Source organism: Zootermopsis nevadensis, unplaced genomic scaffold (genome assembly GCF_977971745.1).
Source record: "Zootermopsis nevadensis isolate Lab colony 2312 unplaced genomic scaffold, Znev_1.0 Znev_ptg000019l, whole genome shotgun sequence".
Lineage (NCBI taxonomy): Eukaryota > Metazoa > Arthropoda > Insecta > Blattodea > Termopsidae > Zootermopsis > Zootermopsis nevadensis.
In genome coordinates this window covers 5515096-5652297 of record NW_028259151.1, presented here as the reverse complement: position 1 = coordinate 5652297, position 137202 = coordinate 5515096, and the positions used below count along the sequence as shown (strand labels likewise).

Here is a 137202-nt window from a genome sequence, read left to right as displayed (position 1 = left end):
CTAGCCTCGTGCGGTTTGCGGCAGATTTCAGTGAAACTATGGAAGGTGTGTTTTTCACCAACAGATGGCATAAGCGGCCATCTTTACATTTCTCAGTCAGTTGTTTGTGAAATGGCGACTGTGTAGGACCACGTGCGTTGTGTGGGATGGCTTTTTGAGACGAAGTCAGTCACCCAGACTCAAAGAATTACCGCACACAGTTCAATAAGCAACATCCGAGTGACAGTGCAAGAAGAGACTGGCAACGGCGTTTACTAGAATCTGGTAGCATCCATGATCGTAAGCGATGAATGTGTGGAAAGAATCCGTGAATCGTTTGTACGAAGCCCTACAAAATCCACACGGCGAGCTTCGTGTGAATTGTTACTCCCACGTTCAACGGTACACTAAGTGCTACATAAGAGGTTGAGGTTATGTGCATACAAGGTTCAGTTAGTGCAACAGTTGAAACCTGGTTATGGCATAGCACGTCAACCTTTCGCAGACGAAATGCTCGACCGTATTGATCTTGATGTGGACTTTCTGGAAAAAATCATGTTCACAGACGAGGCAACATTTCATGTCTCGGGTAAAGTTCACAGGCATAATGTGCGCATATGGGGCACTGAAAACCCAAATGTTGTTAGGGAGCACATACGCGACAGTCTGAAAGTGAACGTGTGGTGTGGTGTAATGCATGACCAGGTTATTGGACCCTTCTTTTTTCAAGAGCAGACGACCAACATGAACACCTTCCTGGACATGATGGAACTGTACGCAGTACCACAAATTGAGCACTTACAGCCACACGTCATTCTGCAACAAGATGGTGCTCCACCTCATTGGGGTCTGCGGGTACGTGCGTACCTAGACAGGACATTTCCAGGAAGACGGATCCGCAGAGACGGTCCAATGCCTTGGCCTCCACGTTCACCAGACATAACACCACTGGATATTTTCCTGTGGGGTTATGTCAAGAGCATTGTGTTCCGAACACCAGTTAACGGACCTGATGACCTGAAGACCCGTATCAGGAATGCGATCTCGGCTATTCCAGCGGACATGCTCCACAGAACATGGCAAGAGCTAGAATATCGTCTGGACGTTCTCCGTGCTACCAAGGGAGCCCACATCGAGGTCTACTGAGGTCAGTAAAAAACTTCCAGAGTTTCACTGTAATCTGCCGCAAACCGCATGTGGCTAGCTCAATTTGTTCGCGCGCCACATTTTTTCAAAACCCCGAATGGACTTTGTGGACACACTGTAAATTATAATCATCACACAGAACAAAAACGGATTTTCTTAAAATATACAGTTTATGTCTGAGACACTTCAGAATTTTGTGTACAAAGGAGACTCACCTTCATGTATTATGCTTTCACATTGTGGTGTTTATGATTTACATCTGAGTAGTATTGTAATTATTGATACATTGTCTTCAGGGCTATTTGAATAATTTCTACTTCTGAAATTTTTTCAAAATTTTCGAAAATTTTGGTTTTTGTGGGCGTCTTAGACAATTTTCTGCATTTGATTTTTCGAAAAATTTTAAAAATTTGATTTTTTTTCTTCAAAAGTCTCCCTACTCGATACCTACCGGAATCGGTCTCTAACATAATCCGACTCTGCCTCACTCCGTCTCTACAAGACGCAGTCTATGCTTTACACGGCCTCTGCTTCAGCCGGTATTGGCATCGCCCGGTCTCTGCCGGACCCTTCTCTGCATTACCCTGGCTGCTTCTACTGGTCACCAACCAACCTAAAAGCTAACTAAGGGCGGAGTCCTCCACAAGCGCAAGGCATCGTCCCTTGCTAGATAACACCATTCCTGCGTACTAAACGCATTGCTGGAAATTGTAGATAGCCTTATAACTAAAACGGGAAATTTCCTAACGCTAACAGGGAGCCTCGACCATTCAAACTAGGGTATGTTGCTGCTGATGGGACGCTACTCCTTCAGGCAACTTGTCCATAGAATTTGGTTGGTTTGTTCTTTGAGGTTTGAACCCAGAGAGGGAGGGGCCGTTTCGGCTGAAGGCCTCTGCGGCTTGGGGGGGGGGGGATTTCAGCTGAGGGCCTCCGTGATCGGGGGTAACGGGCCGTGCCCCTATTAAGTTATACCCTGGCATTCGCCATACAACTGAGGAAAAGCACGGAAAACCTCAGTCAGAGTAGAAAAGTGGACTAACCACTCGTTGCGCCGACTTGGCCGTCTTTTGGGGACAGCCTCGGCTGGCCTACTGAACATCAGTCCCCCTCGGTTGCCCTTGGGTGACCTCTGACAGCCCCCGTTCGGCACGAGTGCCTCCCGAGTTGCCGGACTAAGGGATTCCCCACAAAAGCTAACTTCGAGTCAAATCTCTCAGTCAGTGCTCTGATGAGGTCGGCAAAGAGCGGGATCCCCAAATCCTCGTGTATTTGCCTGTTACTAACGTACCAAGGCGCGTTAGTAACAATGCGAAGACACTTGGATTGCAACACTTGCAGCTTCCTGACGTGGCAACTGACCTCCAGATCGGGCAAGTGTAATCCATCATGGGACGGATGAGCTGCTTATAGAGCAGCACACCGTTCCTGATGGAGAGGCCACTTCTCCTATTTATGAGCGGACCTAGCACACCCAATCGTTGCGCCGCCTTCTTTCCCACCTGGTTGACTTGCGCCGACCAGGTAAGCCCGGCGTCAAGGGTGACCCCTAGATACCGCGCTGTTTAGAGCCATTGTATCGGCTGTCCGAGAAACTGCACTGCTGTGGGCTTTTGGATGCGTCTCCTCGCCGTAACGAAGAGAACCGCGGTTCTCTTCGAGACGTTGATAGCAATACTAAAGGCCCTGAGCCAGAGCTCAAGCCTACTGACGTAGGTCTCCAGATACCCGACGAGAAGCGTTGGACTACGGGATGTGGCTACGAGAGCCGTGTCATCCGCGTACTGCGCTAACTCGACGTGGCGGGACGGTGTGGGCATGTCGTTGACATGCGGACCGAAGGGCACGGGAGACGAGTCCGCCGTGCGAGTAGTCCGCATGGCACGATGTGTGGACGTAGCCGACTGGAATGACGTTTGGAATGTCCGGCCAGCGAGGTAGGAAGATGTGGTTTTCACCAGATACGACGGGAAGTTGAAGACAGTCAGTTTGTATAGGAGGCCTTGGACCCAGACTGTGTCAAAGGCTTTGGCCACGTTCAGGAAGACCGCGCCGGTTAGCCGCCTCTCGTCAGAGTTTCTGTTGACCCTTTCGACGAGGCGAGCCAGCTGCATTGTCGTGCTGTGTCTGGGTTGAAACCCAAACTGCTCGTAGCGCAGCAGCCCGCGTTCGTTCACCTCGTGTAGGGCCCTTGTAAATAGGATCTTCTCACAGAGCTTGCCGACCGTATCAAGAAGACCGATGGGTCTGTAGAAAGAAGGTAGCGTGGGGTCCCCCGGTTTCAGTGTGGACACCACGGGAGCGTGTTTCCATGCCGAGGGGAAGTGCTGCCTGCGGAGGACCGCGTTGAAAACTTTCGTGAGAAAGATCGCGCGCCATGGAAGATGTCTCAGGGGCTCGGAGCCTTGCCAACCTTGATTCCCTTGATGGCCTGAAGGACCTCCGAGGGACTGGTTAATTTCGGTTAATTTGCGGGGGCATAATCGTATGCTCGCATCGCCTCGTTAACCATGTCAATAACAGCGGGTCCGATGGGTCTTCCACCGGCTGAAAATGGACCTCAAATTTGTTGGCCAGGGCTTCCGCCTTCTCGGAGTCTGAGAGAGCCAGTCCTCCCGACACTAGCAAGGGGGGCGACGGAGTGGGGACTCGCATCAACCGCTTAGTCATCTTCCACAGCGATTGGTCCTCGAAGTCCAAGGATTCCACTGTTCGTTCCTCCACTAATTGAGCCGATAGGTCACCGACCTCTGGAGTCGGTTGACCTGAGCTTTAAGAGCGGGGTCCCTCGTGACCTACCACCACCTCCTCAGCCGGTTCTTCAGGCGTATTTCATCCTGAATACTAGCGGGCAGGGGTGGTCGCCTGACAACGCGGGGACGAAGCTTGGGACCGGACGCCGCTGTGGCCTCGAGGATGGCACTGGTCAGCTTCTCGACGCACTTGTCGATTGCCTCCTCGTTGTTTACCACGGGGTTCCCCGGGAGTCTGCTTTCGAGGCAAGCCTGGAATGCAGCCCACTCCATTCTCGCGAAGTCCGGGCGATCAGGCAGGTTTTGAAAGGACGATCGGCACGTGGTGTCGATGAGGACGGGCAGGTGATCTGAGCTGAGTGCGGAGCAGACAGTCAGGTGCACCGGTAGGACGAAGTCCTTGATGAGGACAATGTCAAGGACGTCGGGTGTTGCGTTGTGTGTGTAAGGAGCCGTGGTTGGGGAATCCGGCCCGTAGATCAAGCAGGAATTTCTGTTGGCGTAATCACGCAGGAGCGAGCCCCTAGCAGAGATCAGCCTAGAATTCCAGTCCGTGTGCTTCGCGTTGAGGTCACCAGCCAAGAGGACCGGGAAACCCCCGCTCAAGCACTCGGTCAGGTCCGACTCAATCCAGGGCCGGGTGGGTGCGAGGTATGCCGCCACAAGCTTGACTTTCCTGGTTGCCAGTACCAGGTGAATGGCGGTTGCTTCCAATTGCTGCATACCCCAGAACGGCACAGGGTAATGATCTACGCTCCTGCGGACAAGGATCGCCGTGCCTCCCCCCCTGCGTCGGGCGGTCCGTCCTGTGGTAAACATAGTTCGCGAACATCAAGACCCGACGTGAGATGAGTCTCGTTCAGGAGGCAAACGTCGACTCCGTGGTCACCGAGGAACTGTTCCAGCTCCAGCCTCCTACTGCGAACACCGTCGGCGTTCCAGGTAGCCATCCGCAAGGCTTTACCTTCGTCTCTCCTAGGCCGCGCAGTCATACTCGGCTACGAAGAGGAAATTTCGAAACATTAAAAATGCTGCAAATTGTCTGAAAATGACACAAAACCAAATTTTTTTAAAAATTCGAAAAAATTTGGATGTCAAATTTTTCAAAAATCCTGTTTTGTACGCTTTTTGGATAATTTCCAGGATTTCTTGATTTTTCGAAAATTTTCCAATTTTTGAAAATTGTCCCCACCAGTTGCCTTGCAGAACCGATCTCTGTCGGCCTGTCTCTTATGTACTCTGCCTCTGACAAACGCGGTCGTTACCTCACACGGCATCTGACGTGCAGTCTCTGAAAAGCGCAGGTGCTTCAGCCACGACGTAAGGCAGAGACCGGTACGGGCAGACACGATCGGCCACACACCGAGTCCTGCAGAGGCCGGTTTTTGCAGACAGCGAGGCAGTCAGCAACCGAGTGAGATAGAGGCCGTGTCCGGTAGAGACAGGTGAGGCATTCACCGAGGCTGCCATGCATCTCTTCGGGAGAGTTTGGAAAAGAGTTAAAATTTTCAAAATTTTCGAAAAACCAAAAAATCCTGGCAATTGTCTGAAAAGCGCACAAAACCAAAAATTTTTGAAAAATTCGAAAAAATTTTAAATGTAAAATTTTTCAAAAATTCAATATTTTGTGCGCTTTTTGGATAATTTCCAGCATTTGTTGATTTCTCGAAAATTTTCGAATTTTTCAAAATTGTCCCAACCTGATGCCTTACAGTTTCGGTCTCTGTCGGCCTGTCTCTTATGTACTCTGCCTCTGACAAACGCGGTCGTTGCCTCACACGGCCCCTGACGTGCAGTCTCTGAAAAGCCCAGGTGCTGCAGCCACCACGTAAGGCAGAGACCGAAACGGGCAGACACACGGTCGGCCCCAAACCGAGTCCTGCAGAGGCCGGTTGGTGCAGACAGCGAAGCAGTCAGCAACCGAGTGAGATACAGGCCGTGTTCGGTAGAGACAGGGTGAGGCATTCGCCGAGGCTACCATGCATCTTTTCGGGAGAGTTTGGAAAATGGATAAAATTTTCAAAAATCAAAAAATGCTATAAATTTTCTGAAAAACGCAAAAAACAAATTTTTTTGAAATATTCTAAAGAAAATTTAAATGTGAAATTTTTCAAAAATTCATTGTTTTGTGCGCTTTTTGGATAATTTCCAACATTTGTTTATTTTTCAAAAATTTTCGAATTTTTGAAAATTGTCCCCACCTCATGCCTTGCAGAACCGATCTCTGTCGGCCTGTCTCTTATGTACTCTGCCTCTGACAAACGCGGTCGTTGCCTCACACGGCCCCTGACGTGCAGTCTCTGAAAAGCCCAGGTGCTGCAGCCACCTCGTAAGGCAGAGACCGAGACGGGCAGACACACGGTCGGCCACACACCGAGTCCTGCAGAGGCCGGTTAGTGTAGACAGCGATGCAGTCAGCAACCGGGTGAGATGGAGGCGGTGTCCGGTAGAGACAGGGTGAGACATTCACCGAGGCTGCCATGAATCTCTTCGGGAGAGTTTGGAAAATAGTTAAATAATTTCAAAAATTTCGAAAAATCAAAAAATGCTGGAAATTGTCTGAAAAGCGCACAAAACCAAATTTTTTTGAAAAATTCGAAAAAAATTTAGAATGTGAAATTTTTCAAAAATGTTATGTTTTGTGCGCTTTTTGGATAATTTCCAGCATTTTTTGATTTTTCGAAAATTTTCGAATTTTCGAATTTTTCACCTGATCCTTTGAGAATCCGTCTACCAACCAACCAAAAAACTAACTGAGGGCGGAGTCCTGCGCAAGCGCAAGCATCGTCCCTACCTAGGTGACACCATACCTGCGCACAAGGCGTATTGCTGGAAATGGTACACGGTCTTAACTAGAACACGGAAATTATGCTAACGCTAACGGGGTTTCGTCGTGGCGAGAGCCTCGACCTTAGAACTGGGATCCGTTGCTGCTGATGGGAGGTTATCCCGTCAGGCAAGTTGTCCAAAGGAATTTGGTTGGTTGGATCTCTGGGGTTTTAACCCAGAGAGGGAGGGGCCGTTTCGGCTGAAGGCCTCTGCGGCATGGGGGGAAGATCACTTCAGCTGATGGCCTCCATGATCGGGGGGTGGCGGGCCGTCCCCTATTAAGTTATACCCTGGCATTCGCCTTACAACTGAGGAAAAGCACGGAAAACCTCAGTCAGGGTAGCCGAGTAGTCTAACCACTCGTTGTGCCGACTTGGCCGTCTTTTGGGGACGGCCTCGGCTGGCCTGCTGAACATCGGTTGCCCTTGGGCGACCTCTGGCAGCCCTCGTTCGGCACGAGTGCCTCCCGAGTAGCCGGACTAAGGGGTTCCACACACCAGCTAACCTCGAGTCAAATCTCTCGGTCAGTGCTCTGGTGTGGTCGGCAAAGAACGGGACCCGCAGATCCTCATGTATTTGCCTGTTACTAACGTACCAGGGCGCGTTAGTAACAATGCGAAGACACTTGGATTGCAGAACTTGCAGCTTCCGGACGTGGGTGCGGGCAGCTGACCTCCAGATCGGGCATGCGTAATCCATCATGGGACGGATGAGCTGCTTATAGAGCAGCACACCGTTCCTGATGGACAGGCCACTTCTCCTATTGATGAGCGGGCCTAGCACACCTAATCGTTGCGCCGCCTTCTTTCCCACCTGGTTGACGTGCGCCGACCAGGTAAGCCCGGCGTCAAGGGTGACCCCCAGATACCGAGCTGTTTTGACCCATTCGATCGGCTGTCCGAGAAACTGCACTGCTCTGGGCTGTTGGATGCGTCTTCTCGCCGAAACGAAGAGAACCGCGGTGCTCTTCGAGACGTTGATAGCAATCCTCCAGGCCCTGAACCAGAGCTCAAGCCTACTGAGGTAGGTCTCCAGATACCTGACGAGAAGCGTTGGGCTACTGGACGTAGCTACTAGAGCCGTGTCGTCCGCGTACTGTGCTAACTCGACGTGGCGGGACGGAGTGGGTATGTCGTTGACATACAGACTGAAGAGCACAGAGGAGAGAAGTCCGCCCTGCACAACTCCAGCCCGCATGGCTCGACGTGTGGACGTGGCCGACTGGAAGGACGTCTGGAATGTCCGGTCAGCGAGGTAGGAAGAGATGGTTTTCACCAAGTACGACGGGAAGTTGAGGACGGTCAGTTTGTATAGGAGGCCTTGGACCCAGACTGTGTCAAAGGCTTTGGCCACGTCCAGGAAAACCGCGCCGGTTAGCCGCCTCTCATCAAGGTTTCTGTTGACCCTTTCGACGAGGCGAGCCAGCTGCAACGACGTGCTGTGTCTGGGTCGAAACCCAAACTGCTCCCGTCGGCCTGTCTCTTATGTACTCTGCCTCTGACAAACGCGTTCGTTGCCTCACACGGCCTCTGACGTGCAGTCTCTGAAAAGCCCAGGTTCTGCAGCCATCTCGTAAGGCAGAGAACGAGACGGGCAGACACACGATCGGCCACACACCGAGTCCTGCAGAGGCCGGTTGGTGCAGACAGCGAGGCTGTCAGCAACCGGGTGAGATAGAGGCCGTGTCCGGTAGAGACAGGGTGAGGCATTCACCGAGGCTGCCATGCATCTCTTCGGGAGAGTTTGGAAAATAGTTTAAAAATTTCGAAAAAGCAAAAAATGCTGGAAATTGTCTGAAAAGCGCACAAAACCAAGATTTTTTGAAAAATTCGAAAAAATTTAGAATGTGAAATTTTTCAAAAATTTTATGTTTTGTGCGCTTTTTGGATAATTTCCAGCATTTTTTCATTTTTTGAAAATTTTCGAATTTTTTAAAAATGTCCCCAACTCTTGCCTTGCAGAACCGGTCTCTGTCGGCCTGTCTCTTATGTACTCTGCCTCAGACAAACGCGGTCATTGCCTCACACGGCCTCTGACGTGCAGTCTCTTAAAAGCCCAGGTGCTTCAGCCACCACGTAAGGCAGAGACCGAGACGGGCAGGCACACGGACGGCCACACCGAGTCCTGCAGAGGCCGGTTGGTGCAGACAGCGAGGCAGTCAGCAACCGGGTGAGATGGAGGCCGTGTCCGGTAGAGACAGGGTGAGGCATTCACCGAGGCTGCCATGCATCTCTTCGGGAGAGTTTGGAAAATAGATAAAAATTTTCAAAAATTTCGAAAAATCAAAAAATGCTGGAAATTGTCTGAAATGAGCACAAAACCAAATTTTTTTTGCAAAATTCGAAAAAAATTTAGGATGTGAAATTTTTCAAAAATTTTATGTTTTGTGCGCTTTTTGGATAATTTCCAGCATTTTTTCATTTTTCGAATTTTTGAAAAATGTCCCCAACTCTTGCCTTGCAGAACCGGTCTCTGTCGGGTAATCTCTTATGTACTCTGCCTCTGACAAACGCGGTCGTTGCCTCACACTGCCTCTGACGTGCAGACTCTGAAAAGCCCAGGTGCTTCAGCCACCACGTAAGGCAGAGACCGAGACGGGCAAACACACGGTCGGCCACACACCGAGTCCTGCAGAGGTCGGTTGGTACAGACAGCGAGGCAGTCAGCAACCGGGTGAGATGGAGGCCGTGTCCGGTGGAGACAGGGTGAGGCATTCACCGAGGCTGCCATGCATCTCTTCGGGAGAGTTTGGAAAATAGTTAAAAATTTTGAAGAATCGGTCTCTATCGGCCTGTCTCTTATGTACCCTGCCTCTGACAAACGCGGTCGTTGTCCTCACACGGCCTCTGACGTGCAGACTCTGAAAAGCCCAGGTGCTTCAGCCACCACGTAAGGCACAGACCGAGAAGGGCAGACACGCGGTCGGCCACACATCGAGTCCTGCAAGAAGCCGAATGGTGCAGACAGCGAGGCATTCAGCAACCCAGTGAGATAGAGGCCGTGTCCGGTAGAGACAGGGTGAGGCATTCACCGAGGCTGCCATACATCTCTTCGGGAGAGTTTGGAAAATAGTTAAAAATTTTGAAAAATTTCGAAAAATCAAAAAATGCTGGAAATTGTCTGAAAAGCGCACAAAACCAAGATTTTTTGAAAAATTCGAAAAAAATTTGGAATGTGAAATTTTTCAAAAATTTTGTTTTGTGCGCTTTTTGGATGATTTCCAGCATTTTTTCATTTTTCGAAAATTTTCGAATTTTTGAAAAATGTCCCCAACTCTTGCCTTGCAGAACCGGTCTCTGTCGGCCTGTCTCTTACGTACTCTGCCTCTGACAAACGCGGTCGTTGCCTCACACGGCCTCTGACGTGCAGACTCTGAAAAGCCCAGGTGCTTCAGCCACCACGTAAGGCAGAGACCGAGACGGGCAGACACGGTCGGCCACACATCTAGTCCTGCAAGAGGCCGAATGGTGCAGACAGCGAGGCATTCAGCAACCGAGTGAGATAGAGGCCGTGTCCGGTAGAGACAGGGTGAGGCATTCACCGAGGCTGCCATGCATCTCTTCGGGAGAGTTTGGAAAATAGTTAAAAATTTTGAAAAATTTCGAAAAATCAAAAAATGCTGGAAATTGTCTGAAAAGCGCACAAAACCAAGATTTTTTGAAAAATTCGAAAAAATTTGGAATGTGAAATTTTTCAAATATTTTATGTTTTGTGCGCTTTTTGGATAATTTCCAGCATTTTTTCATTTTTCGAAAATTTTCGAATTTTTGAAAAATATCCCCAACTCTTGCCTTGCAGAACCGGTCTCTGTCGGGCAATCTCTTATGTACTCTGCCTCTGACAAACGCGGTCGTTGCCTCACACGGCCTCTGACGTGCAGACTCTGAAAAGCCCAGGTGCTTCAGCCACCACGTAAGGCAGAGACCGAGACGGGCAAACACACGGTCGGCCACACACCGAGTCCTGCAGAGGTCGGTTGGTACAGACAGCGAGGCAGTCAGCAACCGGGTGAGATGGAGGCCGTGTCCGGTGGAGACAGGGTGAGGCATTCACCGAGGCTGCCATGCATCTCTTCGGGAGAGTTTGGAAAATAGTTAAAAATTGTGAAGAATCGGTCTCTATCGGCCTGTCTCTTATGTACCCTGCCTCTGACAAACGCGGTCGTTGTCCTCACACGGCCTCTGACGTACAGACTCTGAAAAGCCCAGGTGCTTCAGCCACCACGTAAGGCACAGACCGAGAAGGGCAGACACGGTCGGCCACACATCTAGTCCTGCAAGAGGCCGAATGGTGCAGACAGCGAGGCATTCAGCAACCGAGTGAGATAGAGGCCGTGTCCGGTAGAGACAGGGTGAGGCATTCACCGAGGCTGCCATGCATCTCTTCGGGAGAGTTTGGAAAATAGTTAAAAATTTTGAAAAATTTCGAAAAATCAAAAAATGCTGGAAATTGTCTGAAAAGCGCACAAAACCAAGATTTTTTGAAAAATTCGAAAAAATTTGGAATGTGAAATTTTTCAAATATTTTATGTTTTGTGCGCTTTTTGGATAATTTCCAGCATTTTTTCATTTTTCGAAAATTTTCGAATTTTTGAAAAATATCCCCAACTCTTGCCTTGCAGAACCGGTCTCTGTCGGGCAATCTCTTATGTACTCTGCCTCTGACAAACGCGGTCGTTGCCTCACACGGCCTCTGACGTGCAGACTCTGAAAAGCCCAGGTGCTTCAGCCACCACGTAAGGCAGAGACCGAGACGGGCAAACACACGGTCGGCCACACACCGAGTCCTGCAGAGGTCGGTTGGTACAGACAGCGAGGCAGTCAGCAACCGGGTGAGATGGAGGCCGTGTCCGGTGGAGACAGGGTGAGGCATTCACCGAGGCTGCCATGCATCTCTTCGGGAGAGTTTGGAAAATAGTTAAAAATTGTGAAGAATCGGTCTCTATCGGCCTGTCTCTTATGTACCCTGCCTCTGACAAACGCGGTCGTTGTCCTCACACGGCCTCTGACGTACAGACTCTGAAAAGCCCAGGTGCTTCAGCCACCACGTAAGGCACAGACCGAGAAGGGCAGACACGCGGTCGGCCACACATCGAGTCCTGCAAGAAGCCGAATGGTGCAGACAGCGAGGCATTCAGCAACCGAGTGAGATAGAGGCCGTGTCCGGTAGAGACAGGGTGAGGCATTCACCGAGGCTGCCATACATCTCTTCGGGAGAGTTTGGAAAATAGTTAAAAATTTTGAAAAATTTCGAAAAATCAAAAAATGCTGGAAATTGTCTGAAAAGCGCACAAAACCAAGATTTTTTGAAAAATTCGAAAAAAATTGGAATGTGAAATTTTTCAAAAATTTTGTTTTGTGCGCTTTTTGGATGATTTCCAGCATTTTTTCATTTTTCGAAAATTTTCGAATTTTTGAAAAATGTCCCCAACTCTTGCCTTGCAGAACCGGTCTCTGTCGGCCTGTCTCTTACGTACTCTGCCTCTGACAAACGCGGTCGTTGCCTCACACGGCCTCTGACGTGCAGACTCTGAAAAGCCCAGGTGCTTCAGCCACCACGTAAGGCAGAGACCGAGACGGGCAAACACACGGTCGGCCACACACCGAGTCCTGCAGAGGTCGGTTGGTACAGACAGCGAGGCAGTCAGCAACCGGGTGAGCTGGAGGCCGTGTCCGGTGGAGACAGGGTGAGGCATTCACCGAGGCTGCCATGCATCTCTTCGGGAGAGTTTGGAAAATAGTTAAAAATTTTGAAGAATCGGTCTCTATCGGCCTGTCTCTTATGTACCCTGCCTCTGACAAACGCGGTCGTTGCCTCACACGGCCTCTGACGTGCAGACTCTGAAAAGCCCAGGTGCTTCAGCCACCACGTAAGCCACAGACCGAGAAGGGCAGACACGCGGTCGGCCACACATCGAGTCCTGCAAGAAGCCGAATGGGGCAGACAGCGAGGCATTCAGCAACCGAGTGAGATAGAGGCCGTGTCCGGTAGAAACAGGGTGAGGCATTCACCGAGGCTGCCATACATCTCTTCGGGAGAGTTTGGAAAATAGTTAAAAATTTTGAAAAATTTCGAAAAATCAAAAAATGCTGGAAATTGTCTGAAAAGCGCACAAAACCAAGATTTTTTGAAAAATTCGAAAAAAATTTGGAATGTGAAATTTTTCAAAAATTTTGTTTTGTGCGCTTTTTGGATGATTTCCAGCATTTTTTCATTTTTCGAAAATTTTCGAATTTTTGAAAAATGTCCCCAACTGTTGCCTTGCAGAACCGGTCTCTGTCGGGCAATCTCTTATGTACTCTGCCTCTGACAAACGCGGTCGTTGCCTCACACGGCCTCTGACGTGCAGACTCTGAAAAGCCCAGGTGCTTCAGCCACCACGTAAGGCAGAGACCGAGACGGGCAAACACACGGTCGGCCACACACCGAGTCCTGCAGAGGTCGGTTGGTACAGACAGCGAGGCAGTCAGCAACCGGGTGAGATGGAGGCCGTGTCCGGTGGAGACAGGGTGAGGCATTCACCGAGGCTGCCATGCATCTCTTCGGGAGAGTTTGGAAAATAGTTAAAAATTGTGAAGAATCGGTTTCTATCGGCCTGTCTCTTATGTACCCTGCCTCTGACAAACGCGGTCGTTGTCCTCACACGGCCTCTGACGTGCAGACTCTGAAAAGCCCAGGTGCTTCAGCCACCACGTAAGGCACAGACCGAGAAGGGCAGACACGCGGTCGGCCACACATCGAGTCCTGCAAGAAGCCGAATGGTGCAGACTGCGAGGCATTCAGCAACCGAGTGAGATAGAATCCGTGTCCGGTAGAGACAGGGTGAGGCATTCACCGAGGCTGCCATACATCTCTTCGGGAGAGTTTGGAAAATAGTTAAAAATTTTGAAAAATTTCGAAAAATCAAAAAATGCTGGAAATTGTCTGAAAAGCGCACAAAACCAAGATTTTTTGAAAAATTCGAAAACAATTTGGAATGTGAAATTTTTCAAAAATTTTGTTTTGTGCGCTTTTTGGATGATTTCCAGCATTTTTTCATTTTTCGAAAATTTTCGAATTTTTGAAAAATGTCCCCAACTCTTGCCTTGCAGAACCGGTCTCTGTCGGCCTGTCTCTTACGTACTCTGCCTCTGACAAACGCGGTCGTTGCCTCACACGGCCTCTGACGTGCAGACTCTGAAAATCCCAGGTGCTTCAGCCACCACGTAAGGCAGAGACCGAGACGGGCAGACACACGGTCGGCCACACATCGAGTCCTGCAAGAGGCCGAATGGTGCAGACAGCGAGGCATTCAGCAACCGAGTGAGATAGAGGCCGTGTCCGGTAGAGACAGGGTGAGGCATTCACCGAGGCTGCCATGCATCTCTTCGGGAGAGTTTGGAAAATAGTTAAAAATTTCGAAGAATTTCGAAAAATCAAAAAATGCTGGAAATTGTCTCAAAAGCGCACAAAACCAAGATTTTTTAAAAAATTCGAAAAAAAAATTGGAATGTGAAATTTTTCAAAAATTTTATGTTTTGTGCGCTTTTTGGATGATTTCCAGCATTTTTTCATTTTTCGAAAATTTTCGAATTTTTGAAAAATGTCCCCAACTCTTGCCTTGCAGAACCGGTCTCTGTCGGCCTGTCTCTTACGTACTCTGCCTCTGACAAACGCGGTCGTTGCCTCACACGGCCTCTGACGTGCAGACTCTGAAAAGCCCAGGTGCTTCAGCCACCACGTAAGGCAGAGACCGAGACGGGCAGACACGCGGTCGGCCACACATCGAGTCCTGCAAGAGGCCGAATGGTCCAGACAGCGAGGCATTCAGCAACCGAGTGAGATAGAGGCCGTGTCCGGTAGAGACAGGGTGAGGCATTCACCGAGGCTGCCATGCATCTCTTCGGGAGAGTTTGGAAAATAGTTAAAAATTTTGAAAAATTTCGAAAAATCAAAAAATGCTGGAAATTGTCTGAAAAGCGCACAAAACCAAGATTTTTTGAAAAATTCGAAAAAAAATTGAAATGTGAAATTTCTCAAAAATTTTATGTTTTTTGCGCTTTTTGGATGATTTCCAGCATTTTTTCATTTTTCGAAAATTTTCGAATTTTTGAAAAATGTCCCCAACTCTTGCCTTGCAGAACCGGTCTCTGTCGGGCAATCTCTTATGTACTCTGCCTCTGACAAACGCGGTCGTTGCCTCACACGGCCTCTGACGTGCAGACTCTGAAAAGCCCAGGTGCTTCAGCCACCACGTAAGGCAGAGACCGAGACGGGCAAACACACGGTCGGCCACACACCGAGTCCTGCAGAGGTCGGTTGGTACAGACAGCGAGGCAGTCAGCAACCGGGTGAGCTGGAGGCCGTGTCCGGTGGAGACAGGGTGAGGCATTCACCGAGGCTGCCATGCATCTCTTCGGGAGAGTTTGGAAAATAGTTAAAAATTTTGAAGAATCGGTCTCTATCGGCCTGTCTCTTATGTACCCTGCCTCTGACAAACGCGGTCGTTGCCTCACACGGCCTCTGACGTGCAGACTCTGAAAAGCCCAGGTGCTTCAGCCACCACGTAAGGCACAGACCGAGAAGGGCAGACACGCGGTCGGCCACACATCGAGTCCTGCAAGAAGCCGAATGGTGCAGACAGCGAGGCATTCAGCAACCGAGTGAGATAGAGGCCGTGTCCGGTAGAGACAGGGTGAGGCATTCACCGAGGCTGCCATACATCTCTTCGGGAGAGTTTGGAAAATAGTTAAAAATTTTGAAAAATTTCGAAAAATCAAAAAATGCTGGAAATTGTCTGAAAAGCGCACAAAACCAAGATTTTTTGAAAAATTCGAAAAAAATTTGGAATGTGAAATTTTTCAAAAATTTTGTTTTGTGCGCTTTTTGGATGATTTCCAGCATTTTTTCATTTTTCGAAAATTTTCGAATTTTTGAAAAATGTCCCCAACTGTTTCCTTGCAGAACCGGTCTCTGTCGGGCAATCTCTTATGTACTCTGCCTCTGACAAACGCGGTCGTTGCCTCACACGGCCTCTGACGTGCAGACTCTGAAAAGCCCAGGTGCTTCAGCCACCACGTAAGGCAGAGACCGAGACGGGCAAACACACGGTCGGCCACACACCGAGTCCTGCAGAGGTCGGTTGGTACAGACAGCGAGGCAGTCAGCAACCGGGTGAGATGGAGGCCGTGTCCGGTGGAGACAGGGTGAGGCATTCACCGAGGCTGCCATGCATCTCTTCGGGAGAGTTTGGAAAATAGTTAAAAATTGTGAAGAATCGGTCTCTATCGGCCTGTCTCTTATGTACCCTGCCTCTGACAAACGCGGTCGTTGTCCTCACACGGCCTCTGACGTGCAGACTCTGAAAAGCCCAGGTGCTTCAGCCACCACGTAAGGCACAGACCGAGAAGGGCAGACACGCGGTCGGCCACACATCGAGTCCTGCAAGAAGCCGAATGGTGCAGACAGCGAGGCATTCAGCAACCGAGTGAGATAGAATCCGTGTCCGGTAGAGACAGGGTGAGGCATTCTCCGAGGCTGCCATACATCTCTTCGGGAGAGTTTGGAAAATAGTTAAAAATTTTGAAAAATTTCGAAAAATCAAAAAATGCTGGAAATTGTCTGAAAAGCGCACAAAACCAAGATTTTTTGAAAAATTCGAAAACAATTTGGAATGTGAAATTTTTCAAAAATTTTGTTTTGTGCGCTTTTTGGATGATTTCCAGCATTTTTTCATTTTTCGAAAATTTTCGAATTTTTCAAACTTGTCCCCAACTGATGCCTTGAAGAATCGGTCTCTGTCGGCCTGTCTCTTATGTGCTCTGCCTCTGACAAACGCCGTCGTTGCCTCAAACGGCCTCTGACGTGCAGACTCTGAAAAGCCCAGGTGCTTCAGCCACCACGTAAGGCACAGACCGAGAAGGTCAGACACGCGGTCGGCCACACATCGAGTCCTGCAAGAGGCCGAATGGTGCAGACAGCGAGGCATTCAGCAACCGAGTGAGATAGAGGCCGTGTCCGGTAGAGACAGGGTGAGGCATTCACCGAGGCTGCCATACATCTCTTCGGGAGAGTTTGGAAAATAGTTAAAAATTTTGAAAAATTTCGAAAAATAAAAAATGCTGGAAATTGTCTGAAAAGCGCACAAAACCAAGATTTTTTGAAAAATTCGAAAAAAATTTGGAATGTGAAATTTTTCAAAAATTCTATGTTTTGTGCGCTTTTTGGATGATTTCCAGCATTTTTTCATTTTTCGAAAATTTTCGAATTTTTGAAAAATGTCCCCAACTCTTGCCTTGCAGAACCGGTCTCTGTCGGCCTGTCTCTTACGTACTCTGCCTCTGACAAACGCGGTCGTTGCCTCACACGGCCTCTGACGTGCAGACTCTGAAAAGCCCAGGTGCTTCAGCCACCACTTAAGGCAGAGACCGAGACGGGCAGACACACGGTCGGCCACACATCGAGTCCTGCAAGAGGCCGAATGGTGCAGACAGCGAGGCATTCAGCAACCGAGTGAGATAGAGGCCGTGTCCGGTAGAGACAGGGTGAGGCATTCACCGAGGCTGCCATACATCTCTTCGGGAGAGTTTGGAAAATAGTTAAAAATTTAGAAAATTTCGAAAAATCAAAAAATGCTGGAAATTGTCTGAAAAGCGCACAAAACCAAGATTTTTTGAAAAATTCGAAAAAAATTTGGAATGTGAAATTTTTCAAAAATTTTGTTTTGTGCGCTTTTTGGATGATTTCCAGCATTTTTTCATTTTTCGAAAATTTTCGAATATTTGAAAAATGTCCCCAACTCTTGCCTTGCAGAACCGGTCTCTGTCGGCCTGTCTCTTACGTACTCTGCCTCTGACAAACGCGGTCGTTGCCTCACACGGCCTCTGACGTGCAGACTCTGAAAAGCCCAGGTGCTTCAGCCACCACGTAAGGCAGAGACCGAGACGGGCAGACACACGGTCGGCCACACATCGAGTCCTGCAAGAGGCCGAATGGTGCAGACAGCGAGGCATTCAGCAACCGAGTGAGATAGAGGCCGTGTCCGGTAGAGACAGGGTGAGGCATTCACCGAGGCTGCCATACATCTCTTCGGGAGAGTTTGGAAAATAGTTAAAAATTTTGAAAAATTTCGAAAAATCAAAAAATGCTAGAAATTGTCTGAAAAGCGCACAAAACCAAGATTTTTTGAAAAATTCGAAAAAAATTTGAAATGTGAAATTTTTCAAAAATTTTATGTTTTGTGCGCTTTTTGGATGATTTCCAGCATTTTTTCATTTTTCGAAAATTTTCGAATTTTTGAAAAATGCCCCCAACTCTTGCCTTGCAGAACCTGTCTCTGTCGGCCTGTCTCTTACGTACTCTGCCTCTGACAAACGCGGTCGTTGCCTCACACGGCCTCTGACGTGCAGACTCTGAAAAGCCCAGGTGCTTCAGCCACCACGTAAGGCACAGACCGAGAAGGGCAGACACGCGGTCGGCCACACATCGAGTCCTGCAAGAGGCCGAATGGTGCAGACAGCGAGGCATTCAGCAACCGAGTGAGATAGAGGCCGTGTCCGGTAGAGACAGGGTGAGGCATTCACCGAGGCTGCCATGCATCTCTTCGGGAGAGTTTGGAAAATAGTTAAAAATTTCTAAAAATTTCGAAAAATCAAAAAATGCTGGAAATTGTCTGAAAAGCTCACAAAACCAAGATTATTTTAAAAATTCGAAAAAAAAATTGGAATGTGAAATTTTTCAAAAATTTTATGTTTTGTGCGCTTTTTGGATGATTTCCAGCATTTTTTCATTTTTCGAAAATTTTCGAATTTTTCAAACTTGTCCCCAACTGATGCCTTGAAGAATCGGTCTCTGTCGGCCTGTCTCTTATGTGCTCTGCCTCTGACAAACGCCGTCGTTGCCTCACACGGCCTCTGACGTGCAGACTCTGAAAAGCCCAGGTGCTTCAGCCACCACGTAAGGCACAGACCGAGAAGGGCAGACACGCGGTCGGCCACACATCGAGTCCTGCAAGAGGCCGAATGGTGCAGACAGCGAGGCATTCAGCAACCGAGTGAGATAGAGGCCGTGTCCGGTAGAGACAGGGTGAGGCATTCACCGAGGCTGTCATACATCTCTTCGGGAGAGTTTGGAAAATAGTTAAAAATTTTGAAAAATTTCGAAAAATCAAAAAATGCTAGAAATTGTCTGAAAAGCGCACAAAACCAAGATTTTTTGAAAAATTCGAAAAAAATTTGGAATGTGAAATTTTTCAAAAATTTTATGTTTTGTGCGCTTTTTGGATGATTTCCAGCATTTTTTCATTTTTCGAAAATTTTCGAATTTTTGAAAGATGTCCCCAACTCTTGCCTTGCAGAACCGGTCTCTGTCGGCCTGTCTCTTACGTACTCTGCCTCTGACAAACGCGGTCGTTGCCTCACACGGCCTCTGACGTGCAGACTCTGAAAAGCCCAGGTGCTTCAGCCACCACGTAAGGCAGAGACCGAGACGGGCAGACACACGGTCGGCCACACATCGAGTCCTGCAAGAGGCCGAATGGTGCAGACAGCGATGCATTCAGCAACCGAGTGAGATAGAGGCCGTGTCCGGTAGAGACAGGGTGAGGCATTCACCGAGGCTGCCATACATCTCTTCGGGAGAGTTTGGAAAATAGTTAAAAATTTTGAAAAATTTCGAAAAATCAAAAAATGCTAGAAATTGTCTGAAAAGCGCACAAAACCAAGATTTTTTGAAAAATTCGAAAAAAATTTGAAATGTGAAATTTTTCAAAAATTTTATGTTTTGTGCGCTTTTTGGATGATTTCCAGCATTTTTTCATTTTTCGAAAATTTTCGAATTTTTGAAAAATGCCCCCAACTCTTGCCTTGCAGAACCTGTCTCTGTCGGCCTGTCTCTTACGTACTCTGCCTCTGACAAACGCGGTCGTTGCCTCACACGGCCTCTGACGTGCAGACTCTGAAAAGCCCAGGTGCTTCAGCCACCACGTAAGGCAGAGACCGAGACGGGCAGACACACGGTCGGCCACACATCGAGTCCTGCAAGAGGCCGAATGGTGCAGACAGCGAGGCATTCAGTAACCGAGTGAGATAGAGGCCGTGTCCGGTAGAGACAGGGTGAGGCATTCACCGAGGCTGTCATGCATCTCTTCGGGAGAGTTTGGAAAATAGTTAAAAATTTTGAAAAATTTTCTTAAAATCAAAAAATGCTGGAAATTGTCTGAAAAGCTCACAAAACCAAGATTTTTTAAAAATTCGAAAAAATTTGGAATGTGAAATTTTTCAAAAATTTTATGTTTTGTGCGCTTTTTGGATAATTTCCAGCATTTTTTCATTTTACGAAAATTTTCGAATTTTTCAAACTTGTCCCCAACTGATGCCTTGAAGAATCGGTCTCTGTCGGCCTGTCTCTTATGTGCTCTGCCTCTGACAAACGCCGTCGTTGCCTCACACGGCCTCTGACGTGCAGACTCTGAAAAGCCCAGGTGCTTCAGTCACCACGTAAGGCACAGACCGAGACGGGCAGACACACGGTCGGCCACACATCGAGTCCTGCAAGAGGCCGAATGGTGCAGACAGCGAGGCATTCAGCAACCGAGTGAGATAGAGGCCGTGTCCGGTAGAGACAGGGTGAGGCATTCACCGAGGCTGCCATGAATCTCTTCGGGAGAGTTTGGAAAATAGTTAAAAATTTCGAAAAATCAAAAAATGCTGGAAATTGTCTGAAAAGCGCACAAAACCAAGATTTTTTTAAAAATTCGAAAAAAAATTGGAATGTGAAATTTTTCAAAAATTTTATGTTTTGTGCGCTTTTTGGATGATTTCCAGCATTTTTTCATTTTTCGAAAATTTTCGAATTTTTGAAAAATGTCCCCAACTCTTGCCTTGCAGAACCGGTCTCTGTCGGCCTGTCTCTTACGTACTCTGCCTCTGACAAACGCGGTCGTTGCCTCACACGGCCTCTGACGTGCAGACTCTGAAAAGCCCAGGTGCTTCAGCCACCACGTAAGGCAGAGACCGAGACGGGCAGACACACGGTCGGCCACACATCGAGTCCTGCAAGAGGCCGAATGGTGCAGACAGCGAGGCATTCAGCAACCGAGTGAGATAGAGGCCGTGTCCGGTAGAGACAGGGTGAGGCATTCACCGAGGCTGCCTTGCATCTCTTCGGGAGAGTTTGGAAAATAGTTAAAAATTTCGAAAAATCAAAAAATGCTGGAAATTGTCTGAAAAGCGCACAAAACCAAGATTTTTTAAAAATTCGAAAAAAAATTAGAATGTGAAATTTTTCAAAAATTTTATGTTTTGTGCGCTTTTTGGATGATTTCCAGCATTTTTTCATTTTTCGAAAATTTTCGAATTTTTGAAAAATGTCCCCAACTCTTGCCTTGCAGAACCGGTCTCTGTCGGCCTGTCTCTTACGTACTCTGCCTCTGACAAACGCGGTCGTTGCCTCACACGGCCTCTGACGTGCAGACTCTGAAAAGCCCAGGTGCTTCAGCCACCACGTAAGGCAGAGACCGAGACGGGCAGACACACGGTCGGCCACACATCGAGTCCTGCAAGAGGCCGAATGGTGCAGACAGCGAGGCATTCAGCAACCGAGTGAGATAGAGGCCGTGTCCGGTAGAGACAGGGTGAGGCATTCACCGAGGCTGCCATGCATCTCTTCGGGAGAGTTTGGAAAATAGTTAAAAATTTCGAAAAATCAAAAAATGCTGGAAATTGTCTGAAAAGCGCACAAAACCAAGATTTTTTGAAAAATTCGAAAAAATTTGGAATGTGAAATTTTTCAAAAATTTTATGTTTTGTGCGCTTTTTGGATAATTTCCAGCATTTTTTCATTTTTCGAAAATTTTCGAATTTTTCAAACTTGTCCCCAACTGATGCCTTGAAGAATCGGTCTCTGTCGGCCTGTCTCTTATGTGCTCTGCCTCTGACAAACGCCGTCGTTGCCTCACACGGCCTCTGACGTGCAGACTCTGAAAAGCCCAGGTGCTTCAGCCACCACGTAGGGGGAGATAGAGGCTTGTCGAGGAGACTTGTCCACGGATAGTTGTCCACGATTAGTTGTCCACATAGTTACCCACGGAGAGTTTCTCAGCGCTCGGCGAGATATGGAAGGAGGTGAGCTGGCCTTTCTGAAGGCCCACCTCCCTGACCTGCTCAAACAGGTGCGGAAGCAGGTTCTGGACGTCATCGAAGCGGAAAAGCAGAGGCAGCGGGCGGCAGCAACAACAGCAGCAGCAGCAACAGTAACCACAGCAGCAACAGCCGTGGTCGGAGGGCCTACTCGAGCCAACGCTGGCAAGAGGAAAGCCAACGAGTTGGACTTGTCCAACTCGGGCGGTTCGTCGGAACCCGCATCCAGGCGCCCGGCGCCCGGGCCACTGTCCGGAGCCGGGTCCCCTCCTCTGCTAGCACCGGCAAAAGTTCATCGGCTCGATGGCCAGGCGGTTGCAGCAACCAACTCCACGAGCGAACAAGCCACCTCGTGTGGCCGGCAACTCGGCAGCTATGCCGAGGTCAGCGCGGCGTGCACCGGGGTAATGGCCGGGCGACCGGTTAAAGGGGCGACTGCTGGGTTGGATTCCTCGGCACCGCTCCCCACTAAAGCCGGGGCCTCAAAGGAGGTTAAAGGAGTGAGGGACGTGGAGTCGTCCCGCGGACCTCCCCCCGCTCACCCTGCCGCGCTGAAACCGCCAAGCGGGACAGTGAAGCCCGTAGCCAAGGGACCCGGCCCCCGGCCGGGACCCGCTTCCTCGATGGAAGAGGCACCTGGGCGCAGGTCTCCCCGGGCTTCCGGGGACCTGTCCGGGCCGCTCACTGGCATGTCATTTGACGCCGCTTCTTCCTTCCACGCTCAAGTGGACAAAACGGCTCCGGGGGAGCGCCGTAACAAAACCCCGGTGTACGTCTCTGGGGTGAAGGATGTACGCGGTTTCCTGCAGAGGATTCGCGCGGAGTCGGCCTGCGGGATCGTGGCACAGATGAAGGGAAAAAACCTGACTCTTGTGCCTGAGACCGCCGACGGGTTCCGGGCCACCGTCAGGGTCCTGCGGTCCCTCGGCGAGGGCGAGGGTGTGAGTTTTCACACATTCTCCCTCCCCGAGGATCGGTGCGTGCGCCTGGTGATTAAAAATCTGGGCGTGCGCATGCCCGAGGCCGAGATACGCGAGGAGCTGGCCGCCATGCACATTGCTGTGCAGGGTGTCCTGCAACTCCGATCAACGCGCCGGGCCATGGACCAGGACAGTGACCGTCCCCTTACACCACACTTCATTGTGTCGGTAGCACGGGGCCCCGATGTGGCGAAAGTGCGTTCCCTATCCGAGATCTGCGGTCTGCGGGTCAAGGTGGAGACGTACGTCGCACCGAAGGGGCCCATGCAGTGCAAGCGGTGCCAACGCTTCGGGCACACGCAGCGGAACTTCGGTTATGCACCTAGGTGCGTGGCCTGCGGGGACGCTCACCCATCCGGGTCGTGTGCCACCCCCAAGCAGCAGCTTAAGTGCTGCAGCTGCGGGGGCAACCACACTGCGAACTATAGAGGTTGCAGTAAGTGGAAGGAAGCCAAGGCTGCCGCTGCACAGCGTGCGAAAGGGGATCGCGGCAGAAAGGACGGCGTCTCCACGCGCCTGCCAGCGCCCAAATCGGCGCCAGCTAAGCCTTCTCTCGAACAGGTGAACTTGGGCCCTGGATGGAACCACGTGGTCCGTGGTGGCCGCGTTGTCAAGGCTGCGGCTATGAAGAGCCCCGCCCCAACGCCATCTGGCGCCATTGCACGGACTGAGCGGCAGGCTGTCTCTAAGGGCGGCCGTGCCAAGCCCGCCCGTCCTGTGGTGCCGGCGGCAAATCCCACTGCACCTGTTCCCAACAAGCCCGCACCTGCTCCCAAGAAGACTGACCCCACCCCACCCAAGGGTCAGTCACCGCTCCAGGACATCTCCGATATCCTGGAGACCCTCCCACCACGGGTCTGCGTCGAGTTGACACGCCGTCTTCTCGCCGCGATCCATTCCCTCCCATCCGGGGGGTCTCGTCCGCGAGCCCTCCTCAAAACCGTTCTCCTCTGCACGGCCTAGAGGACACGGTGGTAAAGCCTTGCGGCTGGCTTACTGGAACGCCGACGGTGTTCGCGGCAGGAAGCTGGAGCTGGAGCAGTTCCTCGGTGATTACGGAGTCGATGTTTGCCTCCTGAACGAGACGCACCTCTCGTCGGGTCGGGCCTTGAGGTTCGCGAACTACGTTTGCCACCGTACGGACCGCTCGACGCTGGGGGGTGGCACAGCGATCCTTGTCCGCAGGGGCATTGATCATTACCCTGTGCCTGTCTCGGGTCTGCAGCAACTAGAAGCAACCGCCATTCACCTGGTGCTGGCAACCAGGAAAGTCAAGCTCGTGGCAGCATACCTCGCACCCACCCGGCCCTGGATTGAGTCGGACTTGACCGAGTGCTTGAGCGGGGGTTTCCCGGTCCTCGTGGCTGGTGACCTCAACGCGAAGCACACGGACTGGAATTCTAGGCTGATCTCTGCTAGGGGCTCGCTCCTGCGTGATTACGCCAACAGAAATTCCTGCTTGATCTACGGGCCGGATTCCCCAACCACGGCTCCCTACACACACAACGCCACACCCGACGTCCTTGATATTGTCCTCATCAAGGACTTCGTCCTCCCGGTGCACCTGACTGTATGCCCCGCACTCAGCTCAGATCACCTGCCCGTCCTCATCGACACCACGTGCCGATCGTCCTTTCAAAACCTGCCTGATCGCCCGGACTTCGCGAGAATGGACTGGGCTGCATTCCAGGCTTGCCTCGAAAGCAGACTCCCGGGGAACCCCGTGGTAAACAACGAGGAGGCAATCGACAAGTGCGTCGAGGAGCTCACCAGTGCTATCCTGGAAGCCACAGCAGCGTCCGCTCCCAAGCTTCGACCCCGCGTTGACAGGCGACCGCTTCTGCCCGCTAGTATTCGGGATGAAATACGCCTGAAGAACCGGCTAAGGAGGCGGTGGCAGGTCACGAGGGACCCCGCTCTTAAGACCCAGGTCAATCGACTCCAGAGGTCGGTGACCTATCGTCTCAACGAGTGGCGGAACGAACAGTGGAGCGACACTCTCGAATCCTTGGACTGCGAGGACCAGTCGCTTTGGAAGATGACCAAGCGGGTGATGCGAGTCCCCACTCAGTCGCCCCCCTTGATAGTGCCGGGAGGACTGGCTCTCTCGAACCCCGAGAAGGCAGAAGCCCTGGCCGACAGCCTTGAGTTCCAGTTCCAGCCGGTAGACAACCCGTCGGACCCGGCTGCAATTGACATGGTTAACGAGGCGATGCGAGCATACGAGTATGCCCCCGCAAGTGAACCGAAATTATCCAGTCCCTCGGAGGTCGCCCAGGCCATCAAGGGACTCAAGGTTGGCAAGGCTCCGGGCCCCAACGGTATACCGAACAGGGTCCTGAGACATCTCCCACGATGCGCGGTAACCTTTCTCACGAAAGTGTTCAACGCGGTCCTCCGCAGGCAGCACTTCCCCTCGGCATGGAAACACGCTCGCGTGGTGTCCATACTGAAACCGGGGAAGGACCCCACGCTACCTTCTTCCTATAGACCCATCAGTCTTCTCGACACGGTCGGCAAGCTCTGCGAGAAGATCCTCCTAACGAGGGTCCTACACGAGGTCAGCGAACGCGGGCTGCTGCGCGACGAGCAGTTTGGGTTTCGACCCAGACACAGCACGTCGTTGCAGCTGGCTCGCCTCGTCGAAAGGGTCAACAGAAACCTTGATGAGAAGCGGCTAACCGGCGCGGTTTTCCTGGACGTGGCCAAAGCCTTCGACACAGTCTGGGTCCAAGGCCTCCTATACAAACTGACCGTCCTCAACTTCCCGTCGTACTTGGTGAAAACCATCTCTTCCTACCTCGCTGACCGGACATTCCAGACGTCCTTCCAGTCGGCCACGTCCACACGTCGAGCCATGCGGGCTGGAGTTGTGCAGGGCGGACTTCTCTCCCCTGTGCTCTTCAGTCTGTATGTCAACGACATACCCACTCCGTCCCGCCACGTCGAGTTGGCACAGTACGCGGACGACACGGCTCTAGTAGCCACGTCCCGTAGCCCAACGCTTCTCGTCAGGTATCTGGAGACCTACCTCAGTAGACTTGAGCTCTGGCTCAGGGCCTGGAGGATTGCTATCAACGTCTCGAAGAGCACCGCGGTTCTCTTCGTTTCGGCGAGAAGACGCATCCAACAGCCCAGAGCAGTGCAGTTTCTCGGACAGCCGATCGAATGGGTCAAAACAGCTCGGTATCTGGGGGTCACCCTTGACGCCGGGCTTACCTGGTCGGCGCACGTCAACCAGGTGGGAAAGAAGGCGGCTCAACGATTAGGTGTGCTAGGCCCGCTCATCAATAGGAGAAGTGGCCTGTCCATCAGGAACGGTGTGCTGCTCTATAAGCAGCTCATCCGTCCCATGATGGATTACGCATGCCCGATCTGGAGGTCAGCTGCCCGCACCCACGTCCGGAAGCTGCAAGTTCTGCAATCCAAGTGTCTTCGCATTGTTACTAACGCGCCCTGGTACGTTAGTAACAGGCAAATACATGAGGATCTGGGGGTCCCTTTCTTTGCCGACCATACCAGAGCACTGACCGACAGATTTGACTCGAGGTTAGCTGGTGTGGGGAACCCCTTAGTCCGGCAACTCGGGAGGCATTCGTGCCGAACGAGGGCTGCCAGAGGTCGCCCAAGGGCAACCGAGGGCGACCGATGTTCAGCAGGCCAGCCGAGGCCGTCCCCAAACGACGGCCAAGTCGGCACAACGAGTGGTTAGACTACTCGGCTACCCTGACTGAGGTTTTCCGTGATTTTTCTCAGTTGTAAGGCGAATGCCAGGGTATAACTTAATAGGGGCACGGCCCGCCACCCTCCCCACCGATCATGGAGGCCATCAGCTGAAGTGATCTTCCCCCCATGCCGCAGAGGCCTTCAGCCGAAACGGCCCCTCCCTCTCTGGGTTCAAACCCCAGAGATCCAACCAACCAAATTCTTTTGGACAACTTGCCTGACGGGATAACCTCCCATCAGCATCAACAGATCCCGGTTTGAATGGTCGAGGCTCCAGCCACGGCGTAACCCTGTTAGCGTCAGCAAAATTTCCGTTTTTCTATTAAGACCGTTTACCATTTCCAGCAATGCGCCTTGAGTGCAGGAATGGTGTTACCTAGGTAGGGACGATGCTTGCGCTTGCGCAGGCCTCCGCCCTCAGTTAGCTTTTTGGTTGGTTGGTTGGCCACCACGTAAGGCACAGACCGAGAAGGGCAGACACGCGGTCGGCCACACATCGAGTCCTGCAAGAGGCCGAATGGTGCAGACAGCGAGGCATTCAGCAACCGAGTGAGATAGAGGCCGTGTCCGGTAGAGACAGGGTGAGGCATTCACCGAGACTGCCATACATCTCTTCGGGAGAGTTTGGAAAATAGTTAAAAATTTTGAAAAATTTCGAAAAATCAAAAAATGCTAGAAATTGTCTGAAAAGCGCACAAAACCAAGATTTTTTGAAAAATTCGAAAAAAAATTGGAATGTGAAATTTTTCAAAAATTTTGTTTTGTGCGCTTTTTGGATGATTTCCAGCATTTTTTCATTTTTCGAAAATTTTCGAATTTTTGAAAAATGTCCCCAACTCTTGCCTTGCAGAACCGGTCTCTGTCGGCCTGTCTCTTGCGTACTCTGCCTCTGACAAACGCGGTCGTTGCCTCACACGGCCTCTGACGTGCAGACTCTGAAAAGCCCAGGTGCTTCAGCCACCACGTAAGGCAGAGACCGAGACGGGCAGACACACGGTCGGCCACACATCGAGTCCTGCAAGAGGCCGAATGGTGCAGACAGCGAGGCATTCAGCAACCGAGTGAGATAGAGACCGTGTCCGGTAGAGACAGGGTGAGGCATTCACCGAGGCTGCCATGCATCTCTTCGGGAGAGTTTGGAAAATAGTTAAAAATTTCGAAAAATCAAAAAATGCTGGAAATTGTCTGAAAAGCGCACAAAACCAAGATTTTTTGAAAAATTCGAAAAAAATTTGGAATGTGAAATTTCTCAAAAATTTTGTTTTGTGCGCTTTTTGGATGATTTCCAGCATTTTTTCATTTTTCGAATTTTTGAAAAATGTCCCCAACTCTTGCCATGCAGAACCGGTCTCTGTCGGCCTGTCTCTTATGTACTCTGCCTGTGACAAACGCGGTCGTTGCCTCACACGGCCTCTGACGTGCAGACTCTGAAAAGCCCAGGTGCTTCAGCCACCACGTAAGGCAGAGACCGAGACGGGCAAACACACGGTCGGCCACACATCGAGTCCTGCAGTGGTCGGTCGGTGCAGACAGCGAGGCAGTCAGCAACCGGGTGAGATGGAGGCCGTGTACGGTAGAGACAGGGTGAGGCATTCACCGAGGCTGTCATACATCTCTTCGGGAGAGTTTGCAAAATAGTTAAAAATTTGAAAAATTTCGAAAAATCAAAAAATGCTGGAAATTGTCTGAAAAGCGCACAAAACCAAGATTTTTTGAAAAATTCGAAAAAAATTTGGAATGTGACATTTTTCAAAACTTTTGTTTTGTGCGCTTTTTGGATGATTTCCAGCATTTCTTCATTTTTGAAAATTTTCGAATTTTTGAAAAATGTCCCCAGCTCTTGCCTTGCAGAACCGGTCTCTGTCGGCCTGTCTCTTATGTACTCTGCCTCTGACAAACGCGGTCGTTGCCTCACACGGCCTCTGACGTGCAGACTCTGAAAAGCCCAGGTGCTTCAGCCACCACGTAAGGCAGAGACCGAGACGGGCAGACACACGGTCGGCCACACATCGAGTCCTGCAAGAGGCCGAATGGTGCAGACAGCGAGGCATTCAGCAACCGAGTGAGATAGAGGCCGTGTCCGGTAGAGACAGGGTGAGGCATTCACCGAGGCTGCCATGCATCTCTTCGGGAGAGTTTGGAAAATAGTTAAAAATTTTGAAAAATTTCGAAAAATCAAAAGATGCTGGAAATTGTCTGAAAAGCGCACAAAACCAAGATTTTTTGAAAAATTCGAAAAAATTTGGAATGTGAAATTTTTCAAAAAATTTATGTTTTGTGCGCTTTTTGGATAATTTCCAGCATTTTTCCATTTTTCGAAAATTTTCGAATTTTTCAAACTTGTCCCCAACTGATGCCTTGAAGAATCGGTCTCTGTCGGCCTGTCTCTTATGTGCTCTGCCTCTGACAAACGCGGTCGTTGCCTCACACGGCCTCTGACGTGCAGACTCTGAAAAGCCCAGGTGCTTCAGCCACCACGTAAGGCACAGACCGAGAAGGGCAGACACGCGGTCGGCCACACATCGAGTCCTGCAAGAGGCCGAATGGTGCAGACAGCGAGGCATTCAGCAACCGAGTGAGATAGAGGCCGTGTCCGGTAGAGACAGGGTGAGGCATTCACCGAGACTGCCATACATCTCTTCGGGAGAGTTTGGAAAATAGTTAAAAATTTTGAAAAATTTCGAAAAATCAAAAAATGCTAGAAATTGTCTGAAAAGCGCACATAACCAAGATTTTTTGAAAAATTCGAAAAAAATTTGGAATGTGAAATTTTTCAAAAATTTTATGTTTTGTGCGCTTTTTGGATGATTTCCAGCATTTTTTTATTTTTCGAAAATTTTCGAATTTTTGAAAAATGTCCCCAACTCTTGCCTTGCAGAACCGGTCTCTGTCGGCCTGTCTCTTACGTACTCTGCCTCTGACAAACGCGGTCGTTGCCTCACACGGCCTCTCACGTGCAGAATCTGAAAAGCCCAGGTGCTTCAGCCACCACGTAAGGCAGAGACCGAGACGGGCAGACACACGGTCGGCCACACATCGAGTCCTGCAAGAGGCCGAATGGTGCAGACAGCGAGGCATTCAGCAACCGAGTGAGATAGAGGCCGTGTCCGGTAGAGACAGGGTGAGGCATTCACCTTGGCTGCCATGCATCTCTTCGGGAGAGTTTGGAAAATAGTTAAAAATTTCGAAAAATCAAAAAATGCTGGAAATTGTCTGAAAAGCGCACAAAACCAAGATTTTTTTAAAAATTCGAAAAAATTTGGAATGTGACATTTTTCAAAAATTTTATGTTTTGTGCGCTTTTTGGATAATTTCCAGCATTTTTTCATTTTTCGAAAATTTTCGAATTTTTCAAACTTGTCCCCAACTGATGCCTTGAAGAATCGGTCTCTGTCGGCCTGTCTCTTATGTGCTCTGCCTCTGACAAACGCCGTCGTTGCCTCACACGGCCTCTGACGTGCAGACTCTGAAAAGCCCAGGTGCTTCAGCCACCACGTAAGGCACAGACCGAGAAGGGCAGACACGCGGTCGGCCACACATCGAGTCCTGCAAGAGGCCGAATGGTGCAGACAGCGAGGCATTCAGCAACCGAGTGAGATAGAGGCCGTGTCCGGTAGAGACAGGGTGAGGCATTCACCGAGACTGCCATACATCTCTTCGGGAGAGTTTGGAAAATAGTTAAAAATTTTGAAAAATTTCGAAAAATCAAAAAATGCTAGAAATTGTCTGAAAAGCGCACAAAACCAAGACTTTTTGAAAAATTCGAAAAAAAATTGGAATGTGAAATTTTTCAAAAATTTTGTTTTGTGCGCTTTTTGGATGATTTCCAGCATTTTTTCATTTTTCGAAAATTTTCGAATTTTTGAAAAATGTCCCCAACTCTTGCCTTGCAGAACCGGTCTCTGTCGGCCTGTCTCTTACGTACTCTGCCTCTGACAAACGCGGTCGTTGCCTCACACGGCCTCTGACGTGCAGACTCTGAAAAGCCCAGGTGCTTCAGCCACCACGTAAGGCAGAGACCGAGACGGGCAGACACACGGTCGGCCACACATCGAGTCCTGCAAGAGGCCGAATGGTGCAGACAGCGAGGCATTCAGCAACCGAGTGAGATAGAGACCGTGTCCGGTAGAGACAGGGTGAGGCATTCACCGAGGCTGCCATGCATCTCTTCGGGAGAGTTTGGAAAATAGTTAAAAATTTCGAAAAATCAAAAAATGCTGGAAATTGTCTGAAAAGCGCACAAAACCAAGATTTTTTTAAAAATTCGAAAAAATTTGGAATGTGACATTTTTCAAAAATTTTATGTTTTGTGCGCTTTTTGGATAATTTCCAGCATTTTTTCATTTTTCGAAAATTTTCGAATTTTTCAAACTTGTCCCCAACTGATGCCTTGAAGAATCGGTCTCTGTCGGCCTGTCTCTTATGTGCTCTGCCTCTGACAAACGCCGTCGTTGCCTCACACGGCCTCTGACGTGCAGACTCTGAAAAGCCCAGGTGCTTCAGCCACCACGTAAGGCACAGACCGAGAAGGGCAGACACGCGGTCGGCCACACATCGAGTCCTGCAAGAGGCCGAATGGTGCAGACAGCGAGGCATTCAGCAACCGAGTGAGATAGAGGCCGTGTCCGGTAGAGACAGGGTGAGGCATTCACCGAGACTGCCATACATCTCTTCGGGAGAGTTTGGAAAATAGTTAAAAATTTTGAAAAATTTCGAAAAACCAAAAAATGCTAGAAATTGTCTGAAAAGCGCACAAAACCAAGACTTTTTGAAAAATTCGAAAAAAAATTGGAATGTGAAATTTTTAAAAATTTTGTTTTGTGCGCTTTTTGGATGATTTCCAGCATTTTTTCATTTTTCGAAAATTTTCGAATTTTTGAAAAATGTCCCCAACTCTTGCCTTGCAGAACCGGTCTCTGTCGGCCTGTCTCTTACGTACTCTGCCTCTGACAAACGCGGTCGTTGCCTCACACGGTCTTGACGTGCAGACTCTGAAAAGCCCAGGTGCTTCAGCCACCACGTAAGGCAGAGACCGAGACGGGCAGACACACGGTCGGCCACACATCGAGTCCTGCAAGAGGCCGAATGGTGCAGACAGCGAGGCATTCAGCAACCGAGTGAGATAGAGACCGTGTCCGGTAGAGACAGGGTGAGGCATTCACCGAGGCTGCCATGCATCTCTTCGGGAGAGTTTGGAAAATAGTTAAAAATTTCGAAAAATCAAAAAATGCTGGAAATTGTCTGAAAAGCGCACAAAACCAAGATTTTTTGAAAAATTCGAAAAAAATTTGGAATGTGAAATTTCTCAAAAATTTTGTTTTGTGCGCTTTTTGGAAGATTTCCAGCATTTTTTCATTTTTCGAAAATTTTCGAATTTTTGAAAAAAGTCCCCAACTCTTGCCATGCAGAACCGGTCTCTGTCGGCCTGTCTCTTATGTACTCTGCCTGTGACAAACGCGGTCGTTGCCTCACACGGCCTCTGACGTGCAGACTCTGAAAAGCCCAGGTGCTTCAGCCACCACGTAAGGCAGAGACCGAGACAGGCAAACACACGGTCGGCCACACACCGAGTCCTGCAGTGGTCGGTCGGTGCAGACAGCGAGGCAGTCAGCAACCGGGTGAGATGGAGGCCGTGTACGGTAGAGACAGGGTGAGGCATTCACCGAGGCTGTCATACATCTCTTCGGGAGAGTTTGCAAAATAGTTAAAAATTTGAAAAATTTCGAAAAATCAAAAAATGCTGGAAATTGTCTGAAAAGCGCACAAAACCAAGATTTTTTGAAAAATTCGAAAAAAATTTGGAATGTGACATTTTTCAAAACTTTTGTTTTGTGCGCTTTTTGGATGATTTCCAGCATTTCTTCATTTTTGAAAATTTTCGAATTTTTTAAAAAAGTCCCCAGCTCTTGCCTTGCAGAACCGGTCTCTGTCGGCCTGTCTCTTATGTACTCTGCCTCTGACAAACTCGGTCGTTGCCTCACACGGCCTCTGACGTGCAGACTCTGAAAAGCCCAGGTGCTTCAGCCACCACGTAAGGCAGAGACCGAGACGGGCAGACACACGGTCGGCCACACATCGAGTCCTGCAAGAGGCCGAATGGTGCAGACAGCGAGGCATTCAGCAACCGAGTGAGATAGAGGCCGTGTCCGGTAGAGACAGGGTGAGGCATTCACCGAGGCTGCCATACATCTCTTCGGGAGAGTTTGGAAAATAGTTAAAAATTTTGAAAAATTTCGAAAAATCAAAAAATGCTAGAAATCGTCTGAAAAGCGCACAAAACCAAGACTTTTTGAAAAATTCGAAAAAAAAATTGGAATGTGAAATTTTTCAAAAATTTTGTTTTGTGCGCTTTTTGGATGATTTCCAGCATTTTTTCATTTTTCGAAAATTTTCGAATTTTTGAAAAATGTCCCCAACTCTTGCCTTGCAGAACCGGTCTCTGTCGGCCTGTCTCTTACGTACTCTGCCTCTGACAAACGCGGTCGTTGCCTCACACGGCCTCTGACGTGCAGACTCTGAAAAGCCCAGGTGCTTCAGCCACCACGTAAGGCAGAGACCGAGACGGGCAGACACACGGTCGGCCACACATCGAGTCCTGCAAGAGGCCGAATGGTGCAGACAGCGAGGCATTCAGCAACCGAGTGAGATAGAGACCGTGTCCGGTAGAGACAGGGTGAGGCATTCACCGAGGCTGCCATGCATCTCTTCGGGAGAGTTTGGAAAATAGTTAAAAATTTCGAAAAATCAAAAAATGCTGGAAATTGTCTGAAAAGCGCACAAAACCAAGATTTTTTGAAAAATTCGAAAAAAATTTGGAATGTGAAATTTCTCAAAAATTTTGTTTTGTGCGCTTTTTGGAAGATTTCCAGCATTTTTTCATTTTTCGAAAATTTTCGAATTTTTGAAAAATGTCCCCAACTCTTGCCATGCAGAACCGGTCTCTGTCGGCCTGTCTCTTATGTACTCTGCCTGTGACAAACGCGGTCGTTGCCTCACACGGCCTCTGACGTGCAGACTCTGAAAAGCCCAGGTGCTTCAGCCACCACGTAAGGCAGAGACCGAGACGGGCAAACACACGGTCGGCCACACACCGAGTCCTGCAGTGGTCGGTCGGTGCAGACAGCGAGGCAGTCAGCAACCGGGTGAGATGGAGGCCGTGTACGGTAGAGACAGGGTGAGGCATTCACCGAGGCTGTCATACATCTCTTCGGGAGAGTTTGCAAAATAGTTAAAAATTTGAAAAATTTCGAAAAATCAAAAAATGCTGGAAATTGTCTGAAAAGCGCACAAAACCAAGATTTTTTGAAAAATTCGAAAAATATTTGGAATGTGACATTTTTCAAAACTTTTGTTTTGTGCGCTTTTTGGATGATTTCCAGCATTTCTTCATTTTTGAAAATTTTCGAATTTTTTAAAAAAGTCCCCAGCTCTTGCCTTGCAGAACCGGTCTCTGTCGGCCTGTCTCTTATGTACTCTGCCTCTGACAAACGCGGTCGTTGCCTCACACGGCCTCTGACGTGCAGACTCTGAAAAGCCCAGGTGCTTCAGCCACCACGTAAGGCAGAGACCGAGACGGGCAGACACACGGTCGGCCACACATCGAGTCCTGCAAGAGGCCGAATGGTGCAGACAGCGAGGCATTCAGCAACCGAGTGAGATAGAGGCCGTGTCCGGTACAGACAGGGTGAGGCATTCACCGAGGCTGCCATGCATCTCTTCGGGAGAGTTTGGAAAATAGTTAAAAATTTTGAAAAATTTCGAAAAATCAAAAAATGCTGGAAATTGTCTGAAAAGCGCACAAAACCAAGATTTTTTGAAAAATTCGAAAAAAAAATGGAATGTGAAATTTTTCAAAAATTTTATGTTTTGTGCGCTTTTTGGATGATTTCCAGCATTTTTTCATTTTTCGAAAATTTTCGAATTTTTGAAAAATGTCCCCAACTCTTGCCTTGCAGAACCGGTCTCTGTCGGCCTGTCTCTTACGTACTCTGCCTCTGACAAACGCGGTCGTTGCCTCACACGGCCTCTGACGTGCAGACTCTGAAAAGCCCAGGTGCTTCAGCCACCACGTAAGGCAGAGACCGAGACGGGCAGACACACGGTCGGCCACACATCGAGTCCTGCAAGAGGCCGAATGGTGCAGACAGCGAGGCATTCAGCAACCGAGTGAGATAGAGGCCGTGTCCGGTAGAGACAGGGTGAGGCATTCACCGAGGCTGCCATGCATCTCTTCGGGAGAGTTTGGAAAATAGTTAAAAATTTTGAAAAATTTCGAAAAATCAAAAAATGCTGGAAATTGTCTGAAAAGCGCACAAAACCAAGATTTTTTGAAAAATTCGAAAAAATTTGGAATGTGACATTTTTCAAAAATTTTATGTTTTGTGCGCTTTTTGGATAATTTCCAGCATTTTTTCATTTTTCGAAAATTTTCGAATTTTTCAAACTTGTCCCCAACTGATGCCTTGAAGAATCGGTCTCTGTCGGCCTGTCTCTTATGTGCTCTGCCTCTGACAAACGCGGTCGTTGCCTCACACGGCCTCTGACGTGCAGACTCTGAAAAGCCCAGGTGCTTCAGCCACCACGTAAGGCAGAGACCGAGACGGGCAGACACACGGTCGGCCACATATCGAGTCCTGCAAGAGGCCGAATGGTGCAGACAGCGAGGCATTCAGCAACCGAGTGAGATAGAGGCCGTGTCCGGTAGAGACAGGATGAGGCATTCACCGAGGCTGCCATGCATCTCTTCGGGAGAGTTTGGAAAATAGTTAAAAATTTTGAAAATTTTCGAAAAATCAAAAAATGCTGGTAATTGTCTGAAAAGCGCACAAAACCAAGATTTTTTGAAAAATTCGAAAAAATTTGGAATGTGACATTTTTCAAAAATTTTATGTTTTGTGCGCTTTTTGGATAATTTCCAGCATTTTTTCATTTTTCGAAAATTTTCGAATTTTTCAAACTTGTCCCCAACTAATGCCTTGAAGAATCGGTCTCTGTCGGCCTGTCTCTTATGTGCTCTGCCTCTGACAAACGCCGTCGTTGCCTCACACGGCCTCTGACGTGCAGACTCTGAAAAGCCCAGGTGCTTCAGCCACCACGTAAGGCACAGACCGAGAAGGGCAGACACGCGGTCGGCCACACATCGAGTCCTGCAAGAGGCCGAATGGTGCAGACAGCGAGGCATTCAGCAACCGAGTGAGATAGAGGCCGTGTCCGGTAGAGACAGGGTGAGGCATTCACCGAGACTGCCATACATCTCTTCGGGAGAGTTTGGAAAATAGTTAAAAATTTTGAAAAATTTCGAAAAATCAAAAAATGCTAGAAATTGTCTGAAAAGCGCACAAAACCAAGATTTTTTGAAAAATTCGAAAAAAATTGGAATGTGAAATTTTTCAAAAATTTTATGTTTTGTGCGCTTTTTGGATGATTTCCAGCATTTTTTCATTTTTCGAAAATTTTCGAATTTTTGAAAAATGTCCCCAACTCTTGCCTTGCAGAACCGGTCTCTGTCGGCCTGTCTCTTATGTAATCTGCCTCTGACAAACGCCGTCGTTGCCTCACACAGCCTCTGACGTGCAGACTCTGAAAAGCCCAGGTGCTTCAGCCACCACGTAAGGCACAGACCGAGAAGGGCAGACACGCGGTCGGCCACACATCGAGTCCTGCAAGAGGCCGAATGGTGCAGACAGCGAGGCATTCAGCAACCGAGTGAGATAGAGGCCGTGTCCGGTAGAGACAGGGTGAGGCATTCACCGAGACTGCCATACATCTCTTCGGGAGAGTTTGGAATATAGTTAAAAATTTTGAAAAATTTCGAAAAATCAAAAAATGCTAGAAATTGTCTGAAAAGCGCACAAAACCAAGATTTTTTGAAAAATTCGAAAAAAATTTGGAATGTGAAATTTTTCAAAAATTTTATGTTTTGTGCGCTTTTTGGATGATTTCCAGCATTTTTTCATTTTTCGAAAATTTTCGAATTTTTGAAAAATGTCCCAACTCTTGCCTTGCAGAACCGGTCTCTGTCGGCCTGTCTCTTACGTACTCTGCCTCTGACAAACGCGGTCGTTGCCTCACACGGCCTCTGACGTGCAGACTCTGAAAAGCCCAGGTGCTTCAGCCACCACGTAAGGCAGAGACCGAGACGGGCAGACACACGGTCGGCCACACATCGAGTCCTGCAAGAGGCCGAATGGTGCAGACAGCGAGGCATTCAGCAACCGAGTGAGATAGAGGCCGTGTCCGGTAGAGACCGGGTGAGGCATTCACCGAGGCTGCCATGCATCTCTTCGGGAGAGTTTGGAAAATAGTTAAAAATTTTGAAAAATTTCGAAAAATCAAAAAATGCTGGAAATTGTCTGAAAAGCGCACAAAACCAACATTTTTTGAAAAATTCGAAAAAAATTTGGAATGTGAAATTTTTCAAAAATTTTGTTTTGTGCGCTTTTTGGATAATTTCCAGCATTTTTTCATTTTTCGAAAATTTTCGAATTTTTGAAAAATGTCCCCAACTCTTGCCATGCAGAACCGGTCTCTGTCGGCCTGTCTCTTATGTAATCTGCCTCTGACAAACGCGGTCGTTGCTTCACACGGCCTCTGACGTGCAGACTCTGAAAAGCCCAGGTGCTTCAGCCACCACGTAAGGCAGAGACCGAGACGGGCAAACACACGGTCGGCCACACACCGAGTCCTGCAGTGGTCGGTCGGTGCAGACAGCGAGGCAGTCAGCAACCAGGTGAGATAGAGGCCGTGTCCGGTAGAGACAGGGTGAGGCATTCACCGAGGCTGCCATGCATCTCTTCGGGAGAGTTTGGAAAATAGTTAAAAATTTTGAAAAATTTCGAAAAATCAAAAAATGCTGGAAATTGTCTGAAAAGCGCACAAAACCAAGATTTTTTGAAAAATTCGAAAAAATTTGGAATGTGAAATTTTTCAAAAATTTTATGTTTTGTGCGCTGTTTGGATAATTTCCAGCATTTTTTCATTTTTCGAAAATTTTCGAATTTTTTAAAAAACTTCCCCACCTGATGCCTTGAAGAATCGGTCTCTGGCGGCCTGTCTCTTATGTACTCTGCCTCTGACAAACGCGGTCGTTGCCTCACACGGCCTCTGACGTACACACTCTGAAAAGCCCAGGTGCTTCAGCCACCACGTAAGGCACAGACCGAGAAGGGCAGACACGCGGTCGGCCACACATCGAGTCCTGCAAGAGGCCGAATGGTGCAGACAGCGAGGCATTCAGCAACCGGGTGAGATAGAGGCCGTGTCCGGTAGAGACAGGGTGAGGCATTCACCGAGGCTGCCATGCATCTCTTCGGGAGAGTTTGGAAAATAGTTAAAAATTTTGAAAAATTTCGAAAAATCAAAAAATGCTGGAAATTGTCTGAAAAGCGCACAAAACCAAGATTTTTTGAAAAATTCGAAAAAAAATTGGAATGTGAAATTTTTCAAAAATTTTATGTTTTGTGCGCTTTTTGGATGATTTCCAGCATTTTTTCATTTTTCGAAAATTTTCGAATTTTTGAAAAATGTCCCCAACTCTTGCCTTGCAGAACCGGTCTCTGTCGGCCTGTCTCTTACGTACTCTGCCTCTGACAAACGCGGTCGTTGCCTCACACGGCCTCTGACATGCAGACTCTGAAAAGCCCAGGTGCTTCAGCCACCACGTAAGGCAGAGACCGAGACGGGCAGACACACGGTCGGCCACACATCGAGTCCTGCAAGAGGCCGAATGGTGCAGACAGCGAGGCATTCAGCAACCGAGTGAGATAGAGACCGTGTCCGGTAGAGACAGGGTGAGGCATTCACCGAGGCTGCCATGCATCTCTTCGGGAGAGTTTGGAAAATAGTTAAAAATTTCGAAAAATAAAAAAATGCTGGAAATTGTCTGAAAAGCGCACAAAACCAAGATTTTTTGAAAAATTCGAAAAAAATTTGGAATGTGAAATTTCCCAAAAATTTTATGTTTTGTGCGCTTTTTGGATGATTTCTAGCATTTTTTCATTTATCGAAAATTTTCGAATTTTTGAAAAATGTCCCCAACTCTTGCCATGCAGAACCGGTCTCTGTCGGCCTGTCTCTTATGTACTCTGCCTGTGACAAACGCGGTCGTTGCCTCACACGGCCTCTGACATGCAGACTCTGAAAAGCCCAGGTGCTTCAGACACCACGTAAGGCAGAGACCGAGACGGGCAGACACACGGTCGGCCACACATCGAGTCCTGCAAGAGGCCGAATGGTGCAGACAGCGAGGCATTCAGCAACCGAGTGAGATAGAGGCCGTATCCGGTAGAGACAGGGTGAGGCATTCACCGAGGCTGCCATGCATCTCTTCGGGAGAGTTTGGAAAATAGTTAAAAATTTTGAAAAATTTCGAAAAATCAAAAAATGCTGGAAATTGTCTGAAAAGCGCACAAAACCAAGATTTTTTGAAAAATTCGAAAAAAATTTGGAATGTGAAATTTTTCAAAAATTTTATGTTTTGTGCGCTTTTTGGATAATTTCCAGCATTTTTTCATTTTTCGAAAATTTACGAATTTTTCAAACTTGTCCCCACCTGATGCCTTGAAGAATCGGTCTCTGGCGGCCTGTCTCTTATGTACTCTGCCTCTGACAAACGCGGTCGTTGCCTCACACGGCCTCTGACGTACACACTCTGAAAAGCCCAGGTGCTTCAGCCACCACGTAAGGCACAGACCGAGAAGGGCAGACACGCGGTCGGCCACACATCGAGTCCTGCAAGAGGCCGAATGGTGCAGACAGCGAGGCATTCAGCAACCGAGTGAGATAGAGGCCGTATCCGGTAGAGACAGGGTGAGGCATTCACCGAGGCTGCCATGCATCTCTTCGGGAGAGTTTGGAAAATAGTTAAAAATTTTGAAAAATTTCGAAAAATCAAAAAATGCTGGAAATTGTCTGAAAAGCGCACAAAACCAAGATTTTTTGAAAAATTCGAAAAAAATTTGGAATGTGAAATTTTTCAAAAATTTTATGTTTTGTGCGCTTTTTGGATAATTTCCAGCATTTTTTCATTTTTCGAAAATTTACGAATTTTTCAAACTTGTCCCCACCTGATGCCTTGAAGAATCGGTCTCTGGCGGCCTGTCTCTTATGTACTCTGCCTCTGACAAACGCGGTCGTTGCCTCACACGGCCTCTGACGTACACACTCTGAAAAGCCCAGGTGCTTCAGCCACCACGTAAGGCACAGACCGAGAAGGGCAGACACGCGGTCGGCCACACATCGAGTCCTGCAAGAGGCCGAATGGTGCAGACAGCGAGGCATTCAGCAACCGGGTGAGATAGAGGCCGTGTCCGGTAGAGACAGGGTGAGGCATTCACCGAGGCTGCCATGCATCTCTTCGGGAGAGTTTGGAAAATAGTTAAAAATTTTGAAAAATTTCGAAAAATCAAAAAATGCTGGAAATTGTCTGAAAAGCGCACAAAACCAAGATTTTTTTAAAAATTCGAAAAAAATTTGGAATGTGAAATTTTTCAAAAATTTTATGTTTTGTGCGCTTTTTGGATAATTTCCAGCATTTTTTCATTTTTCGAATTTTTGAAAAATGTCCCCAACTCTTGCCTTGCAGAACCGGTCTCTGTCGGCCTGTCTCTTATGTACTCTGCCTCTGACAAACGCGGTCGTTGCCTCACTAGGCCCCTTACGTGCAGTCTCTGAAAAGCCCAGGTGCTGCAGCCACCACGTAAGGCAGAGACCGAGACGGGCAGACACACGATCGGCCACACACCGAGTCCTGCAGAGGCCGGTTGGTGCAGACAGCGAGGCTGTCAGCAACCGAGTGAGATAGAGGCCGTGTCCGGTAGAGACAGGGTGAGGCATTCACCGAGGCTGCCATGCATCTCTTCGGGAGAGTTTGGAAAATAGTTAAAAATTTTCAAAAATCAAAAAATGGTGTAAAGTGTCTGAAAAGCGCACAAAACCAATATTTTTTTAAAAATTCGAAAAAAAAATTGAATGTGAAATTTTTCAAAAAGTCTATGTTTGTGCGCTTTTTGGATAATTTCTAGCATTTTTTGATTTTTCGAAAATTTTTGAATTTTTGAAAATTGTCCCTACCTGATGCCTTGGAGAATCGGTCTCTGTCGGACTCTCTTTTATGTACTCCGCCTGTGACAAACGCGGTCGTTGCCTCACGGCCTCTGACGTGCTGTCTCTGAAAAGCCCAGGTGCTGCAGCCACCACGTAAGGCAGAGATTGAGACGGGCAGACACACGGTCGCCCACACACAGAGACAGGGTGAGGCATTCACGGAGGCTGCCATGCATCTCTTGGTGAGAATTTTGGAAAAAAAATTCAAACATTTCGAAAAATTAAAAGGTCCTGGAAATTGTGGAAATAGCGTACAAAAGTAAAAAAATTATAACTTACTACTATCCAAATTCTTCGAAATTTTAAAAAAAAATCTTTTTGTGATTTTTTGGGAATTTTTTGCATATTTCGATTTTTCCAAATATTTGAAAATTATAATTTTTTTTTTAAATTCTCCGTACCCGATTCCTACCTGAACCGGTCTCTACCATACTCGGAATCTGTCTCACTCGGTCTTTACAAGACGCAGTCTGTCTCACCCGGTCTATATAGATCTGCTCTTATTAACACGGCCTCCGCTTTGGTCGGTTTTGTCCAGGTCCCTAGAGCACACGATATCTGCCGGAACCAGTGTCAATCGATTAGTTAGTCTGGAGCAATGGCTTTCAAAATTCGGAAATTTTCGCCGGGGTTTCAGCTTAACGGCCCTGCCTTCTGGGAGAGAATTTTTGAAAATTTTTTGAAACTTTCAAATAGTGTCTAAATGTCCCTAAAAACCGAAAAAATTAAAAATTTTCAACATTTTTAAACATGTTTTCGAAGTTCAAATTCTTAAATAAATTTAATTTTCTGCTCTTTTTGAACAACTTCCAACAATTTTCATTGATTGAAAATGTTTACAAAATTATCAACACCCTGCCTTTGCCGCCCCCTTTCTGGCCTATGTCCCGTTACTGGACTGAGCCGCTGTACCGGCCTCCGTCCCTTTAACGGCCTCTAACACACTCGGTCTCTACAGGACCCGGTCCTTCCGGACCCGATCTCGCCGGAGTTCCTTTTTCCAAATGCTCGCTTCCTGGCCCACCGATTCTGCCGATTCGTATGACCCAAATTTTGAAATGAATTTTAGAAATTTTCATAATTTTGGAAAAATGAAAAATTTTCGGGCATTATTGAATAAGAACAAAAAATAAAAAAAATTCAAAATTCGAAAACAATTTTCATGCTCACTTAAAGTATCGTAAAAATCCTATGAACTTTCTCTATCATCAAAATGCAGCTCACTTGAAGCCGAGATTAACCAATGTTTTTTGAATGTTTAACTGCACATAAGCCGATCACTTGTTATAAAATGTTTAGTTTTTGTTTTTTTATTTGTAATAAAATATGTTATACTTAGATGTTGTTAAAATTTATTTTTCTTATTTTATTTTGTGAGAACAGAAACACGTTCTCACCTATTACATTAATTATCTTTGGAAACGATCAAGTTTGTAAATAGTACCTGGTTGGTACTATGTTCATTTCCACTGAATTCTTTGGTTCAAGCAAAGTGCCATTACATCAACAGTCAAAACATGAAGTGTAAGGTCAACAACTATTATCGCAAGTGGGATGTATGTATCCATCACTAACTAAATTACAATATGTTGAGAATACTGGGTGTCAATAAAATGTTTTGCTGACTCCTTGCCAGACAACCAGTATCTAAAACAGCATATTATTTTCTGGCAAGACCTTGAATGAACATTTCTCTCAAACTGATTACAAAATTAATGTTTAATAGCAGTGATTGTAGATCAAAATCACATACAATCTCTGAATGAACTCTAAGTTAAGTTTATGTTTAAATTACATTCACAGCATGATATTATCGACTACGTTTTTCTATGTTGTGTTGCCCTGCGAATGTAAATGTCTTGCAACGAGCCAATACTGTATCAGGATATCCTGCCATTTATCTACATTACTACTACTAAATAGGTGTTATAGCCTGTTATAAAAAATCGACATTCTGGAGAACCTTTCTGATATTATTTTAACCTTTTCCAACATTTGGAAGAACTCCCTGAATTCAGAGTTTGCATGTGGCAAGGCCTCTACCTACTCAGGACAGCACAAAAACAAAACACACACACAAAAGGCACATCATTGTCTCAAGAAGGATTCAAATCCACAACCAATTTGAGCAACCGATCGCCATGCCTTAGACTGGCCAATGTGATCGTCTTTACACTCTTAATAATTTCAGAAGAAATTCTGAATTGGAAAAGAACATGAACTTAATTCATAACATCTGATGATAAAATGTATGCAAGTGTTATGATATGACTACATGGTAATTTAATTTGTAAAGAAATGTGCACAAACTAAAGACTGAAGTATGATTTTTTCTCCTGCAATTAGTTGAAATTAGCATATGTTTGGAATGAGTCCAGGTATGAAACAGCTGCTCTGTAAAGGGATTCAAACTGTTCCTGGAAAAATAAGAAAAAGAAGAACTTTAAATCCAACAGTTACTCTCACTAAAGGAATTACAATTGTTTAATATTAAAGTTTTGGAATCATTCACACAAGTTTAATGTACAGTGGGCGTGAAATTATGTGTGTCTACAAATATCATTTCTACGTTCATAGGCTGAAATATTCTTCGTACAAAATTTTAAACTTTCAGTAACTGAATTTGATAGAAGACAGTGGGAAACTGAAGTTCAATGCCAGAGAAATGTGGCATTAATCATAAAAATTATGGTATATCCCATTGTGTACAACAACCCGTGTTAACCACAATATTTCTAAAATTTCTGGTTTAAAAGGGTGCAGTCACTCCTATAAGAAATACTTGAATAAATGCCTTCCCTACTGCTTTTGCCTTTTGAATTTGTAGTGCTGCAATCAAAAGGAGTGAGCCGGTGTAGCTCAGTCAGTACATAGTGACTAGCTACAGACTGGGGGACCGGGGTTTGATCCCCAACGGGGACAGAGGATTTTCCTCTAGCCCCTGCATCCAGACAGGCTCTGGGGCTGACCCAGCCTCCTATCCAATGGGTACCGGGGTCCTTTCCCAGGGGTAAAGCATGGATGGGGCATGACACTGACCACTTACCCCCATCTAGTGCCCAGGTCAGGAATGAGTAGGAGCTATACCTCCACTCCACCCAAGCGCCTACATGGCGTATAGTGGGACAGCTTTACTTTTTCACTTTTTACAATCAAAAGGAATTTGTAACAATTTGGAAATCTACAAGCAGCATCAATAAAAATATAACTTTATATTAACAAGCACCTGAGAAGCTGATAATCATGAGTAGTCAGACAGGAAATTCTCAAGTTTTTATGGGACACAAAGGATCATTACTATGCACGTAAGAGTATCTCTCACATTTGTGCTACATGTCTCATCCATCTCACACATTTTGATTTCAAGTGGTTAATAATATTTTGTGAAGTGTACAAATTATGAATTCAAATTGGTGCAATCTGTATATTATAGCATAATCAATAATGAATAATGATTTAAATCTGAAAATTTGTGAGGATAGGTGTATTATTACAACAAAAAACTTCTTGTACATATCCATTGTCCTTATGTTAATGGATAATGTCCAAGAAATTTGTTTTTGTAACAGTTTACGTGTTTTAACACTTGACATTTGGCAGCGGAATGCAAGTAGTTTTGTACAAAAAAATAGAGTGTTTTGAAATTACTTTACAAGTAGATCCTTTCCTTGCATGGTGTTCTTTCATTCTTAATTACTCAGGTTGTACTTCCTGAATCACTGATTCTTATACTTTATAGTAAAAATGTAAAACTTACAGTTAAAATTAAGTGAAATGTAAATGTTATTTCACTGAATAGTTTATTTGACCAAAGTTATTTGGGGATGATGTAAAAATGAAAGACTGAACCCATAAACTAAGCACAGAAAAACTTTTCTCTTAGAAACATTTCTACAACAAAGAAAATCACTAGCCCTGGAAAGACAAAATACTTTTAGGTAGATGATAATTAATGTATTAAGACTCCCATACAATATATTAAGATAAATTTAGGGTACTGGAATGCATTCTATAGTGTCTTTGATAATACTCACAAGGGTTGGCACAAACTGTTCTCGATTCTGACGCACCATCCGAACGGCATGGCAGACATCACATTCTTGCTCCAGTTTAATTTTCTCCACTAGGAATGCTAGTGCCAAAAAATATCCACATGCTTTGGCACCATCACTGTAAAAATTGAGTCATTCAACTGTAAATGGATCATTCCAGAATTTTGGAAAAATTCAGCTGCACTCAATACAACCAAATTCTGTACAACTTAGTATAAAAAAGTGTTATTCCTTCAGCGTTAGCATGTGAATTTTGAGAGTGCTCTGTGAATTACTTTTGAAAGAACACATTGCCACCTAATGGATGAGTCTTAACAGTATTAATATTGTCCTGATGATGGAGGCAGCAAGAAACTCAAAATATTTGTAAACTTCTACCAGACTATATGGCTCTATAACCCAGAAGACGGCTATCTTCAGACTCACTACTTGGTATTAAAAATGAAGTTGCAGCTTCAGGCAGTCTAAGATGAAACAGAATACAGATCTATTAACTGAAAAGAAATTCAGTTTCCATACCTCATTTGCTCAGGCCTGACAACTTAACAAAAGACATATTGTCCTATGGCAAACAGTACACTCAAAATTCAGCATTGCACTCTAAAATGAAGCAAGCCCATCTCTAAATATAATGTATGAGCATATCAGCATCATTTTGCATGATGCCAAAAAATCCCAACCTAGGCATAAGTTCACAGGAGGGAATGAAAATTGGTAGGATTATAGGTTGTCCTTCACTGAATAGTAAAAACAATGCTGTCTACTCGGAATTCCATGACTGCTACACTGGTAGTTACTGAAGGTAGGGAGTTTAATTAAAATCAGAAATTATTTTGAAATGTGAACATGCAGTGTAATTTTAAGACAATTTGTTTTGAAAGAATAAAAACAAAATTCAAGAATACAAGTCTTTGGTAAAAGATTATTCTGAAATGAACCCTTTGCAGTCAGTTTTAAATACCACTACGGCTTTCTGCTGGTCTATTTAAATATCACTAGGCTGTATCCATTCAACTACTATAATGAATTGGTTTGATTTTCTTTTATAACTTGCATAAAATGGAAGAAACTTTGCTAAATATGGTGAAATATGTTCTAAGAGGTTCACAGTTCCTCTTGTTTGAATACTAACCGTGTGAAATATTTTTCACGGTTTGTACCACTGTTGCTAATGAGATGTGTAATAAGTGGTGCCTTTCTGCCTCCTGTCACTCGGTAGAGAATAAAGCAAGACCAAGTCGGTAGATATGACTGGCAACGTCTAAACATCTCTTATTGCATGCAGATATACAATGTATAAGCATTGGATTACTTAGTATCAGAGCTAAGCTTTGTAAGATTTGAGGTTTTCACAGCGGTGAGTATGAAGATTTCTATCTTCTGGGTTGTTGCGCAACAACCCAGAAGACAGAAATCTTCAGAGCTATGCTTCCTTTAGTGCTGATTGTGTTTGAAAGTTCAAGACCAAGTTCAACACCATAAAAGTGAAACAGAATGCAAATTGTAAACGATGAAGTCACTACACATAAAGAATGCTTGTTAAGAAGATGAATGAATATGCATATGTCAGTGGTGGATATGGATAAAAAGTAATTAAAAAAATATAATTTCCTACTAGGAAGATGGGATATTTGTTTTATAAATTTATCAGATAGAAAATACTTCTACTCTAACTAAATATGACAGCTACACACCAGATGGTTTTCCTTCACTAAATGATGTATGGCAAAACACTTTGTGTGGAATCCTGGCTTCCTTGGACACATGTCAGAATAAAACGACTTTTCTCTCCTGTATCCTTTCACTGCTATAAGGTACAAAAAGTCTTACCAGTAAAACTAGGACAGAACTAGTGCAAAGAAAAAGGTTTCAATGATATGCTGACACTGTTTGCCATCCTCAGTTTGACTCCAGTTCACGTATAAAATTTGTAAAATACATGGCGGACTCAGTCCAACATCGGACCGGAACTCAGATTTTTAAATGTCGGACTCAGTCCGACATAGGACAGCAAAAGATTAATAACCTAAGTATTTGAAAGGACCAGAACACAACTTCTAACTCACAGACAGGTCACAACTATCGGTCCTTTGCCGCTGTGGCGCCGCTCAGTTTCCTCCCAAAGCTCCAGTATCATAGTAGTGGAAGGTGGAAGCATTTCACCACTCTTCCATCCATTCAGCTGTAAGATGTGTATAATCTTATCCTGTGTATTACTCTGAAATGAAGATGTTGTACCTTCAGCATAATTCTGATCAAGTTTACTTAATTCCTAAAATTCATTAATGTTCCACAAATACCTTTATCAAGTGCACATGTGCTAAATCTAAATGATTCTGATGATGGAGTGTTATTATAAACATTATTTTTTTAACATTGTCAGTGTTTGTAAGTTTTTCTAAATCCAACATTTTAGGAAATAGATCTGTTTCCATCCTCAAGAAACTTCCTTCCCTGCTACTTCATGACAAAAACAGATCAATTTTCTGAAATTAATTTCGAAAATGTTACAATGGACAATGTCCAGAAACATAATAATAATCATGCAATGATGTTCAATTCTAGACTTATTTTATAAATTAACACTGCAATAAATGCTTCACTTGCAGGCCTGGGCCAAAGTTTCATTAACAACATAACCAGTCTTTCATGCAAAATGGTACTTCAGCAGTAATAAAAGAGAGGGACAATGGGATTATGATAGTTATCATTTAAGGATGTTGTAAAATCAAAAGATTTTAAACAAACCCATGTTATACCAAATGTACCTCTTACTCTCAGCCATGTTGATCAGTAAATTTAAAACAAAATGGTCACTTTTCCTGAGGTTTCATCAATAAAGATGTCATGACAAATTCAAAACATTACCAGGAGTCTGTTAGACTTACACTTAGACAAGAAACAGCAATTTCCTTCATAACTCAGTCAGTATAGTGACTAGCTACAGGCTGGATGACTGGGGTTCAATCCCCAAAGCGGCAGAGGATTTTTCCTCCAGCCTCTGCATCCAGACCTGCTCTGGGGCCCACCCAGCCTCCCATCCAATGGGTACTGGGGTCCTTCCCCGGGGGTAAAGCGCGGCTGGGGCGTGATGCTGACCACTCACCCCCATCTAGTGCCGAGGTCAAGAAAGAGTAGGAGCTATACCCCTCCCCCCCAAATAACCTACATGGTGTGTAGCAGAACTGCTTTACTTTTATTTGATAAAATACCCACTTGCATTGCAATGCTAAAAATAGTTATAAGTAAAACTGTCTACCTAACAACAGAGACACCAAATGGAATAAGGGTCTACCATAACCAATGGTTAATTTTTACTCCTGCAAAAAATGAGAATGACAGAGCCTTCTCTTATTAATATACAGAATCTCATTCATTATCTTTAATATCTAGACACTACTTAGAGCTGTAGTTTTGGACTGAGTTTTATATTTTTTATGATGGTAGTGGAAAAGAGGCTTGTCCCAAAAAGACAGTCAAATGGCGGGCTGAAACACTGTACTGCATGCAACTGATGTTAGCAGTCTGGTGGCAATCAGTGAAGGTTGTGTCATTATGAACAACAATGTAATTGGAGTTAAAATGAGAAAGAGGAATGTGCAAGGGTGGAAGATAACAAACAGAAAATCTTATATAACAAAGGAAAAAATGCATTTCAAGAAAGGGAAGGCAGTTCTTCCTAACATGTTTGAAAATATGAAACAGTGTTGTTTAACTACCTATTACCAAGATCAAAAAGAAACCATATTTGTTATTTTTATAAGCTATCAGGGTGCAACATTATGAATTACAATAAAATACATAAATTACAATCATTATGGAGTACTGTCAAAATTATTTTAAAGGGCATATCAAGAATGGAAATATTAGATTTTATAAAACAATGGTAATTCCAAGTAAAAGGGACATTCCATAACGCACACAAGGATACAATAACATAACATTCTCTGCACAGAGAAACAACTGCTTTCACACATGCAGACATAATTGCATTATTTTTTTATATAATTACCTCCTTGTTGGGGCATTTGTCCCAATTGGGAACCAGGGCACTAAAGCCTTTTGCAAAGAAATCCCAGTCAAGCACCTGTCATCACAGATGCAGTTAGCGCATCAGTGACAAAATGCTGCCCTAATAAATGCTGTTTGAGAGGCACAAAGATGAATGTCTATGAGTGTCAAGTAAGGGCTGTGTGCAGAATATTACCCCACCCCTACCCATACCACCTGAACTTGTTGAGATGGCTCTCACACTGTCATTCAGCATGACCACACCATCTTGAATCTTTTCTGGTCTCTTTTGACAAACAGCTTCCTTTAGCTTCTGCATTCAGTGTCACAGTAACTTGCTGCTTTAACTTTCTCACCCTTTAATAGAAATTCCAGCAATGAATGACTATGTGCATCACAGAAAAGATAACATCATTTTCTTCACTGAAAGGACTGTTCTGAAATTTATGTTGGCGGGAAGTAGGCGTGGTTCCATGTCATGGTGTCCACTTTGACTCTCATGTGGCAATGAACTCAGCTCTCATAAGGGAATCCTGTTTAAATATTCAGCTCTGGTGAAAGTTTTCAAACATTCGGGTATCAGTCCTGTTGGATGATGGCATCAGTGCAAGAAATGTCATCTCCTCAAGCATGGCTCATCATGCTGTTCATCACATCTGGATTTAAATGCAGTTCACCATAAAGAAACTTGTTTCTCATATATAATAAAAAGCTCCACAAAGAACTCAGATTAGTGTGTTGCCCTATTCATGTAGAAAGTAATCATATTTTTTCCTTCTGTAGTTGTTCAGCTCTCTAGTTTCACTACAATTTTAGCTCTGATGTTAAATGTACATGCACAAACCTTATCACTGTACAAATAAATGTCTGTACAACAACTGCAGGTAAAATGCTTCCACTAATGAAAATTTACCATATGCTTAATTGTTTGTACCTTACTTTTGGAATAATCCTCATAGTTTTGGCAATCACCAGTAATGACCAAACTCAGAAATGGGAGCAACATGTTAACTGAATTCATTTCCATGCTTTTTGATATAATTTATGTCATCACAATAATATTCATCTCCACTTATCAATATTATGTATTTTCTTTTTACATAGATGCAGTTTGGTTACCTAGGCCAGCGTGCAACCATACAAACGCTCACTCATCAGTCTCACAATTTACATCCATCCATCCATCCTTTGATGATACATAAAAACTCATTACTCCTCCAAACATTGAAATTTATTAACATTTAAATCCCAAAACTTAACAGTGAAAATTGTCAACATTTGCAAGGTTTAGGCTTTTATCCTGTTCTGATCTCCGAGTTAGTGAAATTGATCCTTCCGTTTCTTCAGTGGTTGACCATTCTCATTTATTCCTTTACGGTGGTAGTCAAAGAACTTCTGAGGAACTGCATAGGTTATCAATCTTAAAATATGCTCTAAGCAGTTCTGTTGGTGTATTTTACTTGCTCCTCCAAAGTGAGTATATTTAGTTCTTGTCTAATATCTGTGTTTCTCTTTTCAACCATTCTTCTGTAATCTGCCACTAATCTCAGGAATATCACTTCAGAAGATTCAATTTGTTTTAAATTACAATATCTATGATTTAACATGGTATGGACTTAACTTTTCAACTGTTGGACATCTTGCTAGTCAAGATGGTTTGCATTCCAAAGAATTTATTCTTTCACTTCAGACCAGAGGAACTAAACCCCCAAGCTCTAAATTTAACAATTATAAATTACTAGCTTCATTGGAATGAGTTTTATTATCTTTTCACTTTTCTTTGAATAAAGTATTACAGTACATGGAAGGAACTGTAATTTCATTCTTTCACCTCTTCACTTTCATGAGAACTAGATAACAAAGGACAATGACATCACTCTGTTATCAAAGGAAGGAACTAACTGAATTGTCCCTATTTCATTCTTTCGATGTGTCAGCTATCAACGACGTGATAATCGTACATGAAGAATTTCTCTGCATACAGAAACGAATAACTTACTCTTACTGAGCTGTGGTATTTATCAGAACTTTATATAGGTGTAGGCCTACAAAATATTGGTTTGGACTCAGGGCAGTGATGACTCACATACCAGTTACCCTAACAGACACATTTGTCAGTCCCTACAAGAAAATGTTAGGACAGAACCTTAAAATAATAACTGCTTTTACATATTCCAATTTAGTATTCATAATCGCCCTGATATTAAATGCAACATAATGTGTGAAGTCAATAAATATGCATTAAATAATCCAATAAAGAAGTATGAACAAAAGCAAGTAAAAAATATTACGTAACACATTTTGACATGTTGAGAGTTTCATTGGGATAGAAGGTAAATCCCACTAGAGTAATTCAGAGGTGACTGACTATTTATCACACAGACTTTTAGCCTTCTATTTTAGTCAGGAATACTTACTGAAGCATCACTATTTGAAAGGCTGACACTGTGAGTTGTCCAGCATGGGGCTTCGACTTTTACTTTCCATGTGACTTTAAGGTAAGGCACTGGGTTCATGTGGACCTGCTGTTCAGTGGGCCAGAACTTGCACACATTCTGAAAGAGTCACCATTATCATGAAAGAAAAATAAAGTGAAAGTTTATATCAAGGAAAATTGTGCAAGTTGTATTTGTAAGGATGACTTGAACAAGTAGTTCACCAGTCATAAAAGTCTTGTTACAAATTAATGTCAATTTACAAATTATATAACACATTTGTGTGTGTGTGTGTGTTCATGCGCATGTCCGTGCATACACGTGTAAGTTAAATTCCCACGTATACAGACGACCTCCCTATAAGAAATCTTTACAGAAAGGTAGCAGTTCAGACATGCATTACACTTACTTGGCTTTAATCTCTAAATAAAACTGTTACAAAAAAATCTATGTACCTCAATGTTCTTATTATTGTAACATAGGGATGTTGTTGTATACTCACATTGGCTATCGGTACTAATAACGAAAAAACTAAGTATCAATGAATGTGTAACAATTTGATTTCCAAGAACTTGTACAAGGAATCTCTGACTCAGAGCATGAAGTTTAAAGAAAAAAGGAAATCACAAAACTGGACCAGTAAACTTATAAAAAAAATTTGGTTACAATGATGGTTCCACATACATTTTTCATTGTTATTGTGAAAACATTATTCGTTCACAACAGACTATTGGGGAGATCCAGTTCTGACTGAGGATTACAACAGCTCTTTTATTCCTTTCTTTCTATTACAATTGAAAAAAATTATTTATTTCACAAGTCCATGTTATTACTCCCTAAAGAAAAATAGTTGCTCATAATTACTTTTATAAAAAATTCACGTGGATAACTGGACAAATGCTGTGTACTATTTCAGTGCATATAAGATGGGCAAATTTATATTAAAAATTAACAATGTTGTATCATTGGCCAACAGAATTGCTTGTCCATCATTGTCACATAAACTGCTTACACATTAACAAACCTTAATTTTCTCATCTATGTCATTTAGCACAACAATGAGTGATATATTCTTCTCTGCTACAAGCCTCCAGAAGTCACCAACAGTTGATGTCAGTGGAAACTGTGTAGCCACAAACTGGTCCTTGATCCGGAACCCATCCACATAAACAGCATTTATATACTCAGAGTTTGCATCCTCGTAAGGATATCGGGAGATGAATATTCTGCCACCATCACCTAATAAAACAAATAAGAGTTTCAGACTCAAGTAGCTGGTGTTTACAGTTCTGTAACTTGATTGTACATTCTTATTATTAATTTCTGAAGGTTAAAGACCATTATTTTTTATGCAGAATGTGTATTATGGTAAGTTGTGTACTTCTCAACTAGTATTCGCCAACTGTAACTACAAATCAGGTTTGTCACAGTACAAAACCTAATCCAGTACAGAATAATTAAACATCTGTGCACACTCATTTGTGTAAATGCATACAAAAAATGTGCACACATTATGATACTATGTGCACATGCTTTGACTTAAAACTAACAATGAGAATGTTTTTAGGGAACTAGTGGATCACTACCTGATATATGAAATTAACTACGTAAAACAGATAGTCATGGATGACAAAATAGTTTTACGTAAATCTTAGATATTTGGAGTACAATCTTGTACAGAATTACTACTGATTAGTTTGCCGGTTACTTAATAATGTAAAAGGAATGACAGACACATTTAATTAACCCTTAATTTTAATGAGATTTCATAAGAGAAAGAAAAATGTTCAAATATCAGCTCAATTCAGTTCCATTGTTTCTCATAGCTGAACATATAATAAAAAATAAATACACTTCCCTCTTTCACTTTGAGCTGAATATTTAAAACTCCATGCACTGAGCAAAATTAGAAATATATTTGGGTCTGCATACCTGGATATAGCCTTCAAATGGAAATTGAATTTTAGACCAAGCGATTATGGCCTGTTTTAAGAAAGTGTTGGGGCATATACATAAAGTTGTGGAAACTGTGTGAAGTTGATTGAGATTTTATCAAAACTTCGTCTAATTACAAATGAAATTCTTATCCACTGAGCTATTTCATATATTATGCTATTTTTTAACCAAGGTTACAATCATACAGTCACTGTGGAAGTCCAAAATATATTATATATATAATAAATATCTGTAATATTTATGCCAATGACATATTAAGATTCACCAAATTCACAGAAAAAGTCTGAATGTGTGAAAAATAGTAACCATTTAAAATACTAGTCTTTGATTTGACTTGAATTTCAGGTTATGTGTGAAATATAACAAGTCAACTAAAATCCAGTCTTTAATGCTAACATTTTCATTATTATACTCCCTTCCGAAAAATACTAGGAGGCAAGACAAATATGCAGGTGCATGGATACTAATGCCATCTATAAGGTTACACTGAAAACTGTTGGAACTGAAGTATTAATGTGTCATTTGATACAAGATTTTAACTTGAAAATTTTGAGTTTCGAAAGAGAAAATTCATTTGCATGTCACGTAAATGTTAAATTTCTTACCAGGCACAATCTTCTCAGATCTGTTCTTAGAATCATTTTTCTGTGCTGTTGAATGGCTTGTCTGTGCAGAAGTGGATCTCAGTGCTTGATCTTGCCATCTGAGATCACGCATACGGTTGAACTGCCGTAGCAGGACACCAGACTTACACAGTTTATCTACATGTTTTCCTAAGTTTCCATCACACATTATACTAGATGGTTCAGCTACCAGGCACTCCAGCAGAACCAGATGAACCAATTTATATTGGTCCTGTATGGATTTCACATTACACACCACATTAGAACAATTTATGAAAGTGTTGTACTGCTTTTGTCTGTGCAAAAATGTACTCTAATGACACTTGTTTGTGCATTTGTGGTTTGTTTGATGATCCAGTCAGTGGCTCAAACATATAGTGTCATTGTTTAACCCTTTTGCTTTGCATTATTTTCTCACCATTCTCGACAATTTAAGACAATAATATGAAAAATTTTCAAAATATTTTTTTAAATGTAATGTAACAATATTTTGTACAACTTCAAAAGCTTTAACTATATGGCAGCACTATGCAGACCAAAAAAATGTGTTTTCACAGCTCAGGGAATGAAGGCAAATTATGCAGTGAAAGGAGATTTACTGATGTGAACTAAAGTTTAATTTTGCACTATACAGTAATGGATGTTTCTTAAACTTCAGTCAAATATCACAACATTACATTTAAATCATACGCTAACAGAATCACAGAGATAACACAAAGCTTCAAAATATAATTTAAATAATGTATGCTCTGAACATTAGAATTTTAGGACTTGCTATTAGTTTCACTGGATTTTTGGATTTTGCTGATCATCCAGTATTCTGAAATGAACACAATGTTTTGGAAACTGGATTTGTTTATCCTCAGGTATCAAGGTATAGAGTGCATACTCAGTTCCATACATTAGAAACAGATTATGCTCAGTCACTAAATAATCACTAGTTAGTACACTAAACCTATATGTGATCTGTTCTGGAATTTTATGGGTATTTTCAATGCAAATTTCTTTATTATCTCCCACTGATAAGAACTGCTCTTAGTGGCTTGTATAACTTTGGTTAACATTAGGTGTCCAGTGATTCAGTTTAGCTTTTACTGACGCATTCATCTGAAAAAGGAAAAGATCCAATCTCTAATGTGGTATGTACTTTTCAGAATACTAGATGACTGCCAAGGTCCAGAAATCCAATACCACCTGTAATATATTGTAATATAATGTAAATTTACTGAAATAAGTGCTTATGACAACACAATTGTTTTCTTATGAGATTTCTCCTTCTCACCATGTGGGGAAAATGTGAACTGTAGTCTTCAGGACTCGGATGCCAAGTTGTCTTACACGTGGTTTCCAGTGTTTCAGAGGAATCTACCGCTTGTGTCTTCTGGGTTAAATCACTTCTGCCCTGAACACTGTAGAGATCTGTTCCTCCAAAACATTGGTAACCACATACAAGTCCATAAATCAACACAAACCCAAAGCGCACAGTGTTCGCTTGACTTCATGATATGGAGTGATCATAAATGATCCTGGTTTTGCTACCTACAATGGTCCAGCAATCTTATCCCACAAAAATATTTTATGTCATTCAAGTATTCTACTGTAGGAAGTACAAACCTCTCTTAACATACTTTCCATAGTTTGAAACATTTTGTGCACATCTTATCTCATTGTACAAATCTTCGTTTTATTATTAAATTTATGACAAATCTATCAGGAAAATGGTCATGATTATGAAAGACGCCCACTGAAATGAATGCATGAGACACTAAGTGAGAAAATATGACTTGAAGGAAAGCAATTTTAATACTTATTGTGTGAAGATAATTTCAGTATTCTAATTTCAAAAATTTTAGTCACATAGTGCATTACTTCATTACATTCTCCATCAGACTGGAATTAATCACTGAAAAACAATAGTTAGGATAATACATACCAAATTGTCCACCATGTTGGCTCGTTGTTCCCTAAGTTGCTGCAGGAAACCGAGTGCATCTACATACCCTTCTGCTGCAGCCATTCGAAGACAAGTATCTGCTAGAATGATGGTCCCTGTTCTCCCAACTCCAGCGCTAGAATAAAGAACGTTATTAAAGGCGATGAAATTCGAGTTTAAATTGTATGTGTTAAAAACTATGTCATGTCATGTGACCAGGCTCTCTTATCTTTGAAAGATCTGATATGATACATGGAATATAATTTATTTAATCCATTAAATTTAAAGAGAAAGGGTTTTTGCTTAATGAGGAGAAAATATTATCCATTCTGTAGCTAACAAACAAGTTTTGTAGTCAACAAGAGTGGAAATATGAATGCCAATTCATAGCAGGCTTATACATATGTACTTAGTTTTGTCATTTTTCATTCCAGTTTCATTTATTACAGACACAAATCTGCTCTTGACAGAGCTAACAGTAAAATGCATAGATATATACTGTATGTGGACTGTGGTACTGTATTGGTTGTGATGCCATGTAGTATTGTATGGGGTTACAACTGTTTTGGATGAATGTACTGCCTCAATTTTCAGGCTGTAAGTGCAACTTGGAAGTCTCCAAGCCACATTTCTACCACAACGAAAACCCCAGATCCTACACAGGATGAGCACTTCACTCTTCTTTTCAGGGCACCACTTGACCCCTGCAAGTTCTTATTTCTGCTCTCCTTGTTCTTCATCATCATGCTGACCCACCACCCATATGTCTGGTAATCCACCTGCTGGACCCTGAAGGGCCCTTATAAGGGCCACTTCCTCTGACCTCTCTCTCTTTCTTGTCCTTCCCCCTCCTGCTGCCCTGGCTGTAGCACTTTTTCTTCTTATATAGCCTCCCAGGCCTTTGTCCGACCCTGACTCTACTCCCCACTGGTCTAGCCAAGGCTCTGGCTTGGCTGTCTGTTTAAATCTCAAACTGATTCCATGCACGTGGCTTACTTATTGACCTGATGATGGAGGTAGTAAGGACCTCTGAAACGTTGGTAAACTTCTACCAGACTACATGGTTCTACATCCCATAATATATACACCAAAAAGTGTTTCAAATAAAAATGATAGATGTAAGATGCAGAAAATATGATCAAATTTTGAGAAATATAATAAAGGGTCAATTTTGGTTCCACATGAATTAACAGTCCAGCCAAGCGTTGGGTGAAAAGACAAAGCATTAACTGAAGACGAGTTTATGAAATTTGCCAGCTGATCAAGCTTCACACACTTCAGGGGCTGTGATGGATGAATCTGGAATAAGTAGTGTAATAATGATTAAAAAGAAAATCTTAAGTATTAGGAGAAAAGCCTCCCCAGTGGAGTTCTGTCCACACAGATTCCACACAGACTGCCCTGGCTTTTGGTCCAGGTCGTTGCAATGAGAAGCCCGTATCTAATCACATGAAACGTAGCATATCTAAAAGTATAAGTTATGATGGACCAATATATACCAAGATAGAATTTACATGCCAACTTTCCGTGCAGGATCCCAGTACAAAATTTCATCAACATCTGTTGAGTAGTTTTGGAAATGGAACATGTGGACAAAGACTTGGGCATTAACTCTCCATTACTTATTCCTTTCTAGAAATTTATACAAAAAATCCATAAAATATATCTAGAGAACTTATTTTAACCTCCAACCCTCTCTACTGTCCTTGAAGAAAGTCAGATATTTGGTCTCATTATAATCTTAGTAAAACTGATGGCACTGTTTAATATCAGTAGAGGAACTCATATGTTGCAGTTTAAACATATAACCTTATTAGTCTACTTCTCTTATCCATAAGCAACATACCTGCAGTGTACCACAATTGGGCCAAGACCTGGTGGTGTGGCAAGAAGCTTCTTGAGGTATGATGCAACAGATTGAGGGTACAGTGGCACGCCATGATCTGGCCACGAGGTAAAATGAAGATGATGGATCTAAAAATGTTCCACAAAGAGTGTTAATCTTCTTAGAAATAAGATTAAATTTCAACTTAGTATGGTATACCTGTTGGGTTCCATATCATAAGACCATATTAAGACAAAATTATTTTAAAAGTACTAAGTTGCGAGCCAAATACTGGTATCAAAGACAGCTGCTCATCTTACACTTAGCTGCATGCTGAAATGGGACTACAGCTCATTTACACACAAACTCTCTCTCACATATGCACGTACGTACACAGGTGAGTGCATGTGCACATACAAATACACACACACACTCACACTCATTGCCATGACAACCTCAGATCCTACATATTCTTTTCCTGTTAGATGTTCTTCTTAGGTGATCAGCCATTTCAGCCAGCCAATATTTTGAAGACTGTCTCTGGTTCGATCACCAGCAGAAATTAATATCATCCCTCATGATAGATGCATCTGGACAATCTCCAGAAAACTGTAAATTCATTCCATGACTGGCTGTCATGGCTGATCACCTGAGAAGACTTCACTGAACTTACATTATTCATTCAGTTAAGGAATAGAAATAAGAATAAAAATACAAGCAGGATTTGAGGTTTTCACGGCGGTAAGTTTGAAGATGGCTGTCTTCTGGGTTGTTGTGCCTTGTAGTCTGGTAGAAGTTTACTGACATTTCAGAGGTCCTTGCTGACTCCATCATCAGGGCAATGAGTATACCATGCATGTGGAAACGACTAGAGTTATAGGAGACTGACAGTCAAGGAAGAGCCTTGGCCTAACCAGTGGGGACCGGTGTCAGAATCAGGCGAGGACGTGGGAATCAATTGGATTGTGGGGGCGTGCCACAGCCTGGTCAGCAGGAGGGGTAATGACATGAGAGAAAGACAGAGTGAAGGAGAGATAGGTCCACATGGTGCAACAGCCCAGAAGACAGCAGCCTTTAATAAAAACATCTTGTCGACACGTACCTTCCTCGTCTTACCCTTACAGGTAACATTCAACAGTCTGAATGTGAAATCTGCAAATATTTGAGTTGAAGCATTTAGAACAGATATGTCACCATGTGTAACCTCTTGTCCCAGATCTGGCCAGTACTGCTCACATTTCAACTGAAATATAATGATAATACATGTTACACCAACTATTACAGTACTTTATCTGGAGTCTGCTGTACACTGGAAAAGTTTAATAACTTAAATGTTATTATCCACTGAATATCATATACACCACTGTCTTTAATGCTCTGGAGGAGCTAATTATCACAGAATATTTCAATGTTTTTCTCAGTACTTCCTCAGTGTATGCTGGAACAGTACCTTGAACAATTCATAACCTCTTAATCCTATAGTCTTCCTGGCTTGTAAAAATTGCCCTACAATCTCTCATTATATCCCACATAATAAAGGAACATGGACTGGAAATAAAATCAGAGTGGACAGCAATGTTAAACCTCTTGAGCAATGGAGAATAAAATACAGAAGTGAAAATAAAAGAGATAAAAAAAACTTCAAAAAATTGTATTTGCTTTGAAAGCATGGTTGAAAAAACAGGCAAGAGCTAAAGGAAAGAACTGAAAAGGATTCAAAATTGTATCACATAGCTATGAGTTTATTATGGAATAAAGATACAGACAGAAAATGTAAAATTACAATATTTAATATATATTTAAAAAAATACATGGACATCAGCATTCCATTTTGAGAGGAATGCAAACCACAAACAGCTGAAATGAAATTCCTGAAGACATTAGTGGGAAAAACCAGGCGAGACAGAATCAGAAACACATTTGTTAGGGGGAGCTCAAGCTGGAGGAGATACAGAACCAAATCAAGATAAGTAGATTGAAAAAAAGTTAAAAAGTGGATGAGCATGGAATAGCAAAAACATTTTGAAATGAAGATGAGTGGAAGAAGACTCAAGGACAGGTAGACCACACATATGCTGGATGGCCCAAGTTCAGAGATATGTGAAGAGAGGAGATTGGAGGAGATTAAATGAAATGCAGGACAGAGACTTCTACGCAAAAGTCAGCCCACAAGTTTTGAAACAACTGAGGTAAGAAAGGAAGCATTAGGAAGGTCCAAAAAACAAAAGATCAGAATTGTTTTGTATGGGTGTGAAACATGGTGACTCATGTTAAAGAAAGAATACAGATTAAGGCTGTTTGAGAACAGAGTGTTGAAAAGAATATTTTAACCTAAGAGAGATGAAGTGAGGGGAGGCTGTTGAACATTCAGTAATGAGGAGTTTCATAATTTGTACTTTTTGCAAAATATTATTTGGATGACCAAACTAAAGAGTATGAAATAAGTGGGACATATAAAATGCAAGATGTGACAGATGCATACATTTTGGTTAGAAATCACTCAAAGACACAGGCAGAGATATGAGGATAATATTACAGAGAATCTTAAGGAAATAGGGTGTGGAGTTTATTCATCTGGCTCAGGTTATGAACTGGTGGCAAACTCTTATGAACATAACTATGAACATTCAGTTTCTATAAATATCAGGGAAGTTCTTAACTAGCTCAGTGATCATTAGCATCTCAAGTTAATTAATTAGCAGAACTTTTCCTGAACATAAAACTTAGAAATAAACATTGTTTGGGTTTAGTATATTCTTAATTTTATACTGAAGAATCCAAATAAACACTTTGCCTCAAACTAAAATATGGATCAAAGTAAGATGGAATATTGCAATTTTATAGCATTGATCAGTCTCAAAAGTTCATGCTAACACTGAAAAACAATTCATAACAACATTTAATATTAGAATTTTATGATGAAATCACACCCTACATAGAAACATAATAGCATTCACTTTTTAATCATATTTTATTTTCTCCCTACAAAATTTGTAAAACTCAATGAACTAAATATTTCTTTTAATTTTTTTCTTTAAAAAAATGACAATTGGTATCTGAAATGGGTTTCCTAATGGAATTTCCTTCAGCTCTCGTGTGACATAATTTTTAATATACCTGTATGCACTGTCTATGAGACTAAGTAAATAGTCTGAAACTAAGAGCTACATGGCACTTTATAAATTCATATGATTTCAGATTTTAGAATATTTGCATATCTCTACTCAAGGTCAACAGTATTTAAACCACTGACTAGAGTGGGATTTGGATATGTGCTCACAAATTTGATTTACCACATTCTTACTTCACTCACATACAAAAATTATTCGGATAATGGAAGTTTTAACCCAGCAGATCTCATTGTATAAATATGACAGGCACATGATACAGGATAACCAAAATATTTTCCATTTCTTTCAACAGACATCAAATAATTACTGTCTTTAATGTAATTAATGTTTCACAACCATGTCTCTGTGTAATAATATACTACCATTAACCTGTTGAACCCTGCAGTTAAAGTTTGACTGGCAGGCCTGTAGTATGGGGGATTAAAATCCCATATTTCTGTACAATTAAAATTAAAATACCTGATTTATGTTAATGTGTCCTCTGAACTGGTATTGACATGTAGAGGATCAAAGTAATAACCAAATACCTTGCTTACCTTGCCATTTTCCACAACATTTGTTAGTATGGCAATAACTTGCACATGTTCTTGCCAAATCATTCTCCAGAAGTCCACAACTGTGTTGCGTTTAGGGCCTTGCGTTGCAATGTAAAAGTTTGGCGTACTGTAACCCTGTAATTAAAATCCAAAAAATGAGTACAACAAAAACAAAATTATGCATGTCTTTGACATCATAATGTTTTACAGAAACCATTCTATTCGTGAATATTTTCCACTATGTTTGTCACATAAACAGAAACATCTATTTATAAGGACTGTACCAAAGTTTCCAAGGGAATACACATGTACTAGAGAAGGAGAAATAAACAGCATTTTACACATTCCTTAAGACAGCATTTTTCTACTTTTTTATAATCTCACTTCATACACGTAGCAATGCTTCGCACATCTTTCTCTTTAAAATATAAAAATCAAAAATATTAGTTAGTTAGCTTAAGAAAAATGACTACATTGATGAGTGAACAGTAATCATCAGATTTTTGTCAAAGAGAAACTTCAATTTTATGTATCAAATCTGCAGTATTTCCAATATGTCTGCATACTGTTCGAGGCAAAATGCAAATAATTAAGTGCTTTTATTTCTGAATTTGATGCATTTCATGTTTTCTGAAACTACACAGTTCTATCCAATGAAAGTTTATACAGGAAGACCAAAAAGTCACACGACCCATATTAAAATATTAATTAATGGTTGCAATCCAATAAAATCTGACACACAATATCACTGTGACTACAATAGCACATGCAGATCACATTGTGCTGTGCCAGTTTGTCAGTTGTCTTTGAAACAGTCAAAGTGCAAGGATGTCTTTTTCACAAGTGTAAAAAGTGTTTATTGTCAAATACATAATGGCATCCTGTTCTTACTTAAGTTGCCAGAATGACTTTTGGGATACATTTCCCAGTTCTCCTAAGCCAAACAAATTGACAATATCTTATCTGATGAACCATTTCCATCACCGCAGAAACTCTTCACTGGGTTACACCAAACATGAGTGAATGCATGCATTGTTTAACAGTGGACATTTCCAACAATTAATGTGACATCATTTTTGTATTCTGATTTCAATATATTTATTTTTTTGACAAATAGAACATGTGTCAATAATCAGTTGTGTGACTTTTTGATCATCTTTGTGACCCACTGCTTATAGTCTGAATACTTTAACAAACTGACTAGAAATATGGGATAAAAAACATTGAAAGTGATATAAACACTAAACAATTTGTTGGAATCAGGCTGAAGTGACAGGAATGAATGGAACATAAGATTGAATACCTCACAAGTTTAAAAAAATCACCAACTCACATGTATGTAATTTGCATTGATGTAATCAGAAAATTGATCCTCTGATAGTTTCTTCAGTTTCACCCTAGTTTCATCATCTGTAATTAAAACCAGATAAATAAAACCTTGCCCTGGTACTTCTTAAGCAATGTGTCATGAAGATGTATGGGGTAACAGAGATATAACTCTACTCTTCCTTGACCTCAACACCAGTTGGAAGTGAATGATCAGCATTGTGTCCTAGCTGCTGACATCACCCATTGGAGAGGAGGACAGAGGTGACCTTGACAGGAGAGCGAAGAGAAAAACTCTTTGTCTCTTCTAGAAATCAAACCCCAGTTGTCGAGCTCATAGCAGTCACTATACTGACTGAACTACCCTGGTTTCACATAATTAAAATAGGCACACTAATTATTACAACATAAAACTACATAATTTACACCATTAATTTACATTTTAATAAATACAGTATCACAACATGAAACAAAGTTTTCCAAATGATAAGAAAGAAGTGCGACTTTTATGGAAGAAATAAGGCCCGCTACTCAATGCCATGAGAACTTCAAATCATTCTTAAAAACATGTTTACTTACTTGCTTCTACACCCCACCCATCAGTACCATTAAACTGAATTTGTCTCAGAACATGTGACTCTACTTTGAAGACATTCAATCCAATTTCATTAGTTATATTAAATGTGCTAATGTTATCATCCTATCATCTATGCATTCATTTCCAAAGTGGTCTTTTTCATCATGACTTTCCTAATTTTGAGTTCTTCTCTGTTGCATGATATAAAAAAATTGTCTTTAACATCTGAAAATTTTGCTAGGAACTTTAATAAATTTGTTGAAAATTGTACAATACTGTTTATCAGAAGTTCTTAACACTCAAAAATGACTCAATATTTACAAAATAAATGCATGGAACAAAATGTTTATATCATTATAACTATAAATTGTCTGTAATAATTTTTACATTATATTTAACAAGATAAATATAAGCATATACTTAGATCTTCAAGTGACCTGCCAGTCCTAAATGGCTTATGATACCCACTTTACATTTCACCAACAAGTTGGACAGTCGGCACAGTAGTTTTTGGCCAGTGGAGAAACTAGCGGAGCTGGCAGACAGGCCTACTCTGTGTTCCTGAGGTAGCAAGGTCAGTGTATTTCTTTTGTTTGGGCGTTCAGCCCAACAAGCTCCTCGGTGTAGTCAGTATTATATGATCGCAAAAGAGACTCGCTCCTAGCCTCCCCCTTGAAAATTCCACTGGCCAAAAACTACTGCGCCGACTATAGTAAGGGTATCTTACACAAACTTCATATAAATTAGAAGAAAATGCTAACTCTAGATGAATTTTCTTCATGTACTATAGAGACAAATGTCATGATATCATTGCTCCCAGACTCCCCTACATATTCTTTTATCATTGCTACAACTCCTTCATTTTTGTGTAAAATTACTGGGGCACCACCTATATATATGTGGGGCAGATAAGTTAATTTTTAACTGACATGTCTTTTAAACTATTTTGCAAAGCTGTGTACAAATCAACAGTCTGACACAATATCAGAAAATCACAAACATTTATGCAGGATGAACATACTACATCAGCAGGCCATGGGTTGAGGATTACTGATTGTTCACCTCAAAGATGTAAGATAAGGTGATGATTATGTTGAATAGGAGACAGATGCAAGCAAGTGGTAACACACAATTTCTAATAATTTCTAATGTCTGTAGTGTGTGCTGAACACTTTAGCTCTCTCATATTGATTTCACAGGAAAGAAACGTATTACACATTAAAATTTCCCACATATTGAGTGAATCCTGATCTTAAGGAAAAATTTGCTTTAGGTTTTATGATTATCTCTAAATCCTACCGTGACAATTGCTCCTTTTTTTCTATTACAGCATCTTCATTCTGAGTCTATAAAGATGGATTAGGGAGAGGCTACACTGTATTAAACTCAAGTAGATGTATCAAAGTAACTTACATGCCACAAGATTACCGTACCGATTCTTTGCTTTGTTCTGAGGGAGTCGACCATAATCCCAAGGGTGGGTCTGTCCCCTTGGAAACAGCTGAAAAATTAAGTATGTTTTTAAAATGATAATTAATTATTCATTAGACAATTTCATTTTTAAATTAATGCTGTGCATCAAATAGCATTATAAAATAACAATTCTTGTAAACTTTTTCAACCTATCACAATTCAGTCATGTTCATCAGTCAGTTTCAAACACGGAATGTTCTGCAGTATATGACTGCATATGCACTTCTGTAGTAGATTTGCTCAACATCTCAATGTAAACACTAAACAAAAATTTATAGATCATAATAAATGTTATACAACTTCCTGTTTGCATTCCATTATTTCAAAACACCCAAAAGAAATCAATGAGAGACAAAAACTATAAAAACAAATAAATGTCATAGCAATATAAGATTTAAAGCTTTCATGACAACTACATACAATGAAAACGTCTCGAGCAATCAGCCATATGAGAATGGAATTAATATTCAAAGTTTAGGAAAATAACACCACTCTCACACAGCTGCAAATGTAAGTATTGCAAATACTGCAATACTGGAAAGAAAATTTATTACTGTACGATAAATAAAGTAATATTTTCTAAGGAACTGTGAATTGCAACCAGTCTGTTACAGCAGAACAAAAAAGATCTAGCAGATTAATGTTCAAAATTCATGATTTGACTATATGATACAGAATATTTGAAAATAACCAAACTTTTGCCACTAGAGTCAATTAGCTTACTGGAGAAATATTATGGAACCTGATTTTATACTGGGAGTTCTTATTATGAGAGCATAAATAAGATTTATAGTACAATAAAATCATACATAATATATATTCCTTCTAATAAAATTTGTGACAACTACTACAAAAGTCCAACACTTAACCCCATCTCAAGTTAGCTTAATCTAAAAATAATCATAAGCTATAACCCTCCCCCCAAAGAATTCTGAAGACCAACTTCGAAGCTGAACATAAGATACAAAGTCTGACAAAAGGACATAAGAAAGAGTTATAATTCTTGTGACTGGAACAACATAACAAATCATGATGACGATGTTGATGTCTTGTCCTTAAGCGTTTTCTTTACATGAGGCTGCCCACGAAAATAATGCATATTTTACGAATGCATACTACATATGAAGTTCTCATAAACTCTGATTGAATAACATAATGCATGGAGCTGCTTAAACCATCTGAAAAATTTAAATGACTAATTCTATAGTAACATAGCCCCAAAAGTCAATATTACTCACACACAAGTCTACATCTAACTTTTATCAGCTGTGCATCACACTGTTAAGCATGTTCAAGCTGGGACTGTCACAGTAGCATGGTGCTAAAACAATCCTTTATTTCAAACCATTTTATGGAAGTTACAACACTGTAATTATATTTACTACTCAAAACAGAATTCCATTACATTTTCCTGCTGTAAGTTATCTATAATTGCCAACACTGTAAGGCTACAGTTACCAAGAAAGTGTTGCATTCCAACAGTATGGTTATGACATTGACAAGAGCTTTTTGAACCTAAATGTTATACGTATTTATTGCTTTTGAAATACAAATACAAAACCATTTCAACTCGATCTCCTTAACTTAACTGTTCTAGCAACACTGCATACAGTACATAATTCACAATGTTCTTAGGTATGTATTATCCTGCAGTACCTACGAACTTAATCTGCCTTAGGTCCTGAGTACTTGTTGTCCAAAACTTAAAATTTGTCTTATTCTCTTATTAAATATGTGCACATACTTGAAGTGAGATTTATTGCTAATGATGAACTGCAATTTTGTGCTTATACCTCAATCTAGACTCACTGCTCTAAATAATGATTTTAATGGTTACTAACAAACCTGAATACTCTAAAGCTAATTCTTATATATCCACCATCTAATAATGAATCAAAGGTAAGAAATAACAGCTGCATTATCTTACATGACAAAGTATTGAAACTCTGAAATATGTCAGAGTCTAAAACTACTGCATTACAATTCCAGTATACTAACCATTAATGCAGAATGATACTCACAGCATGCTGGCGCTGCAGTTCACCAGATGTTAGACCTTGTTTAACATACTCCTCTAGTTCTGCAATAGCTAACCTGTGACTGAATTTCTGAGATGGAGCAAGCTTTGGTCCTACAGACAATTTATCAACTTCTAGATCTAGATCTGCTACATTATCTGTAGAATCACTTCGGTTTCCTACAAAAAAAAAATATATACAGTGGATTCTGGTTAATTGGGATATATCAGGACTAGAACACTTTGGCCCAATTAAGCAGCTACCCCAATTATGCAAAGTTCCACGTAAAGCATTAAAAAGGTTTGTTCTTTAAGATTTGTCCCAAATAAATGGCTGCCCCGATTAACCGATGGCCCAATTAACCAGAAACTACTGTATATTTAAATTAATAGATATATTTAACTGCAAACAACTGGAACTGGAGATCCAAAATGTGTGTTCAACAATGAATACAAATATAAGAACTGCCTGCCATTTCAACAGCTACACAATTTTAAAATGTGCCTGGAAGAAATAGGAAATGTAAAGTTCTTTCATGTTTAATGAAAGAAGGATCATAATATTTTTAATTATACCGCATATGGTATGACATTAATAATAGCACATATACATTATTTTATATTCAAGGTCTTTGATCCAATTTCCTACTTGTAGAAGCTAATTCTGTAAAAATTACTCACCATACAGCACATCATCTGTTTTCAGTTCCAGTGTATCACCTTCTTTCCTCACATGCTTCCTGTTATAAATAAATATATAAATAGTTCAAACAGAAAGGAATGGCACAGATTATATGCCTGAAATTATGTTACTCATATGTAACACTCTTTGCAAAGGGATTCCTTTACTAAAATTCAAATTTTAAGAGTGCTACAAAAATATATAATAACATGCAGAAAGAACTGAAATGTCAAAAAACATATAACATAATGAAGGAAGGTAGCATTTAATGAGTAAGGGCCTAAAAGATAACACCGAGAAACAAATTTGGAAATATATACAAACTGTAACAACTTCAGCACACACTGTGTTACTGTCATCTGCACCACAACTCAGAGTCGATGTTATTAACCTCACCTGCTTCCTCAACATTCTGTCTGCCCTGTCTCCCTTTCCCAACACTCCAATCCACAAGTTGCCCTTTTTCCACCCTTACCTGAATGCCTGCATTATACTGGACTGTCACGCATAGGTAAATAAATTGCTGGTATATAAACACCAAAGATCAGCAATTATCAAAGGAAAGCATGGACAGATATACGAAGCACTAAATTCTAGGGACTTGTGGTGAAATGGAGGTCATCTATGAAGTAATTCTTTGGAGTAAACTAGCATTCAAAAGGTGTTCATGCTACCTCACGTACGTAATTGTGAAGAGTGAGAGGCAAACAGTGCCACTAATTATTGTTAGTTTGTAAACAGGAACTGTTAGAGAAGGAAATGGAGAAAGAATTTACAGTACAGATTTTGTAGCAATGATTATTTCATTGTAACATTCATCTTCCTAAGCTCCCAAAATAACACCCCAAGCAAAATACTGTATTTTTGAACAACTTTGTGGTGAAAAATAGCATTTGTAACTCTCTGTTGTAACAAACCTCATTTGCCATGAATGTACATTTTAACTAAGGCACATAGTTCACATTTTTCTGTGAAAACTCACTGATATGTGTTTTCAATCATCGCAGTCACAATTTTATACACGACAGAGCCAATCAATCACAGTATCACATAGAGGTATCTGTCAATTTAACATTTCTGTCATCTTTATCCTAGAGAAAACATTTATGGTTACTTAACATAAAGAAGGCTGGGTGGATCTCAGAGGCATTTTGGACATGTTAGCAAAGAGAAAAGTTTGATTGTTCCTGAGAAGAATAAACCTGTAGCCTACCACTTATCAGCCCTTCAAAATTCTGACATAAATGCGTAAGTCCATATTTGTACATAACTGACCTTACAATGAAATACACAACTGCTGGTATAATAAGTAACAGCAGCAATGCAGCCCACTCAGCTCCAGTGCCACCATCCTCTTCAAGATTAGTCTGAACATTATATTGAAGTTTTGCACAGCTGACCTTGTATTCATCATCCTGCCAATGAAGTGCTACCAGAATAATTTGGTACTGCACTCCAGGTGTTAGAGGTTGGTTCCAGTACGTGACACCCGAGGCATTAAAGACCATTGTTGTGTTGTCACCAACTTTGAATTTCCTATCTCCATCTTCAGGCTGAAATGTGCCATGAAAACTTCAGCAGCAAATCCCATATGTAATGACATTAAAATATTAATAACATTTTACAAAGTCTGAGAGCCACTGATTTCCATTACATGGAAACACAGTATTGCCTTACTGTATCATTAATGTTCCATGTAATAAATGTTCTTTCTGAATACTTGTATTTGGGTGTCAAAATGTTTTAAAATACTGGAAATATAAAATTGTTCTGAAATCCAAAATTTTATACCTGTATGTTTAAAACTAATTCTTTCCTTACCAGATAACTATGTATTAATGAGAAATCTGTATTCACTAAACCCCAATTAATGGTACCTGCACCTTGTTGTGGTGGTGGGGCTTGAGTACTCAGTGATCCCAAGAGCTATGCTGGCGGTAGCATAGCTACTGGTAGGGGGAGAGGTCAGACTAAGATAGGTACCCTGGTCCTCCAGGTTGGGGGGTTGGTCACAAGGCTAACAACCTTGTACAGTAAAAAGGAAGATGTTTTGAAACCTCAATCAAAGCCTCGGACAGATGGACATAAGAAAGGACCGAATGGAAGAGGAGAATTGAGGAGGCCATGGACCGAACACGGACCGGAGAGCCATAGAAGAAGAAGAAGTAACATTTCCTAGTATCACAGATGCAAACCTTTTGTGTTCTTTGCATGAAGTGCATGGGGAGAATGCATTATGAGTTGGTCATGTCTGTCTGTCTGTCTGTCCATCCATCCACATGATTCAACTTGAGAACCACTGAACGAACTAAGATGAAATTTGGTATGGGCGGTGTGCCACTGGGGACTACCTCAAAATCTTACTCCCAAATACAACAGGTAGTAACAAAATGGCTGATGAGGAAATTCGTAAGGTGGGACCGACAATTAGATACATATTCCTGCTTAATACCAAGTATACTGGGTCTACTGGACTAAATAATGCAAGGACTACTAGAATATTTTGTAATAAAAATAAGTCTTTCTGAATCCAAAATAAGAAACATGAAGCACCAAAAATAAACCAAAGCCAATGCCCAAATGTCCAAAATTCAACCAGATTGAAAGAAGACAGACTTTCCCAATTAGTACAGTCATGGATAAAAAATTGTAGGATTAAAAATTATTCAAAAACCTGTTTTTGCAAAGCATAGCTCCAAGACCAAAGAAACATTAGTTTGGACACCAAGGACCACTTAATGGATGCTCAGATTGATGCTGATGGGGGCTGAGGTGATATAACCAACTACAGCAGTGCCAGTCGGGAGGGACAACTGTGGGTCTGATGCTAACACTGGAGTGGTGGTTAGGGGCTTACAGAAATGGAGGACATCATGAACTGATTAATGGGTTGAGAACTGACTCAGCTACTCTGGTCATTTTGAACTGTCAACACATTAAACAAACCAAATAAATACTTAAAAATGTAATCTCAATCATTTTTGTACTGGTATAGCGTCCACACCAGATGAAATATTTATTACAATGGATGGCATATTAAGAGAGGTGGCAGTGGTGAATGTCACAGTAGCCATTATGTTATACTTAACCTGCATTCCTGCAGCAATCCAAGAACGCTCATCATTTTTAACATTTTCTCTCTTCAGAATCAAGTCCACCATTTCCATCTTTTTTACTTCTTCCTTATCAGATGTTACAACCACAAAGTAGGAGCTATAGAAGAAAAAGAAAACACAGTGAATAAGCGGCAAAATGAACTTCTTTTAAAACAAAGTCAGATTTTCAGATAACCCACAAACATTAGCAAGGAAATCTTAGGCATTTGATTGACTTGAAGAATTTCAGATTTTGTAAAAATATTATAGATTTCCTTTTTTATATAAATTTTAGTCCAAAAGTGTAAAATGCAATACATGCATCCCTCTTGTTTTCTAAATTTGGCTGTCACACAATACTAGAATTAACCACATATGAAATGTAAATACAGTCTGAAAAATTTGCAGAGTGAGTGCAATTTAAGTAGACCAATATGTAGGACAGTAGGTTGAATTTTTACGAGTAAATATTATAATACTTCAAAGTTTTGAATTGAGGTTTTCTTGATGGGACTGTTAGTTGACATGGGCATTGTTCACTTTTTGAACCTAGAAAACAGAATTAATTGCATACCAATGCATACTGAATATGACTGACACAATAAGGAAAGAATGCACTCCAGTATACACTAAGAAACAGATAGGACCTTCAAAATCAGGAGAAGAATGTGTCAAGTCAATTGCAGGACTCTCTTGTTAAAGTTTGTAGTGCAGCATACTGGTGTGTTACGTTGATTCTTGATGACAATTATTCAGTCACTTTTCCACAAGCATTGCTCAGTAATGGAAGTTCAGTCATTGCACTGGAATTTTATCACTTATTCTTTCTCCTGATGTCTCAAATAATAATAAAACTTGGGTAAAACATTGTTTTTACTTAAAATGATTAAAATATGTTAAAATTACTGGCACAGCTTCAAGATTCCAGGTGTATTTTGTATCTGTAAGTAGAAAGTTGATTATAATTGTGAAAACTGCATTTTATATATATATCTGTTGTAAGAGGGATGCACGTGCGTCTGTGTGTGTATGGGGGGGACGGCTGTGGAGTATTACTTTACCTGAGCTGTGTGTCTTGTGTTGTACCATACCAGAATAATGTAAAGTATGATGTATTTGACCAGTTTGTAAGGGAGGGTAAGGGTTAGTGTGTTGCAATCTATGAGGGTGTTTTATAAGTTTCTGTTTCATAAATTGGGCTACTATGACCAATATTAAATTCATTCACATGAAATTGTTTGCATAATATTTTTTGAGACTGTTCAAAAATTTTCCTTTTCTGGCTTCTTTAAACCTTGTTTTTCATCTGACCTATTCTAATGCATTCTCCCTTTTGTCGTCAATTCTTAACAGGTATAAGAAGAATCATGGTACCAGTAGAAGAACATGACAGGTCAGCAGAACTCACTGATTGACCTTGGTGTTATTTCTTCAGAATCTATCGGATTCCTTGTCCTAACTTCAATACCAGCAATAATCAATTTAAATTCTCACACCCTAAATACTTGCCATTATGTATATGTTCTGAAGATTACAGCACTCATATTATTCAAAATGTTAGTACAGTTTATGGAATAATTTTACAGTAGCCCAAGATACAGGAGTATTTTCATAGGATAATTCAGTTCAATGGCACTACACAGACTACTAGCTTTACTATTCTAGCATTCTTTACATGTACACACAGCACTTACACATTTAAGACAAAACTGGAGTTCATTCCTATCTGAATGTTTCAATGTTTTACATCCCTTTCCATTACAACACTTCTCACCTGTTTTTAGTAAGAAAGCGATCTGCACGTGGAATAACAACCTGAAGCGTGGTACTAGCTGTATAATCTTCCACCAGTTTAAATTTTGAACCAATGTCAGGTAAAACCAATGATGTTTTCACAGACTTTATAACAGCAGGTTCACCAGGTTCGACAGTCATCCCACGAACAGACACCTCATATTCTGATGATGGCTGCAAATCTTTCACCTGTAATCGTAAATAATCTGTGGATGTTATCTGCAAGTGTCAAGAGGAAACTTAAAACCAGAAAGAGTCAAAATAGAATCAGGGGCTTATAATAACCAGTTTACATGGCACAACCTACATCTAGGGAGACCCTAACCAGGGTGCTTAAAAGGCCCAGGTCTCAGGGCAGTATTTTAGTTAAAGAGGTTAACCTTCTTCAAAGACCCAGGGGCTCAATGTGGCCTGGGAGACCTTGATTATGGCCACCAATTAAAGACCACTGTAATACAGAGCGTGTACTATACTTTATGGGGCTGGTAGCAGATTAAGTGCATGAGGATTTACAAAATTCAACAAGTGTTTGCAGTTCAAGGTCAGCTAGGCATCCACCCATTTAAAATCTAATCTAAGATTTGCCTTCATTGTTTTACCATTTTCATGCTGCACACATTTTGGTTAGTTTCATTGGTCCTTCTGGTCTGAATTTATCTGATGTTAAGGTCATGTAGTGAGATGTGTCCTGCCATTTCCAATAGTTATAACTTGCTATATCTGACTTTAAACAATACAAATTACTCCTATTTAATTTCAAAGGGAATGCCCCAGTATAATTCCACCCCCCGTAGCCACCATTTGCCAAAAATTTGTGGCAATGCAATACATCATTATGCATTATAATCAAGTTCAATATAGTTTCATGCCGTTTTGCTTCCATCAGCTATATAAACAACTCCCTGAAACATTCAGCTGCACAAGTATCATACACCAGTAGTTTTGCACTAACAAATAAAACCCACTCAGATAAGAAAGCACCTATGGCGACTTATGGAGAGAGTGGGGTTGTAACTTTGGGTCAGCAGTGTAAATAATGGCATTCCTAACCCAGGTAATTACAGTAAATGGGCCTGCTACTGGGAGAGGTTTTCATTACAAAATGGAAATATTACCCAGAAAAATGATATGTACAGTACAGTTATCCAAGATCCTGGCAGAACAGTTACAAATTCACTGCTTTCTTTCATTGAACTCTTCCAGAATGAAATTGTTTTGCACACACCCTGAATATCTATTACACAGCAGGAAAAACACATTAGTTTGAAATGAGTTACCAAGATTATCAGAGTAAGGAAGTCAAATACTACACAACGTTTGACTGACAAGTTCAAAAGAGCAGTTTTAAGTGTTGGCAAAAAAGAAAAGAAAAGTGTGCATTCAAAGAACAACTTCTTGGTGCAAGCCAGGAAAATAATGCCAAATATTTATCCATTTTATAGGGTAAAACCATCAATCAGCATTCTGTTGGAGATGTTCTAAGTGAAAAACATTTTAAATTTACTGCCACCCCTGCTTAAATCCATTATTGGTGGTGGACAAATTGTGGCACATCAATGACATTTTATTGTATGTGTTACTATAGGGATAAGCTAACAAAAAATATGTCTTCAAGTCAACATACAGAGAACTAAAGGGTCTATAAATAAAAGTTGTATTAAGATCATTTAACAATTACAGTCTACTCCAATAAAGATGTAGCAGCAAGACTGTGTCCAAAATAAAAAGTTGTGAGGGAAATAACGTTATGTGGTAGAAGAACAATTCTTGTGTTGAAAGCAACAAGCATATCAATGAGCACAAAATACTGATGAATCTTTGCAGGAAGTGTAAATTTCAAGATTAACTTACTTCATATGAATAATTCATAGGATGATTTACTGTAAACTCCTTTTCAGGAAGTTCCCTGCTTCCGTTCTGTCTTCGTAGCTGCGATGAAAGTAATTTTACGCTTATGAAAAATTTCCTTAGAAGGCCATTAGTAATGCTGGGATGTTGCCATGCTAATTGTATGGCATGAGGAGTTCGTTTTATAACCCGCAAGTTTTCTGGACGTTCTGGAGCTGTGAACAAAGTGAGACCGTACAGATCCATTGCTTCATGTGTTGTGGGATTGTCATGTGCACATATATAATACATTCAAAAATTACAGTGCATAAAGACAGTCTGTCAACAAATGTGAACAATAAGATATTTCTTTCCTGTGTTTACTAATTTTGAATATTCAAACACTATCCAAAGATTTCATAAGATATAACATGTTACAGTGAAACCTCTATCCATCGTTCCCGGAACTATCGTTTTCCCGGATGCATCGTCCGTTTTGTTCGGTCCCGGATACATCCCATATAAAATAATGTTACATTTTCCCGCTTCTATCGTTCCTCGAACTATCGTTTTATCGCATCGATCGTTCTAAAATCTTAGTCCCGGCCCACAATTTTCCCGCAATGATCGTTTCTGAGAAATTAAAATGCTGGGTTTTGAGATAAATTAATACCGAAAGACGCACAATGTTTTTGGAATACGCAGTAGCCGTGACCTGTTATGTCGCCCAACCAGCACAGATTCTTTTGGAATGAGGGGTCAGCGGTGCAGGGGTGATAGTTGGAGTGAATGGCGGTGCTCATTGTCAGAAATTTTATGAGTTTAATTAGGGTGCACTCATATTTCATTCCAGCGATGCCAGATGGCATGTGCAGTGTGAATTTCTTCACAAATGCTTTTATTATAAGTACAAAGGAAAGGCGGGCGGCACTTCTCATTCTTCTGGTTCATCTCGTGTCTTCTACAGCTACGTTTCGTTGAGTTCGGCAGTAACAGTATTTCCATTCTTCCTGTTATTGATCGCGAAGGGGGTGGGAGTGGTGAGGAAGAGGAAGACGACGAATGCGAGCCCGAAGCTGTGCCGAGTTTTGCCGAAGCATTGGCAAAAGTGAACTCGTTCTTTTATGCCCATAATATTAGTGAACGTGACGAGGAAACATTTTGAACGTGGAAAGGGTTCTGTTTGGCCTAAAACGTAAAGTTTCGACAAACCAGTTGTCCATTAAAGACTTTTTTGGTAAAAAGAAGTAACTTTTAAAGAGAAACGTTTTTTTTTTTTAATTTTTAATGCTTTCCCGCAACTATCGTTTTCCCGTATCCATCGTTTTTATTTCCCACCCCCGCCTAAAACGATCCATCGAGGTTTCACTGTATTATTCTATGAAAAAAATATTATTTATTTTATACATTTCTGTATCAACAAGTATAAAATGAAAAATATGCTCAAGTATCTTATTCAAGCATGTTTTCGCATTTATAATATTTACACTGAAATTTTTCTAAAACAATTTCCTAATGGAACAAATTCCGCATTTATCAAATATACCACATTCACATCCTCACTGTACACATTTTAATGAAGTTCTTATTGACTGATTTCATTTCTGTTTTCTTTTAGTGCTTCTCTAGATCCTTGTTCTTATGTTATTACAAATTAGAACAACTCATTAGTGACTTATAGCAACTGCTAACAAATGAACTACATAACTAATTCCATGGAGCAGAGTCCTTATTACGAAGTTAACAGTATGTTCAGTGAGGAAACAAATTCACTACCTTCTATGGAACCTGCTGATTCAACACATACAATGTTCACAAGAGCCCACTACCAATCCCAGTTCTGAGCCAAACTAATTCAATCCCCACCATCAAACTCTACTTCCCCAACACCAGTTTAAACATTATTCTCACATCTACGCCTAGTTCTTTTGAGTGGGCTCTTCCATTTAGGCTTTCCAACTAAAATTCTACGTCTATATTTCATCTCTCCCATGTATGTTACATGTTATACTCATCCCATCTCCTTCACTTGTCCGTCCCAATAATATTTGGTGAAAAGTATGTAATTTTCTCCACCATGCTGTTACATCATCCCTCTTAGGTCCAAATATTCTCATAAGCACACCCCCAATTTTTGATCTCCCTTTTCACCCACACAAAATAGGTAAAATTACACTTCTGTATATTTTAATCTTTACTATGTCATAATTGGTCAGTATATGGTGGGTTTGTAACACAAGATGGATTATTAAACATTAATGCAGTTGCAATTACAAATATGATTACAATCAATAATCCTTGTTTACTGAAATATTATGACCAGACATAACTATTAGTTATAGTTCTGTTCACACAGTGAATTCACGGATGTTGAACACTCAACTGTGTGCAATGCTGTGTTGCCACGAGGTAACTTAACTGTCTGCATGACTGATGAAAGACCCCCGGGTTACAAGCCGTGTCAGGTGGCTGAACAGTGAATAAACCACATCTTCTGCCAACATTTCGAGAACAATCTCTGCTCTCATCCTCAGTGCTGCTTGGTAACCAGTCCAATCCTTTGTTACGCACTCACTCACTCTTTCATCAACTTCAGTTACCACAAAAGCTTCACTTTATATTAGGTTGTGTAAAAAATAATGGCTGTTTTTGTTATTTAAACTTTCAAGCATATTTTTTTTATTTAATTATTATTGTGTTATATATCATTTTGAAGCGTGAATTTCGCCCTACTTATTTATGCAAATAATTTTGCTTCCAATGATTATTTAATCATAATTTTGACTATTAGAAAAAAAATGGAGAAACAGCAAATTCGAACGATTTTCCTGTACGAGTTTAAAATGGGACGTAAAGCAGCGGAGACGGCTCGTAATATCAACCACGCATTCGGCCAAGGAACCACTAGCGAACGTACAGTTGAACGTTGATTCCAGAAATTTCGTAATGGGGATGAGAGCCTTGAAGTTCAAGAGGGTCGTGGGTGAGATACCCTCATTGACAACGACGAATTAAAGGCATTAGTTGAGGCTGACTCACACACAACGGTTCGAGAGCTTACTGCTGAACTAGACGTAAACTTTAAAACTGTTTCTAACCACCTGCGAGAAATTGGAAAGCCAAAACACCTCGATAAATGGGTTCCTCACGAATTAAACGAAAACCAAAAGAACGGCCGTTATGAGATCTGTTCTGCACTGATCTTTCGCAACAAAAACGATCCATTTCTTGATCGGATTGTGACGTGTGATGAAAAATGGATACTCTACGACAACCGCCGACGTTCAGCTCAATGGTTGGACCACGAAGAAGCGCCGAAGTTTCATCAAAAGAAGGTAATGGTGACTGTTTGGTGGTCTGCAGTCGGAATCGTTCATTACAACTTTTAGAATCCCGGCGAAACCATTACTGCGGAGGAGTATTGTCGCGAAATCGTCGAAATGCACCGGAAATCACGTCAAAAACATCCAGCATTAATCAATCAAAAAGGTCCAATTATCTTGCACGACAACGCCCGACCACACGTTTCACAAATGACGGTCCAGAAGTTGAACGAATTGGGCTACGAAACTCTGCCTCACCCAGCCTCTCGCCAACCGACTACCACTCCTTCAAGCATCTCGGCAAGTTCTTGCAGGGGAAAGTCTTCAACAACCAAGCTGCTGCTGAAAATGCCTTCTAAGAATTTGTCGCCTCCAGAACTCCTGAATTTTACGCTACTGGAAAAAATAAACTTGTATCTCTTTGGCAAAAATGTGTAGATTGCAATGGTTTTTATTTCGATTAATGAAGTTTAATATAAGCTGAGATATTTGCGATTGAAGACAACGGTTAAAAACCGCCATTATTTTTTACACAACCTAATACATGTCTGTATGACTATTCACTGTTCATCCATTGCTCACGCTGGCTAGGGACCACAGATTCAACATTCAAGACTCAGTCTCATTTGTCATCAGCTCAACAATATTTCAAGTCTCATAGCCATCACTTATTCAATTTTCTTTAAAACCAGCAATGTTTTTGTAAATTACACGATGTTGTTAGTTCAGTCTACTCACTTTTTGAAATTTCGTAAGAGGCTTACTGGATCCTTTCAAAAAGTGAAAGGGCAGAGCATGAAATCCTAGACTTACGTGTGCACGATGCATTGCAGCTCACAACTTTTAATTCTTACTTGGGGTTTACAAGAAAAGGGGAAGAGACCATGAAGCCCTCATGAGATGTCATGGCTATTATTCATCACATTATGTTTTTATATAGCCAATGGGAAGACAAAAGATTCTGAGTTGCATAGTAGCAAGCTTTCACCAAATTTAGTCTGCTCTTAATTGAAATTCTGTCATCATGCCTCTTGATATTAGTATTATTTTCAAACAATTTATTGATTTTTTCCTTCATCTGGTCTGTATTATCACCACTACATTCTTATTTAATTTACATTCAAAATTCAACCATAATGCAGATATTTAAACTTTTGCAGTGATTCATTATTTTTGGGTGCTGAAACCATGTATAAGCTGACTTGTCAACACATCAGAGAACTACATTGCCTGTATCAGGGCTGAAGAGAGGAATGTCAAGAAACAGCTGATTTATATTAGGAACGGAGATGAATCAGGTCATGAGATATGGTCAGAGCCAGGGATAAGAATGTGAGAGATGAAGCCAAGTCCAGGCCAATAGGAAAGAGCCCTGATAGAGGCAGTGTAGTCCTCTGAAATGTCAGCAACATGCCAACTTCCACATGGTTCTAGTATTCAAAAGCAGGGTCAAATCCAACCCTTAGGGCCCTTGTCCACGACAAGAATTCCTGCCGGAACGGTAATTCCGCCGGCCGGTAGACAAAACCGAGTGACCTTGTCCACGGAGACGGCAGGCGTGCAGAAATTGTTTCACTCGAGTCAAGGTGAGTCTGGTACACGGGTGCGGTAGAATGGATACAGATGTATGCACCCTAATTGCACTATATTATTTTTACAAAAAGGAAACAGCGATGACGTAGAAGATATTGGGTGCATCCTGTGTTGCAAGACCGATTTAAATTTGGTGCAATTAATACGCTGTTTGAAAAACTACGACAGGAGTGAGCATACATCCTTCCAAGCTTGCAAAGTTAGCCGCCTGTCTTTGTACTCTTCACTTGACTTATCCCACAGTATTGGTCTTTCCTCGACAAGCGTAATTAATAATTCACAGTCAATACCGAATTCTGCGCTCATTGTAATGAAAAGAAAAAAAATAATACCACAGACTATGAAACTTGCACGCTCTCTCAAGACCAACTGATGACTGACGGCGAGCTAGCCGGCTCGTGGACACGTAGACATGTTAATGCAGACTGATAGATTTGCTGTGATGGCTCGTGGACAAACACTCATATGAAACAATGTATCACTACCAACCCGATAAATCTATCGGAACGGCGGACGGCGAAAATTCTTGTCGTGGACAAGGGCCCTTAATGTTCATACAGGATATCATATTAAGCATGTTTCTGAAACCTACGTACTCAACACTATTCAGCTATCAAGCAGCCTGTTGTACACCTTCAAGCTACTGTATAAGCAATTATCTGTGAAAAAATCCATATGATAAACCATTAAAGGCCCACTGTGTCTCTTAAGACATAGCATTGGTATCCCTAGTTGGCCCTGTAAACTTTAAGACAAGATGCGCATCACATCACGTAACGTTGCTTCATGATCATCATTTTAGGTAGAATAGTGCCGCTGGCAAAAAATTACGTATGTTTAAATGTTTTAACCCACTAACATTTCTGATGGCTATAAGATATTCAGGTCTTATAAGATACTTTGGTGGCTATGAAACATCACAAGATTAAAATAAAAGACTGATTTATTGGTCAATTGCTGTTCTGTTTCTGATGCATTTTTTCTAAATCTTTTAATTAATTTTGATACGTACTTTGAACAATTTAATAAAGACTGCTAGTGGGCAACTCACAAATAATGAGACTAGTTCCAGCTTAAACAAAGCTATATACAAACAACCACACTGCCAGGGAAATGTGATATTCTGACACTACGTTGTGTACGTAGTTTGGCCATTCTGCAATTTGGAATTTCATGAGGCAAGCATTCATATTGCAATCTTCATCAGTCACTGTACAATGGATTCTCACCATTTACACAAGAAAACACCTCGAATAGGTAAACATTTAAAATCTGAGACCACAAATTAAGAAATAATTATTACATTACTGAGGTGTGAAATCAAACCTATGAGTAGCATAACACGGCAACATAAAATTCCAACGAGAGACTACGCCACATGAAGTTATGACTGCAAACACTTCCATTGGCTGGAACAGAACACGATACAACGTTGTTACCTACAAAATGGTGGAATGCATCAAAAAAGAACCTAACCTTGCCATGATATTCTATGTCATGACAAACAAGCTTCGTGCTGGAGCCAGCCACATGCCACGATACAAATACGCTGAAAACGGACATAGTCCAGCAGACCACAAGTAATGCATGAGGCTAAAAATATGTAGCACATGAAACACATCAATTTTGTACAGTCCATACCTTTTTCTTGTGTTTTGACAGTAAGATTCACTGCTTCCCCAAACAAATTTGGTTCCTTGTTTTTAGCTGTAATCTGAAACAAAATATTTTCCTTTTGTCATTTTCATAGAATAATAAAGAATAGCAATGTAAAAGGCGAAACAAATATTTAATTTAATAATATATTTAAGTCGCTATATTTCCTGACGGGATGCACTTACATATGAAAATACATTCTTAGCAGAAGCCTAAGTACTTTCGCATAGGCTCCGATGGTATAAAGGTATAATGGAAAATGGTGGAAGACAATCCTTCCATCCCACAGTTTTGAGCATCAATCACATCAGTATTAGTGATTGTAGAAAATTAAGCAGTAAGAGTTTCAACTAGCCAATAATGACATAACTACCACACTATATTTCATGAAAATCTGATTGGCCATTCTCAAGTTATTAAAAGGGATATCATGCACTCTAAATGACCACTGACAGATGGCAGCATTACTTGGCTAAAAGACACAACAGAAGACACTGACAGAACACGTCTTCATATAGAGAACACCTAAAACTAAAGAAATGAATCACTGATATTCTGTAGTTGACAATCCAGGGACTTGTAGCAAACTTTCTTCGTGTGGTCACTAAAGGAAGCAAAGGAAAAACTGCAGCTGAAAAACATTAAGATTTCGTGCTAAGAGATTATTATAGATGTACAAACTGCAGAGCCAAGCCAATCCGTTAAACACGATATAGCAGATATTTTTAGTTCTGTCTGATGAAACAGCTGCATTATCACTTACCTTGATAATGTAATCCTTATTTTCAATAATTCCATCACTGGAATTAAGTTTGAAGCAAATCTTTCCTTTCCAGTAATCACACTTTTCAAAGTTATTATGCACATCTTCCTTGAAATCATAGCTGTGAGCAGACTGAAGCTTGTATTCCACCTTATATTTCTCTAACTCTCCACGAGGAGGGAATGGCGCTTCCCATCGTAAATATATCCAACTACTTCCAAATGAAAAGGCAACTGGAGAAATGACAGGCCCAGGCACTATAAAAAAAGAAATCAATTCCTACATTTCAGGCAATTGTGTTACCAAAGTGAATGGAAAATAATATCACCATTGCCAATACACCAACTCTGAGATGGAAGAAACAGAAGCATAATTTAATGTTTATTTTGTTTTATTTGTGATGTATAAAATGATGCTTTCACTACGTTAAACTATATTTTGTTTGATGATTTATCAAAAATGAATTGGAAAGGATGCATAAGGAAGTAGTCATGCCCTAATTTTAGGTTCTATCTCAGTGTTTGCCTTGAGGAAAATTTTACTCTGGGTCCTGCTGAATATGAAGTGGGAGTCTAATCATTCAGCCATGCTATTCTGTCATAATTTAATGTTAGTTACTGAAAATTTGTACATCAACAATTTTTTGAAGTATGCATTTGTAAAATGACTTTTGTTTAGACATGGAAAATAAATTATGACTTCAATAAATCCACCTGCTTTATTAGTTAAAACAATATTTCTACTGCTATGCCGTCAGAAAGGAAACCTTTAGATTTGACTTTTATTGGAGGCTTGCCACATTCATTAAAATTGTTGGGGAGAAGGGCTTAGGGTTCCTTGCTATTTCACCAGCCGTCAGGCAATATCAGTGTCTTGCAAACATAAAAGGGATGAAGAAGGCCTAGAAAACAGCTTTTATATGTTGCTCTGTACAGAATTGTTTGCAGATGTGTTACGGACTGGCTTTCATTCAGAGAGGGTGGAATGCACAATTCTGAGAGAGAGCCATTATATGCAGTCACCAATCACTCGTCATTACGCTGTTGAATCATGTATTAAGAATGTTAATTGTGCCTAGTCCTGAGTATCACTAACCAGTTACACTTGTCAAAATTCATCATACACTATGATTCCATAAGACCCTGAAGACACCTGGTGAACTTTTATCATACCCATATTGATAGTGACTTATTTATAATTGGTGCTTTTATTATAATTGTCCTGATATTCAGTATTCTTGTAGTTACTGGGTTTGTTGTGAATATCTCGATAGAACTCTTATTTTCTGAATGTTGACTGAAGAAGCCTATAAAAATATACATTACACTCTATTGTCATATATATATATATATATATATATATATATATATATATATATATGTCTTTTTTCTGTATATGTGTATTATTTTCTTGTACTTATTGGTGTCCTATGTTTTGTTTAACAAGAGGTTATGGGATTTATTGCATGTTCAGAACGTTGCAGGGGTTTTAATAGTCTAGTTGATAGTCGGAGGAGGGATGTAATATGCTTGTTTTTAATACTGGTACAGAGTGTTAATTATCAGATCAAGATTATCTGTATGAGCATCATTTAAGTGTATGGTTTGTTTGTGGGTGCAGTGTACCTGGTATTTTTTAAGAATGTCTAAAATATTTTCCCTCTTTCACCATTTTTATAATACATAATTTCATCTATTGTTCCATAGGAGTGTCCTGTCTGTAAAATGTGCATATCTGGATGTGCTCTGGTTGTTTCAGATTGCTTGAATTAGTTCATTAAACCTTATTTAAAATATATGGCCAGTATGATCCACAAATACAAATTAAAATGACCACTCCTATTTTCAAGAAAGATCGATAAAATCGTAACCATTTTAACTTAAAAACCAACAGACATTGTACGTAACTGAAGCCTGATTTAGATAAATCACTAACCAGCATATTCAAGGGTGAAATAGTGTGTAAGAAATGAACAAGAAATGCCTGATGATGGGCTAATTAGCCCATAACATGTAGTGATCCGTTACGTATGAAACATGAAGAAGTATGAGTATCTGTCTGTTGTGTAAAATGACAATAACAAGCACACAAGCCAGGAAAAATGAATAGACACAGCAGAGATAATAATTTTCCGACCTGTAAGAGGATAGAGACAGTCTGACCAATTAACAACATGTAACAGAACAATTAAATATATTTTCAATAACTAAAACAACTTGTACTCATCTAAGAGTCCTACCAACTGTCTAATAGATCAAAGCCAACGAAAAGTTGGGACCCGCCCTTTACACTATTATAAAAAACCTCTCTCCAGGAATCTGATAATGGCCTTTATGTAACTGTGGTATAATTTCAGAATTTATTTTACACAAGGATGGCTGTCTTCTGGGTTGCACCATGTAGTCTGGTAGAAGTTTACTGACGCGATGATGGAGGCAGCAAGGACCTCAGAAACGTCAGTAAACTTCTACCAGACTGCATGGCGCAACAACCCAGAAGACAGCCATTTTCAGACTCACCACCGTGAAAACCTCAAATCCTTTATTTTACATCTCAATTTAAGTTATCCATTCAATTATCAAAACAATAGGCATAACAAAAATATCACACTCTGGAAATTATATGGAAGCAATGTGTAGTCAATTCAAAATATTGTCAATTATTTTACATTAGACATGTAATTGATTTATTCCTTTCCTGGCTGTAAGGTGTGATAACAAGCTTCAAAAGCAGGTTAATGGATCATGAAGTATATAAATATCCTAACAGTATCACTAACCATTCTTTGCTTCAGACTCTGTCACTTACCATCTGGTAATGTTGTGAAGTTAACACTGTATGGAAGTGCTGGATTTGTTAAATTCTTTGGACTCCTAACAAACACACTGGCAAGGTACTGTGTGTATGGAATTAATTTTTCAAACCTAGCGAATTGTTCTTGTTCCTTTTGTTGCACTACTGGCATTATCTGAGTTGTTCTGGCCCATGGACTTAAACCAATCAGTGTTACATCATAGCCTTTAATTGAACCTTTTATAGCTGTACAATCTTTTGGTGGAGACCAGTAAAACTCAACATATTCTTTATTTGTCTCTACTGAGCGTTTGCCTGGTTCTGGACGAACTTGTGGAATATCTGAAACAAAATTCTTAATTAGCTGGTCCAAGATACTGCTGAGCTGCAAATTTAAAATATACCAATTGATAACAATTGCTATGAACACACAGTACCTCATATCCCAGTGGAAATTGCTGCCTAAACTGAAAATTACAAAATACAGGTAGCCCTCGATTCCTTCTCGAAGGTATCACCACCTTGTCGAAGGCAATCTGCCGGGTGAGGAGGCTTGCGTGCTCAAATGACCCTTAGGGCTATGCCGGCCTGAGCTTCGGCTCATGGTAGGGTCACCCAAGCCGGACAGGTCTAAGGAGATGCGCTAGACTAAGAGTGATACCCTGGTCCTCCAGGTTGGGGGTTGGGTGTAGGGCTAACAACCTTTCACCTTTAAAAAAATATGTGTTACGAAAAAATCAACCAAGCCTCGGATCAGGACGGACTCTTTGGCACGACCACGGCAATTGAAAAAGGACATGAGATTTGGTACTTGGAACATTAGGAGCCTCTATAGGGCTGGGGCACTGAAATCAGTGTGTAGGGAATTAGGGAATTATAAGTTAGACTTAGTGGCAGTGCAGGAAGTGCGAAGGGAGGGGGAGGGCACGATCCCAGTGGACAATTTTACATTTTTCTATGGAAAGGGGAATGACAATCATCAGCTAGGGACGGGTTTTTTTGTTCATAGCAGAATTAGGGCAGCAGTTAAGAGAGTAGAATTTGTTAGTGACAGGTTGTCTTACGCAATTTTGGAAGGACGTTGGTGCGACATCATTGTCCTTAATGTTCATGCCCCAAATGAAGACAAAAGCGATGATATCAAGGATAGCTTTTATGAAGAATTGGAATCAGTATTTGATACATTTGGCAAGTATCACATGAAAATTCTGCTAGGAGATTTCAATGCAAAAATTGGGAGGATATCTTCAAACCCACAATAGGCAGCGAGAGTCTCCATGCACTTAGTAATGATAACGGTGTTAGAGCAGTAACCTTCGCTACGTCAAAAGATTTAATTGTAAAAAGTACAAAATTTCCACACCGTGATGTTCATAAATACACTTGGACTTCCCCAGATGGCAGAACACACAATCAAATAGATCATGTTTTAGTAGATAAGAGAAGGCAGACAAATGTAATTGATGTGAGATCATTCAGAGGAGCAGATTGCGACACTGATCATTATCTGGTGGTAGCAAAAGTGAGGGAGCGGCTTTCAGTAAGTAGACGAACTAAACAAAATTTTGACACAGAAAGATTTGATTTGAAAAAAGTAAGTGAGGGAGAGGCAAAGGAACAATATCAAGTTGAAATTTCGAATAGGTTTCAAATTTTAGAGACAAATGAGGATAATGAAAGTGTGGACATCAACAGGGAGTGGGAAAATGTCAGAAACTGCATCAAAATTTCAGCAAAAGAGAAACTAGGATACTACAGGAGAAAGCAAAATAAACCGTGGTTTGATGAAGAATGTTCAAAATTAATAGATCGAAGGAAGCAAACAAAATTTCAATGGTTGCAGAACCCAAACAAAACAAATGCGGATAATCTATGTAACGTGAGACGTGAGGCTAGTAGAACCTTTAGGACTAAGAAAAGGGAATACCTGAAGGGCAAAATTGCTGAACTTGAGACAAATAATAAGGAAAAAAACATCAGAGACCTGTACAGAGGCATTCATAACTTTAAGAAAGGATATCAACCCCAGACCAATTTGGTAAAGGATGATAGTGGCAATTTGCTTGCAGATCCAATAAAAATTGTGAATAGGTGGAAAAATTTCTTTAGCGAGCTCTTAAATGTTCATGATACTGGTGATATTAGACAGATTAAAATGCATACAGCTGAACTGTTGGTGCCAGAACCTAGCTTAGTTAAAGTGGAACTAGCCATTGGGAAGTTGAAAAGTTATAAATCTCCAGGAATTGATCAGATTCCGGCCGAATTAATTAAAGCAGGTGGCAAAGGGTTGCATATGAGGATCCATAAGCTTATTCAGTTAATTTGGGATAAGGAAGAGATGCCACAACAATGGAAGGAATCCATAATTATTCCTATTCATAAGAAGGGGGACAAGACTGAGTGTGGTAATTACCGAGGAATATCGCTGCTATCAACCTCATACAAAATTCTATCCAACATTCTTTTGGCAAGATTAACCCCATATGCGAATGAAATTATTGGGGATCATCAGTGTGGGTTCAGACGAAACAGATCAACGATTGATCAGATCTTTTGCATTCGTCAGATACTAGAGAAAAAATGGGAGTTCGGTGGGACCGTACATCAGTTATTTATAGATTTAAAAAAAGCCTATGACTCTGTGAAGAGAGAAGTGCTATATAATATTCTTATTGAATTTGGTATACCAAAGAAGCTAGTGGGTCTAATAAAAATGTGCTTAAATGAAACCTGTAGCAAAATTCGAGTAGGTAAATATGTATCTGAGACATTCCTCATCAAGAACGGTTTAAAACAAGAAGATGCTTTGTCTCCCTTGCTATTTAACTTTGCGCTAGAATACGCCATCAGGAAGGTCCAAGGTAGGCAGGAGGGTTTGCAATTGAATGGGACACATCAGCTATTGGCATATGCTGATGATGTTAATTTATTGGGGGACGATATAAATACAATAAAGAGGAACGCAGAAGTTTTACTAGAGGCTGGTAGACAAGTGGGGCTGGAAGTAAATTCAGAAAAAACTAAGTACATGTTACTATCTCGTCATCAGAAGACAGGCGGGCAGAATTATCTTAGGGTGGCTAATAAATCCTTTGAAAGGGTTACAAAGTTCAAATATTTGGGAACAACAATAACAAATCAAAATGATACTTGTGAGGAAGTTAGGAGGAGACTAAATTCCGGAAATGCTTGCTACTTCTCAGTCCAAAATATTTTGTCTTCCCGTCTGATTTCTAAGAACCTGAAAATTAAAGTATACAAAACAATAATCTTGCCTATTGTTTTGTATGGGTGCGAAACATGGTCTCTCACTCAGAGGGAGAAACACAGATTGCAGGTGTTTGAGAATCGGGTGTTGAGGAGGATATTTGGGCCTAAGAGGGAAGACGATGGGGCGTGGAGAAAACTGCACAATGACGAGCTTAAAAATCTGTACTGCTCCCCCAATATTGTGAGGGTGATTAAGTCGAGAAGAGTGAGATGGGCGGGACATGTAGCGCGCATGGATGGGACAAGAGGTGTGCACCGGGTACTGGTTGGGAAACCTGAAGGGAAGAGACCGCTGGGGAGACCTAGACGTAGATGGGAGGATAATCTCAGGCGGGATCTATGGGAGATAGGAGTTGAAGGAAACTGGATTTTGTTGGCCCAGGACAGGGTCCGGTGGAGGGCTTTGGTTAATTCGGTGATGAACCTTTGGGTTCGGTAAGCCATCTAGTTAGTTAGTTAGCCCTCGATTTACGCCGGGGATGCGTTCCTGGATGAACCGGAGTAAATTGGAACTCTTTTATCATGTAAATAAATGGGAAGTCAATGACATACGTTTCCAGCACACAAACATTGACGAGTAATATAATGGCATTACATTTAAAGCTCCGAAATAACGTAAATAAAATAAAAGGAATATAAAAAATATATTTTATTCACTTACAATCGGCAATTCGTTGGTCCTCGCGATTCTTTCATGTGATTGATGCGTAGTCATCTCTGCTGTTATGTGATAGTTGCATTCATGGAAGACGCCGGCCTATAGAAAATCGCGTAGTAAAAATAACCCCGGTACCTCGGCAGAGATTAAATTAGTCCTTTGCAAGTTTAAAGCGCCGGGAATGAAATTGCATAAGAGCAAACTCGCATATGCAAATGTTTGCATTTCACAAACAGATTTTACCGATTCATCGATCTCATTGGAGCAAATTCGCGTTAACGAAACTTACGTAAGTGCAGAGATGACAGTATTTATTATTTTTATTCAAAATCAGCGATGTAAGAATTACGATTTAGTATAAGACTCAGTATGATAAACATTTAAAACGTTATAAATAATACTAAAAAAATTTTTTTTTCACTTTTTGACTTGCTGGTTTCAAAATCGGCATTATTCTGAATCGGCGAAAATTGAACCGGCGCAAATCGAGGGATACCTGTAATTACGTTTGTAGCTACCACTGGCTGTACAGGTGCATGGACAATAATCAGTTATCTGCACAAATAAAGAGAGCTGATTCACATCCTTTCTACAATTTCTGCACATTGTGCTGACCACTGAAAAATTAAATTTGCAAACCCAATACTATGTCTTCATAGTGTTATCTAGAGTAATTAGTTTCAGATATATTACTCAGAATCCCTTCTGGATGAATAAATCTTCAATGGGTCTTGAACCCAGGAGAGTTATTTGGGATTGCAGTCTTAGTTCCTGTAATCTCCTCACCAAAACAACTTTGATTTCGGGGCTGTTCTTTTATTATGCTTAATTTCTTAGGTACAGAAACCATTAATACTGGATCTCAAATTCAGGACACTTTTTGGGGGTTGTGGCCTTTCTTTCTGTAATCTCCGCTTCAAAACAAATACCTAAGGTGCTGGCACTGTTCTTCTACTTTCTATGAATATAACACAAACCCACAATTTCAATTTTAGGTGATCACACAGTATCATGATTTACTTGAATTTTATTTCAAATCAATAGCATTTTACTGTACTTTGTTTCCTGATCTCAAAATTTGTTAGTACGAATTGCTAACACTGCATAGCAAACTATGGGTGGGATTCTGTCACTTCATGTTCCACCAAATTACTAATTTCAAAAGTTTCATCTCTAATTCTAGTGAATAACATGCAATCAACACTTTAACATTTTTAATACTGAACACATTTTAAATTACTTATAAATCCAGTTCAGCAAACTGTTTTTGTACAACTTTAAGTAGTTCTGACTCACATGAATTATATATCCTGAAAGAAATAAACATTGAGGGTAATGAGTTTTCAGTTTTTCATGACACCAAATATGAAGGTAACTGACTGACTTCTGGGTTGTTATACAAGGTGCTACCCAAAAGTTCAGGGAATTTGCCCATAAAAAAATTGCCTATCATAACCCCTAGTTTCCACCGTCTCCTTCGAAGTAGTCCCCTTGGGCATGGATACAGCGATCCCAGCGTTTTTCCCATGATTCCCTGCATCCCTGGAAGTCTTCGAGTGTGAGTGTTTTAAGCACTTCTTGCGATTCTGCCTGGATCTCCTCAATTGTGTCAAAACGACGGCTTTTCAATCGAAATTTCATTTTGGGGAAAAGGAGAAAGTCGCAGGGGGGCGAGGTCAGGCGAATAGGGTGGGTGGGGAATCACTGTCGTGTTTTTGGAAGTCAAAAACTGCCGAAGAACGAGCGATGTGTGGGCGGGCGCGTTGTCGTGATGGAGAACCCAGCTGTTGTTCTCCCACTTTTCCGGACGTTTGAGCCTAATGCTCTCCCGTAGTCGCTTCAAAACATCATGGATTGTTCGTCTACGATCTGCAACAACAGCCTTTCGCACTTTCGCGATGTTTTCCGGTGTTGTGCTTGTCGATGGTCGTCCTGAACGCTCATCGTCGTCGACAAAAAAGTTTTACTTTGACTCATAGCATTCTTATTAAATGCTTCCACAAGCACGCGGTGGGTTCCTACAGAAGTTTTTTTAAGCTTAAAGCAAAATTTGATGCAGATTCTTTGCTCCTTAAAATCTGCCATTTAAAAAGTCGCTGAACCACTACAACACAACGTTACAAAAACGCACGAGACTCAAGAACGCGGCCTCTCGCCTTCACGGCTGTTGGCACACTAATACACAAAGGGTACTGCTCGCCCCATCTAGCGGCAGCAGGCCATTCCACAACCGGTTCGCGCGTAGAATTCAAATTCCCCGAATTTTTGGGTAGTACCTCGTACCATTTCTGATTCTGTTTAACAGCTGATCTGTGTGAACACACTTAATAAATCTGCACAGACAGAAGTGAAAAATGCACAAATCTGAGACATGTGAAAATCAACATTATGTGCACGCACACATGTGCATAAGAATGTGTGTCTGTATGTCTCTGTAATTTCTCAAGGTACCTTACACCAAATATGGCACTGTGTCGACTACTACTGAGTGAGAATAATTTGTGTTTTACTGCATTGAAAATCATCTAGCTAAGGCTATTTACTCAGTGTCGTACAAAAATAAATATAGAGGGATTAAACATGTAGCCAATAAACATTAAAATATAAACTTATAGACATGCATAACATTTGAAATGTATGTATCTCATTTAATATGCAAGAACATTTGTGCCTATTTCTTCTTTTACTTTTCAGTTTTTCAATTATAAACACATACACTCAGTCGACCTTGAGTTTATGATATCAACACTCACATAATTCCTTTTTATATACAGTCTTTGCAACAAAAACAAGCACTTGAAATTTCCTAAGTCCTAAACTGATGCAGGTGGCATCATAATTACAGTCATTTGTCAGTTTCAAATACAGAACTCTTAAATTAGAATGACGATGAACATTAAATCACAGGAAAATAAAAGAATATTTCTTCCTTCACACTTCTAGCCTCACCAATGCATCACAAATAATAGTGATTCATAACATTGAGGGTTACTTGAATATTCATCGCCCTGATGATGGTGGCAGTATGACCTCTGAAACGTTGGTAAACATCGACCAGACTACACAGCGCAACAACCAAGAAGACAGAAATCTTCATACTCACCGCTGTGAGAACCTCAAATCTTACTTTTAGCTTGGTAACAAACAGATACTGGACTGCACAGATAAACAATAAGAAATTAATTTTTAAATCAATCAATCTGCACATTTCAGAATACATTTTCAGTTGCTCTTGGTATGAATTTCACACAGAAACTTTTCAACATATATCGTGAAATAAATAAGCACAAAATTTTAATAATTAGGCCAACTGTGTGAATACAACACACATTAAAAATATATTTAGGTACTAAGACTTGAACTAGTAAATATGATGCCAGTCCCCACTATAGAAATTGGTCTACAAGAAAACATGGGCAACCAACAAAAGCAGAGCTTTCAGCCCTGTCTTCATTTCTACAGACTAGAAGAGTCATTAATATTCATTCGTGTCTTCTTTCAAATTCGGCAGATATGCTGATATTCTTTTAATAAACATCTAACAAGAATCATTGTAGGTAATGGAATTTATAGAAAATCCACGTACATACAAATAAAAGGAGATTACAAACGACTGTAATTACGATGGCAGCTTAAGACCCTGGCTACACGACCGTACAAAGTACGTCCGTTGCAACAGACGTAGGTGAGGACGCCACACGAGCGCAGTGTGATGCGTCAGTTGTCCCGATGGAGCCGGAAGAAGCCGTTGCGTTCTGTGGTCTTGCCCCTTCATAATTCTATGACGGACATCACGATGTGTGTTGCAACAGACGTACTTTGTACTGTCGTGTGGTCCCAGCCTTAAGCTTACATCACCCTCACATATAGTACCAAAGTCTGAAAATACATTACCCAATTCCAGTGTATCCTCGGTTATACTTGCATTTTTGCCATATGCAACAGTATACGCTGCAACCCCAACAGAGTATTCAGAGTAGGCCAACAAGTTATTTAATACAACAAAAGTTTCCTTTGTTTCAACTTGTCCCTTTGATGCATTGTTTGACTTGTATCCACCTTTGCAGGACTTATATGTGTTATGCTGAAAGAAATAAAGTTTGCATAAAATTATCAGAGAAGGTAAAAACAAAGACAATCCACTAGCACAGAATAAAGTGAAAGTGCTACACCTCATTATTATAACTCACAGGAAGATATGTTACAAGAAAACAACTTCAGTGTCAAAAAGTCTAACATTTGATAATTTACTTCTGCTTTCCTTACACTAGGCTGTCGTTAATGAGATATAACGCAGTAAGCATATCAGTTATTTTATATGCCACAAACAGCATGCAAATTTTATCAGAAAGAAAATATAATGAGGCATTCTTAACATCTATTTAATTAATCTGGTCCAACGTTATTGCAATACGGATTAATACAAAAATCATTCCTGTAAATTTGTTTTATTATGACTGGGAAAATAACATTATTATCAACTTCAAAAACAATGCTGTAACTTGACATTTAAAGATTTTAATAATTTTAAAAACTTATATTACAACCCTAATAATAAATTAACTTATAATGCGTTAAAATTACAAAGACGGTTAGATTGAAAAGTCCATTTCTGATAAATTAATGTTAATAGGATGGAGCAACATTCATTTCAGTCTTCAGCTTACAGAGCATCTAACAATATCCCTGGAGGTGCAGTAGGCCAATTGAAGTTCAGATGAATGGTTTAGGTTCGGATGCCAGCTACCGTGGATGGAGTGGAAGGCACAACACAAGAAATCCAAAAGAGATTGGAGTTTCAAAATGGCAGATAAAGTACAAGTAATCACTTGAAGTAAAATAGAAGCTAATGAATGTTTAAATTATAAAGAGTTCTGAAGATAGTGTACTACATTAAAAATTACTGGGCTTCTGGACTTTGTTCATTGTCTGATATTAAAAAAAAACATATCGTTTTGGAAACTGGACCTGTTTCTGTCACCAGGAAAAATGAAGAGTGAGAAGGGGCACATACTCAGTTGCGTTTGTTAGAAGAAACTAAGCTCAATCACTGGTCAACTTAAGTTGGAGAAACTACAACCTGAGATCAGGTTCTGTCAATGGAAAATAATAAGAAATTGCACAATGGAAATTGTGGAAATGTATATGAAGACCTGAAACCATGGCAGAAAGGAGAGAAGAAATTAAATGCCTCAAACCAAACTGAAAAAGACCCTGATGTCAGGAGCTTACATGTTGTTTTTCCAACTTAAGTTATCCAGTGATTGATGTTAGTTCTTTCTAATGGATGCAACTAAGTAGATACCCCATCACCTTCTTGATTCAATCTGGTGTTTCCCGAGCCATCCAGTCCGTAGCCAGTCATTATATTGATTGAGCTATGCCAGCTCATGAACACAGTAATAAAAATTTGAATCTCCATAAAATGTGTTAGGCCGAGTGCACACGAGCGGGAAAATGCCGCGCGTGCTCGCAGCGAGGAAACCCGTGACAGTGCACACGTAGCGTCATCGCTGCGAGCACGCCGAAAAACTCTCACCAGTACTAGATTGGATGGCAACCAAAATGGATGTGTACAGAAGAAAACGTGTAGTTTTGCCTATTTCGTTTATGAATACATCCTTAAAAAACGCAATAGGAAGTATTGGACACACCCGTTGGTTAGTTCACGGCTGTTAAAGGGGCGTTCGTGACAGTGTTTACAGATTTAAGAGAAGATGAAAGTAAATTTCATAATTATTTTCGTATGAGCTTAAAGTCGTTAGATGAGCTAGCAGCAAAACTGGATGCATCCATCAAAAGTAAAGATTCTGCGATGAGGCTTGCAATACCTCCTCCATGACTGGAAGGCGGTAGCTGTTGCGAGGATTGCGAACCACGTGTGCATTGCCCAATGCTCGCACACAGTCTGCTGCTTCGCGGCGATCGGCGAACTCGCTGCGAAGCAGCAGTGGTTGGCGAGCGCAAATTGCTCGCCGCGTCCTCGTGGCGTCACCGCCATAGTGTGCGTGGCTCCATTGCTTCGCATGTACTGCTAAAACGCGCGAGAAAATGACGCGGCGAGCTCGCCAAAATAACTCGCTCGTGTGCATCGAGCCTTAAAGTGCCTTCCACAAATCTCCTGAGAAAGCAGCAAGCATCAGGGACAGCACTGACCAGATCAATGCCATCAACTACACAGAAGAAAAAATAACTTAGCAAGCTCCTCATGATTAAAAGATGTGGCTTCAGCATATTTTCAGATGTTTTAACTTATATTGCATGAGAATAGGTGATTCAAATGCCACACTACAGCATTGCCACCTGGACTTTAGACCTGAGATTAATAATTTAATAGTACACTAGTGTACTGTATGATCGGCTGGATCGGACGTAAGCCAGGATGCATGGGCAGTAAAGGTTAAATGTCAATAATTTGGCCACAAAACTTGATCTGTAATATAAACTAAATGAAGGTATCTTACATGATTATCAGAATTCTTTAAACTGGTGATATAATATAGAATTGTTCCATATAAAATATTTTAGATCAGGAAAATCCTAACAAATCTCTGTCCAAACATCACTCACTCTGTGATTGAAATAAGGGTCATGTGCACTGTAAAAAGCTACTCGTAATGTAACTGCAGTATTAAAAGGCAACTTGAAATTTGCCTTAAATCTCAAATTGGAAAAACTGTTAAGTTAAACAAAAAGGAAAAGTAAATGTACAGAGTGGTACCAACAAAAGCTTTAGTGAGTGAGGAAATGAGTGAAAACATGAGTGAATGAGGGCGGAAGCACAAAATGCAAAAAAACATACCCTGTAGCTGATATTATAATGTTTGATGATTCCATTAGGTTTACTCGGAGCACCCCAAGATACATTCAATGCAGTTGAATTTAGTGGCATTACAGCAAGTGATGACACTTCAGAGGGAGCTACAAAACACACATACACAGTAAGCCGCTGTTTATCAAAATGTTTCAGGAAACTACAATTATAATTGTAAATCTTATTTAACATTTTGTAATCCTTTGTCAAACACTTTTAAAACCATGTTCCACAGCAATTCTGACTTCAGTCAAATATAAATAACAACAATAATAATTCATTTCAATTAATTTATGAAAGTGTTTGTCAACAGCAAGGAACCAATGGCAGTTAGTATCTTGAGTTTCAAAATTGAACCATTACCACTGAACACATTCTCAGATCATGGCACTACACGAAGGATAAGAATTAGTTCCATGCCGTGCCCTTAACTTGCTTTGCTATATATTGCACAGAAAATTGGGTGACTCAAGAAAGCATACGGAATAACAGTGGTGGACAAAAGAATTTTCACAAACCCTATAATAATTTTCCTCTTTAAATAATGGAACATGAATCTAAAACTTTAATGTTTATTACATTTGATTAAATACATGTTTTAACTTACCACTTTCAGGGGTTGTTATGTTGCCTGTAAGAATTAACGTTTTTCCATACCGCAGTGTCCATCTATAGAATGTAAATGGTTTCAGGTCCTTCTTCTTAAAAGGAAACTGTGACATATTTTGAGAGTCAGAGGTCTTACTTCCTTTTTCTTTGACATCTACAACATATGAACCTGAACGGCAGTGATGAGCAGATTTCTGAAAATGTATAATGCATTTAAAATGGAAACCTCAAACAATCAGACTTCAATGTATCTAGTTGCAAAATGCATAGTCAACTCTGACAAGTAGCACTGCATAGATTACCTGTCAGAAATATTACACCAAGTCAGGTTAAAATTGAAGACGGCCGTCTTCTGGGTTGCTGAGTCGTGTAGTCTGGTAGAAGTTTCTTCTACCAGACTACCCAGAAGACAGCCGTCTTCAGACTCACCGCCGTGATAACCTCAAATCCTACACAGATTAAAATTAATATATAATGTAATGAAATTTGAACTTGTGATGGATGGAGGATTGGACGGAAATGAGTGTTGACATGTGAGCCAGCACATTATGATGCTAAACCCTTTTCGGTAGCCTGAAACCTGTTCTATCGACACTCTACAGACTCTAGTTACCAAAGAAAGTCTGGAATCTCGTTAGATCTAATTTAATCTTTGTATAAAGCAAGTGGATGCTGTTTTACATGAGTTATACTTTCATTCAGATAAAATTTAGATCTTTATTGATTTTACCACAAGTTGTTATGTATGGTCTTATAATTAAGGGAGCGATCTACAGGCTTGATAAGTCTAACAAAAGATTAAATAAAGGATGTAGGCAGAATAGGAAGCTGATAACTGGTGGAATAATTTTAAAAAATTAACTTAAGATCAAACCCAGACACTGCACTCCCCTGTATACAGAGTGCTTGGAAAGAATTGGTATATAAAACACTTCAGGGAACTTTAAAACACTCAGTTAGTGGCCTTCCAGGTTATGATACTCTCTGTAAATGCCTTGTATTTGGTTGTCAACAATTTGGAGGAATCTACTGCCTCCCTTTTCATGGCAGAATTAAGCCTCAAATTTCATATAACTTTAAAAAGAGTTCTATAGCTAATCTTAAATGAAATTGTGAATGTAAAACTTCCACTTACCTGCCAACTTATTTGGAAGCCATAATTAAGAGGTTGTACATCCACTTTATCAGGATCTGTAAATACATTGTATTAATTATGCTTAATAAAATTACTTAGAATACCTCCATTTAATCTTAAACATGACAAATTTGCAACTTACGGGTACAAGATGTGTTGTACACAGCATGTGGTATATCAGTGCCATTATAACCTGTTCCTGTCTCATCAATCAGAACAACTCTTACTACATAGCCTGATCCAACTTCTAATTCAGGTATTTCATGCTTTTTTACTTTGTCACTGTATGCAAATGTACCAAATGTAATCCAACCTCCTTCTTGATTAGCACTTTCAGCCTTCTGTGAAATAGTTCAGAATAAGAAATTAAGTAAGATTTGAAGCTTTAACGGAGAATAAATGTACTAAATCACACAGTCACATCAAGGTTGAGCAAAAATTTGTAACTGGAATTTAATGTAGCTGATTAATAAGATTTGTGCAGATGAAATCTCTGCTCGTATCACACTCATTTTTGCTTCAATATGAAATTAGCAAGGTCCAAGAAAAGCAGGTGGGACTGAAATTGAATAGGACACATCAGCTTCTGGCCTATGCCATGATGTAAATCTCCTGGGAGGTAGCATAAATACCATAAAGAAAAATATTGAAGTTCTAACTGATGCTAGTAAGGAGGAGTCTAGAAGTAAACACAGAGGAAACTAAGTATATGTTGATGTCTTGTCACCAGAATGCAGGGCAAAACTATAATATTAAGACAGCTAATGGATTCTTTGAAAAATTGGCAAAGTTTGGATATTTGGGAGTGACAGTAAAAATCAAAATTTTGATTCGTGACCAAATAAATAGCAGATTTATTTCAGGTAATGTTTGCTACCATTCAGTTCAGAACCTTTTGTCTTTTTGTCTGCTGTCTAAAAACGTAAAGATTAAAATACACAAAACTATAATTTTGCCTGTAGTTCTGTATGGGTGTGAAACTTGGTCTCTAACACTAAGGGAGGAATGTAGACTAAGGGTGTTTGAGAACAGGGTGCTGAGGGGAATATTTGGACCCAAGAGAGATGAAATACTGGGAGGCTGGATAAAGTTGCATAATGAGGAGATTCATAAGTTGTACTCTTCATCAAATATAATTAGACTGATCAAGTCAAGGAGGATGAGATGGGCAGGGCATGAAGAGGAGAGGAGAGGAGTGCACACAGTGATTTTGTGGGCAAACCACAAGGAAAGAGACCACAAGACAGACATAGACATAGGCAGTGGATAATAATAAAATGGATGCTAGATAAATAGGATGGGGTTGTATGGACTGGATTCATCTGGGTGAGGATGGGGAACAGTGGTGGGCTCTTGTGAAAATGGTAATGAACCTTTGAGTTCCATAAAATGTTGGAACTTTCGTGAATGGCTGAGAAGCTGCTGGTTTCTTTGGAAGGGCTCGGCTCAACATACGTATCATGCCCGTTTTATGATGATCATGCAAGTAGTATGACAACTACTAAAATCGTCAACCTTTGGATACACAGTTATATAAAATGCATTTATGATGAATGTACAAAGATAAAATCAAGAGGTGAGGGTGGATGATAATCTTTAATCACTAATATAAATTTAGATCTTAAATTTTCAACTCAGATCACACAGAGTATAATTTGGATCATGCTGAAAAAGTCCCCTGCCTTCTTGTGTTGGAAATCTTTCACCAATGATTGTTTTGTATAAAATTTCATGCATTCATTGCCACTGATTGCATTTACCCCTATACAGCATATGTGCCTGCTACCAACACAAGTTGTGCCATACTAGGTAGATGAACTAAGCCATGTGTCTGCCTCTCCTCTCTCTTTTATATTTTGTCCACCTTTCAACCTACAATGATACAATATTTATGTACATATGCCTATTTTTTCTTCTTCTTCCCTTCAATTTATATCCTTATCTTGTATCTTCCTGCATGAACATCCCTGGTCTTCATGTATGTAATGGTATTCTTCCCACTCGCAAACTGACTTATGATCCCTTAACTGTAGTTGGTCTTTTCTAAATAAGCATCTTTATAATATCTCACACTTCTGCTCAGTTTAATCTCTTTCTTCTCATATCATGTTTAGTTTTATTCTTCTTTCTCTGTGGTCTACCTCATATATATTACTGTGGCTAATATGGAATTTCCAAGAACATGGATACTGCCTATCTCACAGGCTATTCTGAAAACGGTGGTGACCCTCGGGTTCCACAAAAGAAAGAGAATATCTTGACTACCTTAGCAAATATTAACTCTGTGGTTTTTTGAATTAACCTTTAGAGTATCAAGCTATTTTTATCACTGTACACCCTGCTGGCCCGATTTAAATCCTAGTCACAATATGCTGTTTATGTTTTTTAATAGAGTACAGAAAAACTAACTTAAGGCAAAGTGACAGAATATAAACTTTGGAAAAGACCTAATTAGGGCTGCAAAATTACTCATGTTTGGTTCTTTTGGCATCATAATAGCAAATATGTTAGTTATTGATGGTGTTGAAACTAATTACAGATCAAAAATTGAGAAGATGGAAAGAATGTTAGATCATTTAATGGCATAACATCAAGAAGTGCTGGAGACAATAAATCTAACACAGACATGTTGCAAATACCATTAAGAAATTAGAAACATTTGATGATTTTTGGAATAGACAAATACTCATGAGCCATATTTTGATACATATAAAATAACTATGGTTTTCGGGAATGATAAGGAAGATACATAACAAATTGGCTAACAGAAAAAACAATTAGAATAACAAGAAGAGGTGTAAGAACTGATTTTGTCAAATTCACTTCATATTCAAATTAATCAGAACTACTAATTTAGCTCAAACACATACAGGGATTGAGCAGCATTACAATGTAGGGAGAATAAAAATATGTAGAGTTTATTCAACACCTGAATTGTTTAAAATCAGAGGGCACAATGGTACTCATATTACTTGGACTGTTAAACAGATTTTGCAGACTGAAAGAGACTGGGGCAAAATGGACAACACCAAAATGTTACATTCCAGGGAGAACCAGAGATAAAGAAGCAGGAAAGAGAATGAAGAGAAACTCAAGGAGAATACAGGGCAAGTGCAGGTGAACTGATCGCATAGAGAAATCACGCCGTGAGAAGAGAATGCTGGCAGGTCATCTGAGGAAGGAAAGGAAGTGACATTACAAACTGGCTTGACATTGCAGGGAAGACAGTCCACATCTGAAGCAGCAGGAGGAATGTCCTGAGTAAAACTGTGTTAACATCAGCAGGAAGTCTGGTTCAAGTTTCCATCAGAAAATACAACCTAAGAAACTGGGTGACATCAAGGTGGTGAAGGAGTTTCAAGGAACATTTTCTACAATTGAAAGGAGACAGCAATTTTTCACAGATTTCGTTTTTGAACAACAATACATGACTGTTGATGGGTTGCATTTTAAATGTTAGACTCTGTAAAAATGTCATACCTTGCCAGTACCAATGATTGTCTTTCATATGTACCAGTTCTTCAAACATTATAATTTTACTGAGCAGAATACATCATGTTCCTCTTATCATTCACAAAAGTAATTTCTTTCCTTCTTGTAAATTCTATTACTTACCACATATTGTAGACGATACTCAGTAGGGTTAATGTCTCCAGAAAAACTGATGTCTACTGAAATAGTTATTGAAGTTAGAGTGTGTGAGATGAAACGTGGTGCTTCATCAAATACTGGATATTCTATGGAATAGAAACAGTATTATCAGTACCATAGTTTCATTTGTAATGAAAAAAATAAATACAGATAACCCTCGATTTACGTCAGGGATGCGTTCCTGGACGAAACGGCGTAAATTGAAACACTTTTTATAATGTACATCAATGGGAAGTCAATGACATGCGTTCCCAACACCCAAACATTGACGAGTAATATAATGGTATCACATTTAAAGCTCTGAAATTACGTAAATAAAATAAAGGGAATTTAAAAAATATATTTTATACACTTACAATCGGCAATTCATTGGTCCCTGCGATTGACTGCGATTCTTTCACGTGATTGATGTGTACAGTCATCTCTGCTGTTATGCGATAGTTGCATTCATGTAAGACGCCGACCTATAGAGAATCGCGTAGTAAAAATAACCCCGGTACCTCCGCAGAGATTAAATTAGTCCTTTGAAAGTTTAAAGCCCCAGGAATGAAATTGCATAAGAGCAAACTCGCATATGCAAAAGTTTGCATTTCACAAACAGCTTTTACCGATCCATCGATCTCATTGGAGCAAATTCGCGTTAACGAAACATAGGTAATTGCAGAGATGACTGTATTTATTATTTTTATTCAAAATCAGCGATGTAAGAATTACGATTTAGTATAAGAATCAGTACGAGAAACATTGTAAAACGTTATAAATAATAGTAAAATATATTTTTTCGCTTTTTGACTTGCTCGTTTCAAAAGCGGAGTTATTCTGAATCGGCGCCAATTGAACCGGCGCAAATCGAGGGTTACCTGTATATCAAAAGCTTTAAAGATCATAACAAATGGATGCTCTTGAATATTTGCAGAAGGAACAATTCCACACATTCTGCAGTTTGCAATATAAGTCTGAAAATTTTTCTGATATTCCACATTTTCGTAGCATTCTTTGTAAATCTTATTAATAGATGAAGAATGATACTCTTCAAAATGCTGATTTTTTTCTCATTTTCTGATTTAACAGTTCAATAATCACAATCACATTAATATTAGTTATTAACTCATCAACTACGTTACAAAGACTCGTGATAACAATTAGAAAGTCGCACTCATCATACTCAAAATGAACAGATACACAACAGATGACACCCACACATAACCCAGGAATCTATACATATATGCCGCCCAGTCACTTAAACGTTATTGTCTGAAGTATGTGTGTCAGATGAATGAAAACCCACTCAGGGTCAAGGTAGAGTGACCTATCTCTAGTGGAGCCACATATGAGGTGGACTGAAGAGCTGCCATGTCCATCATGCAAATTCAGTTATACAATAAGTGCCTTCACCATATTCTCTTAGAGCCCCCTCCCAACAGTTTGAAATCTGTCACAGAGGGAAGGGTCATCATCATTGGCATAGTTACCACTTCATTTAAACTGGAAGATAATGAATATCAACATTTGAAACCATTTGTCATGTCTAACGTAGTGGCAACCCCATTTCTTGGTAGAGACTAGCTAAGGGGTTTGTGTTCTCAAGATGAGGAACTTCAAGAAATTGAGGGATACACGAATTCGGGCTTGCCTCTCAGGCGCTCTGGCTGTGTTCAACCCTATTATGTGGTACGTAATGAATTATCGCTCGTTGAAAATTGTGTGGTAAAGGGAAAAAGAGTCATTATCTGGCATGCTATTAGAGCCGAGAGTTTGAGACTTCTGCACCAAGGTCACTAGAAAATAGTTTGTACCAAGTTGCTGGCAGTGTCAATAATATAACGAGTTTGATCAGAGTGTATCTCCTGGAAATCAATGGCTAATGATAACGAATTTGAGGTAATCTTCTGGAAGCGGGAAGCCAAAAAATCATGGAAGAGGCTCCATATTGGTTTTAAAAAATTCAGAAAACTATATTTTGATTTTACTAGGACAGTTTTTCGAAATGGAACAAGGCGTGGGTAATGTCAATGTCAGATGCTGCATCTGTCACTGACTGCTTGGACAATTTTATAAGAACATTCGGAGTCCCAACATAAGTGTGTTAGACAACGGACCCCCTTTAATTTAGCTCTACTTGCTGTCTGGTGTATATCCAATAACATACAAATTTCACATTTGCTAGCATACCATCCAGACAGCAATTGCTCCAGCTTAAGTAACTTTCAAATACCCCCCTCCTGGCCCCACATTAAGCTGTGAATGCTTTTGCTAGGGTAATTAAGTCACGACATTAAGCTGTGAATGCTTTTGCTAGGGTAATTAAGTCACAAGACTGATCTACTTTTCAAAATGATTTAAATGTGTAAAGTGTACTTACTCATCTTGCATAGTGGAGGCTTAAATCTCCTCTCACAGCCATCTGAACATATACCTCTAATTTTGTCACAGGAAGTATTTTTTGAACAATTTCCACATTGTTCCTTACAGTTCACCCCAAATGTACCATCTGGACAAGCTGAAAAGCATAAAAGAGAAATTATTCATGGAATATTATAATAAAAATGTCAAAATAAAAGCATGACAATGTTCATGCAACAAAAAGTGGTTCAATATAGTCCTGTGGAAATATTCTTTTATGTGGTAGCATCAAATGTTCTGGGACAGGAGCCATATCTTAAGTCTACGGGCATTAAAAATAATGTCCTTCAGCAGCTATACATCTGTGTTAATGATATAGCTACATGAACCTTCTTAAACTATCCCAAACATTGCATTCAGATTGACGTAGATGTTCTGACTGGAAATGTAGCAGTAATAAGGAACAGGAGTGCAGCAATTTTTTGTTCTTACGGATGATTTAACTTAAGAGTTTTCTGATAACAGAGGAATTCTAGAAGTGTACTTAAATTCATTCCGGTCAAATACAGGTTGGCTTAACAGTGGTTCATCAAAGCAATCACTACAGCCAATCAGATTCTAATTTACAAAGGCAATAAGTCAGGGTTGGGGAATGTTTTAAGTGTTTACAGTCACAGCCAATCACATTCAAATGTTCAAAACTTATTATTTTACAAAGGGAGAAGAGAATGCCAATGTTGAGTGTGCACAAATCATCTTAGACACCAGGCACACATGCATTTCAGCATTCATTCACATTATTTGTTGTGCCACCCATACTGGATAATTTAAAATTCCAGCATTGAAAATTTTGTAACCATCATTCTTGTGTCACACTGAATAAAAGTGCCAATTGCGAACTTAATTATTACACATTTGTATGAACATTATTGCATAAAGACACTGCAGATGTTTCATGTAATATCATTAATAAAGAACACTGTAACGTCAAGTGTATGACATCATTATTCAGAGTATCATCTCCAGTATAGTAACCACCTCCATTATAAACCACAGCCATCAGTGCGACCAACCTAACACTTTCCTTTAGCAACCTACAAGTCTTCACTAAGGTAACATCATCTGTCAGTACCTAAAGTCGCTGTGCAGTAAACACGAGTTGTGAGATCCTCCTACCTTGAGTAAGCCAGAAGGTATGCTAAGACTGGTTGTATAGCCATTCAAAACACTTCTGGAAAAACACATACCTCATGCAACAGAATGTTTTTAGCCACTTGAACGTCTGACGCATCCTTGAAGTGACAGCCGTTTGGCAGAAAGCACATGTGGATAAGGAGAGCATAGTAGTGAGCAAGAACAACAGTAATGTGCCTACGCAGTTGCTGTTGCATATGCACAGGGCACAGGGCAATCATGCTGGAACACCCAATCTTTGGCCACCCATATTTCATGACACTTCAAGGAAATTTCCTTCTACAGAAGACAACAAAAATTCTTGCGCCATTCTTTACTGACCACAGAATAATTGTACTAAAATTGCAATTTATGAAATCAATATCATCAAATTAAAAATTTACCATTTTGAAACACAATACCCTGCCACTGAAGAAAGTCTCCAACATAGCCTTCCTTTTGAGGAATCCTGATGGAGGTTCATGGCTTTCACAGGTGATAAATTTCACACGGAAAACTGATGTTGAATTTAAGAATCATATTGCCCAAATATTTTCATTGGCAACTTCCCCAGTTCTTAGCAAAGCTTAATATTAGCCTGCTACTCTAATCTAAAGCATTACACAAATTTGAAACCTTGCATACACAACATTATCCTAATTTTTCTATATCCTCAAACATGTTCACAACTACCTGCAATTTTGCTTCTCTTCCACAAATTTTTTTAACTCTCACACATCTTCTGTAAAGTCCATTACATGTTTTACAGTGTAGAACACATAACAGGGAAGTTGTGTTTCTTTGCACATTTTACCAATTGGTTTAGAAGATGTATTAGTATCCTTTCCTTCACAGGCATTCGATCAATGTAATGGAACATCTTTAAAACATGATGACCTACACGAAGCTTATAATATAATGTGGAAATTGAGGAAATGTACTCAGATCACCAAAAGAATTCTCGTGACATTTTACGCAATGGGACGAAATGTGATATTAAGTAATTCTTCACAGCCACATGGCCTATCATGTAACTGCTTATCACCAAGGAGCTCTTGTTTTCTCTGCCACAACGTCATGTAACTACAATCATGTTGCTGTTAAAGATACCTGTGATACCTGTGAATTATATGCATGGCCGCCCATCGAATCATGTTGTTATGATGGAACGCACTATAGCCTAATTGTTAAAGATGCACATGAATTTATAATGTGGTTGCACAGTAATTCACTCTGATACCCTGCAATACACTTGTGGTTGAATGTGGAGATATCGGTTGCACAATCACGTTGCTTCACTTGGTTATTGTAACTGGTGACTGGTTCTATAACTAACTCAGGATGATGTTTGACTCAGCAAGCCACATTTATTGACAGATAAGTTATATATAGTGCAAGGCACTCAAAGTATCATTAAATAAATTTTGAAAATGGAGATGCAGAAGGTATGCATCTCCAAAACGCTGGCATCTACTGGCCAGTCTATACAATGCCAGAACCCAAAAGAACATCAATAACATATGATTATACATTACTAAATGTTGTTGTTGTTCTAATTGTATTCTATTTATATTCATAAAATATAATATCCTACTTTTGTTTGCTAAAGAGTTTCCATTTTACTCTGTGCCATACTTGGAAATGGGGATTACCCCATTTGATCCACATAATAGTCACAGACTGTAATACAGCACACATTTTAATTTGTTGTTAATAAAATATCTTCAACTGCATAGCTTTGGTTGAAATAAAGTGTTGTGAACACATGTAATATGCCATTTTAAATTATTTTAAACAATTAAACATTTAAATTTTGTTTCATTGTGAGAGCTCTTTCTTCTATATTTTATTTTAAGCAAAACAAATATTGATAATTTTACACAAACTCCAAGACTGGATGACAATTTTAACAGGTGAAGTCCATAGAAATTGTAATGGAGGAAAAAATTAAATAGAATGACAACAAATTTTAATATGAAGCAGCTTAAAATGAAACAATTTCATGCTTACATTTTCCACATTTTGGACCCTTGTATCCAGGATTACAGAAGCAGGTGGTGATTTGACGTGTTGGTTGACACAAAACAATGCCACTACCACAGGGTTCGAGTTCAGGAACTGGCAACCTATCACAGCTTGGTGTGCAGTTAAGTCCACAACCTGAATGACAAATTCTCTTTAGGATGAAATCTTGTAGAAGGTGGCATTTTAAAACCAGAGTAGCTGGGAGACATTTGCCATCAATTATAATCATAAACTTTTTATTGTGTTATATCCTGTATTATCCAACTTAGTTGTCAATTGTGAAATTTATCACAAACAACTCATTACATAAACATACTCAGTCATTAAATACTTATCCCATTAAATCTACATTATCACTGTTTCAAGCATTTCTCATTATCACATTTAGGGGAAGGTTGCTATTCATCTATCAATAGACCATTTTTTTCAATCTGCCAATGGTTGTTTGAACAAGTTACTGGTATCTGAAAAGAATATGTAGCAAAAGAAGGCATGTTGTTTTCGTCATGTTCCAAATTTGTAGTCACATTAATTTAATGAATCATGTGTTTGCCTTGTTTGCTAATGACATTTGTAAGATACAGGTATTGGGAAGAAGAAAGAATGGAATGAGTTTTGTCTTCAATTACAAATGAGGTCATGCACTTCAGTGCAACTCTTAGCACATTTTCTATTTTAAAGACTGTGCTACAGAAGCATGTGGAGTGGAATAACTGATAAGTATTTAAAGGTAAAGAAATTATACATACCTAATATCTTTATTACATTTCATGGATCCATGAGTTAGTCAGATGAAAATAGGATGTGGAATAGTCCATAATATCATACACATTACAAGTAAAAATCTGACTATTACATGAAACTTGATCTGTTTACCACTCTAAGTAGAAGATGAAATTAAAACCATGTATTCAAAGTTGAGTGTAAAAGTTTAGACGAACACCAACTGTTTGAATGCCACTGCATATCAATTTGCTATAAAAAACACTATTCCAACTACATATTTGGTGCAAAAAAAATTGTCTGATGAGAAGTGGTATTGTTCCTTCATGAGAAGCTGCTTTAATTTATCTTGATACATTTGTGTCTACACAAAAACAGAGTAAAAATGGTCTTACATAGGAAAGACTCTGTGAATTAAAAAGGCACAGGTAAGAGTTAAAATCGGTCAATTCTGAATTATGTGTTCATTAATAGAAGGGTCTTTAAGATGTATTCATGACATAGCCACATAATAAAACACAACATTCAAGTATATGCATAAAGAACCAAAATAGCAGTTGCATAAAGAATTTCTATTAAAATTCTCATTTATGGTCTGGATAGAACAGCTTACAAATCTAACTGCAGACATCATACACTCTTCTGACTTGTTAGCCTCATGCTATTTCTATATAAATTGCCAGAAGCATTTTTCTTTCGAAGCTTGTGTAAACACATGCAACATTTTAATTTACTTGTATGTCATGAGAGATGCACGAATTAATGCTGTTAAGGCTAGATGAGAAATTAAAAAGATGGTAGACATTGTGAATTCTTCTCTAATTATCCCTTCAACATTACTTTTGCGTGTCAAACAATCAATTTAAAAATTACATAACAAAAGTAGTTTTTATTCAGAAATAACTAATATAAAGTTGTATTATTTCTAGAAACTGTGACTATACATAAGTGTCCAAAAATATATCAAAAGAAAAACTCCATTAAAAAACATTTTATAAGTACCCAGAAGACGGATATCTTCATTTTATAAGTAATTTCTAGTTTTTATTTCATAAATACCCATAAGGTGTAAAGACGCGCCACCTCATAAGCCATACTTAATTTTGAAGTAGGATACCTACATCCTTACTCTTTAGCACTTACAGAACTAGTTCACCTGTGATCATAAAAGCAACATTATCTATAGATACAAAACTGTGTAACAAATTACTGTACATTACCTGTGAAATATTGATCTGGCTCTGTAAGAGTGAGTACCGAGCTTGGGTACTTCAGTGGGTGACAGGATAAATCTGTTCCAGGGGAAATTGTCACTGTAGATACATAAAAATCACCTGCCAAAATAAAAGTACTACACTAGAATATTTAATTCCTTTGAATATGATGGGTGTGTTAAGAGTAAGAAAAAATCAAGAGTACACTTTTGTATATTTTAATCTTAAGATTCCTTGATATCAGATGGAAGTCTCTCTAGTTAAGCAACATGGACTAATTCAGGACAGGGTTCACTGACCACATCACCTAGACACTGCTCCTATTTGGCTGCATAAAGACAAGTGCATTGAGTTATGAGAACTGGTACAGGTATAAATACACATGTAGCCATGTCACTAATTACATTAACCCTGATGATGGAGGTAAACACAGCCCCTAAAATATTTGATTACAATACCATTCTCACATGGCTTACCACACATGAAGACTTCAGTATAGTTTGTTATATATTCAACACACCAAAAAAATGTTTCAAATAAAAGTTGTAGATCTAAATGAGGTCTACGTTTGATGTTATAGGTATTTACAAATTTTATACTTGAATAGCTATTCTGAGAAAACTGTAAATTGTAAATTCCAGCTCAACTTCAAGTAAATAAAGTACAGTCCCTCTATACAACATTTAGTTAGCCTCTGTAAATCAGATTCCATCATCTTTAGTATTCCCAGAGATCAAACACATGGACAAATATAAAGACGTGGTTTCCCCAGTACGCATTATTCTTATAAACTATGTGCAAAAATTACAAAAATTATTTCAAGTGTGGGATTGAAATAAACAATTTCTGTTGTACATACATTTATGTTAACAGAAAATAAGGTAATATTCCTTGGCTTACCTAATGGATTACATTCTCGGACACTTCCCACAGCAAAAACTTCACTCTGAATGTCAGAAATAGTGAGCTTCATCCAATTCTTCCATGGGTCAGTTAGATTATGAATAATTCGTTCCTCGTGCCAGGTATCCTGTAACAATGCCCATCAGTTCACAACACATAACTCACACACAAACTAGAGCAAAATCTTGTGATAATATAAGTGGCAGAATATGGAATTTAAACAATTCAAATTCTAATGTTCCAAAGTTGTCTGCCTTTACTAATAATGGTTACTATAAAAATTATTTCATGCAATATTGCATGCAACAGCATAAGGTTCAAATATAAAAGCAATGTATATGCAAAATCACAACTAAACATATTCTTCCAGCACTCTAATTGCTGTTATGTGATGTCTCAACACCCTCACTGCTTCATTAAAGTTGTTTAAAGTTGATTTTCACTACTCCTATTGATAATTTGATATTCTAATCAATCCATCTTTTAAAGGTTGAAAGTTATGTATACTTTAGACACATCAAATTTATTGTAAAAGAAAGCAGCATAACTTACGAGAACCACAGTTCATGAAGATGAAGACATTTTCCCCCCTTCAGGGTTAGCTTACAACACTAGCTGGAGGATTAGTGTACTCTTTGTAGAGGTCATACAGAATTTTATTCAGTGCTAAAGTAGCAGCAAAAAGAAAATCTGTCACTACTAATTCAAGACAACCTCAAAAGCCATCTTTCTATTGATGCAATAGATGTTTCAAAAGACAATGGGTTTATCATGCTAAATCTACCCTCACATATCTCAAGTAATGGTACGTGTGGGTTATCGGGACACATCGCTTTAAAAATAGGTTAGGTTAATGTGTGTGGATAAATGACAAATACTTGAAAGTTATTATATTTTATTTCAATAAATGACAAATTATTATATTTTATTTGGATATGCAGGTCCAGATATTCGACTCTCCCGTTTTTGTGTCCCGATAACCAACAAGTACCCAAGTAATCTTCAGCCTTTGGGTGTGGAAGTATTCTATTCATTCAAAGGACATCAATCAGCATCAAGTTCTAAAATTCTTTACAACAAAAGAGTTCTATTGCAGCTGGATGCATCAAAACTGCCTATGACAAAGCTATGATACATGTTAATATTTCTTCTACTTTCAAGAGGACTGGGATCTTTCCATTTTATCCACATGTTTTTGGTAAAGATGAAATTTTGAAGTATGTTTCCCCATCAAAACAGAGAAAAAGATATTTGAAAATAAAGAATAGATTACTAAAGGTATTAAAACATCTTGTAAACATAAACAAGATCTTTATCTAAATTTCTGAGCTAGTAACAACCAAATAATGAAAAGTCACGGCAGTAATTATTGCAAGATATTAACTCGAGTCATTAAAGAGGCTAAACGTGTGCATTACAATACACAGATATTAGAGTCAGATAAGAAAGTAAAAGAAGTCTGGAAAATTATGAAAAAGGGGACAGGTAAATATTCTACAGAAGAAGTGACTCCATCAATAAAGACAGAGAATAATATAATAAAGAATCTTAAACTCATAGCATATTCTTGCAGTACTTACTTCTTAACAATTATAGTAAGAATTAACAATGACGCTACAACCATAACAACAGAATGCAACAAAGTAACTTGTTTAAGAAATCCCTAAACCTTTCCTTATTAACAAATTAAATTAAAAGCATAATAAATTCTCTCAAATCAAAAAATTCATGTGGTTATGATGAAATATCTACAATATGACTAAAAAGCTGCACAGACCAGATTAGTGCTCCTCTAAGTTATCTGTGCAATCAATCAATGGCAGTAGGAGCTTTCCCAGAATGACTCAAATATTCAAAAGTTAAACCTCTACATAAAAAAGCTGAAAAATCTTGTATGTCTAATTACAGACCAATTTAATTACTAACAGCATTCTCTAAAATATTTGAAAAAGTTATGTATAAGAGAGTGAGTTCTTAAACTCGAACATCTTTGCAGGTGAACAATTTGGATTTAGAAAACATCTCTCAACTGATAAAGCCCTGTTCAGTTTTAGAGATAAAATCTTGAGTGCACTAAATAATAAAGTGTATGTTGGTGGAATATATTGTGCTCTTGCTAAAACATTCAATTGTGTAAATCATGAATTATTACTACCAAAACTAAATTTTTATGGAATTCAAAATATAGCTGGCAAGTGGTTAAATCATACCTTCATGACAGAAAGCAACAAGTAGAAATAAAATCATCAAATTCAAATTATAGCACCTATTCAAACTGGGGCATTGTAAAATATAGAGTGCCTCAAGGTTCAATACTTGGTCCTCTGCTTTTTCTCATACATATCAATGATCTGCCCCCAACCATCAACTATCATTCTAAACCTATACTCTTTGCTGATGATAATAATATTATTATATCACATCCAGAAATTGACTGTTTTCAAAATTGCATAAATGATGTCTTTGAATAAATGGATTACAGCCAATAAACTCACACTCAATTTTGACAAAACAAATTTCATCAAATTTTGTACTAGCAACAGAACTTGTGTAAATCTAAATATAGGGTATGATGATAAAATAATAGAAACAACTAAATTTCTTGCCCTTCAAATTGACAACAAATTAAACTGGAAAACACATATTCAACACATTATCCCTAAACTAAGCTCGGCATGTTTTGCTATGAGGACAGTTGCAGCAATCATGAAAACAGAAACTTTAAAATTAGTTTATTTTGCTTACTTCCATTCCATCATGTCATATGGAATCATTTTCTGGGGAAATTCAACGGACAGCAAAAATATATTTTACATTCAAAACAGGATCATTAGAATAATGGTAGGTGCTAAAAGGAAAGCCTCTTGTAGAGAATTATTTAAGAAGTTCAATATTCTTCCACTACCCAGTGAATTCTTGCTCTGTTATCATTTGTTGTGGATAACATGGAAAAATGTTGAACAAATTCAGATATCCACAATATAAGAACAAGATACAGATACAGATACAACCTTCATGTGCCAAATTCTAACCTCAGTAAATATGAAAAAGGAGTTTATTATACTGGTATTAAGTTATTCAATAATCTTCCAAGTTTAAATCATGATATAAAAATGTTTAGGCCAGCATTAAAAGAGAATCTCCTATCTCACTCATTCTACTCAGTAGAAGAATTTACATCACCAAACAAGTCTCAGCTATTATAAATACATGTATGTAATAATGGTGATGGTTTCTCATCATAATGATTTTGCTGTAATACTGTAGTTCCAAAAATCTGTAAATAGCTGTTATAACTATGTATTTATGTTCGTACTAGAAACAAGTATTCTATTTGTGCTATGACCTGTTCTACATCCTTGTCTTATGCCTATGAAGGATCTATGGAACGTAAATAAATTCTATTCTAGTTTTACCCCAGCTTTCCTGCAAATGTTAAAATGTAACTGAGTACAGACACGATCATATCGTGGTATATATTGCTCTTTTGCCAGCACTAGACATCGAGACATAACGTGATCTGTAGTTTCCTGAAATTGCTGACATAATCTGCATTATTATTCAGTTGTTTGGTTTGTCCACAAACAGCCGAAAACTTCGCGCTTTCGACCGGAAGACCTCTAAAAATTGCAGACCACGTGAAACTACAGCCACTGCTCGAACCACGAGATGGGCGTCTACACTGAGTTAGGATCGTGGGCACGCAGTAGTCGGAGCGAACCGAGCAGCGCGGTTTTTTGAATGCGGCTGAGCAATGCTTCAGCGTTACGCTGGCATACCGGATTAAGATTGATGGTTCATCATAGCAACCAAAATGGAGAACATCATATCCATTTTAGTGAAGGAATTATCCAGCATTCTTTCTGCTGACTAAGGTAACGTGTGATTTGGGAGCAGTTTGTACACAAACATCTTCAAGTCATGGCATGTCACAACTGAACTTCTCCATCGTTGTGCGCTTCATCGTGGTGTGCATGATTAAAAAAGATGGATAATACAAAATATTTTGTTTGGTGCATCTACAAATTTTCACTAGTCAGTTTACTGGTTTTTTTACACAGTAGTGCTTATTTTGAGAAGTAGTTTGTGATGGCTGCTTGCTTTTATGAACTGTTTAGACTCTTCCTCCTGGCAGTATAAATTCTTGTGACAGCCAAATTGTCAGTGTATTTGAACCCTATGTGACCCATTTAGTCTAGTAGTGAAATGCTAATGCCATTACGACTCATGATCACTGCTTTCTCCATCCTCACCATTCTGATCCTTCTTTTCCTTTTGTTTTGCGGTGCATCGACAATGTTTGTGTCTGTCAATATGTTGAAATCCTAGTTCATATTGTGGACCTTAACTTAAGTGGCGGTAAAAATAAGATGATTGTACTGAGAGCAAAACAAAAGCTCAGTTTGATTGAAAAATCTGAGAATAGGGAAGTCCAAAATTCTTAACATGGTGCTATAATAAGCTTTGAAAACATAAGCATAGATATGACTGAAGAATGGCTATAAAGTGATGTCCACTATTACTTTCACCTACCTGATATACAGTACAAGGTAATAGAACTGACTGCAGGTTACTAACGTTTGAAAGAAATTTGTATTTTGGACTGTAATATTTGAAGAAGACCACCTGTAGCATTCCTTCTCTCCCATGACCACTAGAATAAACCTCACCATCCCACCGCCAATACTAAATGTAAAACACCAAAAAAGTTACTGTTCAGCCATATTTTCTGTGGGCATCATGGCATAGAAAGAGGATGAAAGCTCACTTTACATGTCTGCGTTTAAGTAAGAAAAACAGACGAATAGTTACACATAAATATTCCACAAACTGGATAATGTCCACACAGATAAATGGAAGCATACTGTACCTGTAATTTGTAAAGGGGAAATTAAACTAGAGAAATTAATAAGTTTTATATTTGATTATTAAACCCACATACTGGGGCAACTGTCAGATTATTACTCACTGATGCAAAATCTGGAGGACTGATTTTTGGAAAAATAACCATATTATAGGTACCAAACTACTAGTTACAAAATACATATAATTCCATCAATATAGCAAAATTTACCAGCATCATTTAATTTTCAATACAATAACTTACAGATTAATTAGACTTTGTATATTTCCTGTATTTAAATGATTTTCTTGTTATTCCTTTCCACCATCTAGGGTTTGCAGACCTGTGGTTTTAATATAGTTATGTGCCGTAATCAACTCAATTATGTAATACTGACCTTACTGGGTTTCAAATTTTTCACAAGCTGTATGTTATTGCTTGCATTCTCTATGTAAAGCTTTGCAGCTGTGGATCCACTCACTGCATTAGTGTAATACTGAAGACTCACACAGAGCTGCGAAGAGCGTGGTTGAAACCAAGGACTTGTCAGATTTTTCTTCACCAATCCATAAGTATCTGGATTTTAGATATTGGATAAGAATGAATCAATCAATCAAGTATACTTGGAAGACCATTACAACTAAGAATGAAATAAAAGAGACCCCTGGAATGACTCAAAACAAGATTGTTCAGACAGGTGCTAGTATAGAGGGAAGATTGCAAATATAGAACAGAATGGAGCCTTTTTGTCCATAGACCCATATAAAACATATAATGCCAGAAGAAGAAACTTGGTTATTGAATATACATACAATTCCAAAAAAACAATGTGGCACAATATAAAATACCATTCTGATTTTTTTAGCACATGCAGATATTGTTTCTTGCATGTACAGTATGCTTAATTCGGCCTGTTAAGTGCAGGCTTACAATAAAATATCAATAAACTTCGAGCATTAATAATGATAAACCAATTTACATACTGATTTGTTTACTTTGTTTAATTTGGTTATAGGACAAAAGAAGTAAAGTAACACACATACTAATGGCTGACAACTGATTGTGCACCAACCAAGAAACGGACATTGCAGCTGCTGAATTATGGTGATATTATAATCAGGAGTTCAAGAATGTTGTTATCAAAGAATGTGTGTGTGCATGCATGCGTATGTGTAGGTTTTGATTGTATTGTAATAATATTTATAGTAATGCACACAAACAGTACTTATAGTTAAAATTGTTTCGTAACTAAGGTTTGGAAGAGACATTGAAATACAGAACAAATTAAACATGTTTACCAACTTCTATAATATTTACTTATGTTACTAGGTATCTGACTAACTCTACAAGAGGTGACGGTGCCACAGGGATCTTACTGTAAATGTCAACTGCTTTGAACTATTTGGTTCAATACTAGCACTAAGATGGAATATTACAACATTAACATTGGTTGTTATGTTCATAGAAATGGAAGCATAAAATTAATAAAATATTCCTGATTAATATTATTGTGTGATATTTATATATCCTCGAATGTTTCCCTACTTATGGGACTCAAATTTCATTCCCATGTTCACATGAGCCCACTACTAGTCCACATTCTGAGCCAGATTAATTCAGTCCACACCTTAGCAGCCTGTGCCCCTGAGACCCATTTTAATATTATCCTCCCATTCACATTTAGGTCGTCCAAGTGGTGTCTTCCTTCAGGCTTTCCAACAATAAAATTTGTATGTATTTCTCATGTATCCGTGTATGCTACAAGTCCCAACCATCACATCTTTTGAAGTAGATCAAACACATGAAACACTAAGCAATGAGAGGCCCCTGATGTTGGTGTGTGCTTTTCTATGTGTTAGAAACTATACGATGGAAGGGTCCTGTTCATAATATGTTGCCAACCTCCTGTAAAGGAGATGGCGTAATAAAGAAGAAGAAGAAACTGTACCAAGCAAAACTGACTCTCAGATGATATATTGTATAATGGGGGAGATAAGTTTGTTGAACCTATCTTTGTGTGCATGTATTGCAGAAACAAATAACTCTATAGTCGTTTTCCATGAAAGTTTAAAATGCGGGCAAGCAGACAGCACAGAGATGTGTGTCTTTCCTGGAGCAGACATTGCATGCGAACCTGTGTACATCAGAAATTCTCATGTAAATGGCATTAACATTCCTTTGGAGCAAATGCATACTGAAAGGTCAGAGAGAAGAATATGGATAATCAAAATCAATGGAATGTTTAAAGGAGATCTTTTTAATCTTACATAATTCCACTTTATCATTCCCCTCAGCAGTGCCAGGGAAATGGCATGCAAATCATATGTTTTCAAAGAAGACTTGCTATGGTTGTATACATTAGTACAATCAGCATATTTTCTTCACACAGAAAAATCTCATAAAGGAACAAAAGCATTAAAAATTTGCTTTAATCATATCTTAATGACAATACTAAATTACTCACAATTCTGGATTCGAAAGTAAGCACGTGTTTCTTGTCCACTCCGAACATTTAGAAACTCTGGAGACAGAGGTTCTTTGTCTTTATACTGAAGAAATGGCTGATCCTCACCAGCAACTTTCACTTTCAGTTCTTGATATTCTTTTGTGGTATTGTAGGTTATTGTCACATGAACCCACTTTTCATTTGTCACCACACGGGTCTGATGAAAGAATTAACTCAGTTTATAAAGGTGGAAGAAACTTAGTGGGCAAATAAATATGAATGTGTATGCAAACTAAAATGTCTTTCTCTATGACGCACTATTCTGATCCTCCTTCCTAATATTGAGCCATTATATATTATTTGTTCCAGTAGCTTGTGTTGATATTTTCTGAACTTCAATTAAATTATGTTAAGAATACTTTGTTATAGGAACAGTGAAAGATACACACACTTGAGAACTATTTGTATTCGTAATTCTCTATCCTTTATGGCAGTATTCTTGTCATCTATTGACTATTCATGTTGTATACAATATGCCATGGTGAGTAACATAACGGAATGTATCATTTCTCTATGGTGATGTCCTCTGATAGTATTAGAATCACAGTAATGAAACTTTAAGAGAGCTCATTAGAATCAAAGGAAATTTCTGAGATTGACACCAGCTATTCATCATACAATTTTGTTTTGTAAATTTAATATCTTTTCACTGTTAAATGAATTGACAAAAAAAATTCATGGTTCATTATGGAGTAAAATTAGGCAAAATAAACTGATTCAAGTGCGTCAGTGTTGCTGACATGCAACTTAGATCTACCTGCATAACATGCTCCACTTAACATAGGTATCAGTTTATCAATTTTATTTGTCTGATTTAGATGGTTATCAATTTGCAAACCCTGGAATTTTGTATCTCTGTTTCTGTGACTGGAATAATGTTAAAGCCAGGAAATTTTAGAGGAAATGTATCTTCAAAAAATGAAATAACATCTCTCCCATTTGATGTAAATTTAAGCTTTCAGTAATTTTTAGAAAGAAATTAAATACATTATTCCTTGATCCTTTATTTTCTGTTGCTTGTAAGAATAAATGACATCTGTTCCGTTAAATGTATTTTTCCTGTCTCACCTTATATGATGTTCCATGTTCCTTTTGTTTTATTATCATACATAATAATTCATATAAATTGAAAGAACTCTTACAATCACTGGGATCTTAGGATGCTTTTATGAAGGACATTTCTTGCTGTAGTCTTCAGGTTGAGAAATAGGTACAGTTACATATATCAACCTGCTAAAAGTTTCAATCTACTTTTTATATTAATACTTACATAGTTTACATAAACTGGTTCTTTGCACAGTCCTGTTGGGTAATCTTTCTTATTGACACCATCAGGACATCGTCTGATTACACTTCTGACCTTACTAGAGTACCATCCTCCAAGTATAATCCAGTAACATGATGAATTGAATGGATCTGCACCCCTGCATAGCGTAATGTATGCATCATGTTCAGCACTCACTGACACTGTCACTTCCCAATATGATTTTGCCTTTGGAAGGCGAACATTGTTGTTATGAGAAAATTCAAACTCCCCACTGGTTTGAATAACAGGTAAGTCTGTAAGGAAATAAAATATATTCAGAAATTAATGTTTTGTGTCCGTACAGCGAGCTCAACACATGCCTTGATAACATGGAGCTTTACATAAAAGACTTCACTGAATGAAGTATGTACAGCACTGTATTTAGTTAAACGTGCTGAGCCAGACATGTAACATTTTGTACTCACTTCCAAATTATTGGAACACAAATTGAAAATATACAAGCTGTAAACACAATGTATCAAAAAATATAATTTAAAAATATGTCTTATTAATTCATATTTATCCTATATTATTAAATTGTCACTACATGATCAGCTGTGTTCCAAAAGAGTAGTGACGTCAGCTGTGGTCAAATGAGAAAATTGAAGAGGTAAATTTTACATATAATTAGCAATATTTAAGAAATTGGTTTTATATTAAAATACTGATGCACATTTGTGATGAAGTTCTATATTCCTTCAGACTTATTAGTGTACAAGTTTTCAGGATCCATGTAATCACAGTCCTAATATGAATTCTCTCCTGTTAAATTCTAATTCCCACAATTTAAAATAAATTATAACATCACTTCAGAAAATCAGCATTTGCAGTGCCATCATATGGGATGACTCTTTTGCTGAGTTTAATGTCGATTGTTGCATTAACGGATATTTTTAGAGCTCTATTCCATAAGCCCTGTAACAAACTACATTCCCTTGCAAACAAGTTGTATACGTAAAGATAATACAAGCAAAGTCCATTTTTGTACAGAGATCAAACATGATAATTTTAGTCTGCTAAGGACACGCTGTGTTTGGTCCACCATAATAGAGTGTAATTTCATCTTTAAAGCACTGCAACACAGCCTTATAATGGTATTACAGGTAGCCCTCGATTTGCGCCGATTCAGAATAACGCCGATTTTGAAACCAGTAAAAAAATATATTTTACTATTATTTATAACGTTTTACGATATATCTCGCACTGATTCTTATACTAAATCGTAATTCTTACATCGCTGATTTTGAATAAAAATAATAAATACAGTCATCTCTGCAATTACGTATGTTTCGTTAACGCGAATTTGCTCCAATGAGATCGATGAATCGGTAAAGGCTGTTTGTTAAATGCAAACTTTTGCATATGCGAGTTTGCTCTTATGCAATTTCATTCCCGGCGCTTTAAACTTTCAAAGGACTAATTTAATCTCTGCCGAGGTACCGGGGTTATTTTTATTACCCGATTTTCTATAGGTCGGCGTCTTACATGAATGCAACTATCGCATAACAGCAGAGATGACTGTACACATCAATCACATGAAAGAATCGCAGCCAATCGCGGGGACCAATGAATTGTCTATTGTAAGTGTATAAAATATATTTTTTAAATTCCCTTTATTTTATTTACGTTATTTCAGAGCTTTAAATGTAATGCCATTATATTACTCGTAAAGTCTGAAGAAGCATCTATTACTGTATAGTGCAGAGGTTCCAAAACTTTTATACCTTGCGTCCCCCAAACATTTCATAAATTTCGCGCCCCCCTTCCAGAACAAGTGCAAGCAAACAGATTTGACATAAAATTTAGCTATGCGTATACAGCACTGTAAGACAACTAAACTGCCTCAACCAAGCAAAGGATGTTAAAAATGTTTCTCATATTTCGTTAAAAAAGTTTTTCATACAAACAACACGCACCCTAGAAAACCACTCGCGCGCCCCACATTTTGGGAACCTCTGGTATAGTGCAACATTTTACAAAAGGTTTACATCAAGAAGTAATATTCTCCTTTAGCTGCAACATTCACCTTCCTTCTTTGAGCTACAAAAACACATTTTTGTTGATCTGCATGGTGCTGACACCTAGCCAGAGAGCCATTTGAGATTGTAAATAACCACTGTTACATTATATTGCAAAGAAATGTTGAAAATTACCTTAAAATTGCCTTTTTTCCAGAAAGTGGTGAGAAAATAATGTTCATCAAAAACATTAAATTATTGTTGGGAGTGACTAAGGAGAACCATGAAAAATTAAATAGTAAAAATTAGTCTCTGGGCCAAAACATGAAGCCAGAATGCTAACAACTCTACTTTCATGTTTGGTTCTCAAAATGCATTACTGATTAATGGTTTCTTGGTGTGGGACTTCATTAATGCTGTTCTCACACTAACACTGAGATATGCTTGAATGCAGACACCGAGTTCTTCACTAAACACAAATGTATGGCAAATTATGTAGCTGAAATCATCTCAGAAATATTAAAGTCTGTCAGGTTTCCCACGTTTTGTGAAATGAAGTTAACATTTACATAAGTTCATACTACTTACCATTCCAACGGTAGTCGAACAGAGGAGGCACAGGATGTTCCAAACTTGATGATTGTTTCCAGCCACTCCATTCTGTGCAAGTCTCTGGCTTCATGAAGTTACAATTTAGGCCACTTGTTTCTCCAGCAAAATATGACGCTGAGAAGATGAAACGAGATTGAAAATTTACAGCAGGAATTATTTCCTATCTAAAGTAGAGAACAGGCAAGTTACTCACCATATCACATTTCTTTAGCATTTAGCAGAAGTATGGTATGAAAATAATAATTTAATTTTACTCAGGACAAAGTACTCTTGGTTCACGTAATGCTGTCTGTGCATTTACGTGCATCCTTCATATTTGTGTCAGCACGTATTTAGAAAATTTAAGGGGCACGTTCCAGTTCATATCTTTAAAACTGAATTTGTAATCAGTGTAATTAAATAATGATTTCGACTGCAAAAAAGTAAAACAAAAAGTGATATTGTTCTCTATGATGTTAATAAACCTCTAGTATATAGATGTCAATGTTTGTCTGCACAGGTATGAACAGAATCATTCTATATTGGTACTCATTCCAGACTAAAATTGTTTCGTATTGATTTGTCTTATCTTCTCTGTAATGCTGTAGTTCTGCCTTCTTCAAGGAATAAATGAACAGGAAAATAAGTGTGTAAATTTGCATTTACTTCCCACTGTCTCACTCCTTAACAGGAGACGCGGCCTGTCCGCCGGAAACATTGTGCTGCTCTACAAGCAGCTCATCCGTCCTTTGACGAATTACGCATGTCCGATCTGAGGCCGTCAGCCAAAGAAATTCCAATACTTCTCCCAAAGAACAATTTGTCTGATGAGATAATCTCCCACCCGTAGCAATAGCCACTGCTTTGAGAAGTCAAGTCATTATGCCAAGACAAGAATTCCGTTAGCGTAAACACGACGGCGTTGTAGTTTTAAGGCACAGTTTTCCATTTATAGCAATGCTTTTCGTGGGCACGAATGGCAATACCTAGTAAGGGACGATTACGTGCTCTTGCGCAGGATTCCGTCCTCAGTTAACGAATGCTGTGCAGCTGTTGCATGGTGAAGCTGTTAACGTACTAGACAACGCCCTATCAGGGCGACACAAGGATATCTATCATTGAGGCTTGGAAGGGACTTTATGGTGACCACAGGGCAACAGTGGCCTACATGGCGAAATGAAAGCGGCGATTTACATAATCGGCGAGACATCACATTCGTTTACTACACCCCTCGAGCAGTTGGAACACCGCTCCCAGGTCAGATTTACCGTGGACGTCATAGAGAGGGAGGCCGTTCACTCATTCGTTGACGAGGTAAAAGAACGCGAAAAGATTCAGCACATCCTCATGGGCAACAAAAGGAATTTCAGCGATGCCCTCAGCCAGGTCTTGAACCTAGAGGCGGCGAGAGCGACAGCCGAAACACCACAGAAACTGCTGCCAATTAGACTTCCGCCCGCGTGAGAACGCTACAGCCACCGCAGGTAGTATGGAAACGTCGGGCACTTCAGAACAGACTATCGAAAAAGACCTACCAACGGGGTCACGGATAACCGTAACTGGAAGAACGGTCAAAACGATAAGACAAACTCCGGCGCGAATTCATTCGCCTTCCTGCCTGGTGAGAAGCAACGATTGTCAACTCTCCGCATTGCAGTTTTGAAACCGAAGAAAAAGGATCTGAAAGAAATGTTGGCGGAATTGTTGACTACCCAAAATTCGAAGCCCACGGCCACCACTGCAACATCGGAGAGTAAGAAGAACAATGTGAAAAGCCGTCAGTGTCGCCGTTGAGGTTTGTCAGAGCTTACCGCCGTAAGGTGGGAGCAGCTGAGCAACCAAGACGTTGGACAGATACAAAGAAGTGAAGGCTTGGCAGCATCCTGATCGAAAATACAATGCTGACCGTCGCCATAACAACGAAAGATAATGAAACAACATATATTTCCATTGGGGCCGATCCTGAGAGGTTCCGACGCACTAATGAAGATATGAGATTATAATTTTATTTTAAATTTGAATTGTATTCATGGGCCGTATATATATCTTGACTGAATTCTCTATGGGGTTGGTGATTACGTCGCAAAATAACCATCCATCATTTATTCATAATTAATAATTAAAATTGTTAATAATAGAACAGAGAAATTTCAGCCTCCCAGTTCTTAATCTGGTGTGTTACGTCATTAATTCTAAAATTCCACATCAAAATCCTATCCTGAAACACGTAAACAGGGCTATCCAAATCTACAAGCTTACTGGCAACATAAATAAAAATACGAAAGAAAGTTTTGCTTACCTGCCACGTTTAATCTATAATTCTTCGAGGTCCATGCCAGAGCTGAGGTTGCAGCATCTTCTTGGGCTACACACCACACTTTCTGTCCTTTCTTAATCATCGTCACATTTGGATATTCTAAACAAAGAATTAGATATAACTGAAATTTAGTTCAACTCAAATGAGAAATGAGCATAAATTTAAACTTATAACCACCTTTACATTAACAAACCAGTTGGAACTGTTTCCCGGGCCTGCTTTAACAGACATTAATTCTGCAATTTGTAATTGTGGGTTAATTTATATTCTCAGTGTAAACGGATCATTTCCTCAAAGAGTACAAACCAATTCATCTTAAATATGGTAAAGAGCTGTGTTACATTTTGCGGCACGATCTGTGATCTTAGATGCTATTAAGACAAGATTAACGGGACGAGGGCGTCTGCGTGCTGCAGTGACGCCCTTCGTAGATAAGACCTTTCCTCCGTTCGAAACATAGTTCGAACTGGTAGGATGTGCCTTACGATATAACTGGTGATGTGATTGCTCTAAAAGAACTTTTGTCTTGGCTGAAGGCTTTTACATGATTAGAGCAGGGCCTATTACTACCGGCGGGAAGTTGATCCAACCATGCAATTTATTTGTTCTTTAAACAGAAGGGAATGTTAGACTCAGAAAGTTGGGGATCGATGCCCATCCTACCCGAAACAACCAGCCAACCGACCAAGAAGCCTTAACCAAGTGCAACACGTCGACCTCTGCTACGTAAATCTTTTCTACGACGAAGGGCATAGCAGGAATGGTTAAACCGTGCCTGACAAACAACGACTTAGGACATCCTTATGGCAACGCGACTTTGTCTTCGCTGATTGTCTTAATATGTGTTGACTGGGACATATTGCTCCCGGAGGATGGACGACAGCCCAAGGTAATGTTTCCGTTGCGAAGATTAATATCTGAGAGCTGAGCTCCGAAGTATTAGAATCGCTTTGGCTGAAGGCTTCTGCAACTTCGCGAATAGTTATTTCGTCTGAACTGCTTGCCGGTTCTGATGGACAGGCCGCTTCATGAGTAAAACAGGGGCCAATCATGCCGTGTCTTTGAGTTGCCTTTCTTCCAAACTCATTGATTTGTGCCGCACACGTGAGTTGTATATCAAGGATTACCCTCAACACGCCGTGTTGATTCACTCACTGCAAGTCTCTCGACTACCCTCGAATTCTGTGTCTCTCGCAGGCCTAAACATGAGGTTGACGGTAGTCATGCTACATTGTTAGCAATCCGCCAATCCCGTAGCCAGTAAACGGGGCTCACAATCATTTAAATGACTATTGCACCTATACGTAGGAAACCGATTTCTGCATAGATCGACCGACCTGCTTGCCCGCGCCAGCCTACTACTCCCCATCAATCCTCAGCTTAGACGATGGATTCTTGCTGGCGTATCGTTAGAAGTGCTTGTTTAGAATCTTTTTTTTTTTGAGACACGTACAAATGTAGTTCGCATATATTTTTAAATGTAGTGTACAAAAATAAAACGCAGTGTTGAACAGAACTATTCGATGCATTGGTAGTGTTCCTCATCGAGGAAAACTCCGTAATAAGTTTCGTAGGAGGCATCGTGGTCTTGCAATGCCACGTAAAGCGACGATTTACAATATCGTAACAAAATTACGTTCGATGGGATCTGTGCTGTACAAAAGATAAATTTCGAAAAATACATGTATTGACTGAAAAACTTCATGTCACTGGGGCTCGATTAGGGGGAATCCAGAACAAGCCTTTTGGCTCTTCAACAGAATGCACAGCTCACATTCCAAACTTAAGCTCTTACAAACTACGGTCGTTCACAGCCATTTGCCTCCAAATTGTGAAGCATGAACTGCTGGCTTCAGGAATCGGTATTCAAATCACTTTCGACTGTTTTTGAATAATCCACACTATTTAGAAAAATTTGAAGTAAATAATAAGCATTACAGTTCCAGTACAGCAACTTCGAAGTGTGTCTAGAAACATATTCTTACCGAACGAAAATGTGACGTTTTGCGAATGCCAAATTTCTACGGATCCTATACCAGCAAGCCTTCAAGCTTGAAACAAACATTTTTTTTATATAACCTCTGTTCAAACACATTTACGATCCCGAGAAATCCATCTGATGCCTTCGGTAAATAAATGGCCATAAAGTATTCAGGCAACTTACCTGCAGCTGACACAAAATTCTCAAAATAGAGCGTAGCAATGTAGGAAAACCTGAAATCATAAAATATTTCATTAGTATTTAGTCTACATTACGATACTTCCGTACACAATTTTTATTAATTCTATGCAGGAGACAAGTTCATTCAACCTAAAGCATTGTTACTTCGAATTATTGAATTACAATTCGAGACATCTGGATCCGGAAATGATATACTGACTAAATTTTCTGGTCCCCTTAGTATTAAATAATAAAATTGCATAAGACTTTACAAAAGAGCAAAGACTGCTATTCCAACGTATCTTCTTAGAAATTTATGATTTCCTTTGTTCAATACAATATAAGCATTTGGTACAGCGTAGTTAAAAATTAACGACAGAAACGCATCGAAACCCAACGGAAGAAGAGCTTCCCTTTGTTTGAGGCAAATAAATACATAGACATTTAACATTTTAGTTATGTTGTACACAGAGTCTAGAAAAGAGGTCAATAATTTCAATTTGGATAGTAGTCAGAATAGGCCTGGAGTGGGCACAAACGTTGCGAGATATAAACGAATAACTTTTCACAATAAAAGGATGTGGTGCAGTGGCCATTAATTCCTCAACAGGAAGCTGGTGCGTGATTGCATGGCTGATTACAGGACGCTCCTCAGCTAGACTTGCTAAAATTGTGACGAAACAGAATTGCTATAAGAGCCGGGACAGATCAGTTCGCATGGCAGCTTAAGGAATGGACGACCGAAAATAGATTCCTAGCAGGGCAGGAATTTTCTATTCCCTGCAGAATTCCGACAGACTCTGAGGCACATTTAGTCTTGTATGGAATGAGCACCGATATTCTTTCCCCAGGATTAAAGCGACCGGAGCGTGTAGCTAACCATTCGTCATAGTGCCGAGAAGAAATGTAGCCTGGACAGGCCTTAGGGGTGGCGACAGGTCTCGTTAGCGCAGGGCGATTGCGAAAAAGTCTTTAATTGCGTACATGTCTAGGGGTCTGTGTGACTAGAGAGGAGGGGAGTTATTGCCAGTCAACTTTCCTTAGGGTAGATTTGCTTCAAAATGTCGACGAGATCCACGTTCCCTTACCTTATCAATATCATCAGTCCCATTTTATATTCGATTATAATTTGTCTTAGTTTATTACGAAAACAAATTTTCATGATCTTCCTTGATCGCAAACAAATGTCGGTGTGAAGATGGCAGTCTTGTGGGTTGTAGCGCCATGTTGAACTTTGCCGATGTTTCAGAGGTCCTTGCTTACTCCATCATCAGGGCGATGATGGCGCTAAACCCAGAAGACATCCATCTTCGTATTCACCACCATGAAAATCTCAAATCCTAAATTTCGGTGTTTTTCGCTATCAGGATTACTAAACCCGTAATTGTTTTATCATCCTCTGTCATATTCAACCGTTTCTTCGTCGTATGACAGCCAGAGCCCATGTTACCACGGCAAGGTGCATCTTCAGGATTCGAATCGAGGAGACCTACAGGTATGGAGAATGGCTGTGAATTTTCTGAATAACCAATCGCAGAGACACAAGAGGCTTAGGGGAATAACAGAAAGGACTTAAAATGCCAAAGGAAGCTACAAATGGCAACGTAAATCTTACTTGTTTCGTCCGTCGCTCTATATAGTTCTTGAAGAACACCAGTCGCCTCGCATGTGAAGTTTCTTAATCTCTGTAGGCATTTACTAGGGCGCAAATTATCATCATTCTTCTGGTTTCAACGAGTATTACTTCACACACAAACTATTAATGTTGCATAGCCGGTCTGGAGGGGTGGAAACGCCATAAATAGTGTTCGCCCAGAGAGCCATTGTTCCTAGGTTCGCCCCTGCGTTAAGTCTGCACTGTATTGTGCTTAATTAAACAAGAGGGACACCTGTATCTTTACATAATACCTTTGGGGTATAACACGGCATAGCTGCTTTGTGACTTTGCCTTAAAATAAATGCAGTTTCCATCTTGTACGCAGCAAAGACAGACATTTTAGAACTCCTCGTGCCTCTTATGAATGCAGCGTTAGAAAACTACAAGTAAAATACAGAATGTTTACAACTGAAAGAAAATATAATGGGACTGGACCTTAACTGAAGAGGTAACAACGCTACTTACATTAGAATCAGTGCAAATTCAAGTCCTCCCATGATGCAGATCTTTTTATAAACGAGTTACAAATCAAGAGAGACATACAGTAACACACGTCTTTCGATATAGCACGCTCTGCAGAATGAGATACATTCTTTGCCTGTATCAACGAAAGAGACGGTGTCATGAGTATCTTTATCAGCTCCCACTTCCTTTATACGTGACAGGAAGTTCCTTATCCAATCCCTCGCTAACACAACTGCAAATAGTCTGAAATTTTCCCTCATAAAAGAGTATTATCAGCAAGATGGAAGGCTGGGCCTGTAAGAATTTTCCCGTACAGTCTTGCATTGGAGACCTTATCTGTGCTTGGTAAACGCTGAAGAACGGAAGAGTTCAGGAACAAACACATTCACAAATTAAGAGTCTTTCAAAATCAGTGTCTCAAAAACCAATTTTAAACGAATATGCATTTGAACATTTGATTTAAAAACAATCGTTTGATGTAATATATTTCATACTGAAAGACATTTCAGCATTGCTGAATTTTTGACGAATTCAAACCAAATGTCAGTCATGGTTTGCTTATATAGTTCTTCTGTTGTGTTTCGTTAGGGATTCGATTAAAATTCAAGTACGTAAAAACACGTTACCGTCTGGTGGACTGATATTCTATCAACGATCACAGACATATTAAGTGAAATAACAAGCAATCCCGAATTTGTGAATTAATAGTGTTTGGTAAGAGTATGAAGTGTATCTGGATGGACTGTTCTAACAAGTTTTAAAATTAATTCCACTGCCCAAAACCTCAGTTTCCAAACTTTTCTGTCAAACTAACAAGTAGTCCTCAACGAGAAACAGCAATTAGGTAACAGTATTTCAGTGGCCTATTAATTATTCGTCCTTAAATTTGTCTAGTTAGCCAACAACCGCTGTTTCAATTGCACGTCGTCGGTTTCGTGTCAGAAGTCACTAACTGCATTTTGAGAGTTTCGAGAAAAACGAGTTTAAATTTCTTCTGGCAGTTTAATTTAAACAGAATTTAAGGAAACGTAAAACTGTGTTTCTACGGTAAAACGTCAAGACATTATAACGTGAGTTCTCATACATTTGCTTCTGCTACTTAAATAGAGTTTGATAAAAATGTCAGCTGTCGGTAATCACATTTTTCGTAGCACGGTTAGTATGTTACAAAAAATCTAACCAAATGATCAAGAATGCTGACTAGGAGGGGTTTGGCAAAGAGGCGGTAGTGATCTATTCCAGTACTTACCTGGGAAACCATGAAAAATATAAAGAACAGAAGTCGATAATGCGGACTAGAATCGATATAGGTTTTTCCCGAATACAAGTCTAAACAACGTTACTGCTACAGTTAGGCCTCATAACAAATTAGGGGTAGCCAGGAAATTGAGTTTTAATAGGGCAATGAGATTATAAACGTTTTCAACAGTTTCAGACACATACACGATCACTATTCTATGATCGTGTAAACCAGGGACGAGTAAGCTGTTAGTAACAGCTTCTGTTAAAAAAAATACATTAACAACACGTAGCAACGTTCCTGCTAGTAAGTTACAGGTTGTGTGCTTTGCTTAGAACAAACAAATGCTTACCAGATATAGCAAGGTAAATAAGTGATACGTACAGTGCAGGTGTACAGTATTTGTTTAAATATGGCTGTCTTTTGAGTTGTAGTGTCTGCATCATCCCTGATGATGGAGGCAGTAAGGACCTCTGAAACGTTGGTAAACTTCTACCAGATTATACGGCGCTACAACCCGGAGGACATCCATCTTCGGGCTCACCGCGGTGAAAACCTCAAATCCTACTTGTTATTTGTTTTGACTTCATAACGAACGCTGACTCACAAACACTACGGATTGTGTACTTCTGTGTTGTTCCGCTGTATTGTCGTGTGGGTGGGTAAGTATACCAATGTTTCTGAGGAACATGCAATCTCTGTTAAGTCCCTTACTGTAATTCTGCGTCATACGCAGAAGCAACCGTGATTTAGTTTGCTATTTCCTCTACCTGTAGACGAGCAGGTAAGAGAAAATAATACAGGCTACCATCACTTCGAAAGTAGCCTGTACCGGTCCGCCATTCAAGAATTGAAAACTACATGCAGTGCCGAGCAAATGCGTGAGTTTCCTAAGTGAGGGTAGCTGTGTTCTACGATGGACGGGAGTTTTCCTGTCTGACGCAGCCGCTGTTGTGTTACGGAAGCTTCTAGCTTGGTCCGAATTAGGGCAGCAGGTCAACACCCCACCCCTCCTATTACGTCACACAGCTACTGCGGTGAGGGAATGGAGCGATTTCTGGAAACAGAGGTTGCTGGTAGCATTTTCAAGAAAACTGCATCAACCATTAATACAACTATAAACACGAGCTCCAGCAATGAATCCCATCTTCCAAGTCGCAGAGGCCATCTGCCAAAACAATCCCAACTCTTCCGAGTACAACTCGCAGACATCCAGCCAACCGCTTTTTATTAAAAGATTACACTTTAATATGATTTATGTTGCAGCCGCTATGTCCTAAAGACGGCTCTGTGATGGCGTACTAGACTTTAAAAACTCAGAAACCGATCTCGCGTAAGTTAAAGTTTGTCATTGTCACCCCAGAACAAAGATAAGAATACACCCTTTTACAAATGTACAGCTTTGCCCTAGTAATGTCAACTCGTAGGTTACTGGCTTCTAGAGTCGTCTTGCTTCCTCTTTCACAAGCGCTGGGCTTCGTGCGTTTCACTCAGCAGAACACATAGCATGACATTTTCTGTTACGTACCTATTTGGTGAGAAGTATTCTGGCCTTGAAACGTACCTGCACTCCTCAATATGTCACAGCTTGTATTTTTGGTGGTACACTTCCAAACACTGAACAACACACAGCCCCACGACACATAACCTTACATTTTACTTTCACTCTCTTCCATATATTCAAGGAACAGGTGAGCCAATTCACTCTGGAGGAATGAATTGGCCCATGGTTGCCGAAATTTACCTGGAGCCAAATTACTTTTTCCTTTGCGGCAGCAGGTCTGCGAATTGGACGACGAGGGAAACGCTCAACATTTTCAATCACGTTTTGCACGAGGACAAGTCGGAAATTGCCAGAAACAGAAACATTACAGATTCAGAAAAGTCAGGTAGTGAAGAAAGTCATCTTCAAAAGCGTCCAGTTATAGGCGGTAATATCTGCAAGTTTACTTCACCAGTAACTGATAAAAAATACAATATGAAAATGCGTGGAGTCGAATCCTTGTTGAAATGGGGTGCCACAGTGCCTTTGTCAGGTGTGTCGCCAGTGAATTGATGGATGTCTGTCACCCCTGCTCAGACACCCTTTTGGGTGCAAGTGAGAGGAGTGTCAGCCTACCCCATTTGTGCACCCCTTGGGGTGTTTGTCTGCATGGAGTCAGGAATTGTTCTGTTTTATCAGAATCTTTGTCATTCGTCCTTTTTCACATTCCTGCTAGTGGATACCATGTATGCTGTGCAGTTGTATTGAGTACAAGTACAACAGTGGAAGTAGACAGTTCCTTTCTCATTACAACACAATATAACTTATTTTTAGACTGTATTAGCTAAATAATTAGTAATTTTTTCTTCTCAATCCTAAAACAGTGCACAGAGGTTGAGGCATTCCAAATTTTCAAATAACTGTTGCAATGGGCATAAAATAAAATTTATTTCCCAATACAGGAACAGAGCAGACTGAGCCACAAGCAACTTCACTAATTTTTAGACCCAACTTATTCATGTGATTTGTGTGTGCTAAAGGGCTTCATTCCAGAAATGGGACTGCATGCATCTGACATTTATTTGTATCCACTTGTTGTTGCTGATAAAATGTTTTATCAGAACCACCCACAAAGAAATGTGAAACAGACAATTCATTTCGCTATGAGGCTTAAACATGAGTCTCCAAGACTTTATTCCACTCTAAATCTGCAGTGGGGTTAAATTTAGATTCTGCATGGTCATGATTAAAGATTTCGAAGTTCTGTTGGCCTCTAAGCTCTATTCTCATCACCAAAATAAATACATATTTTCTCTAGGTGTATGATTCAGTATATTATCTCTTCTGTTTCAACTGCTGACAGTCTCTACATTTTGTATAACACCCTTGTACGAACAATATTAGAATATGCACGTGCCGCGTGGAAATCCATTACATTCACAAATTTGCCCAAATTCAAAAGAGTTTAAGAAATTTGCTGCCTTATGCACTTGAACATTTTTCATGAGCATATTTTGAAAAAGCGATAAAGGTGTACTAGCTAGACTGAATCTGTCAACACTTTATTTCATGCAGTGTCATCTAGATTCCCTGTTTCTATGTAAAAACAAAATTAGTTTTTCTTCCATATTTGATTGTCGATGTCCATACTCCTACTAGGATAATCAGACTACTCGCCATTTATGGTATATCATAATTTCAAGATCAGTCCCTCAGTTACATGTTTTTCTGCTATGAATGCTATTTTTAACAAAAACTATATTTTGCTTAAAGAGAGTGATAACATTATTTATAATTGGACTTCATTGTAACATTTCTTTGTCCATATTCTGCAGGTTTCATATTGTATATCTGGACTCAGTTCCTTCTGTTAATTTTATTTTTTGATCTCTTACATAATTTGTAGATTTTATCATATTATTTTACCTTGTTTTGTTGTTCTTAATGCTGGCTTTTATCCGGCTGGTCTAGCTGTTGTCAGGTACATAAATAAATGAACTAAATCGTCATCATAAAACAGTGAACTCGATCATTTAACTTACATATTGTTAGTGTTGCAAAAATGCTGTATTTGTCCGTGTGAGAATGGGGCTGGCACTCCTTCAACTTTCTTAGCCATGGAAATCAATTCACCTAAGTCTGGTCATGCACACAAAGTTTTCAGAAATTAACATGCAGATATAAATTTCAAACAGTAATACACAGTAGTGTTGACATTATCAATTTCAATTTTCGCCACAGAAGAACCAGACCACAGTTTGCAAATCATCATCTCCTTTTATTTATTTACTTCACAAACCTAAACCATCATTGTCCTGAGGTTATTTCTATTAAAATGTGGCTCTATATTCCTTCCTCTCAGTCAGCAGCAAACCTACAAAACCACCATTATTAATCTTTTATATAACATCTGTATGGGTTTTATTTATGCCAACCTTTAAGTTAAATGTTTACATCATAACTAGTACAGTGGATTTGTAGAGCTTTGTTAAACACTTTGCTTTTATTTTCTGTGTTGCAAGCAATGAATATATGCAATATTATATCTAAACAGACTGTACAATATTTCTTTTAAGTGTGAAAATTAACCATTACTTTACAATACAACAAACAATGAAGTGTCAACATTTTCATATATATATATATATTAGTACAATATTATATTCTCTGCAGCAATAATGTGAACAATCTTTTCTGTTTATATAAAAACCTATATGTTGCTTATCCTAAAATAATATTCTTTTAGTGTATTTCTGTTAGATCAACAACAATGAACAGCTTATACCAATACCACTTTAACACACCCATTTTGTATCACCATTTAAAGTCATCTTTTTCGTACAATTTTTGCACATCTGTGGAAAATACATTTGGAGGATATTAAGAGTGTTGCGACTTGGCTCACCTTCAATGAAGATTACTGACACCCCCCCCCCCCCCCCCCCCCACTGGATCCATGTGAATAAAACATTTTTCCTTCCCTTGATTTTAATATTTAAAACCACATGTGTTGTATAACTCAGATGACATATGAACAAAATGTTTTTGGGTAAAACAGTTTACCAAATGCCTTCATGCAGACATTTATAAAAGTTTCAAAATGTTAACTAATGATGCATCCTGCCAAAAGTATTAATTAATAATTATCATATTCCCACACCAGTTTCTGTGTTGAAATCAATTATGTTATGTGTCACGTAACCATCAAAATTTTGTTCTCGTCAAGATGATAAAATTGTTATGGAGTAGAATTTATGACAGTAATTGATGTGAACCCCAGTGGTAGCCAAAGTATAAAATAATCATTCAATGTACGAAATTCTGTGGCCATTTAGGAAGCACATTTATAAACTTAAAAGACAACTAAAATGAAAACACCATATTCTCAGACTTTTGTCTTCAATGATGCCAATTCTTAAATCATTACAAGTTACAGACTTCATGAAATAAATTAAAATTTACAGTTCAACATATTTGCGAACAGGTCATCAAAATATAGATTCACTATTTTGACTCAAACACGCAAAGTTAGGTAATGACCTAAAATCTGCCAGTTGAATTATTGTTCAGGACATATTTACGGGATTATAAAATAAGTGTTTTTACATAAGGCTTTCTACTGCCCTACTTTTTTTTAAGGTGTAACTTATGCCATGTTTCATAACACTATAACCACAAAGAGTTGAAAGCTATTCATAAGAGGCTGTTTGGTTTTCTCAAAGATTCATGGTATAGCAGTTGTTAATCACAAGTAAATAAACTTCTGTGGTCATCCGTATTTCATTTCTATATAACTATTTTATATCATTATATGATATGGCTTGCCTTAAACACTGTTAAATTCAGTGTTAGATTCCTTAGAATATTATTTTACAGTTTTAAACACTGTATATTAAACTTCTGCATTTACTTAAAAAACAATATTATTCAAAGTTCTGAATAATTCAGCAGGCATTAAATGAGCCTTTTAAATAATTTTTGTGGAACTGAAAATTAACCCTGACCATTTGTTATTTAGAAAGAAAAATATTTTAAGTTCTAAATAATTAAGTGGTTTTGAAGTATGTATAAATAGGTACGCTCATTTATGAAAGTTGCATTTTATAATCGAGTGCTATCAACTAAACAGCTTATCTCCAAATTCTGCAACAAACCTATTTCATGTTAAATGACATTTTTATTTCAAATTACCAATATTTTTCAAAATAATTCAGAATTTCTATTATACATAACACTATAATAACATATATCCTGCTTGGTATATCAGATTTGATGTTTCCACAGTGGTAAAGTTTGGATTGTGGTCTTTTGAGTTGTTACATGCCATTAATGATGTGATTAACCCAACACCACCATCTTATTGGTAGTAGTAAATTAGGTATATTATTTCAAGGAATGTGGCCACTTTCCATCATCCTTCCTGTGACACCTACAGGACTGTACATTGTCATAACCTAGAAGACCACAATCCAAGATGTCTGATCAATAATTGTATTTGCACTTCTATGAAGATGTAATGGAATTTGTGCAATGAAAAAGTTAAATCCTGCCCCCAGACAAAATAAACACGATGTACCACACTCTATGACAAAGAGTGTGGTAAAATTCAGTGTTTGCTTCAACTATGAGTGAAGCTTTTAAAGGGAACATAACATCTAAAATAGCTTATAAAATTTTTATATAACTTGAAGGCCTTAATGATGACTTTTGAAATTTAAATTAAGGTGTACATGTTAGTGCATTTTAATATTGATTACAGTATAATCAATTAACGTAACTCATGCAAACGAAAGTGATTCCAGTTAGTTCTGAGTCATGCAATACATGAATCCCTTTATACCAGTCAACCTCATATGAGCAACTGCCATGCATACCACATCATCTTATCAAGAGCTGCTGCCACAAGCAAACATTTCTGTTAATCTAAAGTACACAAAACACATTCAGCAATTCAAATATAAAAAATACAAACATTCATTCACAAGAAAATCTTTAGAAAATTAAATGTTTTGTGAAACTACACAGTGATAATTTGTGGAGTTGAACATGATGCTGCCATCCTTAAAGTTAAACATAAGAAGGATGGGCATGTGTTTCAAAACCACAAGTACTGTAAAACATAAATAAACACACTAAAAATATAAACATATAACCAAATTTTTCTAATAGCTCTTTCCATTGCAGTTACAAAGGTCAGTAGAAGAAAATAAATATGGATGTTTCACCAAAATATATCACACAATCAAGTCAGTGACAAAGTTGTAGGCATAATATATTAGAGATTTTATATATTATGTTTAATGACGTCTAGAAACTTTCAAGAACAAGTAGAATTTTGAAACACAAGCCTTCCTTTCTTAACTTAGCGGTGCATAAACCTAGTGTTTCTATTATATCTTGTTCGTATATTTTATAACAAAACAATGTCTAATATTCATTTACTTCAGGTAGCTATCTGTCATATCTTCAAATTCATAATTGCTGAAATATTATTCAAATCAGAAACAAAGGAAAAGTTATTATCGAACCACATTATATTAACGAGCAAGTTGAAACATTACACCAACATATTAGATGGGAATTAAGGAAGATCACCTACACTAGCTATTTTACTTATGATTCTAATTAATAACTTTGAATCCTTCTGCCGCTACAGAAGTGTTATGTTTCCTTCCAAATAAGTAAAGCCCTACCTGTTGCAAAGTTTAGTGATACATAGTTCTGAGAATAACAAATATAAAACTTTAAGTTAATTGTTGAATGATACTGTCTCATTGCACAGACCCTGTTGATTTTACCAAAATGTAAACCAACAAATTATACTAAACAGCATTAAATGTTATGCGCAGTGGAAGCCCATTACAATGATATTTATGGTGGATGTGAACAATACGTCTGGTATAGGCCTTTCATATTATAACAGAACACGTTAATCTAAAGACTGCTCAAACACACTTATCTGTGGCACCATTTTGGAAAACTTTACCTGTTCAGGCAAGGGATCCACTCCAAATTTCTTGTCAAGTGTCCACATAATTTCAGGGCATGTTAAATTTGTGACACAAATAGTAAGAGTTTTATGAATGAGGGTACAGAATGAATGCAACTTTTTCTGTACTTCAAATATATATTCTGCTCTTATTACATTTTAGGATTGAAATGCTCATAAATATTCAGAATATCACCTTCAATCAACCACATCCTTAAAACTAACATACAATAACAAACCTCTGCAAAGTGACCACTTTAATTAAAAATTGGTGGTGAAGGTAAAAGGTTTTAAAAATGTTGAAGACAAACAATTGTATGGATCTAAATGAAGCTTATATAAATTGTGCAGCCAAAAATGTGTCCATTTTCATTGTTAAAAATACATATTTTATTTATCATTCAATCACATTCTTTTATCAGAATTAATGTTGAATATGACCCTGTTTTCTTCAATTACAGCTCAAATGCATCCTTTCCAATAATCAATAAAGGATCAGATGTTACTCTATGATACAAGTGATCACATTTAAACAATTAGTATACAAAAGCAGAAAGAACTGTTCCAGCACCTGTGGTTTCTGCAACAAAGAAATGAAAATGTGTGACCTCTCCAAGCACAATATAACATCTGGTGTTATATTCAACAACCATTCTGACAAAAAAAATATAATCAAATGATAAACAAAATAAGTATTCTAACAGTGAAACTCAAAAATATCATTCTGTATAATAAATTAACTTAACTGAATAAATGTTTTTGTGTGCACATTTATGATATTCTGCACAACTTATTCTACTATCATGCAAATCCACTGAGCTGTTCATTTTTTCCACTTTTCAAAAAAGCATCATTTTTGGTGCCATCTGGCATTTCATAATTGTCCACAACAGAGACAGGTAAATTATGCACAAAAGGAATATAGAAAATTATTTCTTACAATTATGAGGCCACATCCATCTTTATTTTTATAATGTTGCTATTATTTTTAACTTAACTAATACTTGTAATTGCATTTTATAAAAAGCCTGTATCTGTATTGGAGATGAGAATAATAAAATAGTGAAACTCATCATTGTTAAATGCGAGCTGTTTCTTCATCAGCACTGAATTTTAAAGTTTTTGTCACACCGTAACACCATGATAAGAGCCCTGGCTACAATGACATCATATGCAGCAATTTATATAGTATAAACTAACCTGAAATTTAAAGTTATCAAGGCAGTGAATATGTTGACTGTGCTCTTCTGCATTGTGATATGATATGGTCTTATAGGTAGTCACCAACATTTTGGAGAAGCATATTGCCTCCTCAGAGGTCTATACCCTCAAGATGGTGGTAATATGTTTCTCCAAAACTTCGGTAACCACCTATAAGACAACACCGACACAATCCATAAGACTAAAATTAGTGAAGACACTGAGTACAAAATTTCCCAACTACCTCAGTTTTACTCTGAATATAACTCTCCAAGGACATACAGAATGCATCATACTATATAGAGTTGATAGTGCACCGGGCCTAAATATAAAAGACTTCATTAAATTTGTTTTCATATTTACACCACTGCAGTTACTCAATTGCTGATTGTATCACTTCTTATTATTATTGTAGTAATACTTCATTTTATAAAATATTTGAAATCTGAACAGAAATATATGACTTTTTTTAGTTTGGGTTACTTATTTGGAACTTCTATTTAGTGCAGCCAAATTCACAGTGTTAAACACAATAGATTCCACCACTGGGCCTATGCCTACGTTCATTATGCAGTGCATGTTGTCATAACCTGTTGTCTTTCCATCTTATCTTCCTATCTCAATGTAAGTTTTTAAGCACATACTTTTCCAAGAGTTGTCCAAAGTTAAATTCTTTTATGTACCTCATACTTTCTCCATGTTCAGACCATCATAATATATACATTCTTATATGTCAACTGTCATATTTTATTGCATCCCTGAGCACAGAACTTAAAATTCTAATTCCCACAACCAATAAATTCAAAGTTGTAAAGAAAATCTCAAAGAGTGTGCCATCAGTTAACTCATTACAAAGCAAAGAATTAAGTTGAATAATCTAAGTTACATTAATCAGAAAAAAATTACAAATTT

The 137202-nt window shown here is 39.9% G+C and overlaps 1 protein-coding gene and 1 long non-coding RNA gene across 7 annotated transcripts; one reads left to right on the top strand and one right to left on the bottom strand.

Annotated features, from left to right (window-relative positions):
- Window positions 1-41967: 41967 nt before the first annotated feature.
- LOC110840824 (receptor-type tyrosine-protein phosphatase T) lies at window positions 41968-129289 on the bottom strand. Of its 6 annotated transcripts, none has more exons than XM_087351527.1 (38): window positions 129183-129289; window positions 124260-124309; window positions 122078-122194; window positions 119776-119913; window positions 117194-117483; window positions 115882-116080; window positions 113815-113993; window positions 108572-108701; window positions 107678-107791; window positions 105720-105869; window positions 102556-102693; window positions 100158-100279; window positions 96685-96883; window positions 96543-96598; window positions 95406-95601; window positions 94787-94905; window positions 91879-92068; window positions 84069-84395; window positions 81261-81517; window positions 80483-80555; window positions 73950-74161; window positions 72079-72287; window positions 70299-70422; window positions 68485-68762; window positions 67209-67267; window positions 66532-66707; window positions 64451-64538; window positions 62468-62544; window positions 61135-61269; window positions 58570-58710; window positions 57489-57616; window positions 55643-55778; window positions 53692-53941; window positions 52155-52369; window positions 51113-51250; window positions 46751-46902; window positions 44667-44802; window positions 41968-43049 (listed from the first exon to the last, which is right to left on the bottom strand). In XM_087351527.1, exons 3-38 carry the CDS (start codon window positions 122175-122177, stop codon window positions 42975-42977), a joined length of 5706 nt encoding a protein of 1901 aa, XP_087207653.1. In that variant the 5' UTR covers window positions 122178-122194; window positions 124260-124309; window positions 129183-129289; the 3' UTR covers window positions 41968-42974. The 6 variants fall into 6 exon arrangements, with proteins under 6 accessions (XP_087207653.1, XP_087207654.1, XP_087207652.1 ...); XM_087351528.1 differs by having other exon boundaries at window positions 129147-129241; XM_087351526.1 differs by lacking the exon at window positions 129183-129289 and adding an exon at window positions 126379-126507.
- On the top strand, window positions 112267-114922 carry LOC147873371 (uncharacterized). The gene is made up of 2 exons (XR_015535865.1): window positions 112267-112449; window positions 114433-114922. It is a non-coding gene; the product is annotated as an uncharacterized LOC147873371 (long non-coding RNA).
- Window positions 129290-137202: the final 7913 nt, after the last annotated feature.

What these genes read in the sequence shown, in the direction of transcription:
- LOC110840824 (XM_087351526.1), bottom strand. Translation starts at nt 126,410, where the DNA reads ATGGGAGGACTTGAATTTGCACTGATTCTAAT. An exon ending in CTTCACAACATTACCAGATG is followed by an intron (nt 81,518 to 84,068) that starts GTAAGTGACAGA and finishes CTTTTTTTATAG; the next exon opens with TGCCTGGGCCTGTCATTTCT. An exon ending in GGATTGCTGCAGGAATGCAG is followed by an intron (nt 68,763 to 70,298) that starts GTTAAGTATAAC and finishes GGCACATTTCAG; the next exon opens with CCTGAAGATGGAGATAGGAA.